The 140,432-nt window shown below is 48.1% G+C and overlaps 6 protein-coding genes across 21 annotated transcripts; 5 read left to right on the top strand and 1 right to left on the bottom strand.

Moving 5' to 3' along the window:
• The first annotated feature begins 16,697 nt into the window (after window positions 1-16,697).
• On the top strand, window positions 16,698-31,141 carry LOC146333700 (uncharacterized). Of its 3 annotated transcripts, none has more exons than XM_084826056.1 (5): window positions 16,698-16,876; window positions 21,306-21,525; window positions 25,128-25,273; window positions 28,449-28,709; window positions 30,953-31,141. In XM_084826056.1, exons 1-4 carry the CDS (start codon window positions 16,823-16,825, stop codon window positions 28,695-28,697), a joined length of 669 nt encoding a protein of 222 aa, XP_084682182.1. In that variant the 5' UTR covers window positions 16,698-16,822; the 3' UTR covers window positions 28,698-28,709; window positions 30,953-31,141. The 3 variants fall into 3 exon arrangements, with proteins under 3 accessions (XP_084682182.1, XP_084682184.1, XP_084682181.1); XM_084826058.1 differs by lacking the exon at window positions 16,698-16,876 and adding an exon at window positions 20,340-20,878; XM_084826055.1 differs by lacking the exon at window positions 16,698-16,876 and adding an exon at window positions 20,373-20,520.
• Window positions 31,142-34,772: 3,631 nt separating this feature from the next.
• LOC146333699 (heat shock protein hsp-16.2-like) lies at window positions 34,773-35,382 on the top strand. Its single transcript, XM_084825620.1, has one exon. It carries the CDS (start codon window positions 34,773-34,775, stop codon window positions 35,316-35,318), a length of 546 nt encoding a protein of 181 aa, XP_084681746.1. The 3' UTR covers window positions 35,319-35,382.
• A 4,793-nt stretch (window positions 35,383-40,175) lies between these two features.
• Window positions 40,176-41,673, top strand: LOC146333698 (heat shock protein 30C-like). Its single transcript, XM_084825603.1, has 2 exons — window positions 40,176-41,257; window positions 41,420-41,673. The coding sequence occupies exon 1, from the start codon at window positions 40,570-40,572 to the stop codon at window positions 41,218-41,220; it is 651 nt and encodes a 216-aa protein (XP_084681729.1). The 5' UTR covers window positions 40,176-40,569; the 3' UTR covers window positions 41,221-41,257; window positions 41,420-41,673.
• A 1,184-nt stretch (window positions 41,674-42,857) lies between these two features.
• FKBP8 (FKBP prolyl isomerase 8) lies at window positions 42,858-72,153 on the bottom strand. 7 transcript variants are annotated; one of them, XM_084825599.1, is made up of 9 exons: window positions 65,703-65,734; window positions 56,829-57,145; window positions 56,001-56,170; window positions 55,082-55,170; window positions 52,445-52,662; window positions 50,984-51,156; window positions 48,891-48,968; window positions 46,797-46,934; window positions 42,858-45,066 (listed from the first exon to the last, which is right to left on the bottom strand). In XM_084825599.1, exons 2-9 carry the CDS (start codon window positions 57,115-57,117, stop codon window positions 44,980-44,982), a joined length of 1,242 nt encoding a protein of 413 aa, XP_084681725.1. In that variant the 5' UTR covers window positions 57,118-57,145; window positions 65,703-65,734; the 3' UTR covers window positions 42,858-44,979. The 7 variants fall into 7 exon arrangements, with proteins under 7 accessions (XP_084681725.1, XP_084681720.1, XP_084681719.1 ...); XM_084825594.1 differs by lacking the exon at window positions 65,703-65,734 and adding an exon at window positions 71,813-72,083 and having other exon boundaries at window positions 42,866-45,066; window positions 46,797-46,921; XM_084825593.1 differs by lacking the exon at window positions 65,703-65,734 and adding an exon at window positions 71,813-72,080 and having other exon boundaries at window positions 42,866-45,066.
• On the top strand, window positions 72,077-83,940 carry KXD1 (KxDL motif containing 1). 4 transcript variants are annotated; one of them, XR_014786472.1, is made up of 6 exons: window positions 72,077-72,260; window positions 72,961-73,074; window positions 75,952-76,104; window positions 79,162-79,208; window positions 82,240-82,894; window positions 82,941-83,940. XR_014786472.1 is itself a non-coding variant. In XM_084825605.1 (5 exons), exons 2-5 carry the CDS (start codon window positions 72,980-72,982, stop codon window positions 82,464-82,466), a joined length of 522 nt encoding a protein of 173 aa, XP_084681731.1. In that variant the 5' UTR covers window positions 72,077-72,260; window positions 72,961-72,979; the 3' UTR covers window positions 82,467-83,940. The 4 variants fall into 4 exon arrangements, 2 of the variants coding, with proteins under 2 accessions (XP_084681731.1, XP_084681732.1); XR_014786473.1 differs by having other exon boundaries at window positions 72,077-72,357; XM_084825605.1 differs by having other exon boundaries at window positions 82,240-83,940.
• Window positions 83,941-84,329: 389 nt separating this feature from the next.
• Window positions 84,330-139,800, top strand: WDR18 (WD repeat domain 18). 5 transcript variants are annotated; one of them, XR_014786469.1, is made up of 11 exons: window positions 84,330-84,590; window positions 89,114-89,224; window positions 101,514-101,647; window positions 113,031-113,172; window positions 114,158-114,301; window positions 115,051-115,115; window positions 115,964-116,088; window positions 128,425-128,591; window positions 133,669-133,831; window positions 136,896-136,964; window positions 138,403-139,799. XR_014786469.1 is itself a non-coding variant. In XM_084825601.1 (10 exons), the coding sequence occupies exons 1-10, from the start codon at window positions 84,354-84,356 to the stop codon at window positions 138,532-138,534; spliced, it is 1,326 nt and encodes a 441-aa protein (XP_084681727.1). In that variant the 5' UTR covers window positions 84,330-84,353; the 3' UTR covers window positions 138,535-139,800. The 5 variants fall into 5 exon arrangements, 2 of the variants coding, with proteins under 2 accessions (XP_084681727.1, XP_084681728.1); XR_014786471.1 differs by lacking the exon at window positions 133,669-133,831 and adding an exon at window positions 114,793-114,949 and having other exon boundaries at window positions 115,996-116,088; XR_014786470.1 differs by having other exon boundaries at window positions 133,669-133,796; window positions 138,403-139,797.
• The last annotated feature ends 632 nt before the right edge of the window (window positions 139,801-140,432 follow it).

Raw genomic sequence — 140,432 nt, 5'->3', positions numbered from 1 at the left:
GCGCTACCAGGAAATGCTGGGGATTGGACCAGACACATGCAAAGCATGAACTCTGCCACTGAGCTACGGCCTCTCCCTATAAAAACCATGCTGCGTTGGCCAGGAATCGAACCCGGGTCAACTGCTTGGAAGGCAGATATGCTAACTGCTATACCACCAACGCTGTTGCTGAGGACCAGGAGAGAAGGCAGGTCCTGAAATACAGGTGGTCAGTCAAAAGTTCCTGACTCCCAGTCATTTAACAAGAATAACAACATGACTTTTCTCCCTCACCTCAAGGAGGCTGGTGAAATACGGTTTCAAACAAATTCCTCTGCTCAGAATGTGCTCAGACTCAGAGGCACTCGTTTTCTTTCACTCTGGGACTTTTTGCAGCTGGCTCTGGCTGGTGGATCTTGAGGTTCTACAAGAAGGAAAAAAAGTAGATCTGAGAAGACTGAAGTCTGCCCTCTCCTGATGAAGGAGGTCATAGCTTCAAATCAGACATCTACCATGAGTGCACTCCGTGGATGCCTACCTGCTCTCTCTCAGCCTCAGCTTCTCTGCGACTTGGAGCTGACAGTTTATGGAGCTGACAGTTTACAGTAGTTTATACTGTTGTTGTGCATTCAAGTGCTTTAAATGCCAATTATTCTTATGCAACCAGAGCTCTAGCTTAATTGATTTCTGCTTTATTATAAGCCTGGCTGGGAAGGCAAACAATCTGTTTGGGGAAAGTTAGGAAAACAACGCTCCTTTTCCCTTTGCAGCAGGAGGTTTCAAACCACTTTCAGCCCAAGGGGTGAATTCAGTGTCAGAGAAGCAGTGGTAGGCAGGGCCAATGACAAAAGGGGCATGGCTAAACTATCTAAAATATTGGCATATTTTAGCTTAATGCTCCTACTGCCAGTAACTCAGACTTAGAAGAGGCTTTTCAATGTTTTAGAATGGGGGGAAAACTGCACGAAAGGTGGGGAAACCATGAAAGGTCTTTGAAGGCCCACGGTCTGCCCACCCCTGTTCTAGTCCAACACCCTGTTTCCAACCAGATACCACAAAGCCCATAAAAGGCAAGATGGCAACATGCTTCCATTGTTTATCCACCAGCAGCAGTATTCAGAGGTAGATTGCTCCCAGGCATGGAGGTTCCATTGAGCTACCCTGGCTAAGAAAGTAAGAAGAACCTTGGTGGTTTGCACCAAAGTTGCGTCTGGTCCATTATCTTGCTTTCTTATAATGGCTAACCAGATACTTCCAGGAAGACTGCAAGCAGGGCATGATGCCATCAGCACTTGCCCTGGTGATTTTTCCCAGAGACAGAGTGCAACCAAAGTTGGAGGTTCATAAGAACATCAGAATCGCCCTGCTGCATCAAACCAAGGTCCATCTAGTCCAGCATTCTGTCCATACAGTGGCCAACCAGCTGCCCACAGAAACCCACAAGCAGGGCAGGAGTTCAGCAGCACCCTCCCACCCATGTTCCCCAGTAACTGGTATACATAGGCTCACTGCCTCTGGTACTGGAGGCATCAGGATTAGTAGCCATTGATAGCCTTCTCCTCCATGAATTTGTCCATCCCCCTTTTATAGTCATCCAGACTGGTGGCCATCACTGCTGGGTGACAAGCCAGATGGGCGATTAATGAATTTAATAAATAAATAAATCCTGTGGTAGTGAGTTCCATAGTTTAACTATGTGCTGTGTGAAGAAGTCCTTCCTTTTATCTGTCCTGAATCTCCCACCAATCTGCTTCATGGGATGACCCCAGTTCTAGTGTTATGAGAGTGGGAGAAAAATGTCTCCCTCTCCACTTTTTCCACACCAGGCATAATTTGCACACCTCTATCATGCCTCCCCTTACTCACCTTTTTTCCAGGCTAAATAATCCCAGCTGCTGTAACCTTACCTCATAGGGGAGCATTGTGTAGTGATTAGAGTGCTGGAATGGGACTCGAGAGAGATGGGTTATAGTCCCCACTTAGCCATGAAGCTCACTGAGTGGCTTTAGGCCAGTCACAGTCTCTCAGCCTAACCTACCTCGCAGGATTGTTGTGAGGATAAAATGGAGAAGAGAAGGGTCATGTAAGCCATATTGGATTATTTTCTCTGACCTGTCAGGTTCAACAACATCAGTGGTCTTACAGGCCCCTTCCAACCCTACTATTCTATGATTCTATAGGGATGCTCTGACTTGGATTCCTGCATTGAGCAGGGGTTGGACTCGATGGCCTTGTAGGCCCCTTCCAACCCTACTATTCCCTGATTCTATGATCTAGTGCAGTTCTAGGCGTGGTGTCATTTAAGGTTGTTCCTGTGTTCCTAAGAAGGTGTTGATTTTACCCTGCAAGTCTGCCTTCTCTGTAATATGGCCCCACTGAGTTTGATGGGGCTGGCAGACTTCCATGTAAACACGCGCAAGATTGCAGCCGGGAACTCTCGACCGTCAATGGTGCCGCTACATGCAAACAGCCCCGGCGTAATTATATTCCATGTCATTAAAAGCCTGGCCTGGAAGGAAGGCAATTAGCAGAGCATCACATAAGGCCTGGGAGATGGGAGGCTGGCACAAATATTCGCTCCAGAGGCCCTTCACAAACAGATGACTCAGGTCCCTTCTCTGGCATAAGCAAGGCTGGCTGAGACGAGCCCTTTGCACAGACATCTGATGCACCTGCCTCAGAAGAACGTGGACCAGGGCTGGGGGGGCTGACTGGGGAGGAGCAGAGATGCCGCTGCGGGTTCTTTGATTTCAGCGGTTCATCATGTCGGAAGAAGCTCGGGAGATAAAGGACACGGCCACAATGGGCTCAGCCATGCGAAACCTGCTGCGTGCAAAGCAACTGGGGGAAAGATCCAGAAAAGGCTGCTCACATCTCCCAGGGTGTATCCACACTCCAAACAGAATCCCAGCTCTAAGAGCTGTTCTGCCTATTACACAGAGCAGAGCAGTGAAGCCTTTCTCAACCTGGTACCCTCCAGATGTGTTGGACTGCAACTCCCATCATCAATGGCCATGCTGGCTGGGGATGATAGAAGTTGGAGTCCCACTCATCTGGAGGGCACCAGCTTGGTGAAGGCCAGAGTAGTAGGATTCCGGGGTGGCAGTTTCAGGGACAGCCCATGCAGTGGTTAGAGCACTGGACTAGGACTGCAGAGGCCTGGGTTCAAATTTACACTCAGCCATGAAGCTCCCTGGATGAGCTATCTCTCCGCCTATTTATTTATTATACCGCCCAATAGCCGGAATTCTCTGGGCAGTTCACAAAATTAAAACCACACAAATACAGCAGAAAATACAATATAAATATAATAGATTCAAAGGACTGAATAAAAATGCAATCAGATTAAACCTAGCAGCAGTGCAGACCTTTAAAATGCAATAGCAAATTTTAGACAGCCTAGCCTACCTCGCAGGGATGTTGTGAGGGTAAGACGTTTACGGGGGAAGAACTATGTACCCTGCCCACCCTGAGCTTCATGAAGGAAGGGTGGAACACAAGTGTGTGTGTGTGTGTGTGTGTGTATAAGAAAGATAGATAGACTAGCAACAGAGTAATTTCAAAATATATTTAGAGCTAAACAGTTTGGCTTCTGCCCTCATCAGTTGCTGTGATGCTTAGTACCCATTTAACATCACAGCTACTGATGAGGCTGGAAGCCAAAATGTTTAGGTCTACATATATTTTGCAATTACTCTGTTGTTAGTGTATCTATCTTTCTTATATATTTTAATTAAAGACTTAACTGCATCCATAGTAGAGCCACAGCCTCCTTGTTGCTTTGCTCTTGTGCTGCTTTAAGTATATATCTAATAAATATACATATATCCATACCATTTTTGAATGAAAGAATTCCCCTCAAGACACTAGTCCTCAATATTTGCCCTCAAGGCACTGGTGCTCAAAAGTTATCATCAACGAGTTATACCCATCCGTGTGTGCATTTGCCCCTAACGCAGTCTCTCTCAACCTCTGGTCTCCAGATGATGCTGTCAGACTACAATCCCCATCATTCCCCAACAGCATGGCCAACTGCAAAGGAGGATGGGTATTGTTGTCCATCAATCTCCAGGGACCCATGTTTGGGAAAGGCTGCCCTAATGGAGAGAGGTGGTAGAATCCCGGGTCCAGGGAGAATCCTGCAATGAAGTGATTTTGCAATCTCACGGTAGCAGGCTGTGGGTTGGCAAGAGTGGTGCTCAGCACCCGAAGCTCAGGGAGACAGCACCCTCAGGATTGGGCCCCCAATTTGCAAGAAACAGGCCTGTTGTGGCTGATAAGGGTCCACTGACTGATTTGGCTCCGGAAAGCCAGCTTCTTCATCACAGTGAAGGCCATTGGTTTTTACAGAGGCACTGAGCGTGCATTGCATCAGGCCCCGTGCGTCAACGCCTCTCCCTTTCTTCGTGTGGAAGAAAATCTGGCAATGGAGACAGGCAGACAAAGGGCAGATAGACCGAAACAAAGGAATCTCTTGATCACCCCGGCTTCTCATGCCGTAATCGCAGAGGCACAAGGCAAAATGAAACACGCATCCATCAAAACAAGGCATTAAGGGGGATGTTTCCCAAAATGGCACCTGCTTTGAGAAATGTATTAATTTGCTAACGAAGGGACGCTTTGAGCCTAAAGCTCTCCACAAAGGAGGATGCCCACCGAATCTCTGCATGATCTACAGCAGGGGTGGGGAACCTCCAGCCAATTTCCAGGCCTCTAATCCAGACTTCAGGACTGTCTCCCCAGGAGACCCTCCCCTCCCCGCAGGCCACGCCCTTTCTCCCCAGGCCACACCTCCTTGCCACCCCCACTTCAGCTAATTATGTCTTCCTGATCTGTCCACCCCAACTATAAAGTGGATGGAGGGATACTTGCACAAGTTGGAGAAGGAGAACTCCTAGATCCAAATATCTTTTCCCTTGAATGATCCAATCGCTCCCAAAGCAGAGATGCAGCAGGGTTTACCAGTTTTCAGGGGAGGCCTGTTGTGCCTCTTGTATAAGTCACCATTCTGGGTTTCCAGTCAGCCTCTGCAGGGCCGGTGGCTCATTCTGCCATCTCTGCATCAGCTGTGGCTCAATCCTCTGGGCATTCCCAATGCAGAGGTACAGCAGCCAAATCATCTGCTGCCCTCAGGGGAGTGTGCCTGTTGCCACTCTGCGTGAGACACTTCTCTGGGTTATCACCATCCAATCAGCCCCACCCAGGCGCTGAGCATGTTATTCTACCTGTCTCTGTGTGACTAAATTATTCAAACACCAGTGAAGGCGATGTAGCAGGATAACCAGCCCTTTGAAGAGGTTCCCCGCTGCATCCCTGTATGAGTCATTGCTCTGGGATTGACTCCTTCCAGTCGGGAGACACACTCAAAATAACTAGGGCAGGCACAGTCAGTCTGGCCTCCAGTAATCCCTAAAAATAAACCTTTCACTAAAGGATTCACTAAAAATAAACCATTCTCAGATGTTAAGAGCAGTGACGTAGTGATAGGGGGAACGCAAAGGAGTGCAACTCCAGGACTTTTTTCAGGGCAGGACCAATTTTGTAATCTGCCAGAGCACCAGGGTGGTTGACAGACCCTCTTTGCTCTGTCAAGTGAATGCGGTGATAACGAGGCTTTCAAGTTTTATTGTTTGTGACAGATTGGCGTAGAAGAAGTCAGAGAATGAGAAGAATCACCAAGCAGAGGTTGGATGCCTCTCTCCTTTTCTTTGATGAGGTTCCCCGTCCATACTAGCAGTTGAAATGGGAACCCATCTTCATAAAGAGCTGAGCATTTCTAATTAAAAGCTAAAGGTTGCATTTCAGCAGGACAAAGATATTTGGTTAAAGCGCCATGTGTTTTGCAAACTGAACCTGTGCAGACAGAAGTAAGCTCCATGGAGTTCAGTTAAGTTTACTCCCGGGTAACTCTGATCCTAATACTCTGGGTGTAATGCTATATACGGCCTCACTTTCTGTGTGTGTGTATGAACCCTTGCATTGCAAAATTTGCCACTATACCACTGTGTAAGAGTATATACCAGCTTTCCCCCACCTAGTGCTCCCCAGATATGTTGGACTGCAACTCTCATAATCCCCACCCACCATCTCCATTGCCCATGCTGGCTGGGGATTGTGGGTGTTGTAGTCCAAGACATCTGGAAAGTGCCAGGTGGGTGAAGGCTGGTTTATAGCATACCTCTGTATGTTGTTGTTGTTGTTGTTTTAGAGTGTGCTTCAGCTAACAAGAAGTTCAGAAGACCTAATAAGAAGTCCAAAAGAAGTCCAGAAGGTCTTGTTAGGGCCGGAGGTGTGGACGGCCTCATGTGCAACTGGAAGGAAAGAGATGGCAAACAAATTTAGGGGTCCAAAAGTCCATTCTGAGATCAGGTGCCAGGCAGGCCCAAGTCACCAGACCGCAGCTGCATGAGCCAACATCAAAAGGCTCATTCTCACTCACTCACACGCAAAAGCACACATGCTCATCCAGAGACGGCCTGCGTGTGTGCAGTGTCGACTCTGGGATTTGCAGTGGAGGGGCCGCTCAGTCATGGCACTCTCCGTGGACCCCTAGCCTGGCCAAAGCGGGACATGCAAGTGGAGAATTCCCTTAGGTTGCCTCTGATCTTTTGAATACTGTGTCCAAGGCAGAAGAAGCGGTAGCAATGTTAGAGCAGTGGGCTCCCCCTGTTGGTCTTGGGACCCTGGCAAATGCCCAGCCTGGCAGGTCTCTGAAGCTGGCTCTACATGTGTCAATAGGGCTACCACACTACACCTAAAACACCTCCCTAGCCTGTTTGTTTTGCCCAGATGGCAAAAGTAATCAAAATGGGTGCAAACACAGGAGGTATCCTTTGCAAAATGGCAGCAGGATAGCGTCCTGGGCCTTCTTATCTTATTCCTGTTCTTGGAGGGAGAACGGAGGGAGGAAAAAACACAGCTGGGAGAATTCAGAGTGAGTGGCAAGAAAATCTACCCCTCAAAAGGATTTGCCCCAAATCAGGCTGAAAAATGAAGAGAGACAATCTCCCCCCTCCCCTTTTTTTTTCTTTTAAAAAAAAGAGAATTACAGTCGATTGTGATGTTGGTCATGCTCTCAGTCTGGCATTATGAAGGAAGGGGCAGGTGGCCTTGACAAATTAATACAATGGCGCTTAATGATAATGGATATTTCCTGAAGGGGCAATTAACCTGCAAAAACTCTGCAGGGTATAAATGAGAAAGAGCAATTTGCAATTATTATTTTTTTGTGATGGAGAAAGAGAGAGACAGAGGCAGACAGATCATCTACTTCAGAGGGTGTTGAACTTGATTCAGACAGGCACGCCACCTTTCCTGGCTTTTGCACAGTTTCTTTCCCACTCTAGAATGTAGACGTTAGTGCTGTGCTGAAAATTTCTCCAACATTTTTTTCCGACCATTCTCACTGAATTTGATAAGAGAGAAATCGCTTTCAAAAAGAAATTCAATGGTGAAGAAATTTTGGAGAAATTCTCATGGGTTGGGGTTGGGTTTCTTGGGCTGGCCTTGCTTAGGAGCTTTCCGAGGAGTGATCCTGGTTTCCATTGTACGATCATCTCTCTGGCCGCCTGCAGCCTCCTCAGCTTCCTACACTTCACCTAAAGCCCAGTTAATTCCTCCCATCGGGCTTTTTCGGATCAGGACGTGCAGGCAACCCAGGACGCTGCAGAGCAATGGAGAGCTGTGTAAGAAAGAAAACACATACAGCACCTTCAACCTTGCCATGATGAGGGAAGCTCAAAAACACCACAAAACAATGGAAGCCTCTTTCATGAGGGTAGAAAACATTCAGGAAGGCCAGATTTCGGCAGAGCACAGACTCCACCTCATCCCTGGAGCCGGACACAACACTGCCCCCACCTGCATTGAGGTGGATGCAAGCTGGGGGCCGGCCTGCCAAGACCGCTGATGCTGTTGCAGCACGAAAACACGCAAAACCCTGACCAAAAAAGAAAGAAGCCGTGCTACAAGCCCTGCCGATGGGGAGCCTGACCTGGGAGAAACAGATGAGAATTTCTCCTCCCCCTGGAGAAATTCAGCGAAATGGTCTCCCCGATTTCTCTGCCCACAAGTAAGGGGGAGAATTTCAAGAGGCCACTGTGCACAGCTCTAGTTAAAACGCCTCTCAGGCTGTGTTACTGGCAGTAAGAGATTTAAGTTAAAATATGCTGGGTTTGGGGCCACTCCCCTTTTGCCTTTGGCCACACCCACTAGTGGAATGCTGCCCCTGGGAGGTTCTCCAGCCCTTGGGCTGAAAGAGGTTCAACACCCCTGACCTGCTGTCAGTTGCCCTAGGGTCACAGAGCTGAAGGGAAGTGCAAACGGTCTGTGTTGTTGCCCAGGGCTGCTGGGTTGGTTTGGGGTTGTTTATTTATTTGTTTATTTATTTATTTTACAACATTTGTATACTGCGCCACATCTAAACAGATCCCGGAGTGGTGAACAACAAGAGATAAAAAGACCAAAAGATCAAAAGAAGAATGCAACATATTAAAATTATTCTTTAAAAAAAATCCTGAATGCCAATAAAAACCCTGGCTCGTCAGCTAAGGAATGCTTCCTGGAATAAAACTGTTTTCAGGAGGTGTTAAAAGCAGCACAGAGTTGGTGCCTGCCTGATCTCCAAGGGCAGGGAGTTCCAAAGAAGGGGAGCCACCACACTAAAGGCTCTTCTCCTGGTGGACTCCAGTTGGGCCATAGGTCCATGTGGAACCACCAGGAAAATGCCATCTGATGACCTCAGTGATTGGGCAGATTGTTAAGGAAGAAGATGGTCTCCTGGTCCCAAGTAGAGGTTTTCTGTATACAGAATTGGTTATCAGGACGATAACATTCTATTGTAAGCCACCCTGAGGATCAAGCGATGAAAAGGCAGGATACACACCTCTTAAAAAAGCAAAGTGGTATTCAAAGATAGACTGCTTTTGAACACAGAGGCTTCATTTAGCTTCCCTGGTCCCTAGAGCGGTTGGACAGCTGGCCAGATGAGCAGCAAATAAATCTAATAAATAAATAAATTCCAGAGCCAACTGGAGGGATAAGCGGGAGTTACCCAGATAAGCTGTTCTTCTGTCCTTTCCCATGAGCTGGAAACTGCCATTCATCTTTTCAAACTCAGCTAGGTATTCCAACCCAGAGGCTGAAGAGAGATTGTGTGTGTGTGTGTGTGTGTGTGAGACAGAGAGGGTCCCACCTTCCTCTGCTGTCAAAAATTGAGATTGTTAGCTTCTTGCTGGCAGGAGCTTGGCTTCTTTGGGCTGATGTTCCTCTGTAGAACACTATGTGTAGTGACGGCAGTTATTATAATAATCATAGATTTCATAATAATGTATCTTTTCAGTGTCATGAAAACAAAGAATTGTCTTTGCAGTGAAGAAACACTGTGTTTTTCCAGCTCCTTTTGAAAACAGCTTTATTCCAGGAAGACTGACCAGCCAGAGTCTTTATCAGTACTCTGGGTATTTTTAATAACCATTTTTAATATGGTGTTTTATCCAGCTGAACATCAGGAAAAACCTCCTGACTGTTAGAGCAATACGGCAATGGAACCCATGACCTAGGGAGGAGGTGGGCTCTCCCACACTGGAGGCATTCAAGAGGAGGCTGGACAGCCATCTGTCGGGGATGCTGTGACTTGGATTCCTGCACTGAGCAGGGGGTTGGACTCGATGGTCTTCTAGGCCCCTTCCAACCCTACTGTTCTATGATTCTATGAAGCTGGACAGCCACCTGTCAGGGATGCTCTAACTTGGGTTCTTGCACTGAGCAGGGAGGTGGACTTGAGGGTCTTGTAGGCCCCTTCCAACCCTACTCTTCTATGATTCTATGAAGCTGGACAGCCACCTGTCAGGGACGCTCTGACTTGGGTTACTGCATTGAGCAGGGGGTGGACTGGATGGTCTTATAGGACCCTTCCAACCCTACTATTCCATGATTCTATTATTTCTTCTATCTTTTCATCATTTTATCTTTTATTGTTCACTGCTCCAGAATCTGTTTAGATGTGGAGCAGTATATAAATGCTGCAAATAAATTAAATAAATAAATAAGAAACTGTCCTTACAACACAAAAGTGTCCGACATTTAGGCTGGTGGACAATGAACAGCTACAGGCCAATCGGTAGTCTCTAGCCCAGGAGTGGGCAGAAGGTGGCTCTCCAGATGTTTGGGATTTCAGCTCCCAGAAGCCCCTGCCAGCATGGCCAATGGTCAGGGATGCTGGGAGCTGGAAGACCAAAACATCTGGAGATCTACTTTCTGCCCAGCCCTGCTCAAAGTCACAGGACCATGAGAGGTGGAAGATGACTTGACTAAAAGCAAGTGACACAGAAGCAGCTGGTGTCCTTCCTCGGGGCCAAGTTGCAGGGACTGAGGGCAAGTTAGAGCTCTAAGCATCTTTATATATCAGCCAGTGGCCCCAGATTGGTCCTTGAACATCACCTGATATTATTAACCAGGAGAATTGTGGGCTGTGATGTGATTGTCTCAGCTGAAATTGGCCAGTCATTCCCTGCAATGACCAGTAGCCCTGGTGGCTCAAGGAGCCAGAGAGAGTTTCTGATCTGCACAGCTCACTGTTTTGTTTTGCGATGCCCGAACAAAGAGACTCAAAAGAAACCCAAATTATTGGCATGAGAATGCTGTATTGACACACACAATTACAGGAGGCACCGTGCCGCCGCCCCCCCACACACACACCTATGCACACACACTGCCTTTAAACAGATTTCTATGTTATTAGTGTGTGGAGAGCAAGAGGGGGGAAGCTTTTTCCTCAGGGCCACATTGCCCAGGGGTAATCTATTGGGGCTTACATGATGGTGGTGAGCATAGCAAGAGCCAAAATGGGTAGGGACACCCCTTTTCTTTCTCTCTTTCTTATAACCCCCTTCTCTCTCTTCACTTTCTCTCTCTCACCTTGCCACCCCCTTTCTCTTTCTCTCTCTCTCTTTCACCCCTTCTCTCACTCACTTTGTCACCCCATTTTCTCCCTCCCTCTCTTTTTCTGACCCCCCTTATCTTTCTCTTCCTCTTTCTTAACCCCCTCACTTTGTCAGCATTTTTTCTCTCTCTTTCTGCCACCCCTTCTCTTTCTGTCTCTTTCTTACACCCCCTTTCTCTCTCTCTCTCTCTCTCTCTCTCTCTCTCTCTCACACACACACACACACACACACATTTTGTCACCTCCTTTTCTTTCCCTCTCTCTCTTTCTGCCACCCCTTCTCTTTCTGTCTCTTTCTTACACCCCCTTTCTCTCTCTCTCTCTCTCTCTCTCTCTCTCACACACACACACACACACATTTTGTCACCTCCTTTTCTTTCCCTCTCTCTCTTTCTGCCACCGCTTCTCTTTCTGTCTCTTTCTCACACACACCCCTCTCACACACACACACATTTTGTCACATCCTTTTCTTTCTCTCTCTCTCTTTCTGCCACCCCTTCCCGCCCTCTCTTTCTGCCTCCTCTTGTCTGTCTGTCTGTCTCTCTCTTTCTGACACCTCTTTTCTCTCACCACCCACCGACCCACCCACCCAATGAGATGCTGAGGGAGGAAGAGACACTCTTGCCAGAATTCTGAACTGATCACTTGCAGAGGGCTCTTGAAATCAGGCCAAGAGCCGCATGAAATTAGGCCAAGGAGGGGCCACAAGTTACACACACCCTGTGTAGTGGATTCGCCGTTTCCAGAAGAGAAATTCCCTGTGCGTGTTGCTGTCTAGCCTTACACCCCCAACAAAAATGGTGCACCAATTCAAAATCTGACTTTCAGGAATCTTCTCAAACTTTTTCCCAGTTCCATTTTTGAAATTCAGCTTGGAGGTTTGTTTGTAAAGTTCTGTTGTTGTGATTAAGTGAAGACTTAGTTCGCTATATTTGATACCTTTTCACCTTTGTGGGTTTGTTTTCTTTAAAATCCCAAATGTGTAAAAATTAGCAAGATTGGAGTGGAGAGAAGGGTCCATAGTGCTTTGTCATTTTCTGCATTTTAGCTTTAGGCGAAGGAAAGGCAGATATAACTTTTTAATTGTGATCACACCTGCCCCCCGCCCCCCGGATTCAAACCATGTCAAAATGTTGCAGAAATGTCGTCATATTTTCCAGAGCTTGCCCAGAACAGAAAATCAGCTCAGCAAGGATGCTTTCAAATCAGCCCTGCTGCATTTAAAATGTTACATCTGTCTTCTCTCGAGGGAAGCATTCAGCCGTTCGGGAGAAAGTCTCACCTTTTCAACCTCTCAGGAGGGTGAGCGAAATCAGTGGGAGGGGAATTTGGAGTCTGGAGTCAATGGGAGGGGAATTTGACTGCCTTCAGGTTCCTGAGGTGGGCAAAATGTTTCTTCCACATCTTTTGGAAGAGGTTTCTCTTGGGTTTCTCCATAGGGAACTCGAGACTGGAGTGGCTCCGGGGATGGGTGGTTGCTAAAGATGCCAACGTTTTCATGGGGCTATCTGTAAATTCTGTACAGGCTGTGGGGTCGGAGAGGTTAAGCTCTCATTGGCGCCTTGTTGGACTAGAACTGATGGAAGGCATGCAGGGCCTGGTCACCTTCGGATGAATTTGAGGACAGCAGTCCCTCCAACCCATGTCCATGCAGGCCACCGGTGAACTCTCGGCATTGCCACGGCATCTCTGGCCACCTCGCAGATCTGAATGTCTCTTTGTGCCTGAAGAGCCAGGAGAACTGAAATCTAACTGGAAAAACAAGGCCTCTTCCTTAGTGATGTGTGGACTCTCCCCAAGGGCCATGAAGACATAGGGTGTGGTGATCTTTGGCAGGTGGGGCAGAGAAAGCGCAGCCCGGGTGACGGGGTCAGGGATGTCATTCACCTTGGCGTTCATCTCGATGCTGCAGCGACACGGCACGAGGGAGCCAGGCTGAACACCATCACTGTGCTCCTTTGGGGCCAGACCCTTGCCAAAAAGCCGGTGTCCCTCAAGGATGTCCAAGGATGGGATGATGAATTCGGGGATGCGATCTGGCGTCACCATATAGTTGAAGAAGTCTCCAGAGGTCGGCTTCGGAGGAGAGCTGCCAACGGGTCGCAGGTGGTCTGGGTGGGACATTTTGCCATGGGCGATCAAGAGCGCCTGTTCCCCTGCCACCTCTCTGGAGTGGCCGAAAGCTTCCAGAGCTCTCCGTGAAGAGAGCGCTGCCTCTTTGTATATGCTCTGCTCAGAGCTGACTGCGCTTTGCTTGGTGACGTCCTCTGCAGCAACGAGGGTTTCCAGACGCCAGAGTTGCACCTGCTACCTCTGATCAGGAGATCGTGCGCCCTCGGCAGAAGGAGGCTACCTGCCGTAAAAGGTGGGGGGATGGGAAGAAGTGGGAGGGGGGCACACACCAATCCCATCCCAGGCAACAGTGCCCATTCTTTCTGGATGAAACCAGATAATAGGACCACTTAGGCAGGAGGGCACAATAACGAGGGCTTTTTTGGCTGCAGCTACGGAAGATGCAACGAGAGGGAGATGGCACGTTGTGCATTGGTTCCCAGCGGCTGATGAGCAGCACATCATGCACTGCCCAGTGGAAAGGATGACTCAGCGGCGAAGAAAGTGGTCACTCCAGGGGTGAGTCAGCAACAGCCTGAAGTAGCTGCAGGCTAGGAGAGAATTTGTACACTCAGATGCTCTGTTTCTGCGGGGGGACATGCAGAGGAAAACTGTTCCTTGAGCATTTGGTTCACCAAAATGCCCCTGGATGGGAACTTCTCCTGGATTGGAATGTATTTCTTTGACTTAGGGTGCACTCCCATGCATGTTTAGACAGGAAAAAAAGTCCTACAGCTCCCAGAAGGCTGGCTGGGGAATGCTGGGAGTTGTAGGACTTTTTTCTGTCTAAACATGCATGGGATTGCACCCTTACTGCATTTGTATTCTGCCCTTTCTCCAGGGCTCTAGGGCAGTCCCATCTTCCCCATTTTATTTTTTGCAACAACCCTGTGAGGAAGGTTAGGCTAAATTGGCCTGAGGTCACCCTGTGAACTTTGTGACTGAGTAGGGATTTGAACCGAGATCCCCAGGGCGCTATAGTCCAACCCTAACCTAAATGGACTGTTGGTTTGACCCAGCATGAGGCAGCTCCCTCAAGAGTGGGCAAAAGCAAAAAAATAATGTTGATGAGGACTAGCAGCATGTATTGCAATTTACACATGATATTCTGTTTACTCCCAGTCTCAGTATTTCTAGAAAGCTATAACATTTTGATCTATGTGATTCCAGAGGCTGGGAAGCATGTGCAAAGGGCTACAGAGAATGTAGGGATTTCCTCCTTGCACGTTGGCTCTTTAAGCCTGCAGACCTATGCACCCTTTACTGGGGTGTAAGACCTTGAACTCAGTGGGAGTTACTTCTGAGAACATGTGTGCACGCACAGGATTCCCAGTTCCCTACTCACCTATGATTCTTTAGGCAGCTTTCCTTCAGGCTTGCCTGACTGCTGTTTGTGGGGCTGCCCCACAGCTGCGAAACCCTATTTCTCTGCAGCCTCGTCCAAAAAACCAGAGAATTTTTCAGAAATATTATAATAAGATGCTAGATAGATGATGCTAGATAGATAGACAGACAGATAACAGTGGCTGCAATCCTGTGGATGGTTACTTTTAAGTCCCATTGCACTCAACAGGATATACTTCTGCCTAAGCCAGCCTGCCCCAAACTGGTGCCCTCCAGATGTTTTGGACTACAGCTCCCATTATCCCCAGCCAGCATGGCAAATGGCCCAGGAATGCTGGGAGTTGTGGTCCAAAACATCTGGAGGGCACCAGGTTTGGCATCAGCATACCAAAGCTAAGGACATCAAAGGGCTGGATATGCTCAATCTTGATCTCATCTGATCTCAGAAGCTAAGCAGGGTCAGCCCTGGTTAGTACTTGAATGGGAGACCGCCTCGGAATCGGGCTTCCTGCATTGAGCAGGGGGTTGGACTCGATGGTCTTACAGGCCCCTTCCAACCCTACTATTCTATGTTTCTATAGGGATGCTCTGACTTGGATACCTGCATTGAGCAGGGGGTTGGATTAGAAGGTCTTACAGGACCCTTCCAACCCTATGATTCTATGACAGGCTGAATTCCTAGGCATACTTATTTGATCGCAAGTCTTATCAACTGGACTGAACGGCTCATGCTTCTGAGCAAGCACAGCTAGGACTGGGGAGCTGTTACTGTGGCAAATTCATACACAGACACACGTCTCCCTACAGCTCCACTGAAATCATCCAGATGGACTGACCTGGATCTGTTTTCAGCAGCAGCAGAGGCTGAGGGGTCCACACAGCAGGGGTTTGGTGGGCCTGCCTGCAGCCCACAGGCCAGGAGTTGTGCATCCCTGGTATAGAAGCAGCAGCAGCGATAATAAAAACAAGAGCAGGAACAGTTTCACAGTTCAACAGTCTGCAGTGGGAGGTGGTGGATATTTAAGGTATTTAAGTAGAGGCTGGATGGCCCTCTGTCAGGGATGCTTTAGCTGCACCTTGCAGTGCAGAGCCTGCATTGAGCAGGGGGTTGGACTAGAAGACCGCAAGGGTCCCTTCCAAATCTATGAATCTATGATGTCATTGTTTCATCTCTGTCTGAGCCTTTGGATCCAGCATGCTGTCCAGATGTGTTGGACTGCCATGGCCTCCAGCCAGGCCACCTTGGCTGGGGATGATAGGAGTTGTAGTTGTTGGGGAGGCTGGTATAGTGCTTAGAGCATTGGAATAAGACTAGGGAGAGATCCAAGTTGAAAAGCCCACTCAGCCACGAAGCTCGCTAAGCAACTCACTGTCTTTCTCAGCCTAACCTACCTGACAGGGTTGTTGTGAGTTTACGTTGGGAAGTGGGAGAGAATCCTGTATGCCTTCCCCAACTCCCATTATGCCTTCCCACTGGCTATGCTACTGTACGCCCTGAAAGAAGGGCAGGAGAAAAATAACATGAGGGCTGCAGTCCTGTACACACTTACTTTAGAGTAACATCCATTGAGGTCAGTAGGACTTACTTCTGAGTAGAAATTATAGGATTGCACAGTCAATATTTATTAAAACAATGGGGAAAAGTACATTCTTTCAATTTATTTTTTTTTTTAAGGAAAGAGAATGTCTTTGGGTTGGAGGGGAGTAAAGTTTTGGGGTCAATAGGGGGATGTTTAGAAAAGGGGTTGTTTAAGAATGCCTTTATGTATGTGTGTGTGACTTTGTGTGTAGGTATAGATCATATTACTACAGCACGGCTCTCTCCCTTTCCCCGTTTTTCAAAAGAGTTTCTTAGCTGTGATGTCCCCTGTTTTGTATGCAGGCTTGATGGGCTAATTCTATGCATGTTTCCTCAGAAGTAAATCCTTTTGACTTCAAGAAGGCATTGACCTTAAAAGGCGGCCTAGAAATATTTCAAATAAATAGATAAATAAGTAAGTAAGTAAGGCAATGGGCCAAATTGTACAGTAAGTTAATGGAGGGTTGGATTTTGTCCTTCCGGTTATCCCAAAACGTTTCTACTTTGGAGAGTGCTCAAATTATGGTAGAAAAGATATTTGGGGGAGGGGGGATTCATGAAATCCATGACCCCCCCCCCCCAATTTTAGCCCAGTTTTGCCCATAGCCTTCTAAAAACAGCAGCAGCTAATTGGGGGTCAACACAAAAAGTCAGGGAGGTCAGCCACATTAATCCAAATCCAGCATTACTGAAACTGACAGTGGGTTCACACATATACAGGCCTCAGAGTCAGAGCCACCTGCAGTTAAGTGGTTTGAGGATCATGACCACAGTTGCTCAATTTTGGGTGTGAAGCTGGGAGCTGGTTAACTAGGGTTGAAGACACACACCTGGGACAAGCCCTATTTAAGGCTAAGGGCCTGTAAATGCTACTCGACTCAGCTATAATGGTGAAGCCTCAAGGGAATTGGCTTTTTCAGGTATGACAATGGTGGGATGGGATAGAGTAAGGTGCTCTACTAGTCAATAGTGGTGTGGTCAGATAATTTTAGGCTATGGGCTTGGGGGTGGTGGGATGTACTGTTTCAAAATGTGATGAGCCAGTCTGACCTGGTGTGTGTGGGCTTGGAATGGTGCTGCTTTTGGTAAAGGGGAAATAATGCTCTTAAGGTTGCTAATGCTATGCATGCTTAGACAGCAGAAAGTCCTACAACTGGCTGGCTGGGGAATGTTGGGAGCTGTAGGAATGTTTTCTGTCTAAACATGCAGAGGTTTGCACCCTAGAAGATTTAACTGTGCTTAGCCTCAGCGAAAGTTGTAGAGGAGTTTCTCTCTCTCTGTCCTTTGGGCAGTTGGGGTGAAGAAGCAAGCAACAGTTAACACCCCATTTTTGAATATATGAAATCTGGCTTTATCCAGATCAGTTTCCACCCCTAGGTGAAACACACAGGCTCCTTGGTAGGTGGAAAACAGGAGAGAGAAAGTAGAGTGCTTTGTATTAACAAAGTGAGAGATAACTTTGGATGCTTTCCCCAACCTGGAGCCTTCCACATGTATTGGACTACAACTCCCTTCACTCACAGCTAGCACATCTGGTGATGGTGTAGTCCTCTGGCATCCTAATACAGTACCAATTTTTATTTCTTTCTTTGTGGACTCTTCCTCTAGCTCTGCAGAAGCTTGGATGTTTTTCTGAGGTCATGGACTGAAAAAATAGCTCAAAATGGTCTGAGATATCTGCTAAGCAATTCGTTTCCCCCTTGGGTTTCAGGTGAAAACTGTGACTTTCCTCGAACGTTGAAGGCACTTGCAGATCTGGGGAACTACCCCCCTCCCCTCACGTGTAGTCTTTCTCTCTCTCTCAAATTCCAGTTCATGCTGGCATCTACTGAATACCAATTTCTCTCCTGGGAGGTGGTGTTCCCTTCAAACCCAGGTTGAGGGCATCCTCAGTGTATCTATCTGGCTGTCCACCATTAGAAACAGGGCGTTGGGCTTGACCGTTTGGTGCAGCAGGTCTCTTGTGTCATGTAGAGCCCTCAGAACTGCTTTAAAATGAAAGCAACATTCAGATGAGAACTTAGTGGTTAAGATGCTGGATTGCAGACCGGAAGGTCGGCAGGACAGCAGTTCGAGACCCGAGTGCCGTGTGACGGAGTGAGCTCCCGTCTTCAGTCCCAGCTCCTGCCAACCTAGCAAGAAATTGCAAGTAGATAAATAGGTACCGCCTCGGCGGGAAAGGTAACAGCGTTCCGTGCACCTCGGTGTTCAGTCATGCCAGCCACATGACCACGGAAGCGTCTTCGGACAGCACTGGCTCTTCGGCTTAGAAATGGAGATAAGCACCACACCCTAGAGTCGGACACGACTGGTTGGGGACACCTTTACCTTTTTTTTACTGATTTTCATCCGAATCATGGCACGCTGAGCAGGGAGGCTTAAAAATCCCTATCCAGCACACCATGGCAGTGCAAAGGGAGGAGGAGATGTGGCCAGGGGTGTTGCCTGTCAAAGTGCCATAGGCTAGAGAGGGGAAATTTGCAGGGTATATTTGGCTTGTGGCCCAAATTTCCCAATCTCTGTTCTAGTTGGTTACTGGTTAGAGACAGACAGATCTGTCTATTCCAGTTTCTCATTTTTCTGATCTCGGTTTCGCTTTATCCCAAACTTTGCGAATTGTTTTTTTAAAAGTTCTCATAAAAATTCATATGCATTTTTGTGTGGGTTTTTCCAAATACATGCATTTTTGTACACAATTTTAGTTAAAAAAAACACATTTTTGTAAGCACATTTTCCTAATATAATGTTTTTGAATGTTACTTGCACTAATCATTTTTTTAGTATTGCAAGTAATTAGTAATAAAACTACATTTTATATGCATTTTAAATTGGAAGACTCCACTGCAAAATTCAGAGAAGTGCAAATTCTGAAAGATAGCTGAGTTTTGGTTTGCATGTTGGTTCGAAAGTGCAGGATTACTTAAATTAGCCTTAAAATGCCAACTGAATGAATTTCTTTCCCATGCTTAGTTAGAAATCTGAGTGAAGAATTACCTAGTGAGGGTGGAAAAGAACTGGAGATTAATGAAATAATGTATTGCCCAATTTGTTCTGATAATTTACCAGGGCTTTGGTAACTGTCTCCCAGTTGAAGTGAAAAACCTGTACCAATTCCTGTGTTGGGGCATAGTGGTTCTTCCCACCTAGATTCATGGGTGGGTGGACTCTAGATCCTTTAGCCTTTCCCAACATGGTGGCCGCCAGATGTGTTGGACTACAAATCCCATTTGCCCCAGTCAGCATGGCCAGTGGTCAAGAATCATGGCAGTTATAATCCAAAACATCTGGAGGGCACCAAGTTGGAAAGACTGCCTTAGGGTGAAACTCAGTACCACAAGATCTGAAAGCCACTGATATAAATGGGTTGTTAAACAAACACAGCTGGATAAAAGTACTGCTAGTTATCTTCTCTGCTGATGGACTGAGAGCCAAGCTACATGTTATGCTAACCACAGTGTGTTCATAAGGGCAGGGATGTCGGAGAAATCAGTAACATATTCAAATGAGTTCCAGCTTCTAGGAATGAAACCTGGCATTTCTGTGCTGGAGTGGCTTTTTCCAAGTTGTGCGGAGTTGTAGACCTTTAAAACAAAAAAAAACTTTTGGAGGGTTTTGTGCAAGTGAGCATATATGGAAGTGTGCATTAATGAAACACTCGTACGTCCCTCAAAAGATCCAATTCTGTCAATCAGAGCGGACAACAGTACTAAAGACACCTGAGGGTCTGCAAAACACAGACAGAATAGTTTTAACAAAAATCCATACCTCCCTATGCGAGGGTTTGCTTTTTATTTACTCTAGTGTAAGCATGCATGGCCCCAATTTGAATCAGGACCACTGCACACCAGAAGGGGAGGATTAAACCTTCCCCACACTGCCATTTTTTCCTGAAATCCCACCCTCATGGGAAGTTCCAAAAGGAAAAATGTCTCATTGGTGTCAATATAGGCTTATTTTTGCTTTTTTAACCTCCCCCCAGCAGGGGAGTGGGGACATTTTATCCTACCTTCCTGGTTCATAGTTGCCCCAATCTGAATTGGGGCTGTGTCCACTTACACTAGAGTAAATAAAAAGCTAACTCCCGGCTACACACGGTGCAATTGGCGTGAAGTGTAGTTTGCTCTGAGGATGGAGTCTGTGTTCAGGGGCAGTTTGCCTTTGCATACCAAGATTCTAGGGTCATACTTGGAAAGGACTTTGTTCCCTGCTTGTAGGCTTCCCCCAGAAGTATCAAGATGGTCCCTATGGGAAGTATGCCTAGAGGGGACCTCCCTGCCTGGCCTAATCCAGCAGGATCCTGTGTACTGGCATATTTTGGAGTGTAGGCACACATCCTGACGTTGCCCATAGCCACACCCCCAAGGAGAGTCCAGAATTGCAGGCAGCCATATTGATCCATATCAACAAACCAGTTCTAGGAATTTTCATCCCCACTGGGAACAGATCTTTTGTCAAGCTAATGGGTCTTCGCTGCCCCTTCAAGACCCAGCCACCCCAAGATACCTGGCATTACAACAGGGAACAATATATTATCGCTGGGAAAATTGATTTCCTCCCAGTTATTGTGAGGATTGCAGCTAAATTCATTCCTGCTCTGGTACACCAGTGGTCCTGTGTCTTGGAGAGATGAGATTAGGATTTTCAGCTTCCTGCCCTATGTTTGAACGTCGGCTTGGGGAGCTGAAAGGGCTGTAGTTCAAGGATGAGTCCCTGCTTTGCATGCAGTGATGGGATTATATAGTAACGGTGCCTCCTGTTAGAAAGGCAATCAGCAGCAAAAAAACAAAAGGCAAAACAGAATGAGCATTTAACGGTCCCACGTGCTCACAAGGCTATCTTAGAACAATAAAGGAGATTACACCTTTCTTCAGAGAAGGAAAGAAAAAGTTTTACTCCCAAATCTTCTTGCATATACAATGCAGGTGCAGTATAGGGTTTCAAAAGAGTTTGTACAGCCCATTTTGTGTTCCATTACACCGGGGGGGGGCGGGGGGGGGAGAGGGAGAGCACATATGCTCTCAGCAATGGTGGAAGTTGGAGGAGGGGGGAGGAAGGAGAGGAGCAAAAGGAAGAAATCTCAGGAAGCCACATTGTAGGTGATAGCCATCCTAAGGCTAGCTGTGGTCAAAATTCCCATGAACGAACTAAATGCAGCTCTGCCCCCTTCTGCTAACTTGCAAACAAGGCTGTAATATTCTCAACAGGCAGAAAGTCTCAGGTTCAATCCTTGCCCTTTCCAAGTAGGGATAGGGAAGAATCCTGCTTGAAACCCGGGGAAGCCGCAGTGTCAGCACTGGGCTAGAAGGACCAAGGGTCTGACTTTCAAATCTCTTCTCCTGCCCTGCTCAGATCCAGGCCCTTCACAAGCTGTTCTCCTGGGTTCACTTTGTCCTTCCCATGGGGGCCAGGGCCTCGAAAGCACGCCTGGCCCAGTCTGCAGAGAGAGTAATGTGCCACTCCAAGAAGCAGCTGGGAGTGCTGGCCTGCATCCTCTTTGCCTTCATCCCCTCTCGGTTCCAGCGAGTGCTGGGGTATTTTGGCACCATCTGGCAGAATTCTGTCCCAGAAGGTAAGCAAGGGACGGAGCTGCGGTCGGTGTGGCAAAGGAGGTGGCCGCAAAACTGCAGTGGGCCTAAACTAGGTCACTTTCCATGGGAGACTTGTATATGCCTTGTTCACGCTAACAGGGAGGTGGCCGAACTGAGACGGGGCCATCGCTTGGTGGCAAGACTTCTGCTTTTATGTAGACCCATTCATACTCCCCGTCTCCTGTTGGCCCCAATCTCCCAGGAAGAAAAATTATTTAAAAGAGTTTAACAACAACAAAACCCATCTGGAGCTCCCTCCTGAAGGAGGCTATGTTTGCTCCCTCTTTGATGTCACACCGGCAGGCAAAGATTGCATTATTTAAGGAGGCCTTTAACCTGTAGCTGGGTCTGGTGGGTTGGGTGCTGGTTTTAATAATATTTTCCTGTAATTTTTATGCTTTTATTGCATTCCAATGTACTGTTTTAATCCATTTTCATTGGTTCTGTAAGATGCCTGGAGTCCATTTTTTTTTTTTTTGGTACGAAGGCAGGGCACAAATTAAAATAAAATACATACATTGAACCCTAAAAGGGTAAATCTAGCTTGGAAACAAGCTAGATACAGCCTCTTTGGTGCTCCATAGTGCTCTGCACACCTTTTTTTGTTTTTTTTAAAAGTGGGTTTTTTTCCCCTAAATTTTATTCAGGTGTTGGGGCACTGGGGCAGTTGTTTTTGTTGTGATGTTTTAAAGGTGTTTATTTTATACTGCTTTGATACTGTTTTTATATTATATTATATTATATTATATTATATTGTATCGTATGTGTTTTCATGTCAACCACTTGGAAATCTTGGGAAGCACCTTAAATATAATGTTGCCCACGCCTGATGTAGACGCTACCATGTTCAGTTTTGAACATCTCCGGATAAAAACATATCTGGCTCTGCTAATCAAAGGAAGGAATATTGGACTAGATCCAGGGTTCACAACTTGGGGTCTGGAGGCCACATGTACCCCCCCTCAGGAATTGACTGTGATCCCCCAAGGGCGCACTCACCGAATTCCCCATTGCCTGTACTCTCCACTCCCTTCCCCAGAGATCTTCATGGGCCATGCTAGCTGGGGAAGATGGAAGTTCCAGTGCAACACATCTGAAGAGCACCAGTTTGGGGAAAAAGCTACTCAAGCGGCTCTGAGCAGGAGCCCAACCCAGAAGGGCAACAATTCCGGAAAACCCATGCTGATGAGATTTCTCAAAGGTTTTCTCAAAATTGTAAAGATGGGAACAGTAGTGGGTGTCCCACACCCTCAAAGGCAGGTGCCAGAAAAAAATCCCCTTTCCAGTAACTGGGGGGCTGTTGGAGCATGGACTGAAAACAGCCCAGCCGGGCAGGGGCTGCATGTGTGTCTCGCTCATGTCCTGAACCTGAAGTCCCTAGCAAACCCACCTGGTGGTCCTGTAGAACCATTGCAGAACTAGCAGCTGTCAAGTTTGGGGCAGTGTGCCAGACCATGCAAGGCAGTGCACCATGGCTTCAAGAGAGGTCTTGGGGATCTCTCAAATTGGGGAGAGGTAACGAGCTGGGTACCGCAGGGCTCAGTCCTGGGCCCAGTGGTCCTCAACATTTTTATTAATGACTTGAAGAAGGAGATACAGAGAATGCTGATCAGATTTGCAGATGACACAAAATTGGGCGGGATAGCTAATATCTGGGAAGACAGAAACAAAATTCAGAGTGATCTTGATAGACTGGAGCGCTGGGCAGAAAACAACTGCCCAGTTGTTCTGCACCTAGGAAAAAGAAACCAAATGCACAGTTACAAGATGGGGGATGCGTGGCTCAACAACACTACAAGCGAGAAGGATCTTGGAATTGTTGTAGATCACAAGCTGAATATGAGCCAACAATGTGATGTGGCTGCAAAAAAGTCAAATGCCATTTTGGGCTGCATTCATAGAAGCATCGCTTCCAAATCCCGGGAAGTTCTAGTTCCCCTCTACTCAGCACTGGTTAGGCCTCATCTGGAGTACTGTGTCCAGTTCTGGGCACCGCACTTTAAGAAGGATGCAGACAAACTGGAGAGGGTTCAGAAGAGGGCAACAAGGATGATCAGGGGACTGGAAACAAGGCCCTATGAGGAGAGACTGAAAGAACTGGGCATGTTTAGCCTTGAGCAGAGAAGACTGAGGGGAGACAGGATAGCGCTCTTCAAGGACTTGAAAGGTTGTCACAGAGAAGAAGGCCAGCATCTCTTCTTGATCATCCCAGAGTGCAGGACACGGAAGACTGGGCTCAAGTGACAGGAAGCCAGATTCCGGCTGAACATCAGGAGAAACTTCCCAACTGTTAGAGCAATACAACAATGGAACTGATTCCCTAGGGAGGCAGTGGGCTCTCCCATGCTGGAGGTCTTCAAGATGAGGCTGGACAGCCATTTGTCAGGGATGCTCTGACTTAGATTCCTGCATTGAGCAGGGGGTTGGACTCGATGGCCTTGTAGGCCCCTTCCAACCCTACTATTCTGTGATTCTATTTCTTTTTGGGTGGCCATGTAGCCTACTCTTTGAAGGGCTGCCTGGCCCAAGTCTGACTTTAAAACTCAAGAACCCGAAGAATAGGTCCTGAATGTACTGACCCACCAGTAGCAGCAGCTGGACTGCAGTAGCCTGAGCAGGTATACAGCTCACCTGGTCACAGTCTCTCCCCCCACACACACACACACATCCCAGGAGAGGTGTTGCATTTCTAATTAAATAGCTTCTATCTATACAAACTAATATCTGCCAATCTGCATCTGTGTTTTTTTTTCTGGTGCATAAGTGGCCACGCTATTTGACACAAGATGTCTGAGCAAAGAACATGGATAAAAGACCTGATGTTTGTATGCCCCCGTGCCCCAAAACAAAGTTTTGGGGCTACCCCATTATATCCCCTGCATTACAGGCTCTCCTCTTGGAGAAGCGTCACAGTCCTTATTTCTAAATTTGCATCTGTGCATATTATGAATGAGCACAGACGTTTTATGCAACTCTTTCCTCTTTCTTGGGTGGATTGTGTCTCTGGGGGTGTAAAAAAAAAACAAGTTGGAAGGTTCCAGGCCCCAATCCATGGCTGGTGGGCTGCACTGCACCAGTCCCCTCAAGGTGTGGCAAAGAAGCAAATCTGCCTCTTTGGAGCAGTGCTGGCTCGAGCTCTGGGCAAGACACCCTCTTGGGTGAGCCTCCCTTCTCACTGCCATGGCCACCAGCTGTTCTTGCACCTCCTCTCTCCTCATGACACCCACTTGCTTCCTTGGCAGGCAGAGAGCCAGTGAGCAAGGGGCCGTGGCATCTCCTGCTCCTCCTTCTCACTACCACCATTGTCTGGGCCAGCAAGAGAGAGGCAGGTGACAGGCAGGTTGCCGTGATAAAGAGGAGGAGCGAGTTCTTATCAGTGGGCTTCCGCTGAGGTGTGGGCCCTCACCAGGGGCCCGACCATGCTGGCCCTGCTCTGGAGAGCAGCTTCTGCTATCTGCTGGCTGGCTGAGTCTTTACCTCTCCAGCTTCACTTCTGCTGGATATGAACTTTTGTTCCTCTTGTTGACAGGTGCACAAGCTGCCGCCATGTTCAGCAGATAGTTTTTTATTCCTCCTTCTGCAGAGAATCTAAGGACACCAGTTCACCAGTCTGGCGAAGTGAGGACAAGGGAACAGGATGACCTTGCTTTGGAGGAGCATGAAGACTGGGTGGAAGCCCTCCAGAATGAGCTCTCTGATGACAACGATCCTGAGGTCCCATTGTATGAGGTACTGTTGGACTGGGAGCCGGGGGATCCAGGTTCTAGTCCCCACTCGGCCATGGAAGCTCACTGGGTGACTTTGGGCCAGTCACACACTCTCAGCCCAACTCACCTCACAGGGTTGTTGTTGTGAGGATAAAATGGAGAGGAGGAGGATGATGTCAGCCGTGTTGGGTTCCTTGCAAGAGGAAAAAAGGCGGGGTATAAATGCAATAAATAAGTAAATAAATAAAGGTAGGCTTTCTCTGAACACGGAAGCTCCATTGATAAAATATGTTTTTTTAAACATAAGCTACAAACTTAAGTGCTTTTCCACCACCACCCCCTTCAAAGCCCTGTATGGCAAGTCAACAAAATACAGAAAAAGGGAACCACGAAATAAAAGTCGTAAGAGTTGGAAGGTATCCTGGAGATCATCTAGTCCAACCCCTGTTCAATGCAGGACCTGCAGTGCAGGGTGCAGCTACAGCTTCCTTGGCAAAAGGCTGCTCAGCCTCTGCTTAAATACCTCCAGCAAAAGAGCCCCACCCCCAAGGCATCCTGTTCCACTGCTGAACAATTCTTGCCATGAGGAAGGTTCTCCTAATGTTTATCCGAAATCCACTTCCCTGCCATTTCTATCCATCAGTTCCAATTCTGTCCTCATCAGCATCAGAGAACAATGCTGCTCCCTCTAAAGACAGCGATCCTTTCTCCCGATATCTCCTCCATGAATTTATCTCATCCCTTTTGAAAGGTCCTGGCCACCCCCTCTTCTTGGCAGCAGTGACCAACCCTGGTGAGAGCTGTGTTCAAATCCCTACTCATCCATGAAGCTCAGTGGGTGACCTTGGGCCTGTTGCCCTCTCTCATCCTTGCCTGCCTTGAAGGGCTGTTTTGAGGATAAAATGTGGGAGCGGCCATGCATGCTGCCTTAAGCTCCTGGGTGAGGGGTCGATCTAAATATTATTGATGTGTGGTTAGGATCAAATGCTGCTGGGATATTCTAGCTCTGGAGGATAAAGAGAACGACGAGGTGGTGATCTTGAAGGAACTCCCACTGCAGGTTAGAAAGGAGCAGGGGGCTATTTGTCTCCATTTGCCAAGGCAGCGCGGGTGGAGAAACACCCCACCCCCCTTTAAACCTCAGATCAAGTCTGTGGGCCAAATCCTCACTGCTTTTGCTGTCAGCCTCACCCACCATGGGAATATGGCCCCTGAGCAGGGCCAGCCCTACTGTTGGGCAAAGTGTGGCAACTGCCTCAGGCAGCAGAGCTTGGGGGCCGCAGGGGCAGCCTCTCAGCTGTTCCTCGTGACCTCTCCAGCTGTTCCCATGTTGGAGAATAGAGCTGCATATGCAACACGACCTGTTCTGGGCCCCTTAAACTAGCCCTGCTGCCTCCGCTGTGGCAGAGTGCTTTATCCCATCGCCAAATCGGCTTCAGCGGCTAGGCCAGGCAGTTCCTGTCCATGTACTGTGACGGGACCTCCATTTTGTTATTCGCCTCAGGCAGCAAAATGTCTTGGGCCAGCCCTGCCCCTAGGAACTTCTCCGAAATTAAATTTAGCCCTCAGGCTGAAAGAGGTTCCCTGTCCCTACCTTAGAAACACAGTGGTTGCCTCGGTGATAACAAAGGGCACTCTGCATACCCCCAGAGGCTCTCTTCAGGTTCAACCAGTGTCAGAGAGACAGCCCCTTATGGGTTAGGCTTGTGTTTTCAGGGCCAATATCCAGTTTAAGTTGGTGTCAGGGAATCAACAGGCTTATTGTAACTATTGGGGGGGGTACATATTTGTGGGTGTCCGGCTGAGTAGAGGCCACAGACCTTGCAGCGTGGGGAGAGAAGGGATTTAGGAGAGCTCCTTTTCCTTCAAAAGACAATTGTGGGAAAGGTTTGCCGAAACAGAGTATCACATACTCTCCATGTCTCCTCATCCCTGTGTGTTCTTGCTGTGTTTGTTTGTTTACATTTCTATACCCTCCCCATAACCAAAGCTCTCTGGGCAGTTCACAAAGATTAAAAACCATTAAAATACATTATATAAAGGGTAAAATCATTTATTTACAAACAGACGGCACTTGGTTTCCAGCCCCCTTGTTTTCCTGACCACTCTCACCCTCCTATTTGCTCAAAAATATCCCTGTTCCTCAGTGAAATTACCTCTATGAGTAGGGATGTAGGAAAACTTTTTATGTTCACAAATCACGAGAACATGCCCAGTTTGCAACCCTAAACGTGAGCAGGAGAATGGGTTTTCCAAAAATGTTTGCAAGTTCCTGAACATGTGTTCATGCTCAAACATTGTGCATTTAAAAAAAATACACATTTCTTTAAAGTTCACGTTTTCACGCTTTTATCTATGAGGTGGGGGAAGTATGCACTTCTGGAAAATATGCGCAGAAATATGCATTTCCCCGTTCGAAATGCGCACTTTCCCTGTTGGTACAAAATGAATGAAGATCGCAAATGAATACAGTAAACACATCAAATGGATGTTTGGAGAATCTGGGCCAGTGTGGACATTGCTTGTTCACCCATCCCTGTCTATGACTCAGGATAACTCTTCTTGCACCTACAGTGAACTCTTGTCCAGGAAAGGTTCTGCCACAATAAATTCGTTGGTATTTATGGTGCCACAATACCCACCACAAAAAAAAATGTTCAGATGTATCCAATGTAAGCAAGCTCTCTAGCCTAGCCTTGCCAACCTGGTGTCCTCTAGCTGTGCTGGACTACAACTCCTAGCATCCCCCAGCCAGCGATGGCAGGCTGGGGATGCTGGGAGCTGTAGTCCAATACATCTGGAGGACAGGAGGTTGGGCAAGGTTGCTTTAAGCAACTGGGACAGCGTGACATCGAAAGGTACGCTAGACCTGAGCAGTGGGGCAAGGAGGTGGTACTGTAATGGCTGGACTTTTGAATCCACGTCCAGGGGCCCTACTGTAATGGCTGGACTTTTGAATCCACGTCCAGGGGCCCTACCCAACAGGAGGGCCCCCTTCAGCACAGCAGGACTGGCTTACTTCAAAATGTAGTAATACACATGACCATCTAAAGTGTGGCGGGACGTGAGCAAATTAAGTCCAGGGTCTAAAATGATCCAACTACAACGTGCAGGAGTTGACTTGCTTTGGAAATGTTGAATACATGCGCAGAGGGACTTGTAACATCTGCTGTAGTACATGCAGCTTCTTTTTGCAGGAGGGTCTGAATGGAGAATATGTGCATGCATCGGGGCCCTCCAGAAGTGTGCCCCACGAAGGGAGCCTCCTGTGGTTGTGTAGCTCCGAGGATGACACTGAGGACTCCGGGTGGTGGTTTCTGAAGGACTCCAGCAGCGAGAGCTCGTTCTCAGATAGCTTTACCAAGAGTACCCTGAGAAGTTATAAACCTTTGGCCAGGCGCATCCGGGGCACTAACAGCTCTTCTAGCAGCCCTTCCACTTGGTGAACGTGAGCAATGGTAAGGAGTCTGTACAAGCAGGCGGTACATTTTTGGAATACTGTTGGAGGTTATGGGAGTAGGGGGAGATACTGCCAATAAAATGGGGGGCTTTTACTCAAGCTGACCCTCTTGGGCTGCCTGCTCCTCAGTCCAAAAGTGTGGGGGCGAGGGAAGCTGCAGCAGCTCTGGTGAGAGAGATTGGTGCTCCGCACATGCTCTGCAATGCTGCCCGAAGCATTTCACTCTGCTTTCAGCATAGCCAAAGATGGGAGGCAGTATGGCTAAACACGCAGGGCTTTCAAATGGGCAGGCAGCCTTTCAACCTGAAAGCGGAATTCAGTTTTGGTGATGCTCTCGGTTGGAGGTGGGGGGCTGGTGGGTGAGAGAAGCTGAAGGCAAAAGTGGCAGGGCAGGGCCAAAATGGCCAGCATATTTTAGCTTCAAGCTCTCACTGCTGGTAACTAAGCCTTAGTTACTGAGAGAGGCATTTCAAGCTTTTAGAATTAGGGAGGGGAAACTGTGCAGAAGCTGGGAGACCACCAAATGCCGAGGGTGAGGCCAGGAGATGGGGGGTGTCGCCATTTGGGGGAACCTGGAGGGCCAGAATTGGCCCGAGGTTCAGCAACCCTGCTTTAAAAGGAGGAAGGTCTGAGGTTGAAGTGGAGCGGATGGACACAAGAGAGAGGGTGGTTTCACACTGTGCAGGGACAGGGCTGTAGCAAAAGAGCCTAACCCAGTATCCACAGGGCTCATGGGGCAAGGAGACAGCAATGGGACTATTCTCCAGCAGAAGAACAGGACCGCAGCTCGGTGGGGGAGAACCCACTTCAAACGCAAAGTCTCCCAGGTTCAGTTCCTGACTTCTCCAGTTCAACAGGGTCTCTGGTAGCAAAGCTGGAAGGCCATGGCCACTGAGAGCAGACCATACGGGACCAATATGGTCTAATCTCTCTCTCTCTCTCTCTTTCTCTCTCTAAGGCTGCCCTATTGGGAGGTGGAATAGCAATGCCATGTGTTGTCACCAAAAAAGTGCACAAAGGCTTGATATGGTGGTCAGGTCCCCCTTCTAGTGCTGGGCTAGCCATATAACCTTTGCTAGCCAGGTGGCCATGGAGGTGATGCATGCATTACTCAGAGCCAGGCGGTAGTATTCTGGACTGCACTATTTTAGGATGTGTGTGTGGAGTGGAAGGAATCATGCTTTTGGAATGCTTCATGCCGTCATTGCTTGTGCATAATGTAGCATCTTCTCTCTCTTGCACTCCAGGTACTAGAATTTGGGGGTCATCTTCAAACCCTGTGAGATGCTGAACTGGAAGGACCATTGGTCTGATCCAGCACAGCTGCTTTTAATATAGCACTGTCCCTGAGGTGCTAGCTTATTAAATGCAGGGAGCTCTTCTAATGCATGGGGGGAAACCCAAAAGTACCACCAACTCTTTAACTTAGGTCTCTTACTACTAGTATGTGAGCCTTTGGAGAGACAGTTTGGCCTTTTAGAATGGGGAAGAAACTGTACCAATGCTGGAAGACCACCCAAAGATGGCCGGTTGGGAGAAAGGGGGGACAAGAAAAGAGGTTTAGCTATTTAGGGAATCCCATAGGGTTGGACCTCCAGGTGGTCCATATTTGGCCCCCAAGACTGAATTCTTGCACCCCTGCTCTAGACAAATCAGAATCCAGGTCTCATCTCCTAACTAACAGGAAACACACAGTGCACTGTTTTTTCTTATGCCAGTGGAGGCTGGTGGCTCCAATTTCAGTGGGGCTGTAAATCCATTCTGGGTTTCAGTCAGAACCTGCCATAACTCTACAGGAGCTATCCAAGGTGCTGGACCAAGGATTTACAGCCTCACCGAAATTGGAGCCACCAGCCTCCACTGTCTTGTGCATTCCATCCCACATTTCCGTTTTAAGAGGAGAGCCCCCACTCCCAGAAATGGTGAGGCCTTTCTATGGCCCATGTTCCATTCTGGGCATCACAACCTCCCTGTTACAGGCCAACGAGCCACAGTAGCGATTCACCACATTCTCTGGCAGAGAGGATGGTCTTTCCCGTTCTCTGCTGGTGAAGGCCCTTAACTGGAGACGGAAGGGAATCTGGGACATTCTGCACACAAATCATGTGCCACTGAGTCACAGCTGCACACTCGGAATACTTCAGGCTCCTTTCTCCCCGCCTCCCTGCCCCGCCGCTGCTTTTAAACCTCTGAGGTTTACCATAACGAATGAAGCCACCTGTCATTTTCTCTCCTTTCTAGAATGACTAGGATACTTGACGATGACTTTCCAGGCTGAGATGTGACGAAAGAGGAACGCTGCTTTGTACTGGGGCAGTTCTCTTCTCTTCCCCCCCTCCCCCCACCCCTGTTTTGCCCTTTGAATACTGTGTCATAAAAAAATGTCTGTCATTTTGAAATTTGCAATAAACCCTTCTTTTTCATACTGGTATTCAGTATCTTGCCTGTGTCTTTCCCCAAACCTGTTTTACAGTGCTGTGGCCCAGAAAATCAGTTCAATGCATCTCTGACTGCTTGGCTCTTGGGTGTGCTGCTCTTCCTCCGAGGGGTAGCCCTGCAAGGTAGGCTAGATGCAAAGGGATCTAGCCAAAGCCCACCAGTCAGCTACAGAGCTGGTGTGGGGATTCATGCCTGGGTTTCCATGGTCTGCATCAGGGCTGGGCAACTTTGGTGTGTCCAGAGACCAATTTCCCAGGGCTGCACCCCTCCCTACTGCCGAAATCACTGCTGTGCTGTCAATTTTGCTGCACCATGGTGGCGAAAGATGTGCGCTTTTCCTTTAAAGCAAGCTGCTGCTTTTTTTTTGCTGCTGCTGCACTGCTGAATTTCAGCGGCTGCAAAAAGGGCCACGTATCGCCCACCCCTGGTCTACATCTAACACTCTAGCACAGTTAAAACAATTATTTGTTGTTAGCACAATATATGGTGTGGGCCACAAAGTGAGGTAGGATCTGTGCTGGAGACCCTTTTGTTTGTGAGGCACCACTGTGCCTGAGGGCTTTTTTTTTCTGGTTAGTTTTTAACCAGTTGCTGGAGAACTCAGAAGAGTTTGAAAGCGTGTGTGTATTTTATTGTTTGGGTTTATAGTGCAGTTGGGAGTTGTAATCCCAAAACTTCTGGAAGCACCAGGGGCTGTTTTGGAGGAGCTGGACCGGCTCTTGCGATCTCCTGCGCAGCACTTCTCCGTGACTTGGAAGGAATGAACTTGACAGGTGTTGCGGAAACTCCTTAGAGGAATTCATGCTTTTGAGAGGGAGAGGGATCTAGGTGATTCATGGCCGGCTGTGTCAACATCTATTTGAAGAATGCTGGATGCTTGGCGTAACTCACCCTGCATCCTACACGCATGCTACAAATGCTCCGTAACCCATCACCTACGCAAGTGAATATATATATTCACTGAGCTATGAACTACAGTTACGCTTGACATCCCATCTTTGCTATGACTTCACCTGGTACCTCAAGGCAATTCTTTTATTATTTATTTATTATATTTCTATACCGCCCCATAGCCGAAGCTCTCTGAGCGATTTACAAAAATTAAAACATTAAAATACAATATACAAAGTTAAAAAACCATTTATATAAAAACATATGGACAATATATACAACAACATAAAACAACTTTGAACTAAAAACAATTAAAAAAAATCCAACTATAAAACACAGCTTAAAACAACACTGCTTAAAACAGTATACAAAAGTCACAGAAGTTTATAAAATACTTTAAAAGTGTTTCATTACTGTTTTAACTAAATAACAAAGTCCTTGTTCTCTGGGATGCAGTTTGGAATAACAGTATCTAAGTCAGCTTTCCCCAGTCTGGTGCCCTCCAGATGTGTTGGACTACAGTTCCCATTATCCACACCCTGGTTAAGTTAACAAATAAAACATCAAGGAAAGAAAATTGGCACAACTGGAAGGTTTTCTTTTCAGAAAGCTGAAAGGTATTGCACCCATTTATTTGGGTACCTGTATAAAACAGTGATTCAACCACTCAGTGGTTGAGTGTGGGTTATTTGTTGAACCATGGATTAGCATGTTGTCTGAACCCAGGACATTTTCTGCAGGGTGGCTTGTTAATCATGCAGTGTGACTTATTTTTCTCAAACAAGCCACCTTGAGAACCGATGGTTTGTTGATGGTTAACCAGCCACACTGAAGCTGCCTGTTGCGTCTCTGTGTGAGACACTGGTCTGGTTTTACCTCCTTCAACTCCACCTTCTCTGGGGATGAGCAATTATGCTGTCTCACTCTCTAGCTGTGACTAGATTATCAAAACACTTCCAAAGCAGAGGTACAGGCAGATTACCAACTGTCAGAGGGGGCTCCCCACTCTGTCCCAGTCTCTGGTCTGGCTTTGCCTCCTTCTAACGACCCTTCCTCTGCAGGCTGGTAATTCTAGTGCACATCTGCATTAGGTGTGATTGTATCATTTGATGACTCTTGATGCAGCGATGCAGCATTACCACCTGCCCTCGGAGGAAGGTGCTCATTTACCCCTGCATGAGTTAGCTCCAGCCTTGTCCCCTGCCAGTGGGGAAGTGCATTGAGATCACTGATTCATGCCAAACCACAGGGGAGTGAGCAGGCACCGTTAATCCTTGCTTTTCACACTTTAAAACAGGGGTGGGGGACCTGTGACCCTCCACATGCTGTTGGACTACAGCTCCCATAATCCCTGACCATTGTCCAAGCTGGCTGGGGCTGATAGGAGTTAGAGTCCAACAGCACTTGGTCGACCACAAGTTTCTTTTCTTTCTTTGGTGTATAGGTTGTGAGAATTAAACCTCCCTCCAACTTAACTCAAGGGGCGGGGAGAACCACTTAAAGTTTTGGAAACGCCCAATTGTTTCTGAAATCTAAGCTGGTGAGAGCCCTGCTGGATCAGACCCAAGGTTCATCTAGTCCAGCATTCTGTTTGCACAGTGGCTAACCAGCTGTTTACATTAAACCCAGAAGCAGGACATGAGTGTGACAGCACCCTCTTGCCCATGTTCCCCAGCAACTGGTATACATAGGCACACTGCGTCTGATACTGGAGATAGCCCAGAGCCATCAGGACTAGTAGCCACTGATCGCCTTCTCCTCCAGGAATTTGTCTAACCCCCTTTTAAAGCCATCCAAGTTGGTGGCCATCACCACATCTTGTTTTAGCGAATACCATAGCTTAATATGCGCTGTGAAAAGAAGTCCTTCCTCTTGTCCTGAATCTCACACCATTCAGCTTCATGGGATGACCCCAGTTCTAGTATTATGAGAGAATGAGAAAAATGCCTCCCTCTCCACTTTCTCCACACCATGCATAGTTTTGTACAGCTCTCTCATGTCTGCCCTCGCTCTCCTTTTCTCTCTCTGCATCAGCTGGTTCCTGCCAGAGTTGTTTAAAAAAAAAAAGCATGTTTCTAGTCCTTAAGCTAGAAGTGAATTCTATAATTTGTACGCTGCCCTGAGATCTTAATGATATAGGGTGGGATATAAATGTTTTAAATACATACATACATACGTACATAATTTAAAAATGCACTGTGTGAAAAAGTCCTTCCTCTTGCACCAATCAGCTTTATGTATGACCCCACTGCATTTTAGTATTATGACACAGGGAGGAGAATCTCCTGTTGGAATGATCTTCCTTGGAGTGCATTCAAGTCTCAGCTTGAGTGACGTGACCTGGTTGTTTACCAGCAGCAGCTGTCCCCGTCTAGGGGTTGCATGGCCCCGTATTCTATTTTGGTTTGAATGAGGGCCAAAGGCCATCCTAATTATAAACCAGCCACGGGCCAAAGCACTTAGAGCAGAGGTGGATGTTGTGGGACTGTTGTCTCATTGGGCCCATTTGGGTGACTGAGTAACCGTAACGAGGTGTCTTTGCTCTGAGCTAAACACATCTTTCGACGGGGGAGCATCAAGGCGAAAATATTCCAAGAAGGCAGGGACATGAATAAAAGGCAGACAATTTCCAGAGGCGCAGAACACAGCCAGTCTCAGCATACAGAGACAGGACGCACCAGTCTTGGCTGTCAAGAAGAGAACCACTAGGCTTTCCTGACCCGAGACGGAGATGTTGTGCCGACTGCATCTCGCCGCACCCCGGACTCCCCTGCGAAACACCCGGGCTTTGTGGCCAAGAGCCGGTTCATTTTTTGATGAACTAGAACGAGAGATGGATTCTTTGTGGGACCTCCTGGGCGGCAACTGGCGGCCCGTGGCCAGCAGTGGTACAAGCAGCCGTGAGACCGTCCGCAGCTCCGAGACGGCGAACTCTGGGGCCACGTTTGCGGTGACTCAAGATATGGCTGGGTTTGACCCCCGGGAACTGGTGGTGAAGCTGATCGGGGAGAAAGTGGTACTGACAGGCAAGAAGGCCACACAGACCCCCGATGGCCCCTTCCGTTACGAGCTCTTCCGGAGGGAGTGGGATGTGCCAGAGAGTGTCGACCGTGAGCGTCTGAGCTGCTTCATCTCCAGTGAGGGACAGCTGCGCATTGAAGCACCAGCATCGGAACCTGCCACAAGGACAGTGCCCATTGCAGTCAACGGTGCGGGAAACGGTGCCCAGGCAGAACAGGAATCTACGTTCACAGAAAACAGCCGAGCCCGAGGTTGAAAGCAAGACCGAATTCAAGAGACTCTTAAAAACCCCCAACAAAGCCAAATTTTGCTTCAAACTATTGACAAATGTGTTCTGCTAATAAATATTTTAAATACAGCCTTTTTTGCTCTGGTGGATAGTCAATTGGCAGATTGTAGGTACAGGGGTTTATCTCCTAGGCCTTCCAGTTGCCGGTCAGAACAATTTGGGTTGCTAGATTTAGAGGGGGTGTTAAGAAGTGGGTTTCATATTGAGCTAAAGGTGGGTACTGGGTTTAACAAGATTGAAGATGGACTATTGTGTGTCAGGGGCAGGCAGAATGCAGACTGGGGTCTTTGAGATGATGTGGGTGATTTGCACTTCTCACACCTACTGGTTTAACAACAGTCAAATTGCCATTTAAAAATAATAATTCTCTGCCACAGCGGGCCTTCTGGTAATTGTTTCATTCTCTCAGCTTCAGTCTTCCTCACCTGTAAAATGGGGCTATTAATGGGTTGAATCTGAGCAGGTCTTTGTGCAGCTCTTTAAAGAACTGAGTCCAAATTCCTTATCTGTAGCAACTCAGATGTAGATTTGTGCTTGACTACATAAGCCATCCTGGCATCTGGCCCAGGGCAGGGGGTGGGGTGGGGTGAGGCAGGCAGGCAGAAACGGCTCCAGCCCCACTTTGCACCTGGCTTCAGTTGGTGGCTCTCACAGTTGTAGTTTGGGTAAATCCCCCAAACCCAAAATCTGGCAACTCCAAATGGCCAGCTTTGCTTGGTGTAGTAACTCTTCAGATTTTACAGCAGGAGTGTTGAACCTCAGGTCACAACTGGGCCCTTTGGGATTTCTCAGGCGGCCCCTCTCCTGGCCCCACCTTCTTTCCCCTGATCACCCATTGTTTGGTGGTTTTCCGGCTTTTGTGCAGTTTTTCCTCCACTCTAAAAGGTTGAAATGCCTCTCTTAAAGCTTAGTGGCCAGCAGTAAGAGCTGGAAGCTAAAATATGCTGGCATTTATTTCATTTATTTATTTTTGGTTTTTTAGCCCTGCCCTTTTTGCCTTTGGCCCCTTTGGAAAACCTTGAGAATTACTGAGTGAAATAAATTTGCGGGCATGAAGATGCTCCTTCCCAACACACATCTGTCAAAAAAGTATTTTTAGCTGTGTGTGAATATTTGGAACTTCTTACAAGACAGCTTGAGGCTACCTGAAAGTCCACCTTCTCCCGTACGAGCCTGCCTGAGTTTTAAGATCTTTGGTGGTGGCCTTTCCCTCACTCCCACTGCCATCAGAGGCAAGTCTGATGGAGACATGAGACAGGGTCTTCTTGGCGGCTGCTCCCAGCCTTTCGAACTCCCTGCTGAGGGAAGCTAGGTTGGCTCCCTCTCTGTTGTCCTTCTGCCAGGAGGCAATCCTTTTTATTCAAACAGGCCCTTGGCATATAAGCTGGTCTATTGCTGAAGGGTTTTTTTTAATTGGTTGGCTGCTGTTTATCTCTTTTATCGTTATGTTTTTAATTTATTCATCTTTATGTGATGTTTTAATCAAGGTTCGGTTTTTAAACCTGGATTTTTTTCAGCACCATTTTTGGGCAGAAAGTCTGGATATCAAATAAATAATTAAAATAAGGGGATGGCTTTGGAAAGGAGTAGATAAATTCATGCAAGAAAACTCTTGCCAACAGCTACATATACCGTAGCGAAATGGAGCCTCCATGTCCAGAGGACTTTACCTTGGAATGCCAGCTGCCAGAGACATGGAACAGGGGCAGATGGTTGACTTCATGTTGTTGACATTGCACTGAATTAGAGACAGAATGTGGAATTTAGCAGCTCTTGGTTCTGATCCAGCAAGCCTCCTACATTCAGGACCAAAAAATCAAAGTGCCTTTTTTCTTGTACTCCTTAAGTGGGTGGCTACTAAGGAGAGAGCCTTTTGAGCTGTAGCACCCCAGTTGTGTAATGCCCTCCCCAGAGAGACTCACCTGGAGCCTACCTTATAGTCCTTTCGGCACATTTTTTTAAATTTTCCCAGGCTTTTTAGCCCTTTAGTTTAAAAAACAGGGTTAGTGTGTTTTTAGATATTTGCACTGCTGCGTTTAGAATCATAGAATCATAGGGTTGGAAGGGGCCTACAAGACCATCAAGTCCAACCCCCTGCTCAATGCAGGTATCCAAGTCAGAGCATCCCTATAGAATCATAGAATAGTAGGGTTGGAAGGGGCCTGCAAGGCCATCTAGTCCAACCCCTTGCTCAGTGCAGGAAGCCTGATTCCCAGGCGGTCTCCCATCCAAATACTAACCAGGGCTGACCCTGCTTAGCTTCCGAGATCAGACAAGATCAGGCACATCCTGGTTACTGCTTTGGTTTGAGTCTGTTTTAAACGGATGGTTTTATATTACATTTTATTGTCTTACTGTATTTTATGGCTTTAGGCTTTGTCTCAGAGACCGCCTAGAGAGCTTTGGCTAATGGGTGGTATAGAAATATAATAAATAAATAAACCAACCAACCAACCAATACTGGCTCTTAGAAACTGGACATGCTTTTAGAAAGCTCGGCCTCTGGCCTGAGTTTCTAAGGACTTTAAATAGTTTTACCAGCTCTGCTACTTGGTGGTGTTTGGTGGGGTTGTGGGGGGCGGGGAGAGAAACATCCTCATTCTTGCATTTTGGAAGCAGGCCCGGATTTGTGAATGATGCAACGAGGTGTAAGAAATTCCAGCACCGTCTGCCGACGCCTGGGATTTTCGAGGCAGCAACTTAAGCCAGGACTTGTGACAGCGGAGGGTTTAGCTGAGAAGGACGTCCAAAAAATGTTGAAGGTTTTAATACCCCTCCCTGGCCCTTTTCCTTCCCAGGTCCTTGGCCAGCAAAAAGGATAAATTATATTGTTACGCTCATCCTACTTTTTCAAGACGTTCCGGGGCAGCAGTGCTATCAACGGATAGTCAAAGTTCTTTGCTCCCACATGAGAACTCCAGGAGGCACCCAAAAAGGCAGAGAGAGGCCAGACTCAGCCCTCTGTGTCTCTCTTAAGAGTGTAATCCTATGCACATTTAAACAGAAGCAATTCCCACTGAGTTCAATAGGAAGTAATCCCAGGTAAGCGTGGATAGGATTGCAGTCTTTGTCTCCAAACTGTAGTCTCTCCTTTGCTTCCCACAGACACCTAGATTACATCCCCTACCCCTTAACAGGGGAAGGGGAGGGGAAACATTATGCCTTTTATCAAGATGGCTCTCACCTTCCAAAGGTGTCCCTAGTTACTGTTGGATCCTGGTTCAAGGTCAAAGAACCATGAGAAGGGAGAGCAGATGGAACCTTAAAGTTGCCCATGAACAGGTAACAACATCTGGATTGGCAGTGGCAGCTGGCACACAGCTCACCTGATCACAATCTTCCCTGCCTGGTGAGAGGAACTGTGTTTCTATATAAATGAAGCTCAGTCATTATTTCTAAATTTGCATCCCTACATATAAATAAGCATATCCAAATTTTATGCAAATAGCCCCCCCTTTTTTTGCAGATGTGCTTTCTTTCCTTTTTGGGAGGGTTGATGTAAAAGTGAAATTTATAAGAGCCAGTGTGGTATAGTAGTTAGGGTGTTGGAATGGGACTCTGGAGATCTGGGTTCTAGTCCCCACTCAGCCATGAAGCTCACTGTGTGACTTTCAGCCTGGCACTGATTCTTAGCCTAACCTGCCTCAAAGGGTTGTTGTGAAGATAATTTGGACAGGAGGATGACTGTGTGAGCCATCTTGGGTTCCTTGTGAGGGGAAAGAAGGCAGGAAAATAATAATAATAATAATAATAATAATGATGATAATGATGTGCCCACCCTGTTTATTTGACACATTAGACCAGCCTTCCCCAACCTGGTACCCTCCAGAGATTTTGGACTTCAACTTCCATCATGCCCACCCAGCATGGCCGATGGTCAGGAATCCTGGGATTTACAGCCCCAGATATCTGGAGGGCACCTGATCGTGGGAGCTTGCATTAGACGTATGAACAGCTTGTCTAAAGAACTGGTGTTTGTATGACCCTGCACCCCCAAACCAGCTTGGGGGCTCCCTCCTTATATCATGCACCTCCATAACTGGGAGATTGTCCTCTGAAATGAGTCCAAATCCTCCATGGTCCAAAGCGTAGTTTTCGCACAACATGCTTAACACATTGCCTCCAAGTCATGCTCCGGAATGTAGTGAAGTCCAGACTTCGCAGCCTGTTGGAATACAACTCCCAGCATCCCCAGCCAGCCATGCTGGGAGTTGTAACCCAACACATCTGGAGGGTTAAACCTGGTTTAAACACTCCAACAGATAGTCAGTTCTTTGCTCCCACATCAGTTCTCCAGGAGATCTCAGCCCTCTGTGTCTCCCTTAACAGTGCAATCCTTGTGCGATGGCATGAATCCTGAATCTCCCCTCTGCCAATTTGCTCACGAGATGGCCTCAGCAGGCCATCACCCTCACTCTACCTCAGCCTTCCCTATCTGCAACATGGGGAATAATACGAGGTCTACATCACAAGGTTGTTGTAAGACAGGGGTGGGCAACTTGTGGCCCTCTGGATGTTTTGGCCGATAACTCCCATCAGCCCTTGCCGGCATATGTGGTGAGGGATGATGGGTTTTGCAGTCCATCAGCATCTGGAGGGCCACAAATGGCCCACCTGTTGTAAGGAGTCCGGAATAATGTTTGTGAAGCGTGGAGCGGGGGAACAGGGAATAAGGTAGGCTTTGAAAGCAGGTTTGCTGATAGCATTTTTTATCCATCCTCCTGCCTGCCATTGATCAACAGTGGCACGTGTTTGGCTAGCTTCTGGCAATAATACGGAATGTTATCTTGGGGCAGAACAGGGTGGGAGGCTAGTCTTGTGATTGTGACAAACAAGATTTTTCTAGAGGCTGCTGGAAGGCCAAAGCTCTGTGAAGCCGGTTTGAGGAGGAACCGGGGAAGGGGCTGTTTGCAGGCCTTTAAAACTCTTCCGAAGGCAGGCCAGTGTCTTCGTGGGGGGAGGAAGGTGGCCGGCCCCTCTGCCCTGAACTGGCTCTCGCTGTCTCTGGAATGCTCTCCTTCGTTCCAGGCCTGTTTGGAAAGCTCTTTCAAGCCGTTGCGTCATTTCTGAAACCGAGCCAAGGCCTTCCCCTCGGTGCTATTTATGGGCAGGCAAAGGCAGGCCACCGGAGTTATAAAAGCTGCTGCGTCTCCAGAGCCGGCCAGAAAGACACCAAGGTCCAGGAAGGTTCCTCTCGGCTGTGCTGCATTGTGTTGCCATGGCAAGCTACTCCCGCTTGCTGCTACGGATGCTCCCGCTGCGGCGTTGGGCACTGCCTGGGCTAAGCCCCATCTGGCTCAGCGAACCACAGCCGGCCTGCCGGGTCCTGTGGCCGTCTGGCCACAGCCTCGTGGACCAGGTGGCGAACGACATGGAGAAGCAGATCCAGGAGATGGAGAAGATGAGCCGGGCCTTCTTCCAGGCCTCTCCACTCTTGACGTGGGAGCGCGAAGGCCGGACGGAAGCATGCAATGACAGCGTCGCCCAGGCTGGCACCAAGGAGCAACCGGAAGGGAAGTACCGCTTCTCCGTGGACGTGGCCGGCTTTGCGCCCGAGGAGATGGCGGTGAAGCTGGACGGGAGGAGAGTGAGAGTGACCGCCAAGCGCCAAAGGGAAAGCAGAAGCGAGGAGAACGGCTACTGGCGAGAGCACCAAGAGTTGTACCGGGAGACTCTCCTTCCACCTGATGTGGACCTCCACAGTGTAACCTGCTCTTTAGCCTCTGACGGGCAGCTGTGCATTGAGGCACCACGCCTGGCCTCCGCGTCGACCCCAGGGAAAGCCATCCCCATTGATGTGAAGCCAGCCGCCCAGGAGACTCCCAGCGGAGAGGGGAAAGAGCTGGGGGACAAACCAAGGGACCCCTGAGACCATGGATACTGTCGCCAACATCCAGCCAACACCGGTGAGAACGAATTAGCGTGCAGTTCAGGCTCTGCTTCTACGTAGAAAGATGTGTGGCTGATGGGCCGGTTTTCCACCCCACACACCTGCCTGAGTCCTACCCGACTGCTACCCTTACTGCCACTCCTTCTGTGCAATAATTGTTTTTGTATTTTTCCCCCAGACGTAGTTGGATTTCTGCCTGCTGTGTTAAAAGTTTTTCTCTGGCTGCAACACCTTAGGGCAAAGCGAGACTTAAGAGGATGCTCAAGACGCAAAGGAGGGGCAGGTGCATTTTACCATACTCGACAAATGGGAAGTTGGATTATTCGATTGTTGTTACGGTCTAGCAAGTTTGTGTCGGATCCCAGCTGGAAAGGGGACAAAAATGGGCATCATGTAATCTATTAACAATTATTAAAACACACAAACAAATGCAGGGTCTACTGGTGTTTTTTTCTTCCAGTTTGGAATTAAGATTTGACATGTTTTCGAGATGAAAACCCAGGTCGGCTTAGGGGCTTAGTAAGGGCAGCACGTTGAGCAGGCTGGGCACCCTTGCAGGGGAGTTGGACTTTTCAGCCTGAGGGCTGAATTCCATTTTGGAACAGCTCTTAGGGGCCACACTGCAGTGGTGGGCGGCCAAAGGCAAAAAGGGGCAGGGGCAAAAAAGATACCAGCCTATTTTCGTTTAAAGCTCTTACTGCCGTGAACTTGGTCTTTGGAGAAGAATTTTAACCTTTTAGAATGGGGGGAAAACCTGCACAAAGGCCAGGAAACCACCAAACAATCGGTGCTCAGGGGGGAAAGGAGGTGGGGCCATGTGGAGATTCCAGACCCCTGATTTATGTGATCCACTGGAGCAAGATGCCGATGGCCTCTGGTTTAAAGAAGGGAGCAGGTGGATTCATAGGAGATCACCTTCATGGTCTATTAGGTCTATCACAGGCACAGTAGAGCCTCCATGTTCAGAGGTGGTATACCAGTAAATACCATTTCCTAGTTCATGGGCTTCTTGGAGATGTCCTGATGGCCACTGTTGGATGCTGGACTAGATGGCCATTTGGGCTGCTCTACAGGCTCTTCTTATGGAGGTCTATTGACAGCCATTAGCCATGATTGCCCAACACATCCTTCACTCATAGAAGCAATCTACCTCACATGACGCACTGTTAGGTGAAAGAACATGAAAGGGCCCCTCATGTTCTGAAGGCCAGAAGGCCATGGTGGCAAGCAGGAGGGATCCTTGGGGCTGATCCGTGAGTGTGAAAGGGCTTTCTTCCTCCTGCATCGCTCCCAAACTCTGGAATGCGCTGTCTCGAGAGCTATGACTGGACACCACTCTCTTGGCTTTTTGGAAAGGTTGTGAAGAAGACACAACTTTTTAATTCAGGGCACGATCTCATGCACTGCTGGGAGTTGTAGGGCTTATTTCTGTTTAAGCATGCATGGGATTACATGCTTAGCCTATTAAATTAGGTAAGGTTTTAATGCAAGGACAGGCGACATGTGGACCTCCAAATGTCTTGTCCTATAACTTCCATCAGCCCATGATGGCACAGCCAGTGGGAGGGGGTGATACGATTTGTGGCCCTCCAGTTACTTTGACCTACAAATAACCCACCCCTGTACAGTTTATTATTTATTATTATATTCATTTCTGTATCTCCCAGTAGCCAAAGCTTTCTGGGCGGTTCACAACCATTTTGAATGTTCTTGGCGGTGGATGTTTTAATTTGTTGCACATTGCCTTGATGGCTTTTTAGCGAAAAAGGCATCATTATATAATCATAAAAATAATATAATTGCAAAGATCAAATGAGGGGCAGGGGAGGTATAAAATGTAAGGAACAAAAAATGTGAAATGCAGTAGCAGCGAGGAGACTCACAAAGCGATGAGTCCGATCCGCATGGCAAGCGCAGGGAATCCATTTTTCTGCAGCATCCCCCCAACAGGGAATCACATATGCTCCCTGCCCAAGAGTCCCTCTTCCACCTTTTCATTACAGCTCAGATGATATCCAGCACTGCTCCCCTTCCTTCCCCCAAATGGCTCTTCCATATTTATTTACTCCAAGCCAACCTCCTCCAACCTGGTGCCTTCCAGATGTGCTGGACTACAACTCCCAGTATCCCCCAAGCCAGCCGTGCCTTTTAAAAAATGTGTATTTTAAAATGTTGTTTGTATTGTTTTAAGCCATAAAAGCTGGGAAACCACCCAATGAATGGTGGTCAGGAGGAAGGGGTGTAGTCACCGGCAGGCCGGGGCCCTGGATTTTAATTTTCTGCACACTGCCTTGATGATGTTTTAGCAGGAAAGGTGGTATATCAATGTGAATGATAAAATAAATAAATACATGTAGGGGGAACCAGGCTGAAGAAGGGGGTGCTACGCCCTGAACATGACATCTCTCCCTCCCATCTCCTCCCCAAATTGTGTCAGGAATAAAGGGGACCACCACTAGTGAGGCAACGCCGAGAGATGTCGCTTTATTAGAATGCCTGGGTGTTGCCATTGTTCAAAGTTTAAAATTTGACAGAGGCAACAGCAACAAAAACAACAAGCATCTTTGGGGGGGGGGGGAACCCTGTATCCTGGTGAAGCAGAACTAGCTGAGCTTGGCACCCAGCACTGCTGAGAAGGAGAGAGGGGCAGGGCAGGGGATGGGCACTGGCAAAACTGAGAAGCAGGAATTCAAGGTGGATGGTGAGGGGGTTGGCTTAACCCCTTGTTTGGCCTCCAGAAGATAATTGGGGGGCAGGGGGAATAAACAGCTACACACACCCTGCTCTGCCCCCAAAAGCTTTGTACACATGGAAAGAGGGCCCAGATCCACAGATGATCCCTTCGGCCCAGCAAGGTAATCTCTGATAGGAGGCCACCTAAGACAACTCTCGCCAGGTGTCACGTGCCTGATGCCCTCCAGATGTTTTGGATGACAACTCCCCGCATTCCTGACAGTTGGCTGTGCTGGCTGGGGCTGATAGGAGTAGGAGTATAAAACGTCTGGAGAGCACCAGGTTAGAAGAGGAAGACTTGTGCCCAGGAAAGGAGCGGAGGCTGTTAAACACCTCCGGGCATCTCTCAAATGGCCTCAGAAGAGCCATAAATAAATGGCTGCTACGCTCCTCTCATCAGTACAAAAGCAGATTTGTCTCACCGCAGCCCACATCTATATACACCTCTCCCCCACCCCCCTTCAAGGCCAGGACCAGTTACCAGGTCATCCTCTTCCTTCATGGCTTGGTCAACCCTTTTGCTGAACAATCCCTCCCTTAATCCACCCCCCCCCACCCCCCGCTCCAGAAATAAGAACCAAAAAGGCAGGGGGAGAAAAATGCACGCAGGTTAAAAAAACAAAAACAGGGAGAGAGAGAATATTGTGTGGGACATCCAGCAAATTTCAGTTTTCCTCTCCCCCGCCCCCAATAAAACACACCCACACTTCTGGATCCTTTTCCACTCCTAGTAATCCACCCCCATAGCCGCAGACAGTGCAAAGATCTCTGTCTGTGCCAAGCAGCACCTCTCGCAAGGCGTTTCACTGGCATTGCATGTCAGTCTTGAGAGGGGGAGCAGAGCCTCCTCCCTGCACCCCCCAAAACAACCTACAGTCCAAAGTTGCGTACTGGTCATCAGGGACCAGGTGGAGGGGGGGCAGTGTGGGGGGGAGGAGGAGGAGGGAAAGAGGAGGGCTGGTCTTTCAGGTTGGGCTCTTCGATGCCACAGCCAGCAGGTCGTTGCTAGTTCCTGGCTGCTATGACCACTGACAAGGCCACGCCTCCTAGTGCCACAGCGGTGGCGCCAAACAGCCACTTCCACGGAATTGACTGGGAAGGAGAAAAGAGGATTCGTTATAAGAATAATGTTTAAACCCACTATTCGTTGTCAAAAGCAAAAACAGGCAACCTGGCTGCTACTGACCCATGGAAGCCAAATGGGGGTAATTTCTCCGCCTTCCCCAAGCTGGGGACAATGGCTAGACTGGCTGGGGATGATGGGAATTGCGCTCCAACACATCTAAGAAGGCAACATGTTGGGGAAGGCTGGTTTAGATTCCACTCCTACCCCAAAAGTCTGTTATTTGATTGGATTTGTTAAGTGTTTTTTTATCCTAAAAAGGTAAAGGTGTCCCCAACCAGTCGTGTCCGACTCTAGGGTGCGGTGCTCATCCCCGTTTCTAAGCCGAAGAGCCAGCGCTGTCCGAAGACGCTTCCGTGGTCATGTGGCCGGCATGACTGAACACCGAGGTGCACGGAACGCTGTCACCTTTCCCGCCGAGGCGGTACCTATTTATCTACTTGCAATTTCTTGCTTTCGAACTGCGAGGTTGGCAGGAGCTGGGACTGAAGACGGGAGCTCACTCCGTCACGCGGCACTCGGGTCTCGAACTGCTGACCTGCCGACCTTCCAGTCTGCAGTTCAGCGTCTTAACCACTAAGCCACCGCGGTCCCTTTTTTTATCCTACCCTTCTGCTAAACGGGCTCAAAGTGGTCTACGCGGCCCAGTCCTTAAGACTGTAAGGAGAGCCCTGCTGAATCAGACCCAGGGTCCATCTAGTCCAGCATTCTGTTCACACAGTGGCCAACCAGCTTCCCATGAGAAACCCACAAGCAGGACATGAGTGCAACAGCACCCTCCCGCCCATGTTCCCCAGCAAATGGTGTCCATAGGCTTATTGTCTCTAACATGTTAGGTAGCATAGAGCTATCAGGACAAGCAGCTGTTGATAGTCTAAGCCTCCACAAATTTGTCTAACCCCCTTTTAAAGCCATCCAAGTTGGTGGCCATCACTACGTCCTGTGGCAGCAAATTCCACAGTTTCCCTCTGTATTGCATGAGGAAGCCCTTCCTTTGATCTGTCCTAAATCTCCCACTCATCAGCTTCATGGGAGGACCCCACTGGGTTCTAATATTAGGAGAGAGGGAGAACAATGTCTCCCTCTCCACTTTCTCCACACCAGGCATAATTGAATGCACCTCTCGCATGTCTCCCCTTCCTTGCCTTTTTCTAAGCTAAACAGCCCCAACCACTGCAACCTTTCATTGAATCCTAGAAGAGTAGGGTTGGAAGGGGCCTACAAGACCACTGGGTCCAACCCCCTGCTCAGTGCAGGAACCCAAGTCAGAGCATCCCTGACAGGTGGCTGTCCAGCCTTATCCTGAATGCCTCCCGTGTGGGAGAGCCCACACTTTCCTCATAGGGAAGTTGCTCTAGCTCCTTTGGTCATTTGGGTTGCCCTTTTCTGCACCTCTTCCAACTATACAATATCCTTCTTCAGATGCAGTGACCAGAATTGTATGCAGTACAGTCTTATCCTCGCAATCCCAAGATGTAAGTTAGGGCAGACACACAAACACACACAGATCGGCCCAAAACCACCTTCTGGGATTTCCACCCGAGTGGCATGTTTCTGGATGTCCACGAATCGCATTGACTCAGCCACTCAGCATCACGGACTCCGCTCAATACATGTCCGAGCAAGAGAGATAACATCAGCTCCCTCCCAGCTCCCTCTCTGTTTCCTGCCCACCAAATTCTTCTTCCTTGCCACATACCCGTGACGACTTATCTTTATACTTGGCGGGGGGGGCCCCGGGGCCGGTGTTCCCCAGCATCTTGCGGTACATCTCTGTCTCCATGCTCTTTTGGTCAGCGTGTTTCTTTGCCAACTTCGCCAGCTCTGTGTGGATGGTCTGAAGGCCAGCAGGGGATGGGGGGGGGGGGGAGAGAGAGAGAGAGAGAGAGAGGCAGGTGCGTTTCAGCATTGTGGCTAAGGATGTATGATGAGTAGAAATGTAAAGGCCAGAAAAAAACCAGAAAAAATTGGGAAAAAACAGGTTTTCAGGGGGGTTTTCCCCCAAGGACTGTTTTTTTTTGGGGGGGGGGGGGTCTGAAAAATTGAACAGCTTTGGATTATGAAATATTTTCTTTTGGAATTTAAGACAAAGTATTTACATATTGTTAGCGAGCCTTTACTCCCCTCTATAACACTTTTATAGAAAGACTAGAGTTGTAAAGTGTATGGAATTAATGAAGCCATGGGGAAAAATGTTGGGGACTTGATTTACATATATAAATTGTTTTAGATATACGTGTGTGTCTCTCTGTGCTGTTTATATGTTTGTATGTAAATGGTTTTTCTAATATATTTCTAAGGTTTTAATTTTTGTAAACTGCCCAGAGAGGTTTGGCTATGGGGAGGGGGGGGGGTATAGAAATGTGTAAGAAATGAAATGAAATTTATTTCTTATTTATTTCATTTATATCCCGCCTTTCTTCCAAAGGAGCTCAAAGTCCTCTATTTTATCCTCACAACAACCCGGTGAGGCTGTGAGTTGGTCACTGACCTGGTTCACCCAATCACTGCAGCCCATGGTGGGCTGCGCTGTGGGTGGGCGGGCAACCTTTCTGAATATTCAACCCCTGGCAGGAGCTTGCCATGGTTTGTTGTGTCATCCAAACCCAGGCAGCAGGGGTTGTTTGAGGGGTAAACATTGCTGCCACAATATGTGTCAACAGCTCAGATGGCTTTAAAAGAGGCATAGTCCAGTTTCAGACAATCACAGGGGGAAAAGAAACCATTGTGGCTTCGCTGTGTGTGCACCTGTCATTAACATAATTACCCATACTGCAGCATGGGTAATTATGTAAACAACGGACACGCGTGCGAGGGCGAGGGAGAAGCCATGATGGTTACCTTCCCCCACGAGATCGTCTGAGCCCCCCCTTAGAGAAATTTACAGGGGAGGAGAGAAGAGGTCTACCCACAGCTATAAGCCATGATGGCAAAATAGAGCTTCCACTTTCAGAGGCAGTCTATCTCTGGGTACCAGCTGACGGGGAATATGAGCGGGAGGGTGCTTTTGCCTTTTTCCCAGAGGCATCTGATTGATCACTGCAGGCAGCAGGAAAGATTCCGGGCTCTGCTGAAGACAGAACGCAGGACTAGGTGGACTGACCCAGCAGGACTCTGCTTATGTTCTTCCAAGGCTACTATCCTATGTCTATGACTCTCCGCCACGCATTAGCTTACAAAGCAAGCAGGTCCCTGCTAACGGAAAAATCCTATGCTTGGTTAAGACATAAGTCCTTACTAATTCAAAGACGCTTACTCCAAGTGCACACAGTTATTTAAAAAACAAACAAACCTCGCAATAACCAACAGAACTTTCAGAACTGGTGTCTGATTTTGCTGCTGCTTCATTCTTCCTCCTTCCCCACCCATTTTTCCCTGCGTGTCGTGCTTTTAGATTGTAAGCCTGCGGGTGACAACAGTCTGGTTTGTGAAGACGCCTTATACTAAGTCAGAACGCTGGTCCATCTAGCCCAGTATTGCCTTCTTTGATTGGCTGAGGCTCTCCGAGGTATTTGGCACAGAGGTAATTCCCAGAAACTTAGAAGAAAAGCATTCTAAGCTAGTGCCAATCCCTGCATCCTGCAGCAGGGAGTTCCTTGTGCCAACCAGCAGGCGTCATGTGAAATACTAACTTTGCCCCCTTGCTCGGATCTGAAGAAGGGAGAAAGACTCCAGTCCACCTGGAAGGAACACAGTGCCCAGGGGCAGCGGTCCCACGGACCCAATCCCTGGCTCCCAGCCAGGGGAGATCACCCAGTTCAAGACCCGCTGCAGCTCCGATTTCAATGCTAACCTTATTCAACGGCTCTAGCTTCATAGCGGCTTTCAAGATGGGGATGGCTTCACTGTATTCGCCTTGTTGGGCCAGGACCTAAAAGAGCAGAGGCATGGAAAGAGAAGTGAGCTACGGATCACAGATTAGCACTCTTCAAGTACTTGAAAGGTTGTCACAGAGAAGAAGGCCAGGATCTCTTCTTGATCATCCCAGAGTGCAGGACACGGAAGAATGGGCTCCAGTCCCAGGAAGCCAGATTCCGGCTGAACCTCAGGAAAAACCTCCTGACTGTTAGAGCAATAGGACAATGGAACCCATGACCTAGGGAGGCGGTGGGCTCTCCCACACTGGAGGCCTTCAAGACGAGGCTGGACAGCCATCTGTCAGGGATGCTCTGACTTGGATTCCTGCATTGAGCAGGGAGTTGGACTTGATGGCCTTGTAAGCCCCTTCCAGCCCTACTATTCTATGATTCTATCAGAAACCAGATCAGGGTTGGGAACTTCTTTCAGCCCAAAGGCTGAATTCTATTTCGGGAATGTCTTGGAATTCCAGTGGTGGGCGGAGCAACAAGCAAATGGGGGCAGGGCCAAAAGCAAAAGGGGTGGGGTCAAAAAAGCCAGCCGATTTTCACTTGAAGAACTTCCTGCCAGTCACTCTGCCTTCAGAGAGGCATTTTGACCTTTTAAGATGGGGGAAAAACTTCACAAAAGCCAGGAGGCCACCAAATTATCAGTGGCTGGGGGAAAGGAGGTGGGGCCAGGGAAAGAGGGTGTGGCCTTCTGGGGAACCCTGAAGGGCTGCATTGGGACCCTGGGATGGCGGTTCTGCAGCCCTGCTCCAGATCAATAGGTGGTGTTAAGCGAAGTTTCTGTCCCTCTGCTTCACCCACAATAAGGGGCTACTTTATTGGGTTGTTATCATACAGATTCCAATATTATGTATCATCAGTCAGCAGGACATGAAATGGCACATGATTAAGGGCACAATCCTATGCATATTTATCAGAAAAAAATTCTACAACTCCCAGCATTCCCCAGCCAGCAAACGGCAAGACGCACTTGAGAAGGTCCATTCCCTTCCCACTCTTACACAGGCAGGTGAATGCCCCTTCTAAAAATGGAATTTGCTGTTGGCTATTTTCTATGAACCTACAGAGAGAGAACGCGTCTCAAGATGCTGGAAAATAAAGTTATACTTCCCAGGTTCTTGCAAATGGGGTTTATTAAAAATAAAGTTATATTTTCCAGAATCTTGAAAATGGGCTTTATTGCAAATAAAGTTATATTTCCCAGCATCCTGAGATGCTTTCTCTCTCTGCAGATCTGTGGTGGAAGCTTTCCAGTTTGTCTGCACCAATGGTTTTTATGAATGCTTGCAGCCTACATTTATTACTTGATTATTAAATTAAATATCCTGCCTTTCCACCAGAAACAGTGCTGGTGACTAACAATAATAAAATACAGGTAAAAAGTTACGCAGTTAAAACATAACCATATCAGTTAAAGACACATGAAACACACACCGGTCAAAAAAAAATCAGAATTAAACAGCACCCACCGATTACGACTGAGTTCGGCAAACAAAACCAAGTTAACAGGTAAAAGCTCACCTGAATAAAGATTTATTTGCCCTCCAGCAGAAGGATAACAGAGCTCGCCTGGCTAGGAGGAGCGCGATTCTGCTGGGTGACAAGGTGCACGCAGCCTTTCTGCTGGGAAACAGCGAGTTCATGTCCTGTTTCCGTGCAGAATCGCACTTCCTTCGGCAGAACCGGTGCTTCCCTCGCAGTGAAGGCAAAGGATGGGCAAGGCTTTGTCAGCCCTATGTCCTCTCCTCAATGGGGGGGTGGGGGTGAAGGTGCTTTGCTGAGATACGGGCCTTGTCCAATGGGTGAAGTCCCGGGCACGGGGAGTCCTGTTCCCAGCAGAAATGCCAGAAGGATTGTCCTTGAAAAACACCCGCCAGGGGCCAAAGGATGCCAGGGGATATGGCTCTGCCCCTTTGACATCATTAGGCCCATGGAGGGCTGGATGTGGGGCCCCCTCGGCCCATTCTGCCTGCCTGACTGCCTCTGGGCTAGAGTAGTGTCCACCCCAAAGCCCCCATACCTTTCCTTTCCGGAAGAGGGCCTTAATGTTGCCTGGCTGCTGCTCCAAGACCTGATTGCAGGACCGCAGGGCGGCTTCGTAATGGTCCAGTTTCAGCTGGGAAGCTGCTAAGTTGTTCAGGCATTTCATCTTCACTTCCACTAGGTCAGCCTCTTCCTCCGGGCTGAAATCCACTGCAGCAGATAAAAGGCAGAGTTACAGCCTGGAAAGGGGCGGAAATTCAGTACTGGCAGAAAGGGGGGCCCTCTCTGGCACTGGAGTTGCCATCATGGTGACTGTGGGCACCTGCCTTGACCCCCACCTGGCTCTGTGCTCCTCCTGATTCTTACGTTATTTCTAAAGATTCTTCTAGTTTAAAAAAACCCTAACTGGGATGCTGCAAAGCGAAGGGCTGCCCTCCAGCGCCATCTTTATTTGAGTTCAAAAGAGGGGGGTTGTGTTTTAAAGCTCAGATTCCATCTCTACCTTGTACCTAGGTTCTTGGGCACGTTACTTTTCTTTGAGTCTCACCCGTTTGCCTTCTGGAAAATGGGTGCTTTGTGAACAGCCATGCCCACCTTTTTAAAAGTGGGCAAAACCCTGATGGCAGCCATTTTGTGAGAGGGCCCACAGCACTCTTCCAAAATTCCAAATGTACCCACCTACCCCAAAAAAGTTAGTGATCCATATCTTGGTATATATAACCCTCTCCTGATACCCATTTAACAGCACAGCTACTGATGAGGGCACAAGCTGAAACAGCCTAAAATATATCTCCAAATACTCTGTTGTTAGTCTTACTATCTTTCTTTTATATATATAAATATATAAACACATATAAATATATATAAAATTACATATAACTATATATATAATTCTTTCTCTCTGTCTGTGTATATAACTCTCTCCTCTCTCTCTCTCTCTCTCTCTCTATATATATATATATATATATATATACACAATATATAACTCTCTCTCTCTCTCTCTCTGTATATATATATAAAACTGTCTCTCTCTCTAAAACTTTCTCTCTATATAACTCTCTCTAACTATACACACACACACACACATATAAATACACACACACCATTTATATATATGCGCGCACACACACACACACACACACTCTCTCTCCTTTTGATAGCCCCTTGCTTCCCTCTTGCAAGTGAATGCAACTCCCTGGCTCAGATTCCTCTCCACCATCCCAGCTAAACAACACATAAATCAAAAAGCATCTCCATCAAAGTGTTTAGCGGTCAGGGGGAGATCTCGTAAGTGGCACAGTCTTATTTCAAGTACATTATTATGATGTATTTATATCGCACCATCAGTGTATACAAGCATGTACAGTGCCTGATAGGATTATGGGTGTTGCTGTTTTTTGAGGGGAGAGTCAAGCTGCTAGTCCTCAAATATTTAGCGAGACCCTTGGTGTCAACCAATCTCTCCCCCTGTCCAGCCTCTCAGCTGGCCACCGGGTACCTTTAGAACTGGAGCTGATGACCTTGAGGGCGATGTCGTAGGAGTTGATAGCCAGCACGTAATCTGCCCGCTGGTAGTGGAAGTTGCCACGCTCCCTCTTCCAATTCGCCAGCTCGGCTTTCTCTTTGCCGCTAAGGAGTTCCAAATCAGGAGCGTCCCGTGCTGCTAGCAGCTCAATCTCAAGGGCTAGGGACGCATCGGGAGGGATGTTGGGGCTTCTGCTCAGACAGACAAAGAACACCCCAATCAGAAGAGTCTGGGAACGGCCTTTCCAGATCAAATCAACAGTCAGTCTCGCCCAGTGTCTAGTTTCCAAGTGGCCAGCCAGATGCCTCTAGGGAGCCCAGAGGCAGCGCATGAAGGTGACGCAGTCCTCCCCGCTGACCCATTTCAGATGTAACATCCCCAAGCATAAGTGGTCTTGGTGGCACGGACCACCCTTTATCAGCTTGGGCTAACATGTCAAATATGACCCAAACTGGACAGCGGTAGCCTGTCTACAGTCATCCACCGTCTGGCAACCTCTCATTTGGATTACTGCAATGCCTTTGGAAATGATTCAGAAACCTCAGCTGGTCCACAATAGGGCAGCGAGGTGCTTAACAGAAACTGGCTGATACGGCTACTATGCCAGTGCTCTGTGATCAGCACTGGCTTCCAATCCATTTCTGGGACCAATTCAAAGGGATCGTCTCCTGCCATATATACCTGCCTAGACCCTAAGTTCATCTTCAGAAGCCCTTATCCAGGTGCCCTGCCAAAGCAGCTGAGGTGGGTGGCTACTAAACAGAGGGCCTTTTCTGCTGTGGCACCCTAGGAATATTCTCCCCAGAAAACCTCACTTGGCGCCTATGTTGTGGCTCAGTGGTCAAGCCCCTGCTTTGCAGGCAGAAGGTCCCAGGTTCGATCCTTAGCAACTCCAGGTAGGGCTGGAAAAACGCCTCCCTGAAACCCAGGAGAGCCACTGCTGCCAGTCAGTGTCGACATACTGGGCTAGATGGACCCAGGGTCTGACTCCATACAAGGCAGCTTCCTATCTTCCTATTTAATCTGTTCAGCACCAGGGAAAGACCTTTTTTATTCTCTGAGGCTTTTTGGCCTGTCAGTTTTGTAATGCGTTATTGTGTTTTTATTGTGTTTGCCCTGCTGCTGGTTTTTACCCTGGTGTTATCCTGTTTCAAACTTTTAAAACTGTTATATTTTGTTTTTATCATGTTGTATTTTAGGGTTTTAATTTAGTGAACTGCCCAGAGGGCTTTGACTATAGGGTGGCACAGAAATATAATAAATAAACTTGCTGAACCATAGTTTAGCAAGCCAGAAATGTGTGTTGCTCCCTCATGTCCACCCCGTCCCGCTGCCTCCTTCCAGACTCCGATCCTGGCTAACCTAAGCTCTGGTTCCCAGCTAGGTCCTAAACAGGGAACCCTAGTTTAGTGAGGGTTGACTTCCTAGAATCTGAAACCCCATGTAAACCGTGGCTAACAGTCCTGGTTAATAAACCAACATTAAAAACCAGAGCTCCCCATTTTGGACCCAACGGGGGAACTAACCAGGATCAGAGGGCCAAAGCAAAGGGAGGAGCCAAGGGGAGCACGTGGGGTCCTAACGGCCAAAAGGCCCACAGTGTCTCTCCAGATCTGGTATTCATGGATCAGCTGCTACAGTGCATGGAGGTTTTACTCCTAACTATCATGACCCACTGGGACACGTGAAGACGTCCTGCTAGATGCTACCAGATGTCCAGCTTCCTGTGTGCCACAGAGGCCAAGTGGGTAACTCTGAGAAGCCCACCAGCAGGGGGCAACCACTGTCTCCTGCTGGTATTCTAAGGTAGAGTGCCTCTGAACACGGAGTTTCCATGAAGGCTATTGTGGCTATTAGCCTTGGAAAGACCCCTTTTAATAAGAATGTAAGAAGAGCCTGAAGGGAGGGGTACAGAAACTCAGTACTGCAGGCCAAATCAGACCCTCCAGAGGTCCCAATGTGGCCCTCTAGTGTTCCCCAGATGGTCATGCCCCCTTTCCCTGGCTCCACCCCTTTCCCCTGACCAGAGTTTGTTAGGTGGCTTCCCAGCTTTTGAGCAGTTCTCCCCTCATTCTAAAAGGCTGAAATGCTTCTCCTAAGGCTTAGTGACTGGCAGTGAGTATTTAGTCCCACCCCTTTTGCCTTTGGCCCCGCCCACCACTGGAATGTGGCCCCAAGAGCTTCTCTGAAATGGAATGCGGCCCCCGGCCCAGAAGGGGTTCAACGCCCTTGCTCTTTGGCAGCCTTCTCCAGCCTGGTGCCTTCCAGACGTGTTAGCCTGCACCGCCCATAAACCCATATATCCAGCTGGCTGTGGGATTATGAGACTGAAAGGTACCACCCTGGGAAAGGTTGCCCTACAGGATCAGGCCAGAGATCCATCTAGTCCCACACCCTGTCTCCAAAGAGTAGCCAGCCCAGGCGCCACCGAGAAGCCCACAAGCTGGGCATGTTGCCGACAGCCCTTCCTTGATTTTTGTCTTCCTGTTTTGGGTACTCAGAGGTGAACCCCTTCTGACCATGGGGGTCACAGCTACTTGCTGACAGGCCTCCTCCCCACCCACCCCCACCCCAAGTCAAATCAAGGCATCGTTCCACTTCCCCATGTACCTCCCCTGTGGGCCGAAGCAATATTTCGCATCCGATATAACAAGCGCTGTCTCTCCCATCTCCATCAGCTGCACGCAGAGATCCAGGGCCTGAGAAAAGCGGGGGCAGGGGGGAGATGATTTGGGTTATTGCAGGGAAGAGAAAGAAGCTGAACTTACTCAGAAGCCTCACTAGAGGGGTGGTAGCGGATTTACTGGGGGACCACAGGTCAGCCGCAGGGCATCTGCTGTGCATGCAGAAAGTTGCCGGTTCGATCCCCTTCTATATCGAAAGCCTAGAGACCTGCTACCACTCAGAGCGGACGTTCGAGGCAGATGGACAAACGGGTCTGGTGTAAAGCAGCTCACTATTTAAATCAGCCCATCATTTTGAATCACGAGGACTGGAAACTTACCTGATCTTTAGTGGAAGGACTAAAGATGCTCAGTGGTACAGCACTTGCTTTGCATGCAAAAGGTCCCAGGTTAAAAAGAGGTGTGTGTGTGTGTGTGTGTATATAAGAGATCAGGTAGCAGGAAATGGGAAAGCTGTTGCCAGTCAAAGTAGTATTATTTTTATGTTATTATTGTTACTTGTGAACAGATCCAGCTTTGCACAGGTTGGAATACCCCTTCATTTGATATAGCAAAGCCTTCAAGCTAACCTACACAGCTGTCAGAATTGGGGAAAGGGCTGTAGTATAGCCATGATTCTGCCCGAAGGACAGCTTGTGTGACTCTCGCCTTTCCCTGTAAACAGCCCTCAGCAACCGATTCTTATGAGCCAGCCAATGCTCGCTTCCATTTAAAATCTGGTGAAACTGAAAAACAAGTTTCTAGCCCTCATTCTTTCGGTGGTCAGTGGGGTAGAAAGACTATTTGTTGCTGGGGGTGGAGACCATGCATGGCTGGGGTTGTTTTCCTCAGCTGCGTACACCTACCTGGATGACGTCACAGTCTCCCAACGTGAAGGTGAGTTCGGGGTCCTCTTCTACCACCATACCGTCCTCCAGCGTGGCTGTAAGCCGTACGGTTACATCCTGGCCTTTGACTGGCCGGCTCTCTCGGCCCTGACCTGCTACAACGACTTTCTTCTTCAGCAAACCGCTCCCTAGGACAGGACAAGTGGAGAGAAACTCATCAGAGAGTGACAACCTGAGGACTGAAGCCAACGTATTTGGTATACAGTGCATAGGTCCGGTCCTGCCCCCCCTGCCCCCCACCCCCTTTGACATATTCTTGAAAAGGATATTGCAGACAGGTTTCCCGGGAAATTCTGAATTCGAACATTTTCCTATGCAAAACAGGATATTTCTACACAAGGTAACTTGAACCAAGGGGAAATTCAGTTTGCATCAGAAATTTTTCTGGTGTGCTAGAGAGCGATCTAAGCTAGCTTATTTATTTTATCTGCATTTAGTAAATTATAATGCTAAAAAAAAAAAAGTACCCCATGTTGTTCTTTTATCCCAATACACAATATTGGGGGTGGGGGGGAATAAAGCACACTTAGGGCATGATCCTATCGATTGTGTCCTCGCTGCTCGGAAGATTGAGATTCTGATGCCCTGACGGCTTGAAGCTGTCAGGGCGGGAGGAATGGCAGAGGAGATATTTGCCTCTCTGTCTCCAATCTTCTGTACTTTTGCTAGACGGATTCTTCAGCCTGTGTAGCGAGGGCAATTCGGAGGGGGAGGGAAGGAGGCTGGAATACTCAAAAAGGACGGGGGCATACAGGGGGTGGATTCGAGAGCAAAACAGGCTCTTACCCAATACGTCAAGCCACTCTTGCGTAGCCTCCGACCCCTCCTTGAGAGGATGCTCCAATGCATCTCCTTCGCTCTCTTCTTTAGCCTTGCTGGCTGGGACATCTTCCAGCGGGGGCAGCCCGCTCAAGTCCCCGTCTGCCTCCTCATCGTCATCCAGGACTTCAAAATCTTCCCCGCTGTCCATCATGGAGGAGTCGGCTTTGCTCAGCTCAGGGGAGGTCAGGTCAAGGAGGCTGGTGCCTGCCCAATCTGCAGAAATGTTGTCTGGGCCTTCCCCTCCAGAAGCCATGGTGCCGGCAGGCAACAGATCAGCCAAGCTGCAAAGAGAAGGGAGGGCAGAGAGCCAGGTGAAGAGGCTGTCCTGTCCCACTCGCTATCAAACTGGACCAGAGCCGCCCGCTCCTAATGCGTTCAGGCCGTCCCTCTTTCAGGAGCGCTTCCTGCAAGAAGTAGGAAACTCATACGGGCGAGCTTGTTCTGTCATTGAGGGAGAAAGCTGAATCATGAATTTCAAGGTGGGGAAGAGCCTTGTTCAATCAGACCCACAGCCTCTCTAGTCCAGCATTCTGTTCCCACCATGGCTGACCAAATGCCCCAACGGGAGCCTCACAAGCAGTGCAACAGCACCCTCCCACCCACGTTCCCCACCAACTGGTATTCATCCAGAAATATACCGACTCGAACACTGGAGGTAATATACAGCCATCGGGACTAGTCGCCGTTGATAGCTTTCTCCTCCTCCATGGATTTGTCTCATCCGCTTTTAAAGCCGTCCGAGTTGCTGGCCTTCGGGAATCTTGTGGAAGTGAATTCCAGAGCTCAACTCTGCATGGTTTGCCCACCCCCGGCCCCCCGGCTTCCTTGATTTCAGCAACCGAATTCAGGAGGGAAGAAAGGGTTCTCATTGTCACTATTGTTAAACCATGGGGAGTCGGAAACCCTTGATGATCTACTGGAAGTCGCCCAGAGATGTACCCTCTGTCCGCTCCCGTCCAAGAGTTTCTTAATAAGATTAAAAATAAACATAAGAGTGCTATGCGATAGAGGGTCCATTTATCCACCGATGGATAGCTAACAGCCACAGATACAGCCCTCTCCTTATCTGTCAAGCTGTCCAATCCAGGGGTGTTGAACCTCTTTCAGCCCAAGGACCAAACTGAATTCCAGAGAAGCTCCTGGGGCCCATGTTCCAGGGATGGTGGGGGGGCATATTTTTGCTCGAAGCTCCTACTATAAGTAACTAAGACTTAGGAGAAGCATTCGAACCCTTTAGAATTGGGGGGAAACATGTGAAAGCTGGGAATCCACTAAATGAACAGAATTTGGGGGGAAGGCGGGGTATCCATCTAGGGCATCCAGCGGGTCAGATTTCGCTCACAGGCCTGAGGTTCAGCACCCCATAGACGATGTTCAAAGCCATCTAAGCCAGTGACAGAAGCTACATCGTGAAGTGGGGAATTCAGCAAATTAATTACGAGTTTCTGTGAACCACCCAGAGAGCTTCGGCTATTGGACAGTATAGAAATAAATAAATTAAATTAAATTAAATAAGCTGAATTTTGGAGATGCTTTCTTGGGAGACACCCTTCCCTTCTGAGGCTCATCTTCAGAACATCAGAAGAGCCCTGCTGGATCAGACTAAGGGTCCATCTTGTCCAGTGTTCTATTCACACAGCGGCCAACCAGCTGTCAACGAGGAACCCACAAGCAGGGCATGAGCGCAACAGCACCCTCCTGCCGATATTCCCCAGCAACTGGTGTACACAGGCAGACTGCCTCTGGTGCTGGAGGTAGCACAGAGCCATCAGGACTAGTAGCCACTGAGAGCCTTCTCCTCCAGGAATTTGTCTCCCTTTTAAAGCCATCCAAATGAGTGGCCATCACTACTTCCTGTGGTAGTGAGTTCCACAGTTCAACTATGCACTGTGTGAAGACGTTTAACCACGCACCGTGTGAAAAAGTCCTTCCTTTGATCTGTCCTGAATCTCCCACCATACAGCTTTATGGGACGACCCCACTGGGTTCTAGTGTTTCGAAGGAAGGAGAAAACCATCTCCTTCTCCACATTCTCCACACCATGCATAATTTCGTGGACCTCTCTCATGTCTCCCCTGACCCTCCTTTTTCCTCCTTCCCTTGTAAGGGAGATGCTCCAGCCCCTGGATCATTTTAGTTTTCTTCCCCTGCAATGCACAGCTGCGCAAGGAGGGTAACCAGAGAGTTCTGAAAGACACGGCGTATGCTGAGGGTTGCAGCGTAGAATATTATTGCTGACAGAGTGCAAAAGATGTGCACAGATGCTGTACAGAATAACGACAAGAACAACACAGGCTCTGCCCGAAGAAGCCTGCAATGTAAAATTTGACATAGGAGATATAACAGAGAGAAGGAAGGGAGATGGAGGCATGACACAAAAGGGGAAGAATATGGGTCCTGTGCAGAAAGGCATGGGGGAGGGGGAGAGAGGAAGGATTTGAATATATCCCAGAAACTCCTGGAGTTCTCAGCTGACAGAGCTACATAAAAAAAGTTCCTTGAAGTTAGAAACATCTGAAAGCAAGCAGGCTTTAAAACCAGTTCTAAAGGTAAAGGTAAAGGTGTCCCCAATCAGTCGTGTCCGACTCTAGGGTGTGGTGCTCATCTCCATTTCGAAGCCGAAGAGCCAGCGCTGTCCGAAGATGCTTCCGTGGTCACGTGGCCGGCATGACTGAACACCGAGGTGCACGGAACGCTGTTACCTTTCCTGCTGAAGCGGTACCTATTTATCTACTTGCAATTTCTTGCTTTCGAACTGCTAGGTTGGCAGGAGCTGGGAATGAAGACGGGAGCTCACTCCGTCACGCGGCACTTGGGTCTCGAACTGCTGTCCTGCCGACCTTCCGGTCTGCAGTTCAGCATCTTAACCACTAAGCCACCGTGAACCCAAAACCAGTTCTAGTTCAGTGCTTTTGTTTTTGTTAATGCCAAGAAGTCTTGAAAATACAGATCTTGGAAGCAACACAGGGCAGCCTTCCCCAACCTACTGCCTTTCAGATGTGTTGGACTACAATTCCCATCACCCAGCCAGCATGGCTGATGGGAGCTCTAGTGTGACACATCTGCAGGGGGAAGGCTGACAGAGTAACACCTCTTTGAAAGGAAGGAAAACAAAACAGAACACAGGTCAGTTGCTTTGGAAAAACATGACACGCTGTGTTGTCGTTATTTTCTGTCACCCCCACTATGAGAAAAAAAGGAAATACCAAAATTACAGTGGAGGATAACAAAGACTTCAGGCATTAGCAACCTGTTGGGACTCCCAATCCATCACAACATTCAGCGTTTTGGTGGTGCTTTCTGGGCAAAGTGCTTTGTGAACATCAGTCTTTCCCAAAAGGGTGGCTTCCAAGTGGGCTGGACAGCAATTCTTCTGGAAGGCACCCAGTTGGAAAAGTCTGGTGTGCATTATCTCAGCTATCTTATACAACATCCCTGTACGGTGAAACCAATGATGTAGGTTATCTGGACAAGTCTGAAATCAGAAATCAGTTTTCCACTGCCCTAAAAATCAAGATCTGACTTAGCAAGTTCATTTGAAAACTGTGTTTAAAAAAGCATGTCATGTTAATTTGACATGCTGTGTAAATATTTGAAAAGGTTAGTTCCAACAGCCCCAAAGAGATGAACTGAATTATTTGAACAGCGGAAGAAAAAAATAAAGAAATGGACTTACAGCGCAATCCTAGGCAAGCCTACAAAAGTAAGCCCCACAGCATTCAATGGCACTTACTCCCAGGTAAGTGTGTACAGGACTGAAGCTTTAGTGTAGCTTCAATGGTGGAGTCAAGCAAATCAAAAGTTTTATTTTGGGGGGGGGGGAATGAAACTGCTGAAAACATACAAAATTTAGCATGCCTGGAAAAAAAGTGTGTGTATACATTTGCTCCCTAGGAACAGTCATCTCAAAAGAGTTAGTTATAACTCTGATTAGATTTGACTAGTGCTGTGTCTTCCGTTCCAGAGAAAGAACCCAAGAACAAACCACAGGCTTGCAGCAGGAGAGATAAGTAGATAACATTAATCAAGCCACAGATAGAAGGACGGTGGTTTGCTTAGCTGTTCCCGTGGCTAAAATCCTGGGTTATAGTTACATGTAAACCGAGCCAGTGTGTTCGTTCGTTATGTTGCTGATTAATTTCATGAACGAGTCAGTTCCTATGAATGAAACTATTTTCTACAGAAAAAAATATAGCTGTGGAAAAATTTCCACCCCCCGTGAATATTATTATCCTCACACTGCAGGTGGGGGGACTGACACTATACGAGCGATTGGGAGGCAGGGAGAGGCATGCTTAAAGTTACTGTGCAAGTTTGCAGCAAAGGCAATTATCATTTATTTATTTATCTATCAAAGCCTGCACCTTCTGACTTTTTATTAAAAAAATGCTCAAGACAGCTAACAATGCCATTTTAAAATGCATCAAAAGGTAGCATTCGTACCTGGGACCTTTCTCATTTATGACTTGATGCTTCACCTGCTTCTTTGCTGTCCTACTTATTAAAAAGAGGGGTTGAAAGCCTACCTAGAAGTTCAAGCAGGCGCCACTTCCATACTTCTGTCGCGCCAACCATCTCCCCATCACCAGAGGATATGGCTGTTTCACATTTGCCCTTAACTCAGCTTTAAGCACGTGGGGGTTGAAGGATCACTGTCAGCTCCACCAGGGAGCAGGGAACGAAACACCCAAGCCCCGAGGAAGGCAACACCTCCAGGAAAACAGGTTTGGTTGGGTCGTGCCCCAGCATTAATCGACCGTCTGCTGGGGTGGCGGGATCCCCGCGGGTTGTTGCATCAGCCCAACAAGATTAAAGATGTCGATTATTCTAAAATGAACTAGATTTTTATCCTGCCTGTTTGTTCCCAAAAGCGTGGTGTGTGCGTGCGTGCTCATTTTATCCTCATGGCAATCCTGTGAGGTAGGCTAGAAACAGAGAGAGAGAGAGAGAGAGAGAGAGAGAGAGAGAGAGAACTTGCACCATTGGATTAAGGTCTTGTTGCACGCTCCATGGCTCAGCTAAAATCTGAAAGTAGGCCGCTGGCCCAAGGCTGACCAGAAGGTAGATTTCCAGAGGTTTTGGACTTCAGCTCCCAGAAGCCTCTGCCAGCATCGCCAATAGCCAGGAATGCTGGCAGTTCCTCTCTAGCCAAAACACCAGATGGGTTCGAGCACCATGTACTGGGATACCCTTCTGTCACGGGTGAAGATTTATGCAATAATATGACTTGGACTTTTTTGTCATTTTTGTTTTATTTCATTGTATTTTAATTAGAGACATGAAGGCCTGGGGCGGGGGGAAGTGGGACCCCCCCTCCCGAAAAATAATGTAAAAATTAGTTTTTTTCCCAAGGACTTTTTTGTCACAGGAAAAAAATCAGAAAAAGTGGGGGGGGGGGTGTCAAATTTTTCCAGATATTCCCAAGCCTTCATTTTTTTAATGTAATATATTACTCAACTCTTCGCTTTTCTTTTCTTTTTCCTAGTTCTGAATTCTAGGTGAAGCTTGGTTTGAGAAACGTTCCCCCAACTTCAGACATCCACATACCTTGTAAACCTACACATAAACACCGCCCCCCCTCCAGCTCATCTGAGCCAGGATAATCCCACACAGATCATCCCCTTTCCTTGGTCCCACTCCCCATTCTGTGCGGAATCACCCAAGGTAACTCACTGTCAAGAGATGTGGTTCACAAACAACAGGAAGCCGTTGCACAACATGTCATTAAACTTACGGAACTCCTTGCTACAAGATCTAGCAACAGTAACTAGCTGATATGGCTTTAAAAAAAGAAAATAAAAGGTGAGACTAACCCACACAAGTTTAACAGCAGCTCTTTGCCCAATATGTCTATTTTTACACGGAACCATCAATATTCAGAGGTAAAAGACCTCAGAATACCAGGTGCTGGGGACACGTGATGGGGAAAAGTGCCTCCGTTCACGCCCTGCTGGTGCTGTTCTCAGGGTAATCTGGTTTGGCATGTATTAGTCATGATGGCTGCTACTATTTAGTTATTTTATTTGTCTTATTTATATCCCATCTTTCCACCCCCAAAACAAGAAAAATGGCGCTCAAGACAGCCCATTGTTAAAACATAACTTAAAAACAAATGAAAAATACAACAATTAAAGAAATAAACAGCACCCATGCAATTAACCGCCCTCCCTTTCATAGAATCATAGAATCATAGAATAGTAGGGTTGGAAGGGGCCTACAAGGCCATCGAGTCCAACCCCCTGCTCAATGCAGGAATCCAAGTCAGAGCATCCCTGACAAATGGCTGTCCAGCCTCGTCTTGAAGGCCTCCAGTGTGGGAGAGCCCACCACCTCCCCAGGTAATTGGTTCCATTGCCGTATTGCTCTGACACTCAGGAAGTTTTTCCTGATGTTCAGTCGGAATCTGGCTTCCTGTAACTTGAGCCCATTATTCCGTGTCCTGCACTCTGGGATAATCAAGAAGAGATCCTGGCCTTCTTCTCTGTGACAACCTTTCAAGTACTTGAAGAGCGCTATCATATCTCCCCTCAGTCTTCTCTTCTCAAGGCTAAACACTGTTTTTCAGCAACAAACAGACCACTTACATGCCAAATGCCTCCCTGAATAAGAACATCTTTGCCTGCCAGTGGAAGGACAACAGAGGGGACCAACCTAGCCTCCCTCAGCAAGTAGTTCCAAAGGCTGGGAGCAGCCACCGAGAAGACCCCGTCTCGCATCCCCACCAGACATGCCTCTGATGGTGGTGGGACCGAGAGAAGGTCCTCCCCTGAAGATCTTAAAACCTGGGTAGGCTTGTATGGGAGAAGGTGGTCTACCAGCTGGAGGGAGACTCCATGTTCAGAGGCAGTCAATCTTTGAATATCCAGCTAATGAGGACAAACGTCAGAGGAAAATCCTTTATGCCTTGCATCTAGATGGACCTTTGGTCTGATCCAGCAAGAGAATCTTGACAGTGTTGCGGATCCTATTCGTATGCTTTAAAGGCAGTAGTGAGGAGCGCAGAAAACCTAATCCCAGAAGCAAAGGGGCTGACCGTTCAAGTGGGGGAAAGGGAACACCAAGGTCTGGTTAGCAGGACCTTGGCAAGCCCCGACTGTCTGCTTCAGTTTTTCCTAGGTAAGGCAAAAAAAAGAAAAGAAAAAAAGAGCAGGATTGTAAACTGCTACGCATTTGGAGCAAACATCATCTCTCAGTGACCAGACAGGAAAAGCTGGAGAAAGGTTTCAGGCCGATAACTGATCTGCAAGAGGCATATTGTGGACTAGAGACTTGCAAAGAAGGTTTTGCAAGTCTGAATAGGAGTCATGTCGTGAAGACAAAACAACAGAGGAGACTGCAAAACATCTGGCAGGTTTCAAAGAGCTAAGGTGAAAAGCACAGTGGCTAGCAGACTGAGCTACGCATCACAAAGTCACCAGTGCAAATCTAGCCTCTGCCATGCATGAACTTTAACCAATCTATTCTCACTCTCAGCAACCCCCCCAAATTTCTGGCCTACGGAGACAATTAATACTGACTTACTTCACAAGATAGCTGTAAAGCAGTCTTCCCAAACCTGGTACCTCCCAGATATTTAGGACTACACCTTGAAGCATCCCCAACCACTGGCCATGTTGGCTGGGGTTGATGGGAAGTGAAGTCCAAAATCTCCAGAGGTCACCAGGTTGGGGAAGTCTGCTATAAGGACTAACACTCTGCACATTCTAATAATCTTATTAAATTATATTTTACCTTGCCCTTTAATAACAACATCCTGTGAATATATACAAACTGATACACACACACAGCTCAGAGAAGATGGTAAGCAAAGTTTAACAGCCTGATCCCAAAATGGGTTTACTCTGAAGTAAGCCCCAATAAATTCAAGATTTGCTTTTTTAGTAAATAGCTTTAGGATCAGGGCAGAAGACTGTGATCTTGCATGCAATTAGTAGGAACTAATCCCCACAGGACTCTGTGGAGGCCAGTTTCAGAGTAAACACACTTCGGATCTAGGTCGCAAATGGAAGCTGAAAGAGGATGGGTGGAACATTGAGAAACCCCAGTGAAATTAGAAGCAATAACATTAGAGGAGTACTGGCGTTAAAGTCTGATGCAGCCAAAACAGCAGAGTTGTTGTTTCTCCTCCTTGAGGACTAGGAGACTTATTGTGGCAGAAGCTTTCACGGGCCAGTTGGACTGATCTGGAGCTGGTCCAGGAAAACTTGCACCGCCATAGATCTGAGCTAATCTGCACTGTGAGGCTTGGAAGCAATATATGTGTCAGGAGTGGAGAGAGAGAGAGATTGAAAGAAATAGAGACACCTGAACAAAAAAGGAAGGAAGATTTGTGATGGATTTAAAAGCAAGCTTCGTCATGAGGGGTGGGGGAAGAGTAATGTGGGACGGTCTTAAATAACGACATCCCTCCCCCCACACACTCTCTTGGCAGGGCTCCCAGCTTCAGACTTTAATCCCTAAGCCTTCCACTTAACTTGACAGCTAAGGAAAAAAATAAAATAAAATAAAATAAATCCAGCATGACCAGCACCAGACCCTGGACATCCCCCTTTTCCTTGCTTGCCTCACGGCAGCATGGACCACAGGCTAAGAAAAGTTCAGCCCCGAGCTGAGCTCAAAACACGGATCTCCTCGCTCCCCAAATTTGCAAAAAGAGAGCAAGAGTCGAAAGTTTAAAGCGGCGGGGGGGGGGGGGGGAGCTAATCTGGAAAGGACTGTTCTCTCCAGGTTGCAAAGTCTTTGCAGCTGCCCGTTCCAGCCCCCCACAACTGCATCAACCTCCGAGATTCCCCCTCCCCATTTCTAGTCACTATCTACCCCCCCTTGCAAGATACTCACCTGGTCCCAGGAATGATCCCTTTTCCAGCCCCGCCCCCTCAGCTCCCACACTGGCTCAGCTGACCATAGAATGCTGACGTTATAGGCTGCCTGGGCTGTTACTCACAGCCTGTCAGCCTAACTTCCGCCCCCCAACGCTTTTGCAACAGGGACTGTTTAAAGGGATAGGAAGATAGATCTGTGGAATGCAAGCAGGGAATATTAAGAAAAGGTGACATTTTAAATGCATATTTTATTATACATATAGGTATTAAAAATGCAACACCCTAGACTAGAAGCAGTCAAATCAAACTGGGGGGAAAGAACAACAATAAAAAATTAGCTCATGCATCATTGTTTGTTTTGACATCTGTTACATATATTTTAATGCCCAGTTTTGTATTTTGGGCTTTGTCAACAAACATATCGGTCGCTTTATTTCTAATCAGGATGTCATTTTTTAAAATCTTACCTGGATATATTTTTCTCTTGGTTCTGCAAGCTGCTTTTTTGAATACTCATTGTAGAAAACCAGGAAAGAAATAGTTTCAGTTTAGTTTTAGCTTTTAAGAAGCTAACCCTAAATTGAAACTATTTCGACACTGATCACATCCACTCAGCTTGCCGTTTTTAGGAAAGGGCAGGGCGAGAGGCTGTTAAGGACGAACAAATTTCTTCATTTCTTCCTAGATTTGGGATTTAAGTTTTTACATTGCAATTTATGTCTTGTTAAACACAGACGAACCTTGGGGATGTGCTGACCTTACAGGGCCGTTGTGAAGGCAGCGGGCTCAGAGGATACTAAGCATAATCCTAGTCTGTGAGCTCTAGCCGATTCTGGTCCATAAAACCTTCTGCCATCATGCATCTGTTAGTCTTTAAGTGTGCACTTCTATAGAGGTTTAGGCAGAACTGTTTACAATGATGTTGTGAGTTTAGAATTGTGAGCCAACTCTGTGTCATTTTTGCTTGCAACTGGCTGAGGCCGCAATCCTATGTTTACAGATGTACAGCCACGTTTGAAGAATCCCTCCCTGGACCTACATGGTATGATGTCCAGTGGCTAATATCCCCTCCCCTGTCAAGGTGCTTGAGCAGTGCAGCTTCAAGAAATCCTGGATAAAATGGATTTTCTGGATCCATTTCAGCCAGGTTTGAAGCTGGGGTTTGGGACAGAAACCGCTTTGGATTACCTCCTTTAGGAAAGAGATGAGGCAGCTTTAAATACCATGGTATCCTTGGGGCAGGGCTGTAGCACAGCGGTAGAGCCCCTGCTTTTTACGCAGAAAGTCCCAGGTTTCAATCCCCAGCATCTCCAGGTAGGGCTGGGAAAACTCCTGCCCGAAATCCTGGAGAGACACTGCTGCCACTTAGGGTCAGCAATACTGGACCACATGGACCAAGGCTCTCAGCCAGTATGAGGCAGCTTCCTGCGTTCCTATCCTTCTGGGTAGGCTGGCTGGATTGGGGCTACAGAAGGGACCACTTCTCTTGGTATGAACCTGCTCGGTCATGAAGATCAGCAGGAGAGGCTCTTTGGAGACAGAGGCCCACTTGTCAGGCAAGTGGGAAAAGGCTTTCTCCTCTGCTGCTCCCAAACTCTGGAATATTTCCACTCTGCAGCTGAGACAAGTCTCCGTTCTCTCTGCGTTCAGGAAGGGGGCCATCTTTTTCACTTGGCTTTGTTACAGTTTTCTTACGTTTCCATCTGCACTGGCAGCCAGTCCATCTCTGGCCTAATTCAAGGTGCCGGTGTTAACACTCAAAGCCCTAAACGGCTTGGGGCCAGGTTACCCGAAGGAGCGTCTCCTCCCATATACATCTGCCCGGACCCTAAAACCATCCTCAGCGGTCCTCATCCAGGAGCCCCAAAGGAAGAGAGGCGGGTGGCTACTAAGAAGAGGGCCTTTTCTGCTGTGGCACCCTGGTTGTGGAATGAGCTTCCCAGAGAGGCTCACCTGATGCCTACATTGTATTCTTTCCGGCGCCAGGTAAAAACCTTATTTTCCCAAACATTTCAGTCTTTGAGTTTCTGTCGTTTTTCAATATGTTACTGTATTTTCAATCTTTGAATTGCTGCTAGGTTTTATTATGTTTTTTATTTTATTTTATACTGTAGTTTTCAATTTTAAAATGTTTATGTTGTATGCTATGGTTCTAATTGTTGTGAGCCACCCAGAGAGCTTCGACTATTGGGTGATATAAAAATGTACTAAATAAATAAAATAAGGTTGTTTTTTAATGTTTTACTACATTTTTCTTTGATTAGGGTTTTTATCTTCTGAATTCTTTGTAAACCGCTGGGTTGGTTTCAGAACAGCTCTACAGAGATACTAAAAATAAAAAATCAATATTAACTTATCTGAAGGGCTGCATGTCTCCATCCACCCCTGCCCAAACATGAAGATCAACTGGGGATGGGCTACTAAAGGTACCATGCGGATGCTGAGATGAGGCAGGTGGCTACCTGAGGACAGGCCTTCTTTGTGGTGGCCTCCCAGTTGTAGAATACTCTCCCCAAAGAGGTTTGCTTGGCATCATCTTTACTATCATTTAGATGCCAGGCAAAGGTATTTTATTCTCCAAAGTCTTTCAGCATCCACTGGTATGTCTGTGTTTTGTGTGTGTGTGTGTGTGTGTGTGTGTTTACTGCTAGGTGGTGTTTGTTTTTAATGTTGTTATATGATTGTTTTAAAAAATGTATTTATGTATGTTTGGTTTGTAAACTGCTCTGGGAATTCTAGTGAGGTGAAGCACAGAGTACAAAATCAAACTGAACAGAATGGGGCATATTTCTGAGTAGACATGTATAGGATTGCGGCATAACACAGTTCCTCCTCTGGAAGGGCAATCTTATGCATGTAAAACCCATCATGGTGAATATTTTTCTAAAATTTTATTTATTTATTTATTTAATTTCTATACTGCCCAATAGCCAAAGCTCTCTGGGCGGTTCACAAAAATTAAACCCAAAAGTACACAATATATCTAGGATTGCAGACTGCATGTATGAAATTATTTTAATGTTAAAAAAACCCATATAGAAATGCAAAGGAATGTTATACGGTGAGGCGGGGGGGTTGTTTGGGTTTTAAAAATCTGGATATTGAATGAGAGCCAAAGAGAGGGATTACTTATAATTTGAGATCACTCTGTTATAGCCACCTATATCAGGGGTACTGGACCTCTTTCAGCCAGAGGGCCAAATTCCATTTGGGAGAAGTTCTCCAAAATGCCGGCATATTTTACCTTATGCACAAAGGCCAGGAGACCACCCAATGGTTGGGGGGAGGGCTAGATTTGACCCCCCAGGCCTAAAGTTCTACACCCTTGACCTATATGGACTGCAGTCTATACGTTCCAACTCACTGTGCAAGCCTGTGTAAGTAATCCCTGCTGAGTTCAATGGGGCGTATCCCCAAGTAAGTGCATATATAGGATTACAGCCTTAGTGAGACTTGCTCCTGCGTTACCAGTAGCCAGCTAATAGGTTCAAGGCAAAACCCTGGTGAGCCCCAGTTTATATTAAGAAGAAAATCCATTCCACATGCTGTCCTTAAAACATGACAATATCCACTGCCTTTTCTCCTTTTAGTGTACATTTAGGGACTATAGCCAAATGTGAAGGAACATTTATAATTTTAATGAGGCTATTAGGAGGCTTCACTTTCAGTCTAGGAAAGTGATGGAATAAGAGAGGTTTTTAAACTAGGGGTGGGCAGAGGAAACTGCATGGACAGTTGCCGGACAAAAGAGCTGTTTCTGGTGGATCACCTAAGGAGGCTGGGCTGCTTGTAAAGGGCGCCATGGGTCAGTCTTCCAGATGTCTTGGACTGCAACTCCCATGTTTCCTGGCTGCTATGGCCAATTGCAGTCCAGCCATGAGAGGTAGATAAACCTTCCATGCACAAAGGCAGTCTATCCTCCAAGAATTGGGTGTTGAATAAACAGCTGGACTAGATTGGTCCAATCCAGCACAGCAATCCTTATTTTAGATGGTTCAGTGGCTGCATTTGTACAGAACACTACGCCATGGTTTATGTTAATCATGGTTTGTTGCTTTAGCCATGAATCGTCTTGCAGACAAGCAAACAAACCGCAGCGTGTTTTCCCTATTTCTGGTTTCTCTCCCATCCATTTTGCCAAGCTTCAGAGCATTTTCTTTTTCAGACTGCTCTTGTCAGGTGCTTCTGTATCAGGGCAGAAAGCCACACAAACAAACCAGGAATAAGCCACGGTTCTGCGTTCAGACATCATGACAAGTCATGGTTTAAACGAGGTAGACTTTGTAAGCAAACAACATCTGTTGCTATTTGTCGTTTATAGCTGGTTAACAAACCATGGTTTGTTTGCGGGGATGGGTTCGGACACAGTGTCTAGGCTCACACAACATGATAACCCATACTGAAAGGTTGAGTATGGGTTGTCGTTGAACCATGGGTTGTTGCTGAAATGTGGGTTGTCATGTTGTCTGAACCCAGCCATGCTAACCAACCATGGTTTGTTAACCACGAACAACCCACAGTTCACAGCTCAACAACATACCCTGGGTTCTCTTCATGGGTTGTTCATGGTTAGCGCAGCTGGGTTCAGACAACCCATGTTTCAAAAATAACCCACTGTTCAACGCAAACCACACTCAAACAAGGCTCAAGCTTGAGTGTCGGTTATCGTGTTGTGTGAACCCAATCAATGACAAGCCAGGGTTCAACAAACCACACCATGGCTTAGCATTATATGCTAACCAGGTGAGTGGCTGCTATCCACAATGGAGTCTCCAGTTTTAGTGCAGTCTGTCTCTGAGTACTGGATGCAGGGTAAAGATCGCCTCCATACCTAATGGAAAAAGCAGAATAAGATGGACTTTTGCTCTGATCCAGCGGTGCAATTTCTTACATCCTTAAAGCAAGGAACGTAGACTCAGGATTACTCAACACAAGAGTCAAGTTATGCATTAACTGTGAAAGAGATTCCAAGCGTGCAACTCTCGCCTTGCAAATTTAAACACACATGAGGCAGAGCTATTTTCCCCCCAACTTTCCTCTTATGATGCTGTGTGAAATAAATCTAATAAACTGATCAAGAGCTGCAATAAACGAGGGTTGTAGTAAATGATATGCCACATATTGTTAAGGGAGCTTCAGTGCACACTCTTGGTTTGCAAATGTGCAATGCAATCCTAGGCATGCTTATTTCTCCATTCCATGTGGATTATTCCTAGGAAAGCTTCCACAGGATTGCAGCCTTAAAAGATATCATGCACAACAGGTGATTCTACTTTAACAAGCAAACAAAGTAGACCATGCAAGTTCAGCTTAACCTTGGCCGAAACTGACCATTTGGAAATTTCAAAATGAGGAAAATATTAATTTCTCTGTTACTCTGCTGTCTGAGTAAGAAACAAACTCTGCACATACCCAGAAACTCTGGGCAGGCAGATTGTATGTAACCTATTGTGGTTCGACGAGAGAAATGCACTGTGCACATGCCCAGAAACCCTTGAGTTCAACTGTAACTAAATTATTCCAGGGAATGTACTCTGCACATACTCAGAATCACCAGACACAGACCGTACCTAACTTACTGCTAGGGGAAGGAAAGACACCTTGCACATGCCCAGGGACCCTAGGGATAGATTCTAGGTAGCATATTGTCGGGGTGGGTGGAGAATGCACTCAGCACATGTCTAGAAACCCTGCGAGCAGATTGTATCTGCTGGGGATGCACTCTGCACCTGCCCAGAAACATTTGGGGACAGAGTGCACCGACCCTGTTGTGGGGGGGGGGGGGAGAGAAGCAAACACACTCTGCACATGCCCAGAAACCCTAGGGATATGTTTTACCTTAGTATTGGGGGTGGGGTGGATGCCCTAAAACCTTGCTCTGAAACCTTAGAATACGCTTGTATCCAATTTGTTGCAGAATGTGCACTCTGCACATGCCCAGAAACACCACGGGAGACAGCTCGTACTTCCTCTATTGTGTGTGAAGTGGGGGTGGGGAAGCAAACGCACTCTGCACATGCCCAGAAACACCAGAAAAACAGATCGCACTTCCTCCATTGTGTGAGTGGAGGGGAGCAAACGCACTCTGCACATGCCCAGAAACCCGGAGAGCCCAGCTGTGCCTACCTCACTGCCCACGGAGCGACGCACTCTGCACATGCCCTGGGGCGCGCCTGCCCCGCGGCCTTCCCGTTCATAGCTCGGCCACGGAGCGGCCGTGGAGGAGGGGGCGCGGCTCGCGGGACACTCTTCCTTCCGCCAATCCAAGCCGAGGAACGGCGGGGCCGCCGAGGCAAGGCGGAAGGCGGCCGCGTCTCCAGGGGAACGCGCCGCACGCACGCACGCACGCAGGGCGCCGGCATGACGCGAGACGTGGCCGCGCCCCCACCCGGAAGCGAGCCGCTGCGCCGTGCCTGCGGCCGGCGGGGCAGAGCCGGGGAGGGCAGCCGGGGAGGGCGGCGCCGCTGGCTCCCGGCGCGCGCTGCGCCCGCAGCTCCGCTCCGCTCCGCTCCGCTCCGCTCCGCTCCGCTCTCGAGCCCGGCATGTGAGCCGGTGGCTGGAACGGCCCGCTCAGGTAGCGCGGGGCGGGCGGGGCCTTCGCGCAGCGGGCGGGGGCGGGGCATCTCCTAGTGGGCGGGGCCCGCCTGCCTGCCGTGCGGGTGGAAGCTGGGGTAAGCGCTGGGGCCCCTCTGGGCGGGGCTTGGGGCGGGAGCAGCCTTGTGGGGTGGGGGGTCTCGGTGGGGCTTTGTTGTTGGGGAGGGGCCTGTTGGGTTGGGGGGGATTGTGAAGGGGAGGACAGGTGGCTTGGGTGGAGGAGCCCCTTGGGGCGAGGGGCCTTTGGGGGGGGGCCGTGCCTGCTGAGGGGAGGGGCCCTATCTTGTAATGGGTGGGGCTTATCATTGGGAGGGGCGCCATTTTAAGGGGAAGGGGCCAAACTGCTTTGGTGGCTGTGGGGGAGGGCCGTGCGGTCCCTCCGGCGTGTGGGCCAGGTGGGGCTGCCACCCCTCAACTTACAGCATGGGGTGGGCTGAAGGAAGGGGGTGGGTGTCATGGCGTGTGGGATTGGACCCCACCCCACCCCACCCCACCCCACCCCACCTGGGACAGGCCATTTCCACCTCTCACCCTCAAGGATCTGCTCCAGTGGGGCATTTGCAAGTAGCCTTCTCCGGTGTTTTCCCCAACTGGAGACGAAACAATAACTTTTCCCAGAGCTGATGTAGGGATCCCTCTTATAACTTCTTCATCCTTCTTTCCAACCTGAACTCTGGCAGGCTGCAAGCCCCATCTAAGATGGAGCCCACAGCCTCGGGCGTCTTCTGCAGCCGAGTGCTCAGCATGGTGAACTCGGAGGATGTGAACGCCATCATCCTGGCTCAGAAGAACATGTGAGTGGTGCAAGCCTTTTTTGCAGCTCTCTACTTGACCATCCTGGTAATATTTTCTCCTCTTCCTTCACTGTCCTTTTTCTTTGGCCAGCAAATAATTCAGAGCAGCAAGAGACCGCCCCCCTCCACCCACCCATTCTTGGTTCACACCTCCATCTTCCCAACTTCCTGCATTGCCTTTCCCTGCCCCCTGGTGCGCCCATCTGGTGAGGAACAGGACCCAGGATGAGTACCTACCGCCCCTTCATTGATTTCAGTTTACCCTACCAGTCACGGGACCAACAGGCACAAACACATCCAAAGGCTTCTTGAAATCGATCTCTTCCCCTGATTAATTTATTATTTTATTTGCTTCATTTTTTATTCTGCTTTTCAGGCAATTATTGTCTCCCAAAGTGGCTCACATCAATTAAAAAAGAGAGAGAGGCTGGGTCAGCCATTGAGCTGACAAACTAAATGACAAGACACTCAAGGAAAGGGGAGTGGAGGGGAAAGGAAGAGGAAGGAGATCAGTTTTTCATGGGCACAACAAGGTGGTGAGCTCTAAGCGGGCATTGAAATGCACTTTGGGCCAGGTTGGTATACCTTTGCTGGTATTTCTGCTTCAATAGCAATTAGTGACTCTTGTTCTTTGGCTGGTGGACGAGTCTAGAATGTTCTCCCTGCTTCCTTCTGCAGTCCCAGCAGGACAACCGTCAGTTGGAGCTGAGTGTTCCTTCTGGCAGGGTGGGGGAAGCGAGCTTCTTCTCTTGGTGATGGATGGGGCCAGGTTAGTCTCCCCTTGGCTTGATGTGATTCCTGGGAAGTTGGGGGGGGGGCAGCCTCTCAGTGGCCCCTGGTCCCCTGGTTTCTGCTCGCTTCGCAAACACAACACAGCAAAAGCTGCCTGCAAATACCTCATAGAAAGCTGGCTTATATCAGGTCAAAGCACTTGACCTGATATAAGCTGGTGTAGTGGCAAGACTGGGAGCTGGGAGATCTGGGTTCTAATCCCCACTCGGCCATGGAAGCTCACTGGGTGACTTTGGGCCAGTCACACACTCTCAGCCCAACCTGCTTCCAGGGTTGTTGTTGTGAGGATAAAATGGAGAGAAGGAGGATAATGTAAGCTGCCTTGGGTTCCTTGCAAGAGGAAAACAAGGCGGGATATAAATGCAATCAATCGAGAACGAAAGAGAGAAAGAGGGAGAGCACTTGTCCATCAAGCCAGGTACTGAATACTGCCCTTCCCATCTCTGCATCCAGACCAGGCACTGGCCAGGAAACTAGACTGCCTCTCTGCCTTGTTCCCGAGAGCTCTTTGCAGTTGCGTTGTGTGATTTATGAATATAGGGCGACCCAGCGCTGGGAAAGCTCCCAGGTGCCTGGCTGAATTCCAAGGGTGTGACATCACCCTGTTGATTTAGCCTTGTGCTGGGTTGGTGCTAAAAACGGTTGGCTGTTGTTGACTTGGACACACACACAGAGCAGGGTTGGGTGACTTGTTGGACTCCAACTCCCAACTGCCTCAGCCAGCGTGGCCAGTGGTGGGAGATGAGATGGCAGCAGTGGCGAGGAGTGCCAGGTGTAGGCAGTCCTTCTGATCGCATGGTCCCAAACCTCAAATTGGTCAGGCCTGGAGAGGCAGGCATCCCGTATAAAGGAGACTTTAATTACCGTGTCTTCAGAACTCTGTCCACAGGGAGATATGTACAGTCTCTTCACTGCTGGCTGAAAAAAGCAACCACCCTGAAGACTCAGACTGCATTCCAGTCTGCTTTTTGTGCTTAAGGGAGCAATCCTATGGCCCCTCGACAGCATCTGAGGGGCCATAGGATATTTTGGGCTCCCCAATCTGACGTCGGAGACAGCGCTCCAACCTCGGGGGGTGGGGGGAATCGGAGCTCTGACACACACACACACACATACACACACACCCTCACAGCCTGCATGGAAATAACCAAGAACCTGACTTCCGAGGAGGGGATATTTTGGTGAGCTAGGAGAAGAGGAGACAGGAAAGGCCAGACGGGCAAGCAAAAAATGCAGGGAAGGAGGATGGGGAGGTGAAGATCACCTCTGCTGCTCCTCTCACCCTGCAGAGGATACTTGTAATCCTCCAGGTTCAGGGGCTTACAATCATCAAGGACATAACCCATAGGATAGCCCCCTAAGTATCACTAGCTGTTCCTGTGTGTGTGTTTAATTGCAGCCATTCCAGGAGACTCTGCAGAAAGAGATGAGAAGGGAAGCAGAGCCATTCCAACAGTCCTGATTAAAGAATTATTCCCCCCCACTTCCCTCCCCATTCCTTTTTCCTCGCATGCCAGGTCTTTTTAGATTGTAAGACTGCAGGGGCAGGGACTGTCTTGTTTAACTGATTATATGGCCTGACTGGAGTCCACCCGGAGAAGAGCCTTCAGTGTGGTGGCTCCCATCCTATGGAACTCCCTGCCTCTGGAGATCAGGCAGGCGCCAACACTGGATTGTTTTCAGTGCCTCCTGAAAACAGCTCTTTTCCAGGTAGCCTTCCTTGGTTAACCAGCCTCGGTTTTATTGGCACTCTGTTTTTTAAGGAATAATCTTATCATGTTTCTTTGTTTTATCTTTTTGTTCATTTTATCTCTTGTCGTTCACTGCTCTGGAATCTGTTTAGATGCAGAATGGCATACAGATGTTGTAAATCAATAAGTAAATTATATGTAAGCTACTCTGGAAGCCTCTTTTGGCTGAGGAGCGACATAAAACGAGTTCAGATAAATAAATGTAATTGGTACATTCATGTTTTTGTAATATCGCGAGCTGCCATGCGAGGGCAGAGTTCCCTGAAAAGTGGGTCCAAAATCTTTAAAGGAAATAAAGGACAAACCCGGTCGATCCGTTTGCCTTCCTCTCCAGGCTGGACCGATTTGAGAAAACCAATGAGATGCTGTTGAACTTCAACAACCTGTCGGGTGCCCGCATGCAGCAGATGAATGAGCGCTTCCTCCACCACACCCGGACGTTGGTGGAGATGAAGAAGGACCTGGATAGCATCTTCCGGAGGATCAGGTGGGTGGCCAACCAGCCGGTGTGGAGTTGTGAGACTCAGCAGCGCCCTATTGATGCTCTTTTCTGTGGAACGTTTGCACATTTGGGCGTCCCATATGTGCCTGCCTGGACTTTAAGATCATCCTTGGTGGCCCTTCTCCGTGAGCCCCTGCCAAAGGAAGTGAGGCGGGTGGCTACTAGGAGGAGGGTCTTTTCTGCTGTGGCACCCTGGCTGTGGAATGAGCTCCCTAGTGAGGTTCACCTGGCACCTACATTGTATTCCTTGTGCCCCCAAATGAATCATAGAATAGTAGGGTTGGAAGGGGCCTACAAGGCCATCGAGTCCAGCCTTCCTACTCAATGCAGGAATCCAAGTCAGAGCATCCCTGACAGATCGCTGCCCAGCCTTGTCTTGAATGCCTCCAGTGTGGGAGAGCCCACCACCTCCCTACGTCATGGGTTCCATTGTCGTATTGCTCTAACAGCCAGGAAGCTTTTCCTGATGTTCAGCCAGATCCTGGCTTCCTGTAACTTGAGCCCATGATTCCGTGTCCTGCACTCTGGGATGATTGAGATCCTGTCCTTCCTCTCTGTGACAACCTTTCAAGAACTTGAAGAGCACTATCATATCTCCCCTCAGTCCTCTCTTCTCAAGGCTAAACATGCCCAGTTCTTTCAGTCTCTCTTCATAGGGCTTTGTTTCCAGTCCCCTGATCATCTTTGTTGCCCTCCTCTGAACCCTCTCCAGTTTGTCTGCATCCTTCATAAAATGTGGTGCCCAGAACTGGACAGAGTACTCCAGATGAGGCCTAACCAGTGCTGAGTAGAGGGGAACTAGAACTTCCCGGGATTTGGAAGCTATGCTTCTATTGTTGTTGTTCAGTCATTAAGTCGTGTCCGACTAGGGTAGCCGTACCCCATTCAACACATCCAGCTTACCTTGATTCATTGATCTTACATTCCAGGTTCCTAAACAATATTGTTCTTTACAGCATCGGACTTCCTTTTCACCACCAGACACATCCACAACTGAGTGTCCTTTCGGCTTTGGCCCAACCGCTTCACTCTTTCTACTTGGAAATTCCCTCTGCTCTTCCCCAGTAGTGTATTGGACACCTTCCGACCTGAGGGGCTCATCTTCTGGCGTCATATCTTTTAGTCTTGTGATAAGTTCCATGGGGTTTTCTTGGCAAAAATACGGGAGTGGGTTGCCATTTCCTTCTCCAGTGGACCACATTTTGTCAGAACTCTCTGCCATGACCTGTCCGTCTTGGGTGGCCCTGCACGGCATAGCTTATGGCTTCACTGAGTTATGCAAGCCCCTTCGCCACAAGGCAGTGATCCATGAAGGGGATGCTTCTATTAATGCAGCCCAAAACAGCATTGGCCTTTTTTGCAGCCACATCACATTGTTGGCTCATCTTCAGCTTGAGATCGACAACAATTCCAAGATCCCTCTCGCTTGTAGTGTTGTTGAGCCACATATCGCCCATCTTGTAACTTGTGCATTTGGTTTCTTTTTCCTAGGTGCAGAACTTGGCATTTATCCCTATTAAATGTCATTCTGTTGTTTTCTGCCCAGCGCTCCAGTCTATCCAGATCACTTTGAATTTTGTTTCTGTCTTCCAAAGTATTAGCTATCCTGCCAAATTTTGTGTCATCTGCAAATTTAATCAGCGTTCCCTGCACCAACACCTCCAAGTCATTAATAAAAATGTGGAAGAGCACTGGGCCCAGGACGGAGCCCTGCGGTACCCCACTCGTTACCTCTCCCCAGTTTGAGAAGGTCCCATTGATAAGCACTCTTTGAGTCCGATTCTGTAGCCGACTGTGGATCCACCGGATCGTTGTTTCATCCAGCCCACTTTGAGCTAGTTTGCTCATCAGGAGATCATGGGGCACTTTGTCGAAAGCTTTGCTGAAGTCGAGGTATATTATGTCCACAGCATTCCCACGGTCCACAAGGGAGGTTACTTGATCAAATAATGAGATCAGATTTGTCTGGCAGGATTTGTTCTTGACAAATCCATGTTGGCTTCAAGTAATCACTGCATTGTTTTCAAAGTGCTTACAAATGGATTGCTTTATCATCTGCTCCAGAATTTTCCAGGGATTGATGTCAGACTGACTGGTCTGTAGTTCCCAGGTTCCTCCTTTTTACCCTTTTTGAAGATAGGCACAACATTAGCCCTCCTCCAGTCATCTGGCACTTCCCCCGTCCTCCATGATTTCTCAAAGAGAATAGACAGCGGTTCTGAGAGTTCTTCTGCCAGTTCCTTTATGACTCTAGGATGTAGTTCATCTGGCCCTGGAGATTTGAACTCATTCAAAGTCATTAGGTGTTCCTTGACCTATCAATCTCAAGCTGCAATCCTGCCCCTTCAGCCTGTATTTCACCTTTGCCAGGGAGGTTATAGACCCTCTTTTAGGAGAAGACTGAGCCAAAGTAGGAATTAAGCACCTCTGCCTTTTCTTTGTCCTCTGTTATCATTTTGCTATCCTTATTTAATAGCTGAACCACCATTTCTTTCCTCTGCCTTTTACTATGCATGTAGCTGAAGAAAGCCTTTTTGTTGTTTTTAGCATCCCTCACTAACCTCAGCTCGTTCTCAGCTTTAGCCTTCCTGACGCCATCCCTGCAATTCTGTGCTACCTGCCTGTACTCTTCCTTTGTTGCTTGGCCTTCTTTCCACATGTTTTCCCAGGCATTTTAGCTTTCTAGTTTTTTAGCTTTGCTGTTTTAAATCTGTATTTTAAATCTCTGCACTCCTGCTAGGTTTTACTCTGATTTTATTCTGGTTGTATCGTTATATTGTGGTTTTAATGCTTTTATATTTTATATTGTTTTACTGTGTGCTTTTTGGTTTTAATTTTTGTGAACCACCCAGACAGCTTCGGCTATTGGGCAGTATAGAAATGAAATAGATAAAAATAAATAAATAAATAAATAAAAATAAATATCCCGCCCTGCACTTTTGAGTAGCTGTTAACTCCCATTCTCCCCCCCCCCCACACACACACTTTGCAGCGGTATTTATGGTGAGCTCTCTGACAGGTCTTTCTTTTTGGTTCTTGCAGGACGCTGAAAGGGAAGCTAGCAAAACAGTATCCAGAGGCGTTTAGCAGTAAGTATGCCCATCTTGATCACACCCCCTCTCTCTCATTTACTTTTGATGACTGCTTAATGACCCTGGCTCTCAAGACAGAACCTCACCTTAAAAATAATAATCGTTATTTTAGGAAACCTTCCTATACTGCCCAGCCACGGTTTTTATTGGTACTGTTTTTAAAAATAACAGTCTTTAATATAGTGTTTTATTTCTTTTAGCTTTTTATCCTCTTATCTTTTATTGTTCACCACTCTTAGATGAACAATAATACATGGAGATGTGGAGCAGTATATAAATGCTGTAAATAAATAAGTAAACTACGATAATATTGTTATTACCTCAGTAATGATAATTTCTTCTTTTTATTTATTTAGGGCACAATCCTATGCAGATTTAGACAGAAAAAAGTCCTATAACTCCCAGCATTCCCCAGCCAGCTATGCATACCTGGCTGGGAAATGCTGGGAGCTCTAGGACTTCTTTCTCTTGAAACCTGCATGGGATTGTGCCCTTAAGAGTATTTTTATCCTGCTCTTCAGCCAAAAAGGTATCTGCATATTCCCACCCCTTCATTTGCATGTCCTTGGCCTGTATTCCCTTCCTTGGTCATGCCAGAACCCAAGGGAAGGTTGGGAACCCGCTTTCTACAATATTTTGGCCTTTTTTAGCTTAGAAAAGAGACACTCAAGGGGGGGAAATGAAGTTATGTGTGGTGTGGAGAAAGTGGACAGGGAAACATTTTTTTCCCTCTCTTCTAATACTAGAACCCAATGGGGTTAGCCCATGAAGTTGAATGATGGGAGATTCAGAACAGATAAAAGAAAGGACGTCTTCACACAGCACAGAGTTAAACTATGGAATTTGCTATCACAGGATGTAGCGATGGCCACCAATTTGGATGGCTTTAAAAGGACAAATTCCTGAGGAGAAGGCTATCGCTGGCTACTAGTCCTGATGGCTCATAGAATCATAGAGTCATAGAATAGTAGGGTTGGAAGGGGCCTACAAGGCCATCGAGTCCAACCCCCTGCTCAATGCAGGAATCCAAGTCAGCGCATCCCTGACAAATGGCTGTCCAGCCTCATCTTGAAGGCCTCCAGTGTGGGAGAGCCTCCCCAGGTAATTGGTTCCGTTGTCATATTGCTCTTACAGTCAGGAAGTTTTTCCTGATGTTCAGCCGGAATCTGGCTTCCTGTAACTTGAGCCCATTATTCCGTGTCCTGCACTCTGGGATGATGGAGAAGAGATCCTGGTCTTCTTCTCTGTGACAACCCTTCAAGTACTTGAAGAGTGCTATCGTATCTCCCCTCAGTCTTCTCTTCTCAAGGCTAAACATGCCCAGTTCTTTCAGTCTCTCTTCATAGGGCTTTGTTTCCAGTCCCCTGATCATCTTTGTTGCCCTCCTCTGAACCCTCTCCAGTTTGTCTGCATCCTTCTTAAAGTGTGGTGCCCAGAACTGGACACAATACTCCAGATGAGGCCTAACCAGTGCTGAGTAGAAGGGAACTAGTACTTCCCAGGATTTGGAAGCTACGCTTCTATGAATGCAGCCCAAAATAGCATTTGCCTTTTTTGCAGCCACATCACATTGTTGGCTCATATTCCGCTTGTAATCGACAATTCCAAGATCCTTCTTGCTTGTAGTGTGGTTGAGCCATGTATCCCCCATCTTGTAACTCTGCATTTGGTTTCTTTTTCCTAGGTGCAGAACTTGGCATTTATCCCTATTAAATGTCATTCTGTTGTTTTCTGCCCAGCGCTCCAGTCTATCCAGATCACTCTGAATTTTGTTTCTGTCTTCCAAAGTATTAGCTATCCCGCCCAATTTTGTGTCATCTGCAAATTTGATCAGCATTCCCTGCACCTCCTCCTCCAAGTCATTCATAACAATGTTGAAGAGCACTGGGCCCAGGACTGAGCCCTGCGGTACCCCACTCGTTACCTCTCCCCAGCTTGAGAAGGTCCCATTGATAAGCACTTTTTGAGTCCGATTCTGTAGCCAACTGTGGATCCACCGGATCGTTGTTTCATCTAGCCCACTTCGAGCTAGTTTGCTCATCAGGATCTCCTGGGGCACTTTGTCGAAAGCTTTGCTGAAGTCGAGGTATATGATGTCTACAGCATTCCCACAGTCTACAAGGGAGGTTACTTGATCAAAAAATGAACTCTTTGCTCCCTCCAGTATCAGAGGCAGTATGCCTATGTACACTGGTTGCTGGGGAACATGTGTGGGAGGGTACTGTTGCACTCATATCCTACTTGTGGTTTTCCTGCAGGCAATTGGTTGGCCACTGTGTGACCAGAATGCTGGACTTGAAAGGTCTTTCTGATCCAGTACAGCTCTTATGTGGATATTCTTCCCAGAGATGTTTGCCTGGTTCCGACTCTGATGTCTTTTCAGCACCAGGCAAAGACCTCTTTATTTTCTTAGGTCTTTAAAGTTTCTACTGTTTGTTTTCATTCATTCATTTCATTTATTACATTTCTGTACTGCCCAATAGCTGAAGCTCTCTGAGCGGTTCACAAAGATGAAAAACCATTAAAAATACATTATATAAAGCGCAAAACCATTTACATAAAAACATATAAGCAGACAGCACATACACAGACAGCATATATCTAAAACCAATTTTAACAGTGCATTTAATCGTCTGCTCTCTTGGTTTGCTTTTATTGTTCGTGTCATTGTTTTAATTCTCACAAGCCACCCTGGAAACATTCCTTTCAGAGGACAACATAGGCAGTTTTAAAATTAAATATATCAAGTCCAGCATTCGAGTCCAGTTACAATTTTTGAATGGTGCTTTTCCTGACCACTCAAACGGTTTCACATACATGATCTCAATAACCTTTGCAACTGTCTGTAAGGCAGGCCAGCTTTATTCCTTCCATACATTTATGAACTGGTGTTAAGACTCAAATTCCAGCAGATGCTTTTATTCCATTTGGAAAAGCCAGAGTGAGGTGGGCACATCCCTCACCCTTTCCAGCCGGCCCTGGCATTCTGCAACAAATTCTGGCCCCCCTTTCTCTCCCCCCTTTCCAGATATTCATGAATCTCCCATCCTGGAAGATGATGACTTCGACCCAGTCCCCAAAAGCACCACCACAACCATCGCTACCTCGGAGCAGAGCACTGAGTCCTGTGACACCAGTCCGGACGTCATTTCTCCTGCCACCAGCCATGACTTTGAAGACCTCTCGCAGGGGCCTTATGACTCGCTGGCTGTGAATGGGCAGAGCGTAACAGACGACGACAACGAGACTGACTAGTCCGTGCATTTTAAGCTTCTGCGAGAGGAGGGGAGGGGGCACACAGATGGGCCTTCCTCTTCACCTGCTGCTGGACACGCCAACTGGAGACCCTTTCTTTTTTTCTAATCTGTATTCTCTGTGTTGTCTTGGCTGACACTTTTCTGTCTGGGAAGAACAGAGCAAGCACAGGCAAACGGGGCTTTTGCATGAACCACCATCTTCCTAACGGTGCTGAGCTGTGATTTATGCCAAATAAGCAAAACCGTGAGTGGGCAATTCACTTATTTTGTGGTGTGGGGGAGTTGCTCAGTGGCATAATTAGGTGTCTGTACCAAGGGCTGCCTCCCACCTTCAAACCAACGGCACCCCCATTCTCAGAAGGATCTCCTAGCATGGATGCTGTCAGCCCAGACGATCTAATTCCACAACCCTGCCGTCCTTTGGAGGTGTCGGACTGCAACTCCCATCATCTAGGAATGAAGGGAGTTGCAGTCTGAGACATCCAGAGGGCCCCAGTTTGGGAAAGCCTGAAGTAGCCCTTTGTATAAACACCAGTGATTCAGCTGTACACCCCTGCTGCCTCCTTTGCCATCCAGGAAGCAGAGTAACAGATGAAACCAAACCTGTAAGAACAGCTGCAGCAATGGGCTGCAGTTGGCTCAGTTACCCTGAGAACATGCAAAGTTTAACATGGGGGCGAGGGGAGTTCCCTGTAAAAACGAACGAGGAATATATATGTCGCTCCCACCTACCATCTTCCCTGTCGTGCTTCTTCAGCACAATTTACCGGAATCCTCTCCTGCTTCAGCCCCCCTTTGGACTGGGCTGCGTCCCTGCGCAGCCCTCATTCACACGTGCAGGCTGGCGTGGGCTAGGTTTCTGGTGGGTTGTGCCTTTTCTGAAAGAACGGCCCTGCCCCTGGATTTTGGCCAAGATCTGCGCCCTCTTCTCTCCCTGCCCCACAAGGCCCATGCAAGAAGAATCGAAACGTTCTGTGATCTCAGCTGCCAGCCCTCCCAACGCCCCCTGAAAGTATACATCTTCTCTCGCAATCTTTTTATCGTCTTAACAATGCCCCCTCTCACTTCCATGAGGGAGTCTGTGCGCCACTGCGCCTGACTTGTGCAGTCTTAACTGGAAGCCGCTGCCTGCTGCAAACCACCTGTTACGTGTCACGTTTAACAGTCCAGTTGAGCGTCTTCTGTTCTGTTTAGATCCCCTTTTACAACACCTTCAGTTACCGTGATGCCACTAGGCGCCTGTCGTCTTTATTTGGATTTAGAGCCCCAACGGGTGCCGCCATCTGTATTAAGGGCTCCCTGTGCCGGAACCTGGCACAACTAAATTCGTCGCACGGAAGTCGGCCAATCGCCTCTTTGCGCTAATGCGATCTCCAGAAGTGCATTGTAACTCAAAAGGAAAATATTTTTGTACTGCTACAAGTTTACAGAGATTAACAAGGGGGTAATAATAAAGGAGCTAAGTTGATTAATAGGTCTGATGTGGCTCGTACTGTGTTTGGGCTAACCAGCGCTATATATTCAGTACATTTTAAAACCGCCCAGTAATGCCTGCGGCGCGCGAGACGAAGAGCGCGACTGTCGCAGGGTCAGTAGAGCAAGACCCCTTCTCTGCTTGCAAAGCCTCCCCTGAGGCATTCTGGGAGTTGCAGTCCAAGCCCGTGGGAGGGCGCCCGCTTGGCGGAAGCGGCGGTCTTTCCACATCTCTCTATGGCGCGTTGCCTCTACGGCTCTTTCCGGCGTTGTTTTTTCTTCAAACCGGACGTTGCGTCTGGGAGCCTCCGCCTCTATGGCCGGCCCTCGGCCTCACCTGGTCGTTTCCCTGAACAACCGTTCTTCTCCGCTGCGCATGCGCGCGAGAGGGGGCGTGAGGCGGCCGGGCAAGATGGCGGCGGGCGGCGGCGGCGGCCCCGTGGAGGTGGCGCTTGTGGCGGCGGCCGAAGCCTCGTCCGGCGGCGGCGGCGGGTGCTGCTCGGTGTGGGAAGTGGGCTCCGGGGCGTCGGTGGCCGGCTACCGCGGGGGCTGCTGCGCCGCTCGCGGGCTGGCGCTGCTGGGCGGGGAGCACCTCCTGGGGGCGCAGCTCGGCAAGGCCTGTGTCGGCGCCTGGGAGCTCCAGAGGAAGGTGAGGAGGGGAGTGGAGGAAGGCGCGTGCGCAGCCGGAGGGGCGCGGGGGGGGGGCTCGCGGAGGAAAACCAGCACAGCCGCTTCTCCCAGGGAGGAGTATCGCCCTCCTTGGGAAAGCCCCCCCCCAGAATGATTCTCAGACCCCCCCCCCCGAACCTTAGGCGTATCCTCCCCTTAGGAATGCCTCAGCACAAGCCCCTCCCCCGCGACCCTCCCCCGCACGTATAGTCCCCTAGAAATGCTCCCCCCCAGGGAACAACCTCCCATAAGAATCCCCAGAAGTATTCCCCCCCCGACACACACGCACAGAGGAATGTCTCTAGCACAAGCAGTCCTCCACACACAGCCTTCCCCCCCCCAGTAAAGTTCACCTAGAAATGTCCTTGCTTTATAGGAAAGAGCCCCCCATGAGAAGCACCCCCTATAGTAATGCCCCCCCAGGAAGGCCCTCCCATGAAAAATCTTTCTCCGAAACCACCACCGCCACCACCTTAGGAGTGTCTTCCCTACATAGGAATATCTCAGCACAAGCCTCTCCCATAGGACCCTCCCCCGCAAGTATAGCCCCCTAGAAATGCTCCCCACATAGGCAAGAGCTCCCCCCTGGATAAGAAAGTTCCCGCATGAGAATCCTTTTCACGGGTATCCTCTCCCCACCATAAGTGTATATCTCCCATAGGAATATCTCCAGCACAAGACCCCTCTCTCTTCTCAGGACCCCCCCCCCCCAGTATCGCTTCCTAGAAATGTTTCCCCCATAAGAAAATTCCCCTGTAGGAATCTTTCTTTTCAACCCCCTTCCCACCATAGGAGTATCCTCCCCCCCATAGAAATGCCCCTAGCACAAGCACTGGCTCCCTCCACCACAAGTATAGCCTCCTAGAAATGCTCCCCCATAGGGAGGAGCCGCCCATATGAAAGTTCCACCCATGAGAATCCTTCTCAAAATTATTCCCCACTACCACCATAGTAGTAGCTGTGGTAGTGGGGAATAATCAAAATTACCCCCCCACACACACACCCATAGGAGTATTTACTTTCTTTATTAAATTTTTATACCACCACTAGCCGAAGCTCTCTGGGCAGTTCACAACAATTAACACCATGAAGTACAACACAAAATACAATATAAATGTTTAAAACTACAGTATAAAATAAAAATAACTAAATAGAACCTAGCAGTAGTGCAAAGATTTAAAATACAGTACCAGATTTAATACAGAAAAAGAAAAACTAAAATCCCTGGGGAAATAAAAAATGCCAAAAATTGCACAACATAGGCACCAGGCAAGCCTCTCTGGGAAGTTCATTCCACAACCAGGGTGCAACAACAGAAAAGGTCTTCTTCTTAGTAGGCACCCACCACATTTCCCTTAGCTGGAGCGTCTGGAGAAGGACCGCTGAAGACAATATTAGGGTCCAGGCAGGTGTATATAGGAGGAGACAATCCTTCAGTATTCCCCCGCTCCTGCAATAGGAATGTCTCCAGCACAACCACCCCCGATAGGGCTCTCCCCCCCCCACAAGTACAGCCCCCCTAGAAATGTCACTCCCCTTTAGGGAAGACCCCCTATGAAAAAGTCCCCCCCATATTAGAAGCATTTCCCCATCATAAGAGTTTCTTCCCCATAGGAATGTCTCTCTGGCAGGAGAAGGCTATCTGACAAGACACACACACACCCTTCAAGATCCCTCCTATAAATTCTCTCCCCCAATAACTCTGCCTTTCCCCATAATGGAAACTTTTCTTATAATTTCCTTTTTTTTCTTTTATGCTCAGAGAAATTAAGAAATGTGTTGGGAAAGCATGAGGTTAGGCAGCCCCCCCCCCCCCCCGGAATCCCCTACTGCCAGTGATTCCACAGAAGGATAAATGCATCAAGGATAAACGCATCCCACCCTCAAGAGAATTATAGTTAAATAAGTCAGGGTGGGGCAGATAGCTGTCCTCTAGAGAGCATCTTACACCTCAGTAGGCCCAGACAAAGTAGTCCATAAGGCAGCTTTCCCCAACCTGATGCCCTGCAGATGTTTTGGACTACAACTCCCACTAGCCCCAGCTAGCATTGTCAGTGGTCAGGGTGATGGGAGTTACAGTTGAAAACATCTGCTGCCAGGGGGAGATACCAAATTGGGCAACGCTGCTTTAAGGTGATGCAAGCACTACTCCATTCTTCCCAAAATGGCTGTCCCCAGTAGACATTCCTGCTCAGGAACTCCCCCCCCCCCCAATACACACACAGTAGCGCGCACACAGTAGTGTCAGAAGGGGAAGCACATAGAGCCAAGACCAGTACCCCTCTCCTGACAGATACTGTCTTCTCCCTCCATTCTGTAGTTGTAGTAGGTGGGACAGTGTTAGACAAAGCCAGTCCGCCTCCACCCCCCACTCCCCGTGTAAACACTTCCTCTGTAGAAATCTCTCCACCCCTCAATTGATCCTGAGGAAAGGGGCCTGTGTAGGGCATCTCCTCAGTCCCAAACCTACATTTTCACTCCTTTTTCCAAAGGTCAATACATTAAAGCAAAGGTGGTCGACCTTCTTCTGTTGAAAGCTGTATTTCCTTGAGGGTAATCTGTCACCTCATGCTGGGGGAAGGGGAGAATCAAAATACAAGTCAATAAAATACAGATGATAACAATGTAAAAGTTTAAAACTACAACATAAAAATAACCAAACAGAAGCTAGCAGCAGTGCAAACATTTAAAATACAGTACCAGATATAAAACAAACAGAAACTAGAATGCCTAGGAGAATAAAAAAGTCTTCACCTGGTTCCGAAATGAGCACAATGTAGATACCAGGTGAACCTCTCTGGGAAGCTCATTCCACAACCAGGGCGCCATGGCAGAAAAGGCCCTCTTCTTAGTAGCCACCCACCTTACTTCCTTTGGCAGGAGCTCCCAGAGAAGGGCTGCTGAGATATTGACTTGAGCTGGGCATGGTGATCTTATATCAGAACTGTGCCATCTTCCTGGTTTGTTTCCAGGCCCAATTCAAAATGCTGGCATTAACCTATCGAGGCCTTCATGAGTTTGGCCATGGTGTCTCACATACTGAGATATGGTGGGGGCTACTTGTTAGCAGCCTTTTCATTAGTAGCTCTCCAGTGATGGAATGTCCTCCTCAGAGAGATCCTCTGGGCACCTACTTTGTTATCCTTTTAATGCCAGGCAAACATCTTCTATTCTCACAAGCCTTTTAATCTCCTTTATTTCTGCTACTATGCTGTGTTTTTAAGTAGTTTTTACCTTTGATTATTTGAGTTCTTGTGATGCCTGTTTTAGCCTCTGCTGTTTTTAATTGACTGTTTCATTATGATTTTGAATTTTATTTGTGTCTTATTGACTATGCTGGCTGGGAGTGATGGTAGTTGTAGTCCAAAACAACTGGAGGGCACCAGGTTGCAGAAAGTGACTAATACATTTTTGGAAATAAATGATATTATTATCCCCGTATTCTAGATGGAGGGGCAAAGGTTGAGAGAGAGAGAGAGAGAGAGAGCATAGTTTGGATTAGATTTCCAGGGTCAGGACTTTAATATTGCTAGAGCCTTATATCATTACAATTTTAAAGAACTGTAGAAAGAATCATCTTTCCTCCCATGCCCCAGAATTTGCAGCCAGCTCTTTTGCTCCTATTCTGTTCTGCTGAAAGAGATATAAACACCAAACCAGTTAAATAGCCAGGCAGAGTCTGAAGAGCCGTCATCTCATCCCTCTTTTCTAGGCAGCTGTATATCCTCTTCTGCCTTTTCTTCTGGAATCTAGTTTACTGTTGTAGTGTGTGTGTGTTTTCCCTATAACCACCTCATCCTCTCTCTTGACTTTGCTTTTCCATAGTTTTTAAGCATCTCTCCTATAACGGGCTGTCTGTTTACTGTTCAGCCGCATCTCCTGTTTCCAGTAGCTTAAAATTGATTGAGGGCAGGGTGATGGTGGTGGAGCACAGTAAAAGGCATACGCATTCTATAACTGCATGGGCATAATCTGTAATGTGTTTCTGCACCCTTTCAGGTGCTCCAGGTTGCTCTTTTCTACACTTTTTCCACCTGTACAATATCCTTTTTGTGGTGCGGTCACCAGTACTGTACACAGTATTTCAAGCGTGGCTGCACCTTTGATTTGTATAAGAGCAGTATGTTATTGGCAGTTTTGATTTTGATGCCTTCTAATTATTCCAACATGGACTTTTCTTTTGGGTCCATGTAACTCAGGACTGACTGGCAACAGCTCTCCAGTGTCTGAGATACAGAGAGGTCTTTCCTGTCACCTGCTGTCTGATCTTTTTTTAACTGGAGGTATTGGGAACCTCTGAACTAAACTTGGAATCCTATGCATGCAAAGGATGTGCTCTTCCGTGGCACTAAGGTCCCTCCGCAGCCAAGCTGTCATTCTTCTCCCACCCCCCAGCTTATTTCAGACATCTGCCTGGTGTGTCACCCTCTCCCCAATACCTGCTGAGACTGTACTAGGTCAAGTGAATCCTACTACATCCATTCTCTTCTTCTGTGTCTCTAGGATCAGCTCCAGCAGAAGATAATATGCCCAGGCCTAGTGACTTGCTTGACAGCTGCTCCCAATGGTCTCTACATCCTGGCAGGCATCGCCGAAAGCATCTATCTCTGGGAGGTAAGGAAGTTGGGACGGCCTCAGTCGCCTGGGGAAGAGATGGCTTTAAGGTTTTAGAAGTAAAGGAACTGAACTGCTGTCCTCCTCTCCATATATATATATATATATATATATGTCTCTATGCGTCCTAAACTGGGAAGCTTTGTACCTCTGTCTCTACACCTGCTGTTTTTCAGGGCTTCTTCAGTCAGCCGTGGAGGAGGCAGACGAGTCTCATACCTCTCACAACCTGCGTGCCCCCTCTCACAAACTCTGAAGCCCTGGGGATGCCACAGGAGTGAATCCACCCCTAACAACTTTGCGTGTGTTTTCTGAACGTATCGCCCCCTCCACTTTCCTCCCTTCCCAGCATCGCTACATTTTCTGTCATTCCTCCCAACTCTGCATTTGCCATCATGCTTCTCTGAGGAGTGTTTTTACCCTAGTCAGGATTTTGCTATTAGAGTCACAGCCTGGAATTTAATTCTGGCTAGCAGCCTCCAGCAAAGGAGCAGCTCTGTTATTTTGCTCATGTTTTGCCTTCAGAGCTGATTAACCAGGCTGCCAGAGCAGCCTCTGCTGCTGAGTTACAGTCATAGTCCTCTGCTTAAAACTCCTTTTCTGATGCTCTCCACTGCAGCAAGGTCCGCTTCCCTCCCCCATCCCCTCTGCTCATTTTCCCAGACTTGCTCTCTGCAATTTCTCTCAGCTGTAAATGAAGAGCTGCCTTCCTTTTTGGCATTTCTCCTGCCCCTTTATGTCAGAGAAAAAGATTTCTGTAGCAGGAAAGTTTATTGGTCTTCTCCCCTTCTCTTGAGAACTAGCTCCTGCTGGACTATGCTGAGGCACAAATTAAGCCGTATGTTAGGGGTGAGTGAAAAAGCAAAAGCCAGCCTGCTAATGGCTAAGGAGTTGGAGAGTTGTGGGGGAAAGTATTTTTTTTTAAGTTTCATAGAGTTGAAAGGGACCTTGGAGGTCATCAGGTCCAACCCTCCTCAGTGTAAGAATCTGCAGCTACACCATTTCTGATAGGTTGTTGTCCAGCCTCTGCTTAAATACTCCCAGCAAAGGAGAACCCACCCCCTCTTAAGGCAGTTTTTGTTCCGTTGTTGAACAGCTCTTGCCATTAAGTTGTTCTCATAATGTTTAGCCAAAATCTGCTTCCCTGCCACTTCCACCCATTGGTTCTAGTTCTGCCCTCCAGAGTCACAGAGAACAGCTCTGCTCCATCTTCGGCCTTGACAGCCTTTCAGATCTTTGAAGACAGCTATCACATCTCTCCTTGATCTTCTCCAGGTTAAACATACCCAGCTCTTTCTACCTTTCCTCCTAGGGCTTTCTTTCCAGACCCCTCACCATCCTGGTTGCTCTTCTCCTGGCACATCCCAGTTTGTCAATGTCCTCCTTAAGATGCAGTGCCCAGAGATGGGCACAATACTCCTGAATGCAGCTTGACTAGCTCTGAATACAGCTGTACTATCACTTCTTGTAACCTGGGCACTGTTGCTTCTGTTAAGGCAGCCTAAGATAGCATTAGCTTGTTTTGTAGCAGCGCCATTGCACTACCGGCTCCCACTCAGCCTGTGCTCAGTGACAACACCAAGAGTTTCTGGACTAGGAAAACTACAGCCTCTCAGGTTTGGGTGGGAGAGACGCTGTTCTTAATTCCATGCAATATGCCCGCAAGGTGTCCTGCTCTAGACTGAGTCCTGGCTCTTTGCAAAGCAAGTTCAGTGAGGTACTGTTGTTCAGTCCTTCAGTCATGTCCGACTATTCATCCTCTGTCGTCCCCTTCTCCTTTTGCCTTCAGTCTTTCCCAGCATCAGGGTCTTTTCCAGGGAGTTTTCTCTTCGCATTAGGTGGCCAAAATATTGGAGCTTCAGCTTCAGGATCTGTCCTTCCCATGAGCAGTCAGGGTTGATTTCCTTTAGGATAGACTGATTTGACCTCCTTGCAGTCCAGGGGACTCGTAAGAGTCTTCTCCAGCACCACAGTTCGAAAGCATCAATTCTTCGGTGCTCAGCCTTCCTTATAGTCCAGCTCTCATAGCCATACGTTGCTACTGGGAAAACCATAGCTTTGATTAGACGGACCTTTGTCGGCAAGGTGATGTCTCTGCTTCTTACTATGCTGTCTAGGTTTGCCATAGCTTTCCTCCCAAGCAGCAAGCGTCTTTTAATTTCATGACTACAGTCACCGTCTGCGGTGATCTTGGAGCCCAAGAAAGTAAAATCTGTCACTGCTTCCATTTCTTCCCCTTCTATATGCCAGGAAGTGATGGAGCCAGATGCCATGATCTTAGTTTTTTGAATGTTGAGTTTCAAACCAGCTTTTGCACTCTCCTCTTTCACCCTCAACAAGAGACTCTTTAGATCCTCTTTACTTTCTGCCATTAGGGTGGTATCGCCTGCGTATCTGAGGTTGTTGATAATTCTCCCAGCAATCTTAATTCCGACCTGTGATTCATCCAACCCGGCGTTTCTCATGATGTACTCTGCATATAAGTTAAATAAGCAGGGCGACAATATGCAGCCTTGTCGCACTCCTTTCCCAATTTTGAACCACTCGGTTGTTCCATGTCTGGTTCTTACTGTTGCTTCTTGACCCTCATACAGGTTTCTCAGGAGACAGGTAAGGTGGTCTGGTACTCCCATCACTTTAAGAATTTGCCACAGTTTGTTGTGATCCACACAATCAAAGGCTTTAGCGTAGTCAATGAAGCAGAAATAGACGTTTTTCTGGAATTCTCTTGCTTTCTCCATGATGCAGCGAATGTTGGCGATTTGATCTCTAGTTCCTCTGCCTCTTCAAAACCCAGCTTGTACTTCCGGTAGTTCTCGGTTCGCATACTGCTGAAGCCTAGCTTGTAGGATTTTGAGCATCACCTCGCTGGCATGTGAAATGAGCGCAATTGTGCGGTAGTTTGAACATTCTTTGGCGTTGCCCTTCTTTGGAATTGGAATGTAAACTGACCTTTTCCAGTCTTGCGGCCATTGTTGAGTGTTCCAAATTTGTTGGCATATTGAATGCAGCACTTTAACAGCATCATCTTTTAGGATTTTAAATAGCTCAGCTGGAATACTGTCATCTCCGCTAGCTTTGTTGTTACTAATGCTTCCTAAGGCCCACTTGACTTCACTCTCGAGGATGTCCGGCTCAAGTTCAGTGACCGCACTGTCATGGCTATCAGGGACATTCAGATCTTTCCTGTATAGTTCTTCTGTGTATTCTTTCCACCTCTTCTGAATCTCATCGGCTTCTGTTAGGTCCCTGCCTTCTTTGTCCTTTATCATGCCCGTCTTTGCACAAAACGTTCCCTTGAGATCTCTGATTTTCTTGAAGAGATCTCTAGTCTTTCCCATTCTGTTGTTTTCCTCGTTTTCTTTGCATTGTTCATTTAAGAAAGCCTTCTTGTCTCTCCTAGCTATTCTCTGGAACTCTGCATTCAGTTGGATATATCTTCCCCTTTCTCCCTTGCTTTTCGCTTCCCTTCTTTCCTCAGCTACTTGTAAAGCCTCATCAGACAGCCACTTGGCTTTCTTGCATTTCTTTTTGTTTGGGATGGATTGAGTTGCTGCCTCCTGACCAATGTTACGGACCTCTGTCCATAGTTCCTCAGGCACTCTGTCTATCATGTCTAATCCCTTAAATCTATTCCTCACCTCCACTGTATATTCATAAGGGATATGATTTAGGTCATACCTGAATGGTTTAGTGGTTTTCCCTACGTTCTTCAATTTAAGCCGAAATTTTGCAACAGGAAGCTCATGATCTTGGTAGCCCCATTGAGAGCATCTGGGTTGAAATAAATGGAGCAAAGAATAAAAGGAACCTGGTGGTCGGAGTCTACTACCGGCCACCCGATCAAGGAGAAGACAAGGATGAAACTTTTGAAAAGCAAATAGCCAATGTTTTAAGGAAGCATGATGTAGTAGTAATGGGGGACTTCAATTTCCCCGATATTTGTTGGGAGACAAATTCTGCAAAACATGGCCCCTCCAGGAAATTCCTGACTTGTGTGGCGGATAACTTCCTCCTACAGAAAGTAGAGGAAGGAACTAGAGGATCGGCTATCCTTGACTTGATCCTAACCAACAGAGATGACTTAGTGGATAAAGTAGCAGTTACAGGAACTCTGGGGGAAAGCGACCATGTTGTACTTGAGTTCTTGGTTCTAAGGGAAGCAAAAGCCGATTGTAGTCAAACGCGTACCCTGGATTTTAGGAAAGCTGATTTTCATAAACTCAGAACAATGATCAGTAAGGTCCCATGGCAAGCGATGCTAGCGAGAAAAGGAGTCCAAGATGGGTGGGAGCTTTTAAAAACGGAAATTCTCAAGGCACGATCACAAGCAATTCCAACAAGAAGAAAAGGTGGAAGACAACAGAAGAAGCCAATGTGGCTTCACAAAAAGTTTGGGGATGACCTGAAAACAAAAAAGGACACATATAGGAAGTGGAAAGAAGGCCAAGCAACAAAGGAAGAGTACAGGCAGATAGCACAGAATTGCAGGGGTGGCGTCAGGAAGGCTAAAGCTGAGAATGAGCTGAGGTTAGCAAGGGATGTTAAAAACAACAAAAAGGCTTTCTTCAGCTACGTGCATAGTAAAAGGCAGAGGAAAGAAATGGTGGTTCATCTATTAAATAAGGATGGCAAAATGATAACAGAGGACAAAGAAAAGGCAGAGGTGCTCAATTCCTACTTTGGCTCAGTCTTCTCCCAAAAGAGGGTCTATGACCCCCCTGGCAAAGGCAAAGTACAGGCTGAAGGGGCAGGATTGCAGCTTGAGTCGACAGGCATATGGTCAAGGAACACCTAATGACTTTGAATGAGTTCAAATCTCCAGGGCCAGATGAACTGCATCCTAGAGTCATAAAGGAACTGGCAGAAGAACTCTCAGAACCACTGTCTATTCTCTTTGAGAAATCATGGAGGACGGGGGAAGTGCCAGATGACTGGAGGAGGGCTAACGTCCCTATCTTCAAAAAGGGTAAAAAGGAGGAACCTGGGAACTACAGACCAGTCAGTCTCACATCAGTCCCTGGGAAAATTCTGGAGCAGATCATAAAGCAATCCATCTGGAAGCACCTTGACAACAATGCCGTGATTACTCGAAGCCAACATGGATTTGTCAAGAACAAGTCCTGCCAGACGAATCTGATCTCATGTTTTGATCAAGTCACCTCCCTTGTAGACTGTGGGAATGCTGTAGACATCATATACCTCGACTTCAGCAAAGCTTTCGACAAAGTGCCCCATGATATCCTGATGAGCAAACTAGCTCAAAGTGAGCTAGATGAAACAACGATCCGGTGGATCCACAGTTGGCTACAGAATCGGACTCAAAGAGTGCTTATCAATGGGACCTTCTCAAGCTGGGGAGAGGTAACGAGTGGGGTACCACAGGGCTCCGTCCTGGGCCCAGTGCTCTTCAACATTGTTATGAATGACTTGGAGGAGGAGGTGCAGGGAATGCTGATGAGATTTGCAGATGACACCAAATTGGGCGGGATAGCTAATACTTTGGAAGACAGAAACAAAATTCAGAGTGATCTGGATAGACTGGAGCGCTGGGCAGAAAACAACAGAATGACATTTAATAGGGACAAATGCCAAGTTCTGCACCTAGGAAAAAGAAACCAAATGCAGAGTTACAAGATGGGGGAAACATGGCTCAACCACACTACAAGCGAGAAGGATCTTGGAATTGTTGTCGATCACAAGCTGAATATGTGCCAACAATGTGATGTGGCTGCAAAAAAGGCAAATGCTCTTTTGGGCTGCATTCATAGAAGCATCACTTCCAAATCCCGGGAAGTACTAGTTCCCCTCTACTCAGCACTGGTTAGGCCTCACCTGGAGTACTGTGTCCAGTTCTGGGCACCACACTTTAAGAAGGATGCAGACAAACTGGAGAGGGTTCAGAGGAGGGCAACAAAGATGATCAGGGGACTGGAAACAAAGCCCTATGAAGAGAGACTGAAAGAACTGGGCATGTTTAGCCTTGAGAAGAGAAGACTGAGGGGAGATATGATAGCGCTCTTCAAGTACTTGAAAGGTTGTCACAGAGAAGAAGGCCAGGATCTCTTCTTGATCATCCCAGAGTGCAGGACACGGAGTAATGGGCTCAAGTTACAGGAAGCCAGATTCCGGCTGAACATCAGGAAAAACATCCTGACTGTAAGAGCAATACGACAATGGAACCAATTACCTGGGGAGGTGGTGGGCTCTCCCACACTGGAGGCCTTCAAGACAAGGCTGGACAGCCATTTGTCAGGGATGCTCTGACTTGGATTCCTGCATTGAGCAGGGGGTTGGACTCGATGGCCTTGTAGGCCCCTTCCAACCCTACTATTCTATGATTCTATGATCTGAGCCACAGTCAGCTCCAGGTCTTGTTTTTACTGACTGTATAGAGCTTCTCCATCTTTGACTGCAAAGGACATAATCAATCTGATTTCGGTATTGACCATCTGGTGATGTCCATGTGTAGAGTTGTCTCTTATGCTGTTGGAAAAGAGTGTTTGCTACGATCAGCGTGTTCTCTTGGCAAAACTCTATTAGCTTTTGTCCTGCTTCATTTTGTACACCAAGGCCATGCCTGCCTGTTATCCCAGTTATTTCCTGACTTCCTACTTTAGCATTCCAATCCCCTATGATGAAGAGGACATCTTTTTTTGGTTTAATTCTAGACGGTGTTGTAGGTCTTCATAGAACCGATCAACCTCAGCTTCTTCGGCCTCAGTGGTTGGGGCATAGACTTGAATTACTGTGATGCTGAATGGTTTGCCCTGGGTTTGTACTGAGATCATTCTATCGTTTTTGAGATTGTACCCCAGTACTGCTTTTCCCACCCTTTTGTTGACTATGAGTGCTACTCCATTTCTTCTAAGGGATTCTTGCCCACAGTAGTAGATATGATGGTCACCTGAATTAAATTCGCCCATGCCTGTCCATTGTAGTTCGCTGATTCCCAAGATGTCGATGTTCAATCTTGCCATCTCATGTTTGACCACCTCCAGCTTATCTTGATTCATTGATCTTACATTCCAGCTTCCTAAACAATACTGTTCTTTACAGCATCAGATTTTCTTTTCACCACCAGACACATCCACAGCTGAGTGTCCTTTCGGGTTTGGCCCAGCCGCTTCACTCTTTCTGGCGCTACTTGGAAATACCCTCTGCTCTTCCCCAGTAGTATGTTGGACACCTTCCGACCTGAGGGGCTCATCTTCCGGCGTCATCTCTTTTAGCCTTGTGATACGTTCCATGGGGTTTTCTTGGCAAGAATACTGGAGTGGGTTGCCATTTCCTTCTCCAGTGGACCACATTTTGTCAGAACTCTCTGCCATGACCTGTCCGTCTTGGGTGGCCCTGCATGGCATAGCTTATGGCTTCACTGAGTTACGCAAGCCCCTTCGCCACAACAAGGCAGTGATCCGTGAAGGGGTCAGTGAGGTATACCACAGAGTAATCAGTTTAGCAAGCAAATGGTCCAGCACACAGGCTTCAGTCCAGTCAGGTACAGGCTAAGGCAGGAGTGGTCGAGGTAGCAGGCAAGTTCAGAGCACAGGCAAGAACAGTTAGATAGGTGGGGTCAGGCTACAGCAGGAGCAGGTGAGAGATTAGAGAGAGGTCAAAACACAGTTAGGCAGTCAGATATGTTATGCTTTCCAGAAGCAGGGTCAAGGAACAGTTCAAAGGTCAGTAGCATGAAGCATCTATTACAGGGCAAGAGAACAGGCGCTGGCAGAGGCATTGTTTCCAGCAGCTCTCAAGTTGCCAGTGAGGGCTGATAAAGATAGAGCTACTAGAGCCCCACCCAGCGCTCAGCTGCATCCCATTAGAGGCTTGTCTGATGTCATCCTCATGAGGAGAGCCCAACTCATGAGTAGTCCTCTTCAGTAAGCCAGAACTCCTTCACCTGGCCGCCATCCTATCTTGGATCTTAAGGCGCCAGTGTTCTTGGGGGCCCAGTATCTCCCTCTGCCTCAGAAGCTGAGCTGTTTGCCTCTCTAGAAGGTAGATTCAAAGGCATCACTCCTGAGGGTCCCAGACCATCTTGGCTAGTGCCAGGGTCTCCTGAGGTTCTGACCATTCTGGATCCTCCTCTGAAGATGACTCCAGTGGCAGCAGGGCACCAGGGAGTTGTGGGCAGTGCTTAATTTGCAAAAAGAGAAGTGCAGGGAGTGATGGGGAGGGCCACCAAACCTGCAAGCCCTTCTCTTTCATGCTGGGCTGTCTGTGTCTGTGTGTGGGTCGGAGACAGAGTGAAAGGGATAAAGCTGCACTTGCTTGGTGGAAAGGCATGGTGCTTTTCCACCAAGCAAAAATATACACTTTTAGTATATTCCTGCTGGCTAGTAGACATCATAATTGGCTACTAAGCTAAGCCACAATTCGTTGAGCCCTGACCATAGCTCAGTGATGTCATGCCCCTTATGGAGGGTGACTTGGATTTCTCCTGAGCCACACATCGTGGAGGAGGTGCCCATGACAGGGGACCTCATGCAGATCAGAGGGCGAGCAGAGGGATTCTGGGTCCTCGGGGGAGATGGCCGTCAACGCTCCTTCTCAAGACATGCTTACTCCCCTCTGAGACTCAGGGGCCGCCACTTCCTAGCCCCAAGGAGTGCAGGTGACTAAGGGTGCAGGCGCACCTGGCTGCCAGATGCAGAAACGCCCACCTGAGGCATAAGGATTCCTCATGAGTAGAGGCATACTTACTGGTGATCAAGGCTCTCCTCATGAGTAGATGATTCCTCAGCTGGTGCCGATGGCCTGCGAGTGCTCTTTCTCGGGCTCTGAATGCTCAGGATTAAAAAAAAAAAGCCTTCAGTTTTAGGCACAGCATGCCTGAACAGCGTCTATGTACCACCTCCCAGACTCTGGCCTTGTATTTCCCTCATCACCTAGCTCTTCTCTGGAACTCCCTGTGTTTGGACTCCAGACTGCTTGTGGATTTGCCTTTATTACTGACCCTGACTAATTCCCTGGAGCTCTGTCCCTGCACACAGGCTAAGCAACAGAACTAATTGTTGTATTGTAATTGCTGTGTGTACTTCCTTGTTTTGAGTTATTAAGATGTTTGTCCCTAGAGGGTCCCAGGAGGAGGGAGAAGGAAAGAGGGAGGAGAGAGAAAGGGGAGGAAGGAGGATGTGAGGGAAAAGATAGATAGAAATTTAGGGTTTAGAAATAAAGTGAAGTTTTGTTTACATCCACATCTTGTTTCTGGATCCTCCTTACTGAGAAGAAAGTACAAAACTAATGTTTTGCATGCAGAAAGTCTCCCGGGTTCTGTTCCTAGTATTGCCATTTAAAGGATCAGGTAGAAGGTGGTGTGAGATACCCCTTTCTTCTGGAGAGGGCTGCCAGTCAGAGTAGACAATACTGGGCAAGGTGGATAAATCATCTGATCTCCTCCAACGTTGTGCATCCAAAATGATATCCTTCAGTGTTATTCTCCACTTAGCTGCAGGTTCCTTTTCTTCCTTCATTCACAGCCTGCTTTCTAAGGGTTGTCCCACCCACCACACCCACCCTGCACGCTGAAGCAGGGTGGGGAGGAGAAGGATGAATAATCCGAAAGCAGAGCCTCTCAGAACTGCTGGTGCTGCTTTCTCTCTTTTTTTGGTTCATGGCTGCTGCACAAACCAGCCAGGCCTTTTGCTTCCGGCAACCTTTTCACCCAGGGTTAATGAGTGAAGTGCATGCTTCCATCCAGAAGCTGCTCTCTTGTTTATGTCCCAAGGAAAAGAGAGCAAACATGTTTTTGCTTGTTTACAACCACTTTGACTGTGCTTAAAACATAATTTAAGATCCATCTTTGACTTTCCTCATGGCATCTTCGAATACATCTACGCTCTTGGCAAAAGGGGGATGTGTGGGCTCCAGTCGTGAGGGCAGTAATGGTTGTTCTCTCCTGGAGGTGTTTTTATGATTACTATGAACCCAAATCCTTTTTTCTTTTTTTTTTACCACCTCACATGTATTTATTTATTTGTTTTATTTATTTATTTAAAATATTTTCATCCTATTCCTCACCCAGAAAGACTTCCAGAGCAGCTTAGATATAATCAGTAAAACAAGACAGTCCCTGTTCTCAGGCTTACAATCTGAAAAGTCACGACACGCAAGGAAAAAGAGATGAGGTGGAAGAAAAAAAAAATAAGCAGTCTTTCAGCAGGTCTGGTGGATGGCTCTCCTTCCCCCTCTCCTCTGCTTGAGTATAGTCTTCTGGAATGGCTGCTGATATATTTGGGGCCATGGATTCACTTCGGACATTGTTGTGCCAAACCGTGGTTTTCTCTGTCATAATTTACAACCCAAACCAGGGCTTGAGCTGCCAGATATGCAATAAGCAATCTATTTGTTTTGTTAAAGCATTTTTACCCTGTTCTTCAGCTGAAAAGACTCTCGGAGTAGCTTATGTAAAACCATGGCTTAAACCATGGGTTAGAACTGCTTGTCTGCTTTCGTTTCCATTCTGCAGAGTGCTTCTCTTTTCTGTGGTGTAGGAGACTCTGTAGTAGGAGCAAGGATGGTAGCTCTGGTTTTGTCAGTTCAGACTTTGTACGAACCCATAGTTAAGAATGTAGGAGGTGCCCTGCTGGATCATTGCAAACGTCCATGTAGTCCAGCTGTCTTATTTCCAGCAGAAGCCAAATATATTGTTGCTGCTGCTGCTAATAAAAGATTTGACACCTTACTCCAAATCCTTGATGACCTCAGCAGCTTCATATCCATGAGGAAGGGGCATGGGGTGGGGGATAAGGTGGGCCTTGTGGGACCTCAGAACACAAATACTGTGGGGTCAAGCAGAATGTGTACATCCATACCACTTTCTGAAACTGACTCTGCAGCTAAGAGCAGAGCCCACATAACACAATGCATGTTGTGGAGAAAGTGGATAGAGCTTTTTCGGCCTCTCCCATAATGTTAGCTGAAGGTTGGGAGATTCAGGAAAGACAAAAGGAAGGACTTCTTCGCACAGTGCAGAGTTAAACTGTGGAATTCACCACAACAAGATGTAGTGATGGCCACCCATGTGGAAGGCTTCAAAAGAGGATTGGACAATTTCATGGAAGGTAATGCTATCAATGGCGATTAGTCCTGATCGCTGTATGCTCCTGTATCAAAGGCACTATGTCTGTGTACACCAGTTCCTGGGGAACATGAGTGGGAGGGTACTGTTACACTCCTGTCCTGCTTGTGGGCTTCCCGTTTGGGGTATCTTGTTGGCCACTCTATGAACAAAATGCTGGACGTACAGAGGCCTTTGTTCTGATCTAGCAGGGGTCTTCTGATGTTCTTCTCACATCCAACCTGCTCAAAAGCAATACCCCTCTCTCGTGATTACTCTCCAGCAACTGGTGATCAGTGGCATGCTGCCTGTGAACATGTCAGTTCTTTAGCCATTCCCAGAACTGCCTCCATCAGCAGCCATTCCACCTAGCTGCATCGGAGGGACAGGTGAGATAGCCAAGCCTCCTCTGTTTGCCTGACCAAATCAAGATGCTGCTTGGCTCTTCCCTCCCACAAGTGTCAGCACCCATTCCACCTGGTTGCATCTGAAGGAAAGGCAAGATAGCATGACCTTCCCTCCATCAGCCTGGCCAGGACCATCTGTCATTGGGCTCCTCCCACCCAGACTTGCCTCCATCCACAGCCCTTCCATCTGGCTTGTCATCAGAAGGAAAGGAGAGACAGCAAGCACCACCCCACTCTCCCTTCTCCTCTCAACGTGGCTAGGACCAACAGCCATTTAGAAGCACAGCTTTTTAGACCCAGAAGACAGCTTGGAGGTCATTTATTCATTTGCTGCGTTTTTATCCTGCTTTTCATACAATTATTGTCTCCCAAAGCTGCTCACATCAGTTAAAGAGAGAGAGAGAGAGGCCCTGCCATCAGGCTTACAAACGAAAGAGGCAAGACACACACAAGGGAAGAGGAGTGGAGGGAAGAGGTGTTCTGGAAAGCTCAAAACCTTGTCCACAACGGATGTCTATCAGGGCTTCCTTACTTGCATCCCACATTGAGTTGGACTAGATGACCCCCAAGGTCTCTTCTGACTCTACGATGCTAGGACCCTGTGATGTTTGGTTGGTCCACAGTGGCTTGTGAGCTTTCTTTGTATTAATTATTGAGAGTTTGGATGTGTTCTCTTTATACTTTGGTTACTACTCTTTATACTTTGGTTACTACTCAGTCTTGGTGCAGTGGAGCCCGTGTGATTGCAGGGGATGTTCCAGAGCATCTTGAGTACTTAATTTCTTCTCTTCCTTTACTTCTTTCCAACTGTTGGCCACAGGTGTCTAGCGGAAACCTGCTTACCATCCTGAACCGACACTATCAGGACCTCTCCTGCCTCGCCTTCACAGATGACAGCAGCCACTTCCTCTCGGGGGCCAAGGACAGCCTCGTAATAGTGTGGAACCTTTACAGGTATGAATTGGAGCCTCCTCCTTCCTCAACAGCCTTCCCAACAGGTCAGCATCACTGCATTCATCAATGCATCAAGCCGGGCATGTCCTCCAGGGCAGAAAAGTTAATAGACTCCAAACAGCCTGACCTAGTGAGGGGCTATCTGTCCACATATGGAAAGAGGTGTCCACTCACAAGGTGGACCCAACAGGTGTAGCAGCAGGAAAGCCCACCCAGCCACCCCTGCCACATCAGCAGCCCTTGTTTATTAGTTTATTTCATTTCTAGTGTGGTGTAGTGGCTAGAGTGTTGGACCGGGTGTCGGGAGATCGGGGTTCTAGTCCCCACTCGGCCATGGAAGCTCACTTGGTGACTTTGGGCCAGTCTCTGACTCTCAGCCCAACCTACCTCACAGGGTTGTTGTGAGGATAGAAAGGGGGGAAGAGGAGGGTAATGTAGGCCTCCTTGGGTTCCTTGCAAGAGGAAAAAAGGCGGGATATAAATGAAATAAATAAATACATTTCTATACCACCCAATAGCTGAAGTTGTCTGGGCGGTTCACAAAAATTAAAACCACAAAATAAAACAGTATGAAATACGAAAGCTTAAAACTACAATATAAAAGTACGACCAGAATAAAACTTAGCAGCAATGCAGAGATTTAAAAATACCGATTTAAAACTGCAGAGCTAAAAGACTAGAGTGCTAAAATGCTTGGAAAATAAAAAGGTTTGCCTGGCACCAAAAGGAACACAACATAGGTGCCAGGCAAACCTCTCTAGGGAGCTCATTCCACAGCTGAGGTGCCACAGCAGAAAACGCCCTCTTCCTTGTTGTGTCCCAGATCTTCCAAAGGATCTGACAGAGACAATTATCGATTCTCCCAGAGAAGCATCAAGTGGTTAATTGTGTGTTAATGAAATTGATTTTTTTAAAGCCTCAAATCAGCTTCTTGGAGGTTAGGAGTTTTCCCACTGGGTAGTTTAAAATATATACGCACACACATGCACGCTGGTTTTTACCTGGCTAAAAGAGCATCTCTGGTATATACTCATTTCTAAGCTCTGTAGGATCTAGGTTTCTGTTTTAGAGCAGGGGTTGTTTGTTGTTGTTTATTCATTCAGTCGCTTCCGGCTCTTCGTGACTTCATGGACCAGCCCACGCCAGAGCTTCCTGTCGGCCGTCGCCAGCCCCAGCTCCCCCAAGGTCGAGTCCGTCACCTCCAGAATATCATCCATCCATCTTGCCCTTGGTCGGCCCCTCTTCCTTTGATCTTCCACTTTCCCTAGCATCAGTGTCTTCTCCAGGGTATCCTGTCTTCTCATTATGTGGCCAAAGTACTTCAGTTTGGCCTTTAATATCCTTCCCTCAAGTGAGCAGTCTGGCTTTATTTCCTGGAGCGTGGTCTGGTGTGATCTTCTTGCAGTCCAAGGCACTCTCAGAATTTTCCTCCAGCACCACAGTTCAAAAGCATCTATCTTCCTTCGCTCAGCCTTCCTTATGGTCCAGCTCTTGCAGCCATGGGTTACTACGGGGAATACCATTGCTTGAACTATGCGGACCTTTGTTGTCAGTGTGATGTCTCTGCTCTTAGCTATTTTATCAAGATTTGTCATTGCTGTCCTCCCAAGAAGTAAACGTCTTCTGACTTCCTGGCTGCAGTCAGCGTCTGCAGTAATCTTGGCGCCTAGAAAGACAAACTGCCTCCACGTTTTCTCCCTCTATTTGCCAGTTCTCAATCAAGCTGGTTGCCATAATCTTGGTTTTTTTGAGGTTTAACTGCAACCCAGCTTTTGCACTTTCTTCTTTCACCTTCGTCATGAGGTTCCTCAGCTCCTCCTCGCTTTCAGCCATCAAAGTGGTATCGTCTGCATATCTGAGATTGTTAATGTTTCTTCTAGCGATTTTAACTCCAGCCTTGGCTTCATCAAGCCCAGCCCGTCTCATGATGTGTTCTGCGTACAGGTTGAATAGGTATGGTGAGAGTATACAACCCTGCCGTACTCCTTTCCCCATCTTAAACCAGTCCGTTGTTCCGTGGTCTGTCTTACTGTTGCTACTTGGTCGTTATACAGATTCCTCAGGAGGCAGACAAGATGACTTGGTATCCCCATCCCACCAAGAACTTGCCACAATTTGTGATGATCCACACAGTCAAAGGCTTTAGAATAGTCAGTAAAACAGAAATAGATGTTTTTCTGAAACTCCCAGGCTTTCTCCATTACCCAGCGGATATTGGCAATTTGGTCTCTAGTTCCTCTGCCTTTTCTAAACCCAGCTTGTACATCTGGCAGTTCTTGTTCCATGAATTGCTGGAGTCTACCTTGCAAGATCTTGAGCATTACCTTACTGGCATGTGAAATAAGTGCCACTGTTGGATAGTTTGAACATTCTTTGGTGTTTCCCTTTTTTGGTATGGGGATATAGGTTGATTTTTTCCAATCTGGTGGCCATTCTTGTGTTTTCCAAATTTGCTGGCATGTGGCATGCATCACCTTGACAGCATCATCTTGCAAGATTTTAAACAGTTCAGCTGGGATACCGTCATCTCCTGCTGCCTTGTTATTAGCAATGCTTCTTAAGGCCCATTCAACCTCACTGTTCAGGATATCTCTCTCTAGCTCACAGACCACACCATCAAATCTATCCCCAGTATTATTATCCTTCCTATACAGATCTTCCGTATATTCTTGCCACCTTTCTTGATCCCTTCTGCTTCTGTTAGGTCCTTGCCATCTTTGTTTTTGATCATACCCATTTACCTTTTTGGCCCTAAGAGCTGCATTGGGTGGTGCCAGAGGGCTACTCACACGTGCTAGCACTAGCAAGGAAATTCCTTCCTTATCTTCAATCTCAGGTTTCTCTTAGTAGCATGGGGGACCCCAGGCAGTGCCATGGCAGATGCAGGGGGTCTGACGGGCCACTTGGCAGGCTGCATGTGGCTCTTCTCGTACCCCTCTTTTAGAGAAAAGCAGATTAAAACATAATTTTAATAATATTTAGAGGAGTCGCCGTGTTAGCTGCAATTAATCTGTGAATCTTTAAAGTGCCACAAGATGCTTCATTCCCCTTCATGGATCACTGCCTTGTTGTGGCGAAGGGGCTTGCGTAACTCAGTGAAGCCATAAGCTATGCCGTGCAGGGCCACCCAAGACGGACAGGTCATGGCAGAGAGTTCTGACAAAATGTGGTCCACTGGAGAAGGAAATGGCAACCCACTCCAGTATTCTTGCCAAGAAAACCCCATGGAACGTATCACAAGGCTAAAAGAGATGACGCCGGAAGATGAGCCCCTCAGGTCGGAAGGTGTCCAATATGCTACTGGGGAAGAGCAGAGGGTATTTCCAAGTAGCGCCAGAAAGAGTGAAGCGGCTGGGCCAAAGCCGAAAGGACACTCAGCTGTGGATGTGTCTGGCGGTGAAAAGAAAATCCGATTCTGTAAAGAACAATATTGTTTAGGAACCTGGAATGTCAGATCAATGAATCAAGGTAAGCTGGAGGTGGTCAAACATGAGATGGCAAGATTGAACATCGACATCTTGGGAGTCAGCGAACTCAAATGGACAGGCATGGGCGAATTTAATTCAGGTGACCATCATATCTACTATTGTGGGCAAGAATCCCTTAGAAGAAATGGAGTAGCACTCATAGTCAACAAAAGGGTGGGAAAAGCAGTACTGGGGTACAATCTTAAAAATGATAGAATGATCTCAGTACGAATCCAAGGCAAACCATTCAACATCACAGTAATTCAAGTCTATGCCCCAACCACTGAGGCCGAAGAAGCTGAGGTTGATCAGTTCTATGAAGACCTACAACACCTTCTAGAACTAACACCAAAAAAAGATGTCCTCTTCATCATAGGGGATTGGAATGCTAAAGTAGGAAGTCAAGAAATCACCGGGATAACAGGCAGGCATGGCCTTGGTGTACAAAATGAAGCAGGACAAAAGCTAATAGAGTTTTGCCAAGAGAACATGCTGATCATAGCAAACACTCTTTTCCAACAGCACAAGAGGCGACTCTACACATGGACGTCACCAGATGGTCAATATCGAAACCAGATTGATTATGTCCTTTGCAGCCAAAGATGGAGAAGCTCCATACAGTCAGTAAAAACAAGACCTGGAGCTGACTGTGGCTCAGATCATGAGCTGCTTCTTGCAAAATTTCAGCTTAAATTGAAGAACGTAGGGAAAGCCACTAAACCTTTCAGGTATGACCTAAATCATATCCCTGATGAATATACAGTGGAGGTGAGGAATAGATTTCAGGGATTAGACCTGATAGACAGAGTGCCTGAGGAACTATGGACGGAGGTCCGTAACATTGTTCAGGAGGCAGCAACGAAATCCGTCCCAAAGAAAAAGAAATGCAAGAAAGCCAAGTGGCTGTCTGATGAGGCTTTACAAGTAGCTCACGAAAGAAGGGAAGCGAAAAGCAAGGGAGAAAGGGGAAGATATACCCAACTGAATGCAGAGTTCCAGAGAATAGCAAGGAGAGACAAGAAGGCCTTCTTAAATGAACAATGCAAAGAAATCGAGGAAAACAACAGAATGGGAAAGACTAGAGATCTCTTCAAGAAAATTGGAGATCTCAAGGGAACGTTTTGTGCAAAGACGGGCATGATAAAGGACAAAGAAGGCAGGGACCTAACAGAAGCAGATGAGATTAAGAAGAGGTGGAAAGAATACACAGAAGAACTATACAGGAAAGATTTGAATGTCCCTGATAGCCATGATAGTGCGGTCACTGAACTTGAGCCGGACATCCTCGAGAGTGAAGTCAAGTGGGCCTTAGGAAGCATTAGTAACAACAAAGCTAGCGGAGATGACAGTATTCCAGCCGACCTATTTAAAATCCTAAAAGATGATGCTGTTAAAGTGCTGCATTCAATATGCCAACAAATCTGGAACACTCAACAGTGGCCACAAGACTGGAAAAGATCAGTTTACATTCCAATTCCAAAGAAGGGCAACGCCAAAGAGTGTTCAAACTACCGCACAATTGCGCTCATTTCACATGCCAGCAAGGTGATGCTCAAAATCCTACAAGCTAGGCTTCAGCAGTATGCGAACCGAGAACTACCGGAAGTACAAGCTGGGTTTAGAAGAGGCAGAGGAACTAGAGATCAAATCGCCAACATTCGCTGCATCATGGAGAAAGCAAGAGAATTCCAGAAAAACGTCTATTTCTGCTTCATTGACTACGCTAAAGCCTTTGATTGTGTGGATCACAACAAACTGTGGCAAATTCTTAAAGTGATGGGAGTACCAGACCACCTTACCTGTCTCCTGAGAAACCTGTACGAGGGTCAAGAAGCAACAGTAAGAACCAGAGATGGAACAACCGATTAGTTCAAATTTGGGAAAGGAGTACGACAAGGCTGCATATTGTCACCCTGCTTATTTAACTTATATGCAGAGTACATCATGAGAAATGCTGGGTTGGATGAATCAGAGATCGGAATTAAGATTGCCGGGAGAATTATCAACAACCTCCGATATGCAGACGATACCACCCTAATGGCAGAAAGCGAAGAGGATCTCAAGAGCCTCTTGTTGAGGGTGAAAGAGGAGAGTGCAAAAGCTGGTTTGAAACTCAACATTAAAAAAACGAAGATCATGGCATCTGTCCCTATCACTTCCTGGCATATAGAAGGGGAAGAAATGGAAGCAGTGACAGATTTTACTTTCTTGGGCTCCAAGATCACCGCAGACGGTGACTGTAGCCATGAAATTAAAAGACGCTTGCTCCTTGGGAGGAAAGCTATGGCAAACCTACACAGCATAGTAAGAAGCAGAGACATCACCTTGCCGACAAAGGTCCGTCTAATCAAAGCTATGGTTTTCCCAGTAGTAATGTATGGCTGTGAGAGCTGGACTATAAGGAAGGCTGAGCGCCGAAGAATTGATGCTTTCGAACTGTGGTGCTGGAGAAGACTCTTACGAGTCCCCTGGACTGCAAGGAGGTCAAATCAGTCCATCCTAAAGGAAATCAACCCTGACTGCTCTTTGGAAGGACAGATAATGAAGCTGAAGCTCCAATATTTTGGCCACCTAATGCGAAGAGAAAACTCCCTGGAAAAGACCCTGATGCTGGGAAAGACTGAAGGCAAAAGGAGAAGGGGACGGCAGAGGATGAGATGGCTAGGTAGCATCACGGATGCAATGAATATGAACTTGAGCACGCTCCGGGAGAGAGCGCAGGACAGGAAGGCCTGGCGTGCTATGGTCCATGGGGTCACGAAGAGTCGGACACGACTGAACGACTGAACAACAACAACAACAAGATGCTTCATTTAGTAATACCAGTAAATACCTCTGTCATCGCTCTGGCCTTGTGACACCCCTCCTTAAATCCATACACTGGCTTCTTGTCCACTCCCAGATCCTGAGCAAGCTTCTAGTCCTTACCTTCAACACTCTCCATGGCCTTGCGCACCCTTACCAACCACCCATTCTTCTACCCTGTCATATCCCTTCGTGAGAAGTTCAGTCATCCAGCTTTACCACCCTCAGTCGTCCAAGGTGTCCTCCTCCCTGAAACAACCCCACCCATTCTGTCTTGCTGCTGGGTTCTGGAACACCCTCCCAGAACCCTCCCATGTGACCACTTCCGTAATTCCCATCAAGTTGTCCCTCAAAACCCACCTTTTTCAGGAAGCTTTTGAATCACCATCCCATTCCCTATGCCTTAACTAAGCCAAAATGCATGTAATTTCAGTAAGGGCGTGTTCTTCCCCTCTTTGCTCTCCCCCTTTAGCTCCCCCCCTTGCTTTCTCTTATTTCCATGTCTTTTCACTTCTAAATCTTTTGGGGTGAGAACCTGTCAGACCCATTCTTTGTAAAGCACCATGTACATAGATCAGATTTTCCCAACCTCGTACTCTCCAGATGGCTGTGACAAACACTTGCACCAGCATCCTGCAAGGCGGGACAGGCTACAAGACCTCCTTTTGCCAATGTTCCTCAGAGGTGGCACCGCCACTGCTCCCATATCTTTAAAAATAACCCTTATCCTGCCCGCAGAAGACTTTGATATATCAAACTAGCTCACTAAAGCTTATCAGAAGAGTAACTCCCCAAAGCTGCTTACAGGTGGGGGAAAGGTGAGGCCCACACCTGAGACCTCCTGGCACAGCTAGGCTGATGATTCCTCTTTGCTTTCCACGCAGGGCTTTCCATGCTGGCTGGGGATGATATAGGCTGATACAGATGGCTCTATATACATAAATAAATTGTTGTTGTGAATTGATGCTGCTGATAAACAGCCACAATAGGGAGTACAAGTGGGAGCGGCACTAAAATGTTGCAGCCTGGCATTGATTTCTTTTTCCCTCCCCACAGCCCCAGGTTTTCTGTTGTTTTCTGCTGACAGTCAGCATTCTGCTGAACACTGAGCACACTCAATTCTCATTCATTATTTACTTCTCTAGTTCAAGTATTTATAAGGTGCTTTTTAGGACCAAGCCCTCACAAAGGGAAGTACGCAAAATGAATAAAAAAATAGTATGATACGAGAAAACCACTTTAGATCATGTGGTTTAGATCACAGCCATCAGTTCTCTAAGGCAGAAGTCGGTCCCCTCCAAACGTTTTGGACTACAGCTCTCATAAGCCCTGGTCAGCATGGCCAGTGGTCATCGATGATTTATTTATTTATTTATTGCATTTATACCCCGCCTTTTTTCCCTTGCAAGGAACCCAAGGCGGCTTACATTATCCTCCTCCTCTCCATTTTATCCTCACAACAACAACCCTGTGAGGTGGTTTGGGCTGAGAGTCTGTGACTGGCCCAAAGTCACCCAGTGAGCTTCCATGGCCGAGTGGGGACTAGAACCCGGATCTCCCAGCTCCTAGTCCAACACTCTTGCCACTACACCACACTGGCTCTGATGGGAATGTTAATCCAAAACGTCTGTGAGGCACCAGGTTGCTCAGCTCTGCTCTAAAGAAATGCATCAGTGAACAGATAAGTTTTCAAGGCCCTCCCAAAGGCCTGTACTAAAGGGGCCAAGAACATATGAACCGGAAGGGAGATCCAGAAGTGTGGGGCCACCACTGAAAAGGCTCTGTGTCTTGGGCCACCAACCTTATACACAACACACACACACAATTATTTGTACAATACTTCCCTCTTATTTATTTATTTATTTATTTATTGTTAGAGCTATATATCACCTTTCTTCTAAGCAACTCAGTGCGTTGCACATGGTTCTCTTCCCCCGCTTTTATCCTCACAGCAATCCAGTGTGGTTAGGTTAGACTCAGAGAGGGATTGGCCCACAGTCACCCAGTGAGCTTCAAGGCTGAGAGGAGATTTGAATCCTGGTCTCCTTAGTCCTTGCCTGATGCCTTAACCACTGCATTCAAACTGGGTAGGGCCATTCTGGCTACGTAAGCAGCGCCACGCACAGCCCAAACATCGGAAATAGAGGGGATGCTTTCTGCCTGGGTCTCCAGTATTTTGTGTCGGACGGTGGGGGGAGGTAGTTCAGCTGATGAGCAAAACCTGTGTGGAATTGTTCAGGAGCACAGGGTATTCACTTGCTGCTCTAGGCGGGGACTCACTGCTCTGCCCTCAACTGCTTATTTTTGCCCCCAACCAGGATAAAGAGCTGGTGGCTATCTGTTTGAAGAGATGAGTTCCCTTCTCCAGAAAGAGACTGCTCTGCTCCAGGCGGTTCTGCCAGGGATGTTCTGTCCTGTAGAGCAAAGACTTCACAGAGGCCCGAGGGAACGCAGTTCTGGAAAGCCATCCATTCTAGCAAGCAGGATGACAGCCTCTTCCTGGCAGCCTGTACTTTCAGCTATGTAGGGTGTGAGGTGGCAGCCACCCTCGGTTTCATAGCTCCTGCTGTAAAGGTGGCTCCTGCGACACCTCTGAATGCCTCTTCCTGGATGTGCGTTGGGACAGGGTGATAGCAGCATTGGCTGCTTGATGGCTCTGGTTTCACAGGCAGTCTGCCCCTGAATTACCAGTTGCATAGGAGCGACAGAGGAAGGGGGGGGTGGCATTTGTGTCCCAGATGTGGACTTCCTGGTTGGCCACTGTGGCAAGCAGGTTCCTGGGCTAGCCGGACTCTTGGGAATTTATCCCGCAGGTCTCTTGTAGAGGAGAACAGTAGCCTAACAGAAAACTTATTCTCCAAGTGTGGATCCTTATGCAGTCATAATGGCATCATCCACATGGAAGAGGGAAGTATTGGGAGGCTTCAGGGGAACCCCAAAATTTGCAGAAGTACAAAAAACCTTTAGAAAACATCCACTTGGGTGGGAAAATCCACCCACGCATAAAGCAGCTAACAGCCATACTAGCTACGTGGAAGCCCTGTGTTCCAAGGCAGCCTATCTCCCAGTAACCAGAAAATTGGAACAAACCACAAGGGAAGGCAGTCTGTTTCCCACCCTGCTGGTCAGTTTCAGGGAGGCATCTGTTTGGCCTAAATTAAACCTCCTTTTGTGAAACTCCCTTACCTGATTGCCTGGAGGCAATTCCAGAGAGCTGCAACTCAGTGCAGAGATGCAGCAAGCAATTCTTCTCTGTGTTGGAGGCTGATTGGATTGATCCCGCAGGGATTTAAGTCAAATGGCCCATGCCAGCAGAGACTGATTGGAAGGAGGTGAGGTTAGAGCGGTGACTCATCCAGGAACACGGTCTGCAGCTCCTTCCTCCCAGAAGCCTTTAATTTAAATACATTTGTTTTTCACAGCATGAAAGAATGGGAATTAGTGATGTCAGGTCTTTCCATCTCCTTTGTCATTAAACAGCCCCCTCCGGGCCTCAACCTCCCCTTCAAAAGAAAGTTATTCAATGGAAGCTGCCTGACCTTTTGTCCACGTGTTGTGCAGAAAGTGCCTTCCAGCCTATTCCGTTTCCCCTCCCTCTCCCTCAAAGGTGTCCTGCAGTTGGCACAGAGATGCGAACACATCCCTGACCTCTGGGCAGGCGGTGGTTTGTCAGGAATGCACTGTTCCTTAATTGCCTTGACTGGGGTTGTGGGGGCAGGAAGCTCAAGGGTTGCTTCAGGTTCCAGGGGGCGGATGTGGCCACAGCCTCTGCCCATAATTTATTCACCCTCACCCAAGGATGTGCTGAATCTTGTGGTGTCAGGAGCAGCAAATGGCAGTGTGAGACAAACTGGGCCTGTTCACACAACACGCTAACCTATACTCAGTGGTTGAGTGTGGGTTGGTGTTGAACCATGGGTTGTTTGTTGAACTGTGGGTCAGCATGTAAACCAGGACATTTTCCACAGGGTGGCTTGTTAGCCACCCTGAACAACCCAAAAACAAAACATGGGTTCTCAGGGTGGCTTGTTTGAGAAAAGTAAGCTATGCTGCATGGTTGACAAGCCATCCTGCAGAAAATGTCCTGGGTTCAGACAACACACTAACCCTGGTTCAGCAAACACCCCATGGTTCAACACCAGCCCACACTCAACCAGTGAGTGTGGGTTAGCGTGTTGTGCAAACCCAGTTACTGAGTTTGGATGTCTACCTGCTTCTGAGCTGGAGCGAGACGTCTTACATGTGAGCAAGATTAGCAGGTTACTTGTCAAGGAGGGCTGTGTTTGCTTGGACACTGGCAGATCTCCGCGTCAAGCCCTTCTTGACTGACACTGTTCCTGGACCAGTAGGGCCATGGCTTGGTGGTAGAGTACTTCCTTTGCGTGGTCCCAGGTTCACTCTCTTGGCATCTCCAGACAGGGCTAGGAAAAGCTGCCTGAAATTCTGGAGGGCTGCTGCCAGTTGGTGTCGGCGGCATAGGGCTAGAAGGACCAGTGGTCTGACTCCGTGTAAGGCAGCTTCCTATGACATGAAAAACGGGGAATGTACCGCAAGGGGGTTCCGGGCCTTGGGTTGGGAATACTTAAAAATGGGGCGTGGGAACTGGGGCAGTAGGAAAAAGAGGCCACAGAATTCATTGAAATGAAGATACAGATGCTCTGGGGAGCCTCCTCTTTGGGTGGGGCTCTTTGTGCTCAGGAGCCCTTGGTTATTTAGAGCACAATCCTGTGCATGTTTAGATGACAAAAAGTCCTACAACTCCCACTATCCCCCGGCCAGCATGGCTGGCTGGGGAGTGCTGGGAGGTGCAGAACTTTTGCATCTAAGCATACATAGGATTGCACCCTTAGTTACTTTATTTCTACTAGTATTCCTGGGCCTGATGTTTGAGCATTATTGCTCTAAGGGGCCAGTGTGTTTTGGGTGGATGAGGAGGTAGAATGTCCCATTTTCCTTATCACCTTTATTCATGTGTCTCTGTTTTTTTACCTTGGGTCTGGGAAGTGCAACTTGGTAGCCCAAGCCTTGTAAGTCCATTCCTGTAACCTCGACTCTTAATAACAGACACCTCTTTCCCACGTGCTGTGTGTTAAGGGCTGTTCCTTTCTCAGTGTACTACAGGTGGAGCACATCCAAAGCCCCGAGCCCCGTCACGTGTGGTCGCGACACAGCCTTCCCATCACAGACCTCTGCTGCGGCATCGGCGGCCCCATGGCACGAGCCGCCACAGCCTCCCTAGACCAAACGGCGAAGGTAAGAGTGCAAGTGATGGTCAGCGCAGATGGCCCAAAATATCTTTAGGAAAAAAGCACGGGCCAGTGAGGACTGAGCGTGCTCGGTGGGCATGGAATGTTGGCTGCGGTTGGAGTGGGGAGGAATGGGGCAGGAATGGAACAGCGTGGCTGGAACGTGAACACACTGCAACGGGTTGTTGTGCTTCCCACTTGTGCCTTTCTACATTTAAAATGTGTGTGTGCCTCCCAAGTGCTTAAAACACTCGTTCATATATGTATCATATATGTAATATACAATGTATATGTAACCTTTGTGACACTTGCAAGGTAGGCCAGCGTTTATCTCCATATTGCAATTGAGGTAGGGGTAAGGCTGAGAGGCAGTCACTTGTGCTGAAGCTTCCCTGCCCCATAATGCCATCGCTGAGGCAGCTGGTTTGTAATGTAGCGATTAGAATGTCAGACTAGGAGCAGGGAGACCTGGGTTCAAATCTTCAGTCAGCCATCAAGCCCACTGGTGTGAACCTGGCCCAGCCGTGCTGTCTTCCAGCCTAACTTTTGTCCGCCCAGCAATCCGGTCAGGTAAGACCAGTCAATAGCAGGGAGGGGGAGGGAGAGAGCCAACCATGGATGCAGCTCTGAGCTCTGTGCAAGAGGTCTGGCATAGAAGCAGCACCTTAATTATTTAAAATGTTATAAGAAGAAATAAATATCCAAGCAGCTAAAGCATGGGAAAAAGTGATTTCAAAACGGAGCATTAAACATATCATTGAAAAGAAAACATTCCTGGGTTATATTAGCACAGCCTTCCCCAACCTGGTTCCTTCCAGATATGTTGGACTATACCTCCCAACATCCCCAACAGCACAGTGTCTTAGTATGCTGGGAGTTGTAGTCCAACACTGTGTTGTCAGTCAGTTGTGCGATGCTCTGGAGTCCGTGGATTGGTTTCAGGCCTAGCTTTGTATGTCTGCCCATCAAACCTTGCTCCGCTCCTTTCCTAGCTCTGGGAAATCTCCTCCGGCAATCTGCTCCTCTCTGTTGTCTTCGATGTGGGCATCATGTCGGTGACCCTTGACCTCACTGAGTATCACATGTTCTGTGGCGGCATGGATGGTTCCATCTTCCAGGTTGACCTCTGCTCCTGGGTAGGTCCTGCCCTGTATATCACTCACTAAGCTTAGCAGGGGCATAAAAATAGTTTTTTGGTGCGTGGGTGGGTGGTGGGTGGCAAAACTCTTGAGCATAACAAGAAGCACTACTTTTTATGCAAGTCTTCTCACTCCTAAGATTCAGGACAAGTAGCAAATATAGAAATGACATGCACCACAATAAAATTTAAGGCACAATGCTATGCATGTTTAGACAGAAAGAAGTCCTACAACTCCCAGAATTCCCCAGCCAACCATTCTGGCTGGGGAATGCTGGGAGTTGTAGGACATTTTTCTGTCTAACCTGCATAGCATTGTGCTCTTAATGTCTCAAATATGCGCTAAGCTCCCACGTTCTCAGTGGAGTCAGCCCCAAAGCCAGCTTAGACCATGCCTGTGTTTGAGGCTCTGGCCAGTCTCTAGAACGAAAGTCTTGGTTTACATGCAAAAATACTGAAAGCCACTATTAAAATACATATATAATTCAGTATCACAGGCTCCGGTTGGTGGCTCTCGAGGCTGCAATAAAAAAGCAAAATAGACCCCTTCAGTCTGCCGACCCCTGGAATAGACAGCGCTGGGCTGAAGGGACCAGTGGTCTGGCTCCGTATGAGGCAGCTTCCTGTGGACAAATCATCTGTCACGGTATGAGGCAGCTTGTGAGGTCTTGTCTGCCCACTTTTCTTTCTCAGGATTAAACTGTGCGTTAAAACGCGGCCTTTAACTCTCTCCCCACTTCTTCGTAGCCTGTGCAGAGGGAAAGGGGCTTCCAGTCGGAGCAGGAGAATGGGAAGGTCTTCAAAGGACACAGGTGAGTGCCGTCCGCACGTCTCTTTTGGCTGCTTGTCTTTGACCAGTGTTGCTCCCCCCATCCCACGCCCTGCCATGTAGGTGCGCCAGCTCGGCCCCAGTTCCGGAATCGCATCAGTGTGTGGGCAGTCTGGCGGATCCAGAACAGGGCTCTGTTCCCTGTTGGCTAAAGTAGAACAATGGGCCTGATGGAATATTGTCAGCTTCGAAGCAGTGAGGAGGACACGGAATCTTTTTGGTTGGTCACTGAGAGGTTCCATGGGCAGAGCTGGCTGGGGGCCGGTGAGGTGGAGCAAGGGATGTTTCTCTATGGCCGTTTCCCCTGAGGGATTAAAAGAGCTTTGGCAAGGAGGGGCAGTTGTCCAAATTCCACATGTCCTGAGCACCGTCTCAGCCATTTCCATGTCCTACGTTCCCTCCATTGTGGCCTTCATAGTGACAATCCAGTGGTTACAAGTTACGTAGTTTTAGATTCTGGATTTAATGGTCTTACGGGGCAACTGGACCAGCTCTTTAGATGGTAATATGTATTACTTCACTTCAAAATTGTGGTAATCTGGCCCTGACATGTCAGGAGACCCTCCTCATACTGCTATGTGGGGCCTTGGACGTCTGCCCCAAAGTCCTGTCCTAATGGCACCGCTGATAGCATAAGCTTCAGTCCTTTGAGCAAAGGCCCTTCACTTCAAAATTGTGATCTGGCCCTGATGTGTCAGGGACCCTCCTTCTCATACCTCTATATGAGGCCTTGGACGTCTGCCCCAAAGTCCTGTCCTAATGGCACCACTGATGGTATAGGCTTCAGTTTTTTAAGCAAAGGCCCTTTCTTACTCCCCTCCCCCACCCCAGGAACCAGGTGACCTGCCTTTCCATTTCGACAGACGGAAGCCTGCTGTTGTCCGGCTCACATGACGAAACCGTTCGGCTGTGGGACATCCAGAGCAAACAATGTCTGCGCACTGTGAATTACAAAGGTGTGTGTGGAGTGGGGAGGCATTACACCCTTGAGGGTCCTGAGCATGGGATTCACGAGGAAGGAGAAAAACTTCTTGAGGTTGTTCACGCAACACGACAATTGAGAGTGTGAGATGAGTGTGGGTTGTTGAATCGTGGGTTGTCGTGTTGTGTGAACCCAGCCATGCTAACAAACCATGGTTTGTTAACCATGAACAACCCACAAAGAGAACCCATGGGTTTGTGGTTTGGTTCACACAACACAACAACTCACGATTCAACAACAAACCACGCTAACCCACACTCTGGGCTGTCGTGTTGTGTGAACCCAGTCATTGGCTTTTAAGTACTGCTGAATCTTTTTAGTTCAATTTTTACATTGCCAGTGTGGGAAAAGGCAGACCTCGTGTATGGGACTGGGTAGTTTCTCAGTGTGCATATATAAACAGTCAGAAATCTTTAGACTCTTTACTTCATTCTTTCGTTAAAAAAAGACAAAGTTGCTAGCCCTCATGATTAGAGAGAGAGAGACAGAGAGTTTGAAAACAAGCATGGCCAGGGTGTGCACTCCATTACTTCGTTTTATTCCTTTGTCCAAGTGCTCATGAAAATGGCAGCAGACACAGAATTTGCATCCTGAAGGACTCTGCCAGTGAAGTACACAAGGACATATGAGTCCAGATGCCCCTTTTAAAATTAGCTGAAATTACTGCCTTTGGAGAAAGCTCGGGTTCTTTCAGTAAATTCATTTCTGTTAGTCTTAAAGGTGTAGCTGGGCTTAACATTTGATAGATTGATTGATAGATGGATGGATGGATGGATGGATGGATGGGAGAATGAACGAACATAATAAGAGTTCTGCTGGATCAGACCACAGGTCCATCTAGTCCAGCATTCTGTTCACACAGTGGCCAACCAGCTGTCGACCAGGAACCCAGAAGCAGGAGATGAGTGCAACAGCACCCTCCCGCCCATGTTCCCCAGCAACTGGTGCACATAGGCTCACTGCCTCTGGTGCTGGAGGTAGCATATGGCCATCAGGACTAGTAGCCATTAATAGCCTTATCTTTCAGGAATTTGTCCAACCCCCTTTTAAAGCCATCCAATTGGTGGCCATCGCTACATCTTATAGAAGTGAGTTCCATAGTTTTAACTCTGCACTATGTGAAGAAGTCCTCCCTTTTATCTGCCCTGAATCTCCCACCCATCAGGTTCATGGGATGACCCCAGACCCCATTATGAGAGAGGGAGAAAAATGCCTCCCTCTCCACTTTCTCCATCCCGTATATCATTTACACAGCTCTCTCATGTTTATCCTCACTCACCTTTTCTCTCTATGTATTAGTTAGTTCCTGCCAGAGTTGCTAAAAAAAAAAAAGCATGTTTCTAGTCCTTATCTGCCATGATATGCTTGAAAATACACAGACAAAGCTTGGTGAAATTTGGAATGGGACAAGCTGGCTCAGGTTTACACTGATGGTTGACCTGGGACTTAGATGACACCAGTAGTTTTGCAGCCCTTTCCATAGTTTTCGGTAATTTATGCAGGTTGTAGAGTATGGACACCACAGGTGCACAGTTTTGATTACTTTCTAATGCAGAGCATATGAAGCCATGCTCATGACTATTCCCCGGCCATGGGCTGCTAAGGTTTGGAGGTGCTGAGATAAGGCTAAGCCAGATCCAGGTTTGCTTACAAGGATACTTTATTGAGTACTTGCAGCGCACAGGTGTGCCCAATGGTTGGATCAGGCAGCTTCTCTGAACCTAGAGCCATGGGGTAAAATGGGTTTTATACCATACATGTCAGCAGTGAGGCAGCATGACAGAAGCAAGCGTTAATTAGCGTTCATTTGCAACTTTCCCAGCCTAAGCCAAGGGTACTTGTGCAGAGGGAAAACAGTCAGAACTTTCCCAGCACAGCCACCTGTAACTCGGCATAAACAGAGCCTAACTTCTCAGGCACATCCTAGGCCCTGATAAGATACTAGCCTTCGTTAGCATGGAATTTGCTGAGGCCACGATATCGACCTTTGACTCATCTCACATGCTCAGAGGCCCACTAGCAAGGAAATTGCCCTTATAATGAACCTAAAGAGAGCACTATGGATCTCTAGGCCCCTCTAAAACCACAGGTGACTTGGTTACACCATTGGGAAATGCCCCCCCCCCCCCCTTCGACCAGAACATGGCCTCAAAAAAAAAATGCTTGCAAATTTATTGTCGGCACTCAAGAATTTGAAATTTGGCTTCCACCAGCTCCTAGAAATTCCAAATATTATTCCAGTCCTGGCTGTAAGAAAAGAACAGAAATGCTACAAGGGAACATTCAGAACCAAGCACCATCACACATATTGGCTGGTGCAGCTGTAACTTTGTTGATCTCTAACTGTCTTTAGGAGTTTAGGAATGTGCTGCAAGTTCTTGTAATCTCTCCTGTGCAACCCCCCCCCCCAACCCCATGTGTGTTAACTGTTGTGTAATGCTACTGTGCAGCCTTCCCCAGCCTGATGCCCTCCTGATGTGTTGGAGTCCAACTCCCAGCATTCCCAGCCAGCATGGTAATATATACCCATCATGAGTAGCCATGGATTGCCTTCTCCTCCTTGTATTTGTCTAATCCTCTTGTAAAACTGCCCAAATGGTTAGTGAATTCCTTACTTTAACTCGTGCTGTGTGAAGAATTAGTTTCGTTTGCCTGCCATCATTCAGCTTCATTGACCCATTGGGCTGTAGAACTCTCCATGCCGTGCCTAATGTATAACTTGATGTGCCTCTAGATGTGGTCCCCCTGGCCTTAAGTGTGGCCCCCGCTACTGATTTTGCTGCTGTGGTGGTAGCCACAGTGGCAAAACAGGCAGCAATTGGCTTCTGAATTTCAGTGGCAAACCGCAACAGCCAAAGGCCTAATTTAGCCTTTCGTTTTGATGCTGCTGCCAGTGAAATTTGGGGGTGCAGCCCATGGGTGTTCCTGGACATTTAAACTGGCCCCCAGAGTTCCCAGAGTTGTCCACCAGATGGACTTTTATTCTGTCCAGCAGGACTGCTCTTATGTTTGCAAAAGCCATGGTTACAAAAATAATCTGGGTAGCATAAACCATGGTTGGCCGCTTTGCAGGTGTAATGTGTTATAAAACAGGCCATGAAAGGGCAGAATAGAGGGGGTAGGTAAGTCCACCACATGCTCCCAATCTCCTTACAAAGGTTAGGAGCTGGGAAGTATTTTGTGTGCACTGGGTTATTGATTTCTGTGTGAGCACAATTTTGAGGGCTTCCCAGTGAACCATTTTGGACTCCTTTCCTACAAGATTATTATCTGAGGTGCCATATCCTTGTGCCAAATAATCTTCGCTGTACGTAATCTTCCCTTTAATGATCTTCATGTCCAGGCGCAGGATTGTTTCACTTCATTACAGATGCAACATGATTTACAAATTCTCTTAGCCTTGGCTGTTCTTAAAGACCCGACGAATGCTCAAAGCGTTGTTGGCAAAAGGGACATAAAATGTGCATGTCTGGATCTTAAATGCTGCAGTGGAGCTTGATACCATAAATGTTTCATCATGCTGAGTTGCTCCAGTTGTGCATTTGATAGCTCTCCCCCCCAACCCCTCCTACGGTAAGCTGGTGTAAGAAAAATTATGTCAAAATAGGAAAGAGGTAAATTTGTTGGGGAAGGTATTGAAAAATAAACCTGCTGATGCTGTAATATTATAGTGCAGGCCACATCTGTGGACTTCTTGGAAGTGTCTTACGGCTGGCCATTATGGGATGCTGGATTAGATGGCATTCTTATACCACCTGTCAGCAATGTCAGCACCAGGCAAGCTTTTCTTTGGAGGGCCTTCTACAGTGGGGGGCCACCACTGAAAAGGGCCTCTCTCTAGTGGCTACACACTGCAGATCATTTGGTGGAGACACATGGACAAGGGCCTCATAGGTCTGGGTAGGTATATGTGAAAGGAGGTGATGCATCAGGTAACTTGTCCCCAAATCACTTGCACTTTGCACATGGCCTGGAAACAGACTGGAAGCCAATGCAGATTGCAAAGCACCGGCATAATAGGATTGTATTGACCAGTCCCTGCTAACAAACTTGCTGCCCCATTTTGGGTCAGCTGAGGTTTCCAGACCATTTTCAAAGGAAAACAAGCCCATGCATAATACATTGCAGTAATCCAAGTGAAATTACCACCCTGCTTAATTCAGGGCCCAGCCGCAGAACATCTGCACTTCCTTTTGTCGATAAGCAGGGTTTGTTTTGAGTGTCAGAAGCCTGGGTTCTAGTTGCACTGTGGCCTGTTTTCTAGAGCGACAACCACTTGCTCAGTAACAGAGAATGATTCTGGGATGCCATATATCTCCAAGTTTTAAGAAGTCCTTTTGTACCAAGTCAGAGAATGACTTTCAGATAGCCACTCCAAGTCTGAGTCAGTAGCACTGGCCTAGATTTTTTTCATTTTAAATATTGAAAAGACCTTCGAAATAGCCGAAGAAAGCTTTGGCTATTTGGCAGTATAGAAATGAAATAAATTAAAACAAAATAAATATTTATAGTCCGCCTTTCTGAACAAAGTTCTCTCAAGGCAGTGAATGTACAAATTACAGTATTGCATTATGCTAAACACTTTTAAATTAAAAAAAACCCTAAGCAATACTTAAAAATAACCTCCCCCAAACTGGTGCCTTCCAGATCTTTTGGACTACAGCTCCCATCACCTCTGACCATGTTTACTAGGGGTGATGAGAGTTGTAGTCCAGAAAATCTGGAGGGCACAGGTTGGCGGAAGCTGTTTAAATACAATGCAGCCAGCAGGAACAGTTGTTTGACAGCTTGTCCAGTAAAAGCACATCTGTTAAAAGCCACTTGAAAGAGAGGTTTTTAAAGACTTTTTTAAATACAGAAAGAGTCAAGAGCCAGTGGTGTAGTGGTTAGAGTGTTGGACTGGGACTTGGGAGATCCGGGCTCTAGTCCCTACTCAGCCATGAAGCTCACTGGATGACTTTGGGCCAGTCACTGACTCTCAGCCCAATCTGCGTCACAGGGTTGTTGTTGTGAGGATAAAATGGAGAGGAGGAGGAGGATTATGTATGCCACCTTGGGTTCCTTAAGGAGGAAAAAAGTGGGATATAAATGTAATAATAAGTAAAAATAAAAAAACTGTACATCCCTTGGGAAGGGAATTCCACAGAATTGGGGCTGGTACTGATGAGACCCTGTCTCTAGTTCCTGCCAGCCTAACCGACCTTAAAGGTGGACTGGTGAGCAGGGCCAATGGTATCTCTTACAGCTCTGCATGCTTACAAGAGGATCTTGCAGAGCACAAGTTCCAGGTTCAGCCTCTGGTTAAAACGGGTGGAGAACCTCAGCTCTGGAGGCCAAATCCATCTTGCCAGGGCTCCTAATCTGGTACTCCAGGCTTCCCCTGACTCCACCCCCTTTCCCCTGACCACCAGGCTTTTGGTGGCTTCCAGGCTTTTGCAGGGTTTTCTCCCCATTCTACAAGGTTGAAATGCCTCTCTTTAAGGGTTAGTTACTGGCAGTGAGAGCCTTAAGCTGCAATATGTTGGTAGTTTTGGTGGTTTGGCCCTGCCCACCACTGGAATGCAGCCCCAAAGAGGTTCTCCAGAATAGAATTCAGCCCTCGGGGTTCAACACCCCAGCTAAAAAAGATCTTGGATCACCAGTGATGAGAAAGTGGTTGAGATCTTACAGAGCTCCTGCCAATCAGAGTAGACAATACCAGGGTGGATGGATCCATGGCCTGGGCAGCGCCGCCCCACCGTTCGATCAGGCAGCATCCGCCCACTGTTCAGTGATGGCACACGTGCCCTGAGTGCCTGAGGTGAGGTCCCAGGTTCGATCTCCAGCAAAAGGATCTCAGATAGTAGGTGATCGGAAAGATTCCCCTCTTTACCCGAGACCCCAGAGAGCCATTGCTGCCAGTCAGAGCAGGCAATACTGGCCTAGATGGAGCAGGGGTCTGACACAGTAGAAGACGGTGTCGTAGGTTCAGCCAGCATGTCCACAGCTTAGCGGTACAGCACTTGCTTTTCATGCAGAAGGGTGCAGGTTGGATCTCTCCAGTTCAAGGGATTGTAGCAGGACTGTGCTGCTAGTCAAAACTGGCCTGGATGGACCAGTGATCTGACTCCGTAAGGGGCAGCAACATTGGCTTGATGGAACCGAGCGCTTCACCCTCTCTGTCTTCGATGGGTTTGTTCTTCTTTCAGTTTTCTTCCTAGCGTATGCCACAGCTGTCTTCTAATATCTCAACCGTCAGCCCTCTCGGGACCTTTCCCGATGAAAAAAGGACTGGTGTTTTTGGCCTCCCAGCCCATCAGAAATAGTACAACATAGATAAGCTTTGAGAATGGGAGACTCATAACTGATCTCTTCGTTAGACTCCTATGTAACGTAAAGATTGCTCTTCCACTTCATCTCACCAGTCCTGGCGGCCATGACGTATCTCTGCTTTCTCCATGACTTCTTGCCCTGGTGGGAACTTCCAAATACGCTTTGGCCCAAATCTGGCTGCGCTATTCTCAGCCATCCCCAACTGGTTAACTGCCTCCATTTTTAATGGGGTGAAAGAAGAACCACTTCCTTTCTGTGTTTTGTAATCCTGTTGTCCTTCCCCACCCCCTTCAGGTGTCTAATTACTCCCCCCCCCTTCCTTAAAAAAAAAATAAAAATCCTGTCCCTGCTTCTGAATGCTGGCAACTGCTTGCGCTATTGTCACTGCCCCGGGAAGCATTAACATCCTTTATCTCAGCCTCACAGAACACCAGATAAGAAGCTGCTGCTGTCGGCTGGTAGACAGACATCCTTGCACCTTTTTGGAGTTTCCCTCCCTCCCCTAGACTCGGAACAGCCCTGCCTGTATCCCACGCTCTGAAGCATCGCCGGCCTTTTGTGGCATCAGCTCTGGCACTTGGTGGCTGATCTCTGCAGGGCAGAAACCAGTAAATCGTCTGCAGAGACCGAGCAACCAGACAGCCCTAATAATGAGGCTGGTAACGTAGCTTCAAGTCGTGTAACTGAATACATGGCCGTGTCTTGCTCTTCCATCCGGCTCCTAAAAGATCCCATCTTTCGTTTTCTTAATGAGGAGTAGCAAGTTTGGAGCCCTTTTTGGCTGCAGAGGCAATTCCCAAACTGCAAGTGGAGGCCATGAGAAATGAACTAGTTAAATAGGTATGGCAGCCTTGCCCAACCTGGTGCCCTCCAGGCGTGTTGGACTACAATTCCCATGACCAGGTATGTTGGGCTGCAACTCTTTATCATTCCTAGCCAGCATTGGCCATGATGGCTGGGAAGCAGGCTGGAGAAGGCTAAGCTAAGGGCTTCTGTGACTTCAACACAAGCCACCCACACACAAGTCTGCCCGCTTCCTCTCTGTGTAAGTCGCTGCTCTGGCCTGGCCTTGGCCAGGGGCAGTTAATTCTGCCACTTCCCTACACCAGTCACTCTCAGTGCAGAGGTGCAGCAGGATTAGAAGAGCCTTCCTGTTTTCCCTCTGCATGAGCTGCTTCTCTGGATTTGCCTCCTTCCAAGCAGAGTGGCAACTCACAGAGAACTGAGGTTGGGTATTAAATCTTTTGGGTGGGGGCAGGGGGCACAAATGTGAACTGTGCCACAGCGGTTGGTAATTTGGGAAGCATTTGCTCCAGAGGCTGAAGCTTAGTAGGATCTGTGGGCAGGGCAAAGGAGAGTTTTCTATCACACCTTCCCCAGAAAGAGATCATAGAGGTGCCTAAGAAGCTGCCTTCAGCCAGGTCAGACTATTTGTCCATCATGCCCAGTGCAGTCTACTCAGACCAGCAGCAGGTCTTGGGCAGAGAAGGCTCTTTTGGATCATCTGCTACCTCATCTTTTTAATTGGAGATGCCAGAGGTTGAACCTGGGACTTTCTGTTTCTACTAGGCTCCCAGGCCTGTGGGAAATACTCGGGGTGGAGGAGAAATTTGGGGGAGGGGAGTAGATTGGGAAACGGGCGGCCTCTCCATATCTCTAGAAGCCACCCAGTGAACTAGGGGCTCTTAATTCTTCGGGGGCCGTAGCTCAGGGGTCAAGCTTGAGCTTTGCAGTCAGAAGGTCCCTGCTTCAGCCGTTTTCAGCCTCAGGTCTTGTGGCACCTTAAAAACCAAAAATTTAGTCTGGCATAAGCTATTGCAGACACCGTCAACTTCATCAGATTCATGAAGTGTTAACTTCAAGATGCATGAATTGTTGATTTCAAAATGGTAAATTTATAGACACATGCTGGGCTGAGGGTGGCAGGTAGATGTAAATTGTGTTGTCAGAGGGAACTTGAAATGCAAAAAAGTACACACAGTGATAATTAATTTAACAGTGGCCATTCACCAAACTTTGTGGGGTGATAACGCAGGCATCCTTGCAGTGCTGACTCAATTAACACATATAGTGTGATTTTGCTGGAGAAGACTCTTACGAGTCCCCTGGACTGCAAGGAGATCAAATCAGTCCATCCTAAAGGAAATCAACCCTGAGTGCTCATTGGAAGGACAGATACTTGAAGCTGAAGCTCAAATACTTTGGCCACCTAATGCGAAGAGAAAACTCCCTGGAAAAGACCCTGATGCTGGGAAAGACTGAAGGCAAAAGGAGAAGGGGACGGCAGAGGATGAGATGGCTAGATAGCATCACCGATGCAATGAATATGAACTTGCTCACGCCCCGGGAGAGAGCGGAGGACAGGAAGGCCTGGCGTGCTCTGGTCCATGGGGTCACGAAGAGTTGGACACGACTTAATGACTAAACAACAACAAGTGTGATTTTAAAAATGAGAACCTTTGGCCTTAGACATACCACAGGAAATAGAGTCATGTCTCTTGATGAATTTTACTTCAGCAATTCCACATTGAAACCTGTCTTTGAAATTCATTTGTTCAAGAATGGTCACCTTAACATAATTGGCTGCAGCAGGGGTCAGGAGATTCAAATCTATTTCCTGCCCTTTGAATAAGGATAAAGGCTTTTATCACACTCATGTTAATCTGCCCACCATTGAAGGTAATATCGCTGTCTGTAGTGTTTGCATTTCAGTTCCCTCTGACAAAACCATTTACCTCTCTCTCTCTCTCTCTCTCTCTCTCTCTCACGCAGCATGTTTATATAAATTTACCAATGTGAGGGTTACATGTCATGCTTCTGGTGAAGTGGGCAATGTCCATGAAAGCGTCTGCCAGAATAAATTTGTTAGCCTTTAAGGTGTTACAAGGCGCTCTGTTGTTTTTGCTGCAACAGAAGGAACATGGTTACCCCTCTTGAAAAGGTTGGGAAAGACCCGCCCGAGCTTCTCCGGGTAGAACCGGGAAAGACTCCTGTCTGAAATGGTAGAGATGTAGAGACAGTCAGTGCAGAGACAATACTGAAGGAAATGGGTGAGTGGTCTGACAAAGGAAGCTGTATATGCTCATCGGGAGCATCCATAGCTTAGTGGCCGAGCCCCTGCTTTGCATGCAGAAGGCCCCACGTTCAAGCCTTCCCCAGCCTGGTGCCCTCTGGCATTTTTGGGCTTCAGCTTCCATCAGCCCCAGCCAGCCTGGTGAATGCTCAGGAATTCTGGGCCTTCAGTCCAAAACATCTGCAGGGCACCAGGTAGGGGAAGGCAACTGCAGACAATACCAGGCTAAATGGATCTGTATAAGGCGGCATCATATGTTCCTAAAACTTGGGTATTGGGGAGGCCATTTATGGCTCACCAAAGCCTTTTCTTTAAAAATGGCCAAGTCTCTCCCCGCCCCCCCCCCCCCGTTCTCTCCCTAGTTTCCCTTGAATCCAAGCACTTGGGTCCTTGCTGCATGGAACGGGGGAACGTTGCCTCATCCTGGCACCTTACAGACAAGGGCCAGCTTTCTCGCCAGCAGCTGGTGTTGGCAGGGAGCCCCTATCATGGACAGCCAGTGGTTCTGCGGAAAGCTGTGCCTTCTTTGTGCATGTGGAGAGCCGAGGGCAGGGCCCTGGAATTTGCCGAGGAAAGGTGGAAAGGCGGCACGTGTAGCTGGAAATAGAATTGAACAGTCAAAGGGCAGGCTGAGCCATTGGCAGCTGCAAGTGAGGAATGACTGTGCATTTTGGACTGGCACCCAAAATCCACAGTCATTGGATTTCGGGTGCCACAGCAGTCGTGTTGTGCTCTGGGGGAGGGAGGATTCAGGCAGCCAGGCGTTTGCTCCGGATTGGCTGGCAGGGGGAGAGAGTACTGGGCAGGGTGGATGCTGAGTAACACCTAAGTAACAAGCCACAGCTACTGCATGATGGACCAGTAGGCTAACTTGTCCTGACATTGCGTCCCCCAGATGTGGTGGACTACACACAGCTGGCTGGGGGATTCTGGGAGTTGTAGTCCAACACATCTGCAAGGCGTCAGGTTGGGGAAGGCTGCAGTCGGTCGTTTCAGGTTCTCTCTTCACTCCCCTTCCTGCAACTAGTTTGCCTGGGTGAGGGATACCTGACGGTGTGTCTGCATTCAGAGGTGTGCTGAGGTTGGGCGTGCAGCTGACAGCCACCAGCAGCCCATGTGGGTAAATGCGGTAATTAAAGTGCTCATTAACTTCAGTGAGCGGGTGTGTGTGATAGATCATTACTGGGAGACAGCTGCGAGAGCCACAGCCCCATGATGGATGACTTTGCTCCGCACAGGACAGCGAGGCCACGATGCGCAGCAACGGGTTCGCACACAGCTCCCCCCAGGCGGCCTTCCAGCAACCGGCTTCCCTGCTAATGGAGAGAGCAGCAGGGGCTGGGGGAGGAAACCGCAAACATACACGCGTCTTTGATTCTGACAGATAGAGCAGCCCGGGGTGGGACATCTTGCTGGGCAGAGGCTGGACGAGCAATTACTGCCACTATTATCAGGTTGTCCGCTCTGTGGCAAATACAAAGGCAAAGATAGTGGGGAGGGGGGAAACCAGCATGTTGTGGCTTCAGGTTCTTACTGCCAGTAGCTAAGCCTTAGGAGAGGCATTTTGGCTTTTTAGAATGCAGGGCAGGGGGGCGGGGATGCAAAAGCCAAGAAACTATCAATGATTGGGGTGAAGGGGGCGAGGCCAGGGGTGACCAACCAAGAAAGAGATCTTGGGGTTGTGGACAACTGGATGTCGACCCAGTGTGCGGCCGCTGTAAAAAAGGCAAACTCCGTGTTAGGCAAAATTAGAAAAGGAATTGAGACTAAATCTACCAATATCATGCTGCTGTTATACAAATCTATGGTGCGGCCACACTTCGAATACAGTGTACAGTTCTGGTACCGCACCTAAAAAAGGATATTGTAGAGCTGAAAAAAGGGCAACTAAAATGATCAAGGGGCTGGAGCAACTCCCCTGCAAGGGAAGTTTACAACAGCTGGGATACTGAGCTTGGAAAAAAGGCAAGTAAGCACAGACATGTTATAGGTGTACAAAATCATGCATGGTGTGGAGAAAGTAGAGACAGAGACATTTTTCTCCCTCTCTTCTAATACTAGAACCAATGGATTCATCCCATGAAGCTGACTAGTGAGAGATTCAGGACAGATCAAAGGAAGGACTTCCTCACACAGTGCAGAATTAAACTATGGAATTCACTTCCACAAGACGTAATGATGGCCACCAATTTTGATGGCTTTAAAAGGAAAACAGGCAAATTCTTGGAGGAGAAGGCTATCAATAGCTACTAGTCCTGATGGCACTATTCTGCCTCCAGTATCAGAGGCAGTATGCCTGTGTACACCAGTTGCTGGGGAACATGGGCGGGAGGGTGTCATTGCACTTGTGTCCTGCTTGTGGGTTTCCCATGGTTGCTGGTTGGCCACTGTGTGAGCAGAATGCTGGACTAGATGGAACCTTGGCCTGATCCAGTAGGGCTATTCTGATGTTCTTATGATGGGTGTGGAGACATCTGGGGAACCCTGGAGGGCCCCATTTGGCCACCAGGACTGAGATTCAACCCCCCTCAGTCAAATCTTGGATGCCAGATGACTGGTCTAACAGTGAGGTAGTAGGACCTCAGTGTTCCCTGGGGTGTCTTGCCCATGTGTTGCTAGGAGAAACTGCACGGGCCAATCGCAGCTCACGAGCAGAGGACCTGCTCTCCATGCCGAAGGTCTCCGGTTCAATCCCTGGCATCTTGCCTTTATAAAAAAGGATTAAGTAGCAGGGGACTGGAAAGACCCCCGCGAGTGGCTCCCAATCAGAACAGACAATCCTGGGCTCCATGGAGAAATAGTGTGTGCCAGTTTTCCCTCCCTTGCACAAAGCTGTACCAGGTGCAATATTTTTTGTTCACTCACCAAAGGGCATCAGGTGTGCTTATTAACAGTGTAATGTAAACCTTTATTTGCCTCCTTTAGGTCCAATCACCAATGCTTTCATCACCCTGGCCCCTGCCAACATGCTCATTCCAGACAGCAAGCCCAGCGTCCCTCTGCCAAAATTCAGCCGGCACCTCCATAGCGTGGGGAACTCTGAGAACCCTGCCAGCAGGGGGCTGACGCTTCGCCTTGGGCTGCATCAGAAGGTACGGATTCAGAAGCGTGGGCGCGTTGGGGAGCGGCCGGGTGCTCCGCTGGGCAGCTGTTGTGCAGAGCCGGTGAAGTATTTATCCTCCCAGCCAAAGCAGGAATGGCACTGGCAGATGGCTGGTCCCTGCTGATGTGCAGCAGATCTTAAAAACAGGCTAAGCTTGAATGTTCTGGCACAGCTATCATTCTGGCTAGGGAAAGGATCAGCAGTTAGGCGTGGGTGAGTTATACCCCGAAGATGGGTGCTGAAGCAGTGACAGGCCATTACACCCGGCTTTCCAGGGTTTGAGGGGGACCTCGAACAATGCTTCATTCATTTCCAGGATCAGGTGGAGGTTCCCCGTCCAGCCCTCAGAGGTGTGGGCTCTTTCCATGGCCGTCGCCCACTTCCCTCCCCAAGCCCTGACCCCTGGCCTAGAGGCTACCAGGGGCGGGGCAGGGGGAACAAGTGGACTGCCCCACACGCTGCTGTCCCTCCTGCTGTAGGCACCAGCAATGCAAGCGCATGCCGAGTCCCCTTCCTTCACCTGCCCCGTGTCATTGCCCAGTCGGAGGATCCCCCCGTGCAGGCGAAGCCAGCTCCGCACGGATCATCTCTTTGGGTGAGCACATGGGTCAATCGAAGTTCGCTTCGCATGCCGCACGCCACCCCAAATCCTGCAGCGCACCAAGGGAAGGAGGTTGGCCTCAGTTTGCAGGAGCTCCTGGAAGCGCCAGCCAAGTGCTGGATGACCACTCCCAGGCTGATGTCATCCAGTAAATCTGGAGGGCAACAGGTTGGGGAATGCTAGATTGGGCAGATGGCACAGAGGAGGGATGAGGTTTATCTATGGCTGTTAGCTGTAACAGCCAACGGGGAAGTCTGTGTTCAGGGGCAGTCTGTCTCTGAACACCAAATACTTGAGGGGGAGGCATACTGAGAGCCAGTGTGACCGAGGTGGTTGAAGTGTTGGACTGGGGCTTGCGGGACCTGGGTTCTGGTTCTCCACTTGGCCATGGAAGATCACTGGTAACTTTCGCCCAGTCACTGACTCTCAGCCTAACCTCCCTCACAGGGTGCTTGTGAGGATAAAATGGAGAGGAGGAGGAGGCGGGCAAAATGGAGAGGAGGAGGACCATGTGAGCCACCTGGGTTCCTTGCAAGAAGAAAAAGGGCGGGATGCAAACGTAATCATCGTCATCTGTCTAGCCATTATGATAAGTAGAATGTTGGACTAGATGGACTTTTGATATGATCCAGCCCAGCAGGGCTCTTTTTGTGTTCTTCCCCTCCATGCCTTGCTGCCGTTGCACTGCGTTCCTCGGCACTTTTTTTAAGCTGCCAGCGTTCCTTGCCAGAAGTGCATCTATCTCCCAGCGGTGGTTGAATGGATGCCTTCGTACTTGGCTTGCAGGGGAAGGGGGAGCATGATGGAAAAGGGGAGAGCAAACCTTTCTTCAGACCAAGTCTGTTAACCATTGCTCACTGTGTAGGCCTCTCACCCGGCCCCTCCGCCTGTGCTTCCCCTTAAGGGTGCTTTGATGTGTTATCTCTCCTGCCTGTCATTTTTTTTCCTCCCCATGAGACTGATGGGGCTGCCAGTCTTTGATGGATAAGCTCCTTGTTAAGGGAGGCCTTGCATTTCCCAGCACGGTGTGTTTGTCCTTTACAGCTTGTTCAGGCGGCAATGGGCAAAGCTAGAAGCCCACCTGAGGGACACATCAGGTATTTGTCTAGTGTTTTAGAAGCACATCCCAGAATGCCTTGCCTGTCAGTTCTGCGCCTCTTCTCTGACTTTGCGAGCACGGTTGCGATTGCACATTCCCCACGCACCTCCAAGGTGAAGTTTGGCTCGGCATAAGGAAAGATATTTCCAAATCGGGAAGATAGTTGTATTGGACAAGTTGGCGGAATAGCCATCTTCAGCTCCCCAACAGCACCCTTTTGTCGGTGCTCTGCAGTTCCTGCAGAATCTTGAGAGCAGAGCAGACTTCTAGTCCTCATGACTGCAGAGCCTGAAAGTGACAGCATAGTTTCGTCTGTTTCACCATTTTTCAGGCACACCCACTGTTTTTTCTGAGACTTACTGTATTCTAAGAGCTGCTGGGATGCGCCAAACCCTGTGTTTCCTACCTCCAAACACCACTCTGTAGCCACTGCAACAAGTTGTTTGTCATTGTTGTTAAGACATTTTTGTCATACCGCCCTTCAACTTAAAGATTTCCAGGTGGTTTTACAGTTAGTCATAAAACAACAATAATCAATAGCACCAGTTGACAACAGTAAAAGACACTGCTAAAAACGGCTGCAGCAGAATTTTTTTAAAAGTTGGAGGTTAAAAACCTGGGGAAGATTTCAAAAGGCCTTTTCCAGGCACCTGAAGCCAATAGTGTAAATTTGGGGCAAGACTCCCTGGTGAGAGAACCCCACAAGTGGAGTGCCACCACTGAAAAGGCCCTCTCCCTGCTCATTAGTCACTTCACCTGAGATGGCCGGGGTGCCTTGAGGAGGGCCTTAGAGTATCAGCACATGGGCAAGGTGATGTGGGAGAGGACGTTCACTTAGGTATCAGGTCTTATGCCGTCTCATGGAGGAGAAGGCTATCAATGGCTACTAGTCCTGAAGGCTATCTGCTGCCTCCAGTACCAGAGGTGGTATGCCTATGTGAACCAGTTGCTGGGGAACATGGGCGGGAGGGTGCTGTTGCACTCATGTCCTGCTTGTGGGTTCCTGGTTGACAGCTAGTTGGCCACTGTGTGAACAGAATGCTGGACTAGATGGACCCTGGGTCTGATCCAGCAGGGTTCTTCTTATGTTCTTATATGGTGTCAGATGTCTGAGAGGAGAGGAAGGTCTTAACCTGGGGCTGAAAAGATGACGATCTTGGCACCAGGTGGGCCTCACTGTGGAGACTGCTCCATAATTGGGGGGCCACTGCTGAGAAGGCCCTCTCCCTTGTTGCCATCCTCCGAGCCTCCTTCAGAGGAGGCACTTGGAGGAGGACCTCAGATGAGGAATGCAGGCAGGTTCATACCGGGAGAGGCCCTCCGTCAGAAATTGTGGCCCCCAGGCTTCCCCCAGCTGCTGAACCGGTTAGCTGTCAGCTGGAGGGTGTGAAAGAGACAATGGGGAAACAGCAGTCTAGCTCAGGATTACTGCTGGGGGAAGCTTTAACCCCATTTCCTGCCAGAAATTGTGATGCAGAGATCTGGCGGGGAGCTTTAAGCCCCTCCCCCCCCAATCCCGTTGGGCAGGGCAGGTTTGAATCATAGAATCATAGAACAGTAGGGTTGGAAGAGGCCTATAAGACCATCGAGTCCAACCCCCAGGGAGTCCAAATCTCCCTGTCCCTGTGCAGGGAGGTGTGGCTGTGCGTGTGTATGCTTATCCAGGCACTGCAGGCAGCCCTCGGAGACTATGAAATGGTTGCCTGCCTCTGATCTAAAAGATAGCAGGAGATGGGAAAGATGCACCACTGGCCTGGCCCCGTAGGAAGCAGCTTCACGTGTTTGAGGCAGAGTTTGTCGCTCAGTGGTAGAGCGCGTGCTTTGCGCCTGGAAGGCCCCAGCTTCTGCTTGGAGAGGCGCTGCCCATCAGAGGGGACAATGCTGGGTTGGGAACATGGGGGGAACATCCCCAGCCCAACATCAGATCGGGGGGAACCTTCCACCCCCACTGGCTTACTATAAGGCCGCCTCCCAAGTTTGCAGCAGAGGCCAGTAGAGCCAAACGGGGAAATTCCAAATTCATGAGCCGCTGTGCATGCCTCTCCCGGACACGCACCCTGAAACGTGTGCCTGGACGCTTCTCTCCACAGCCTGCCCAGCTGTCTCTGTAGTCTCCACGGGAGGTGGAGGGGGGAACCTCCCTCCTTCACCACAGTGTGCTACTGCAGCTCATCAGGAACTCCAGACACGCAGGCGGAGAGTTGGTGTTCTAATTTAGGGGGAGACATGCTGCTGATAACGGGAGACAGAGGAGATCTTTATCCCGTGCACTGGCTGTTGAGATCTGCAGAGCCAGCCTGGTGCTACTGTCTCAACCTTTCTCTCCTGATTGTTATTACTCTGTCTCCAGGATGAGGAAGACATAATGTCATTGTGGCCTCTCCAGAGGGAGGGAGAGCGCGTGCACGCGAAAGCAGGGACTTCAGTTGCAATCCGTACGGAGAGTCAGGCAGTACCACTCTCTATGAAGGTTACCAAAAATTCTGCTCTGCTTTTCCAAAGCCTTCAACCCCGCGATGCAGCAGCTTCAAAAGTCTGGAGTTGATTTGAAAAGGGGATTAGCTCCAGTAATAAGTGTAAGAACTCTAGTGGAGCATCTAGTCCAGAGACTTCTGTTTCTTGCTGTGGCCCAAAGAGATTTTATTCCCCCACCCCCCAATATTTACATACCAACCAACAACACAAGATCTGTGGCAGACGTTCTTCACACAGCGCATAGTTAAACTATGGAATTCTTTGCCAGACGATGTAGTGATGGCCACCAAGTTGGATGGCTTGAAAAGGGGGTTGGGCAAATTCCTGGAGGAGAAGGCTAGCAATGGCTACTAGTCAGTTGCTGGGGAGCATGGGCGGGAGGGTGCTGTTGCGCTCGTGTCCTGCTTGTGGGTTCCTGGTCGACAGCTGGTTGGCCACTGTGTGAACAGAATGCTGGACTAGATGGACCCTTGGTCTGGTCCAGTGATGTTCTTATGGGAAGCACATAAGCAGGGGATGAAGGCAACAGACTCAGCAACTGGTATTCAGGGAAAGACTACCTCTGAACATGGAGGTTCCATTTAGATAGTATATTCATCATCATAGTTAAGAGCTGTCGACTGACCTATCCACATCCTCTATAAAACTGTTTAACCCCTTTAAACATTTCTAAGCCATTCTCCACATCTTGTGCCAGCAAACCTCATACATTAGTTGGGCACTGAGTGACAAAGGACACTTTTGTCCCTCCTGAATCTGCAGCCAAATCATTTGACTGTGTGACCCCACCCCTTCAAGTATAATGAAAGAGGGAGTAAAAAAAAATCTATCTACTTCTTCCACACCATGCACAATGTTGTCCTAATTATATTTATATTATTATAAAAAAAGGTAAAGGTGTCCCCAAACAGTCGTGTCCGACTCTAGGGTGCGGTTCTCATCCCCGTTTCTAAGCCGAAGAGCCAGCGCTGTCCGAAGACGCTTCCGTGGTCATGTGGCCGGCATGACTGAACACCGAGGTGCACAGAACGCTGTTACCTTTCCCGCCGAGGCGGTACCTATTTATCTACTTGCAATTTCTTGCTTTCGAACTGCTAGGTTGGCAGGAGCTGGGACTGAAGACGGGAGCTCACTCCGTCACGCAGCACTCAGGTCTCGAACTGCTGACCTGCCGACCTTCCAGTCTGCAGTTCAGCGTCTTAACCACTAAGCCACCGCGGCCATATTATTATACTACTCTTTTATTGAATTTATACACTTGTTTATAAGTCTTCCTTAATTTAGGGCCTAGTCCCTCCCCCTAGGCAAAATGACTAACTTCCTCATTAGTGTCCTTCAGATGATTGATGAGGACACTATTCTGCCCAACTTTTAAAAATTAGTGCCATGCCCTGCTTTTGTTATTATTAATCCCCTGTTTAAGGAAAAATGTTTAAGGTGTTAGTATTTGTACGTATTTTATTTTTTGTATTGCTTTTATTGTACATTGGCTCAAGCACTCATTAAATGGAAGGGGGTAGGATCCAAAAATATTCACGTAATAAATAAGTAAGACAGCACCCATAATATTATCTAGGAAATGTAACCAAGCAAGATATACAGTGTAATCAGGCAGCAGCACGAACATTGTTTTAAAATACAGGTCAATTAAACATAGATAATCCAGCAGATATAATAAATAAAAAGACTAAACAAGATTTTGACTCCTTAATTTTAAAAGGTCAGAGATTAAACAGCCTAATTCAAGAAAGAGCGGCCTCGAATAACTGCGTTTTTAAAGCCTGCTTAAACACCTGCAAAGCGCATCTATGTACATGGCATTTTACAAAGAACAAGAGAAGAGGCCCCTGCCCCAAGTAGCTTACAAATCTAAAAAATAAACACAGCAGAAGCAGATGAGGGAAACGTTAAGCTAGACTAACCTAGGGAAGGAGATCTTATTATTTCAGTTACGCATAACGGAGGATTCATTGCACAGGGAGGGTGATGAGGAAAGCGAGGAGGCCACCAAAGAGAGAAAACAGGTGTCCATCTGGAGTTCCAGCAAAGTAGCGTTTCCCAACCTGGTGCTCTCTAGATGTGTTGGATGCAGCTCCCATCATTCCCAGCCATGCTGGCTGAGTGATGGGAATTGCATTCCAAGACATCTAGGCAGCACCAGGTTGGGGGTGGCTGCAATAAACAGATCCCACAGTGCTCTCTGTTTTGCTCCTCCTGGCATCGTAAGCATGCTGCCCAAGGCGCATTCTCATTTTATAAGCCTGTCTCTCAAACCCACCATTCCTCCTGCCCTCAAATTGTCTCACCCATCCCATCCCCCCAAACACCAAATTGCCAGCACTTCGGCTTGAAATATGAGAAGCCTTAACTAATAGGAGTACCTCTTGAGAATGTGCAGGGAGGCAGAAGGAAAAACCACGCACCTTCAAATTCCTGGAAGCAATAATCCCATTTCACATGTCAAAGATATCCCATTGTGAGGGGGGTTTGCGCCCCCTAAAGGGCACCTCCTTCTCCAGTGAGAAAACCCAACGGTCTCCCATTCAGCTGGGATTTGGGATTCCCAGGGAAGTGTGACGGAGGACCATCCTCTCCTGTTTTACAAGAGCCTTCACCAACCTGGTGCACTCCAGATGTTTTGAACCAGAACCTCCATCCTCCCTGACCAGTTGGTGCTAATGGGAATGGTAGCCGCAAAACTGGAAGGCAGCACATTGGGGGGGGGGGGGGTTAGTAGCTAACTCATTAATTTCTCTGGGTCAGACTATGCCACCGTTGGGCTGCCTTTGAAGGCTACCATTAGTTCAAAAGACGGCTGCCTGGCTACTAACTGGGACAGCTCTGAGAACACGTCTTGCCGGTGTTTCGAGAGTTTCGCCAGTTTCCAGTCTGCTTCTGAGCACAGTTCAAAGTGCCGCTGCTTAACTAGAGCATCATACCCGGATTAAGGATGTAAGAAGAGCCCTGCTGAATCAGACCCAAGGCCTATCTAGTCCAGCATTCTGTTCATGCGGTAGACAACCAGCTGTCTGTTGGAGGCCCACAAGCAGGACACGACCGCAACAGCACCCTCCCACCCATGTTCCCCAGCAACTGGTGCATGTAGGCATACTGCCTCTGGTACTGGAGGCAGCAGATAGCCTTCTCCTCCATGAGACGGCATAAGACCTGATACCTAAGTGAACGTCCTCTCCCACATCACCTTGCCCATGTGCTGATACTCATTAAAGGGCATCCTCAAGGCACTGCTCACTGCCTCTGATACTGGAGGTAGGATATAGCCATCGGGACTAGTAGCCATCGATAGCCTTCTCCTCCAGGAATTTGTCCCCTTTTTAAAGCCATCCAAATTGGGTACCTCAGGGGATCCATGGGCCCCACAGAGAGTGGCCCAGGGCCGCAGGTTGCCCATACATGTTTTAGATCTTTTGAACTGGAGATGCTGGGGATTGAACCGGGAACCTCCAGCAGGCAAAGTAGGGCCTCTAATCTACCGAGTTGTATTCCCTGTTCTCTTGTTACTCTTTTTGCTTTTGAAAAAGGCAGCAAAAAGAAAACTCTGGTGTGGCCCACTGAGGGACCCGCTGTTGGGTCGAAGACCAGTGAAACCCTAACCCAGAACCCACAGCGTGGGGTGGGGAGCACAAGAAATCTGCTGTGTCTCAGCCGTGCTTCTGTAGGCCCAGTGCTAAGCACTGGTGCCTTAACAGAAAGGCTGGCTTTGGTGGCAAGGACCTGTTCCGAGCACGGCCTGCCTTGCCCAGCCCATTCATCCTGTCAGTGCTCTCGAAAGGACACCTTCTCAAACACTGTATGCCTGTTGTCATCGCTGATGCACCAATCCTCTTCTGAATTCTGAAACCAGCAGTCTGAGGCTGTCAAATTTGCTGGATTTCTGTTGAGAGATTACGTGTTAGCTTCTCTTTCGCAGCACCCGCAGTTTTATCCCAGGGTCCTTAGAGGCTCACTTGTTCGCTCTGCTGTGCTAGAACATCACTGCTAAGCGGACGTGTGACTTTTTACTTATGGCTTCCCGTTAGCTGGTTGAAATACTCCTGAGAAGCTGGATCTGCCTTGGCCTCTGTCTTGACCCGGCCGCTCTCCTCTGTCTTCCACAGGGATCTGGTGAGAGTTACTTGGAGAAAGCGGAGCGCTTGTATTCGCAGATGTGCTCCACAAAAGAGAAGGTGAGGCACCACATCCCCCTAAGGGGTGAACGTTGCTGGTGGGGAAGCTTTATTCCAGAACCCTACAGGGTTTTTTAATAGTAGATTCCTGCACTCTATGCTGTGAGGCCTTGAAAAATCAATCCAGTGGATTGGACCCATCCCTTGCTTTCTACTCATCAGAGTGAGGACTTTGAAGTTTTAAGAAAAAGACATTTCTGACCAGCTTTTTTGACCTACATGGGTCCCCAAAGAACCGTAACAAAAACGTAATCTGAAGTAGTAAAACACATTTCAAACACATTATGCAGACTATGCACCTCCAACAGAAACCATGTCCAGTTAAGCGGAAAGCTGTAACCTGAGCGATCCCAAAGCAACCCTCTGAAATGAAACTGTCTTCATGGCATATCTTTAAAAACTGAAAAAGAGAAGGAGCACGTCTAAGCTCATGCAGGGAGAGCACTCCCAAGAGGAGGGGGGAGTAAAGACACCTTGGGACTACTTCACACTACAGCAGGGGTGGGGGAGTCTGTGACCCTCATTGGACCACAGCCCCCATACCTGATGGTTGACTATGTTGGGTGGGGCTGATAGGAGTTGGGACTCTGGCAACATCTGGAGGACTGCAGGTTCCCCCACTGCTGCACAGCAGGAATCCCCGAACCATCACCAATACCCCAAAAGCACTGTTTTATCCCTGGGTACTTACAGGACCAGGCAAAGAAGAGGGTGGGATGCTGGGGGGGGGGGGCAGGGGGGAGTATTAACTGGGCTATCCTGTAGTTCTGAAGAGGAGCTTCCTGCCCTTACTCTGGGATCTTAGTGGTGAGCCGGTGAGCAGGGCCTCCAGTGATTATCACAGGCAAGCGCAAGTGTGTAACAGCCCTTCCAGTAACCTTCCATTTCATACCCAGCCCAGCTTAGTTCAGCCTTGCATTTTAACTCCTTGCCTAGTCACCATAGGCAACAAAGAATTCCATACAGGCGAGTGAGCAGGCTGCCAGAGGAGGGATGAATCTCTCCATTCCCACTCTGCCAGCCCGCTTGGCTTTCATGCTGGTTCTGGAAGAAGGCAAGCCCGTTCCTCAGCAACTTGCCGAGAAACCCAGCGGGCCAGCAGGGGAGGGACAAAGTAATCCAGCCTTCCCCAACCTGGCCATGCTGGCTGGGAATGATGGGAGTTGCAGCCCAACACATCTGGAGGGGACATGGTTGCGAAAGGCTAGAATAATCTCACTCCTTGGACTGCTTGGTAGAAGGCATTTTTTAAAAACTACCCTGCTAAAGAGGCTAGCAATCTCTTTGGCTAATTAAAAAAAACCCAGAATAGTAACTTCTCTGGCCTCATATATAAGGCAGGCTTAGTTATCCCCATGGATGGAGTGTTAGTACAGGTAGACAGTTATCTACACACACACACCCCAGTTCTATCCCTAATCTTGTTAACCCTTCACAGAACTTGATGGGGGACCAGGAGCAGCTGAAAATCCAGGTGACTGAGCTGGAGGAAGAAGTCGCCACACTACGGAAGATCAACAAGAGCCTGTTTGACTTCTCCAGCCACATCATCACTAAGCCAGGCAAATAGGACTCCTTCCGAAGCCCAGCTTGAGCCAGAGGTGGGGGTAGGCAGAGAGCCAAGCTGGTAGCTCACCTTGGGTAATCAGTGGCATGCACACATGGTACATGTGTGTTGTTGAGTCCTCTTCCTTGGACGGAGGGGTGTGTCTTTGCAGAGACACCCGTTTGGATATGTGCGCAGCTGGGCCCAGAAGTCTCTCACGTCTGAACGCCAGGAAAACGACTGCAGCTCCGCAGGTCAAAAGCTGTACGGCAGGGGCAAAGTAGGGTGGGGGAGAGGAATGAACCTTCTTGCATCATGGCCTCTCCTCTCCATTGCCCTGCTGCTCCTTAGACAAACAAGCAGGCCTTGTTCTCAGTTGGTGATCTTCAAGGTTGCCACAGAGGATGAGGTTTGCACAGTCAGAAATCAAGTTGCTGCTTCAGGATTTGTTTTGTGCTTCAGGACCAGTTGACATGTGTGTGTTTTTGTGGGGTGGAGGATATCTTTGGACTCTTAACAGTTTTTAGAAACCCAAGGGGCAGGCAGATCTTTCTTTTTAGAGTTCTTGGCTTGGGAGAGGCAGTAAGTGCAGCAACCAAGCCTATTGCTTCTTACTGAGCAGCTGAGCAGAGCGTCTTTCTCTGCACCGCAACGACAGCTCTTACATTTTCCTTTTTTGAGGGGAGGGCTCCTTAAAGTGGGGAGAGAGTCTTCTGTAGAGTCGTTCTACATTTTACACAGAATGGGGTGGTAGAATCCTGGAGTGTGCCTCTCCAGGCTACAGGTGAGGTGGCAGGAAAGTCATATTTCTCAACAGCTCCCCTCATTTTAAAAGCAAAAACAAACAAAATAAAAATCACTCCCCACTTATAGTAAGCTAGCGTAACAGGGAGAGGGCTTCATTAAGCAATTCATCCTGATGTGTTAGTCTTCTGCATGCAGGGAAGCGGTTAGGTTTTTATTGTTTAGAGTCAGGATCATTCACAAATGCTATTTGCTCCATGTGATCTGAAGTGCTCCATCCATGGTTCTAGCACCTCGTTATGCCTGATGGATCAGAGCAGATGTATTCTGCTTATTCCAGGGCTGTCGTTTTACTCACTGCATGGTTACAAACCCCACCACCAAAGCCAGGCTGCTTTTGCAGTGCAGTGGATTTACTTTCATTATGTTTTTATTCTTTCACTTTCTTTTTTAAAGACATAGTTCTGATTCTATCTCAGAATAACCCTTTTTTGTATTGTGTGTGTGTGTGTTTTTAATAAAAGTAAAACAAAAACGGCTCACAGAATCATGTGTTGCGTGTCCCTTCTTTAAAGAGCAGCAAATTTCCATTGCCTGCTTGTGGGCTTCCTGGCAGCATCTGGCTGGGCAGCACTGGAAACAGGATGCTGGGCTGGGTGGATCTTTGTCTTGACCCACCGAGGCTCCTCGTGCATTCTTAGTCATGATAGGTAAAAGGAACCACCATAGCCAGGGATACTGTATCTCTGATTATATCATCCTTGAGCACGCACAGGAGAGGGCTGTTGCCTTCATGCTCCTGGAAGTGATAACACTAGGAAATAATGGTGAATGAGATCAGGGATATTGAACCTCTCTCAGATTAACAGCCAAATTCTATTTTGGAAAGGCTCTCGAGGGCCGCCTTCTGGTGGCGGGTGGGGCAGAAGGCACTGGGCCAAATATATCAGCATATATTTTAGGCTTAAAGCTTTTCCTGCCAATAACTCAACCTTCAGAGAGGCATTTCAACCTTTTAGAATGGGGAGAAAACTGCACAAAAGCTCTGTCCCCCAACCACCAAGTGACTGGTGGTTGGGGGACAGAGGGTGGTGCCAGGAGAAGGAATTGTGCCTGGGGAATCCCGAAGGACTAGTTTGGCCTCTGTGCCTCTGAGTTCCTGCACCCTTGAATTAGGT

The sequence above is a fragment of the Heloderma suspectum genome, chromosome Z (genome assembly GCF_057233095.1).
Source record: "Heloderma suspectum isolate Gila_16-S chromosome Z, 16-S_ref, whole genome shotgun sequence".
In the NCBI taxonomy this organism is placed as follows: domain Eukaryota; kingdom Metazoa; phylum Chordata; class Lepidosauria; order Squamata; family Helodermatidae; genus Heloderma; species Heloderma suspectum.
This window is presented reverse-complemented; position numbering and strand designations above follow the sequence as displayed.

Coding starts and splice junctions, on each gene's coding strand:
- LOC146333700 (XM_084826055.1), top strand. CDS start 20,416: ATGGGTCTTCGCTGCCCCTTCAAGACCCAGCCACCCCAAGATACCTGG. Junction 20,521..21,305: donor TTGATTTCCTCCCAGTTATT/GTGAGGATTGCA, acceptor TGCCCTGCTCAG/ATCCAGGCCCTTCACAAGCT. Junction 21,526..25,127: donor GCAGAATTCTGTCCCAGAAG/GTAAGCAAGGGA, acceptor CTCCTTCTGCAG/AGAATCTAAGGACACCAGTT.
- LOC146333699 (XM_084825620.1), top strand. CDS start 34,773: ATGTTGTGCCGACTGCATCTCGCCGCACCCCGGACTCCCCTGCGAAAC.
- LOC146333698 (XM_084825603.1), top strand. CDS start 40,570: ATGGCAAGCTACTCCCGCTTGCTGCTACGGATGCTCCCGCTGCGGCGT.
- FKBP8 (XM_084825600.1), bottom strand. CDS start 72,048: ATGCCGGCGCCCTGCGTGCGTGCGTGCGTGCGGCGCGTTCCCCTGGAG. Junction 56,171..56,828: donor AGAGTGGCTTGACGTATTGG/GTAAGAGCCTGT, acceptor GTCCTGTCCTAG/GGAGCGGTTTGCTGAAGAAG. Junction 48,969..50,983: donor CCCTCTTCCGGAAAGGAAAG/GTATGGGGGCTT, acceptor CTGCTCTTTTAG/GTCCTGGCCCAACAAGGCGA.
- KXD1 (XM_084825605.1), top strand. CDS start 72,980: ATGGAGCCCACAGCCTCGGGCGTCTTCTGCAGCCGAGTGCTCAGCATG. Junction 73,075..75,951: donor ATCCTGGCTCAGAAGAACAT/GTGAGTGGTGCA, acceptor CTTCCTCTCCAG/GCTGGACCGATTTGAGAAAA. Junction 79,209..82,239: donor GTATCCAGAGGCGTTTAGCA/GTAAGTATGCCC, acceptor CCCCCTTTCCAG/ATATTCATGAATCTCCCATC.
- WDR18 (XM_084825601.1), top strand. CDS start 84,354: ATGGCGGCGGGCGGCGGCGGCGGCCCCGTGGAGGTGGCGCTTGTGGCG. Junction 113,173..114,157: donor CCCTAGACCAAACGGCGAAG/GTAAGAGTGCAA, acceptor CTCCTTTCCTAG/CTCTGGGAAATCTCCTCCGG. Junction 128,592..136,895: donor GCCTTGGGCTGCATCAGAAG/GTACGGATTCAG, acceptor TGTCTTCCACAG/GGATCTGGTGAGAGTTACTT.